The sequence below is a fragment of the Thermobia domestica genome, chromosome 1, assembly GCF_964235325.1.
Source record: "Thermobia domestica chromosome 1, izTheDome1.hap1.1, whole genome shotgun sequence".
NCBI lineage: Eukaryota > Metazoa > Arthropoda > Insecta > Zygentoma > Lepismatidae > Thermobia > Thermobia domestica.
The window spans coordinates 160,520,006-160,664,184 of record NC_137454.1 but is presented as its reverse complement, the minus strand read 5'-3'; the positions used below and the strand labels follow the sequence as shown (position 1 = coordinate 160,664,184).

Here is a 144,179-nt window from a genome sequence, read left to right as displayed (position 1 = left end):
GAAATTAATGCTTATGCACAAAATCCCTTCATTCCGCAGGGAATACCTTACAATTTTCCTGGTAGCTCTTGGATGTCTGGTCAGACACCAATGTTCCCTCATGTACAGGGGAATTCTCATTCATTTCCGCAGATGCAATACGATTCTTCATTTCTTTCTTCGTATCATTTACCACCTACTTATCAACCGCCGGTACTAGCTCAAAATTCTTTTCATAACAATGAAATACAGAAACTTTCTAAAGAATTAGGGGAGGTTAAACAAGCTTTAGCTCGAAGCCACAATGAGACGAGTAAGGGTGAGGTTAGCACCTCTAATTCCCAAACGGATATTGAGAAAGTGTGCGAAAATATGCAGAATCTTGTGTTAGCTCTTGAATCATCCATGAAGGATAAGAAAAAATATAACAATAATTACAAGAAGAAAAAGCCGCAAACTCAGAATTATTTTAACCGGGAGAACGAAGCACAGGGTAGTTCAGCCAGTAACCAGAACACGGGTCAAAATAATTCTGATTCGTACAAACCTATAATATGTAGGGCTTGCAAAGGAATAAACCACATTGCTAGATTTTGTCGAGCTCCTAAGCAAAATTTAAACTAGAATCATCTACGGATCGAAGGGGGGATCTGGTAGATATTCAAAAGCATCAAATCCCCATAAGAGTAGAATCAAGGTTATGTCTTATAACAGCTAAAGTTAATGGAATGCAACAGGACTTAGTAATTGATACTGCAGCCATGATTTCGGTTTGGCCTGAGCATTTGGTTCCAGAAAACGTGAAACGTGTAAAAATTACTAGCAATCTCATAGGGGTGTCTGGTGCTAAAATTATTTCAAAGGAAGTAATATTTTTGAAATTTTTCTTAGGAAATAAGTCTTACGTACATTGTTTTAGAATTATACCTTTGAATTCTAAACCTTTATTGGGCATTGATTTTCTAAGTCATCAAAATGCCTCTATTTCCTTTTCCGACTTGACATTGACATTGTATAGATACGGTAAACCTCCCAAATCAAATTTTACGAATTCTCAGAAAATACAGTATGTTTTACCAGATAGTATTTTGTCAAAAGTCAATATACAAGGACAGCCTCAATTAGTATTAAAGGTCAAAACAAAACTTTTGCCTCACACACGTACTTTTGTTCCTATAGACTTAGTAAATGTTCAGAATGTAGAGGAATATTCGTGTTTTGAACCAAACGTAGATTTGTTGTTAAAGCGCAATATTTTTATTCCCAATGCATTGTTGCCAAATCAGGATAGACTGATTCCCATTATAAATCCAAATCCTCACAATGTAGTTTTAAAGAAGAGTACAGTTATTGGTTATGCATCGTCTTGTGACGTTGTTTGTAAAATATTTGAGGAAGAGGGAGAAGGCGAAAAGGCACTAGACTGGGAAAGTGAGTTAAGCGAAACTGAAAAAGAAGACCTTAGAAAACGTATAGAGTATCACCAGGAGCGCTATGATCCTTCTTTGTTAAATGTGAATCCGGCTTTGTCTCAGTCTCAAAAGGACACAATTTTAAACTTAATTTTTAAATACAGCGATACATTTTCTTGGGATCAAACTTGTACAGGTGTTACTAGTCTTATTAAGTGTGATATTCCTACTGATGGCACTATTGTTAACGTAAAGCAGTATCCTGTTCCACTGCATTTGGTAGATCAAATGAGAGGTGAATTAGAAAAATTAGAATCTCAGGGTGTGATACGTAAGTCTAGGTCTTCAGGATTTAATAATCCTGTTCTTCTTGTAAAGAAAGCTCAAGGTGGTTATCGATTTATATCTGATTTTCGATTTTTGAATCGGATTGTGCGAAAAAATGAGAATTTTGCAATACCGTCCATGGAGCAAATATTTACGAATTTAGCAGGTTGCAAGTGGTTCAGTGTTCTTGATTTAAATTCTGGATTTTTTAACATTGAATTGACGGAGAGTTCTAAACCTAAAACAGCTTTTAGCATTCCTAATATTGGTAGTTGGGAGTACAATTGTATGCCCCAGGGATTATGTATTTCTTCCTCAGTGATGTGTCGCTTAGTAGCTATGATAACTGCAGGTATTTCAGCCTCTGAACTCTCCACGTTTGTGGACGATTTCATATTTTATTCTAAAGACTTTTCCTCTATGCTCAATACAATGGAAGAAGTATTTAAGAGACTTCGTAGAGCTAATGTGAGATTAGGAGTTAAGAAAACTCAGTTATTTTATAATGAAGCATTGATTTTGGGACATCTTGTATCCGAGCGTGGTATACAAATTGCGCCGCATTTACTTAATGCTGTGAAAGATTTTCCTCGTCCTACAACAGTTAAAAAAGTGAAGTCATTTTTAGGGCTTACTGGATACTTACGAAAACACATAAGGAATTATAGTAACATAACATTACCTCTTCAGGGATTATTAAAAAAACGAGCGAAATTTCATTGGGACGAGCAATGTGAAAAAAGTTTTCAAATGTTGAAAAAGTGCATTGCATCCGCGCCTGTTTTAGCGCCCTTTCACACGACGCGTAAGACCTTTTTACATGTAGATGCAGCTTATGACGGGCTTGGTGCTTGTTTATTACAAGAAGATGAGAATAATGAAATACACCCAGTTGTATTTTGCAGTAGAAGTCTTAGACCACAGGAGAAAAACTATGATGTTATGTCTCTAGAAATTGCTGCTGCTGCTTATGCATTTCGTGTTTTTAGATTCTTTTTGTTGGGATGTAAGAAATTTACTGTTATCACCGATAATGCTAGTTTAAGCTACTTACAAACATCCAAGAATCTTACAGGCAAGCTAGCTCGTTTGAGTAATTTCTTTCAAGACTATAATTTTGTCATTTTGCACCGTAAGGGCGTATCCAATAAAATAGCGGATGCATTGTCAAGAAACCCTGTAAATGAGCCAACAGAAGAGGATAATGCAGTTGATATAGAAAATAGGCTTAATTTTCTTAAAGACGAAAATTTCGACATTTCTGTCTGTCAGAGGAAAGATAGTTACCTATCTCAAATTATACGAGTGTTAGAAACGGATGGATTATGTAGTGAAGTGGAACCGAAAATTCAACGGGCAGCCTATCATTTCTCTTTGAAAAATGGTATACTTATGCGCAGGCAGAAAATTGGTGAAGAAATTGTATATTTGATTTGTGTTCCCTTGTGTTTACGTAAACATGTTTTTGAACAGTATCATGTTTCTCCACACGGCGGGCCCATATGAGTGCACTCAAAGTTTATGAGAATATGAGGCGTCGATATTATTTTCATGATTTAAAGAGATATGTGTATTCTAAAGTACGATCGTGTATAACTTGTCAACTTGTGCGTCCGATATATGGGAAAAAACCCCACACATTACAAATGTGTGAGAACAGTCCTGTACCATTTACTTCGATCACTTGTGACATTTACGGGCCGACTGTACTAGACAAAAATAAACATCGTTATCTTTTTTTGATAATTGATGATACAACTAGATTTCTGGTGACTACAACATTGGAGAAAGTAGATGCAGAATCAGTGGCGGATGCTTTAGTGAATCATGTTTTTCTAAGGTACGGCACACCTAAATTTCTCAGATTGGACAGAGCTTCAAGTTTCAAGTCTGCGTTGTTTAAGGAGCTGACTCAACGGCTGGGGGTTACTTTGAAATTTGCAGATACAATGGCCCACTTTAGAATTGGTGTTGTTGAGAAGGCTATACAAACAATTTCTATGCTTCTCAAAGCGTATGTGTATGATAAACAAGAAAAGTGGTCTGATTATGTTCAATCCATCACATTTTCGTATAATACTGCCGTCCATTCTGGAATGAAGTTTTCCCCTGCTTATCTTTTAATGGGCTTTAATCCATCACTGCCAGTGGATAATACCATGTGTGTACCTGTTCAGTTTCAATCTAATGAAGATCGACTGAAGAAGATTGAAGAAGCTCGCCGTGAAGCATATATGAATCTTTGCAAGAAATTTGAATGTCAGAAGAAAGTATCTGACGCGAAAACGTCGCACCCACAATTTTCAGTTGGGGAGACAGTCTTAATTCTGGACGTAAACCCGAAACCAGGAAAATCGAAATTCTTCAGTCAAATATACAGAGGCACTGGTATAATAACTAAAAAGAATGATGAGAATAGTTATATCGTGCAGTATTATTCTCCACGAGGTAAACTTGTGGAAGATTCCATTACTGTGTCCAGATTGAAGAAATTCTTTCCAGAAGAAAAGGACGAAGAAGAAGAGAAGGGAGATAATAACAAAGCAGAAGTAGAAGAAAAGGAAGGACAAGAATCTGAAAACAGGAAGAAAGTTAAACAACAGGATTTTGGGCAACGAAAAATACAATCAGAGGATAAGGAGACATCTCGAATCACGAAACATGATGAACATCCGGACCATGAGCAAGATAAAACCGGTGATGGCCCTAATCTTCGAAGATCAGAGAGACTCCTTCAGAAACATATGAAGACACTTGTGTGATTGTTAAACAAAAAGACAGAGTAAATAACACTAAAGGGAATAAAAAATTAGATTAGGGACTAACACAGGTGGTGGTCTCCAATAACGCTGTTCATTACAGTAGCATGGGCGAGTGGTGGGCGCCTGTGTATTCCAGTTTGTCAATATCTCACCCCGATGGCCAGGCTACGATTTGTGGAAACATAAATCGTCCTTTCATTCTTCTATACTGTAATGGAGAGTGTTATTCCTTCTTTTAAACTATTTAGAATCATCTTTTCTATTCTTTTGGTTAGATATAGGAGGGGGGAATCCACGTTTAAACCATAACATCTTTCGCGATTTAGAGATCTATTTTTTTTACAATTAGAGATTACATATTTTAATTTGTTGTTTCAGCGTTCTCTTAGCAGAACGTGGTCAATAGGTCATACTCCTGACATCTTTACGTTTGCTGAGTTTTCTTTTATTGTTTTGTTTCCGTTGGTCGCTTTATCGTTGAACGTCTGTATATTTATGCTGTAATCAAAGTACAACATTCTCATTTGCCTCCGATTTTTCTTTTTCTTTTTTGTAGTTCAATTAAGCTGAGTTAGCGTATGATGATAATCAGAGGGTTTTGTTTTGTATCATGTTTGAAGTCATTTATTTTGATTTTATCGTTCGATTACAGGTTAGCTGTAACTCAAGATGTAAGACAGAAAAATGAGTATATGTACGGGTAATAATGATGCTATTTTAATGTAGAATAATAGAAGTATTAGTTTGTCCTTTTGTTAGGTACCAGGGACATTGTTTACTATTGTTTTATTTCTATTGCATTACTAGTTTTATTTAGAAAAGAAAGGATCTATTGGGAGTATTTCCAGTAGTATGTTCACGTATAATTCGTTTCTATTATTCGTCTTCATTGATAGCATCTATTCGTGCATGTTTTGTATTTTTTTTTTTCTACTGAATGCATGGAAGTTGATTTTCGTTTCCTTTTTGTTTGCTTACAGGTGCACAGGAAAGCGGATTAATCTTGCGATCTTTCCGTCTTATTTTGATGATCGTAAGCTTATCATCTCTAACCGCTACTCAGCATATGCAAGTAATTTCTGGCATCTATTTGAAACCACTACCAAGCATTATTTCATATTCCTACAGTGTACCACTATTCTACAATATCACGTTAAAGATTCCGGAAATTAAACAGTTCGACAGTTCACTCCAACATGTTTTCTGCGGTACAACTTTACCTGTATCAACCGAGTGTGAATTATCTAGAACTATAATTAGTTTGCATAGGCATATGTTTGAACATTTTGGTCTTTTACAGCATTTTAATCATCCTACCGTAAGTGATGTGAAATTTCGGGGCAAACGTTCTTTGTTTGGTTTTATTGGTGACATTGCTAGTTATTGTTGTGATTTTGCTACTACAAAACAAGTCCAACCATTGCGTACTAAAGTAGAACAATTGAATCAGATTGTTAATACTGTGCGTTTGCAATTAGAAGCTAATCATATATTTTATCGAAATATGACTCAAGAAATTAATTTATTTCAGTCAAAGGTTCAATCTGCTTTTGGGAAATTTGATGAATTTTCTCGTCACGTGCTAAATCAACAGAAAAATTTGGCTGATGAAATTCGAAACATTCATGAAGAAACAACTCATACTACACGATCTATTATTTTGGAAATACTTACAACCTTACTTCAAATTTCTCAACTTTCTCGAATTTATATGTATGAGGAAGTAATTCAAAATTGTCGGCATCATTTTCTATCAGCACAGGTAGTGTCACCATCTATTCTTAAGCAAGATTTAAGCAATTTACGTAGAAGGATTTTGGTAGATCAGTTTGATCTTGCTATTCCATTGGATCTCTTAGACTTATATTACGAGACTGATTTGGTTCATTGTTCTGTTGTGTCAGATTTTATTCATATCCAACTGAAAGTTCCTATCGTACAGGCAAATGCTAATTACAAATTATACTCTGTTTTACCAATACCCTTTTCACATGACAATATGACTTGCCGCATTTCTTATGACCCTGCATATGCAGCCTTGTCAGCTGATAATACATTCATTGTAATTACAGGATCAGACTTGCAACATTGTCAGATTCATTCAGAACGCTTATGTAAAATTCCGTCTACTGTGACTCGCCATGATGGTTATTCGTATTGTCTTAGTCAAATGTATTATGCTAAATCTGTGGCTGACACTTTACAGGCTTGCTCCTATACCTGTCATGAATCCCATCTTACCGATGTTATCGAGCTAGATATCAATCTTTATGCGATTATTCATCCGCCTCCATCCGCTCTTTTTATTTATCCCAATAGCACGGAAACAACAGTTCCTATTCCAACCCATACCGACCCTGGAGTAGTAATACTTCACGTTCCTTGTCATGTAAAAATTATTTTGAATTCCTATACAACGATACACCCGATTTATCCTTGTGGCCTAAATCAAACAACTACCCACAAAATAATCCATTCACTGCCCGCTGCCTGGACAAATAATTTGCAATTCCCTCTTAATACACCTTATAAAACGTCACCTCACTTTAATGTTTCCTTTGTTTATGATAAATCTTGGGCATCTCAGATTCCACACTTAAATATCACACCTTACCGAACTGTTCCAACTCCGAAATCTATTCCTATTTATTTGCATTCTGATGCTCCAACTGTTTTGTTGATTATATGGAATTTTTTGCTCACCATGGCAATCCTTTATTTGCTGAATTTTCATCGTGTGTTGGCGTCGTTTTGTGTAATATCTAGGGCTAGTGCATTTCTATTAGACAAACCGGCTCATTTGGCCTCCACAATTTCTTGGTCAGTACTACTGTTCCTTCTTTTTGCATTCCTGCTTCTCTCTACTTTTCGATTTTGCTTGAGAAATCTCTGTTGCTTTTGCAAAACGAAAACAGTTCAATCACCTCGTCCTAAACCAACGATATCTCAGCCAGTAATTAAAACAACAACGGATTCTCTTCCTATATCAAACCAAGATTCTCCATTGCTATGCCTTCCTCCGCCCCTTTCTATATACGAAGATTATTTAGAACCTAAAGTAATAATTAATAAGGCATACTCTGAAATTTCTTCTCTCGTTCATCTTAATCAAGTGTCATAAAGTTTATTTGGCCTAACGGTGAGAGTTATGTGTACTTTGAGAGTTATTTGTGGTGCATACTCCGATGCCCTTTTGGCCCAAGAGATAGTTATGGAACTATGTATATCTTTGTTAGATTATATGTGATTATCATATTTAAGAATTATTATCACTGCATAACGTCTTGTGTTCACTCACCATAGACTGCGCTAATATCAACCGGTGTGCTCGTGAATAAGACCTTTAGTGGAAGCACAGACTGGTTTCCATCAATTGTGGTACAAAAACGTATTTATGAACTTTCATGAATACCACCAGCCTAATGAAGTTTTTAGAATTAAACTCATCCTTGTGTTCTTAATAGTGGACAGAGATAACGTTATTCCTGCTCTCTGTGATTGAAACATTAGTGTGACAGTGTTATGTGATATTTGGTGATGGTGATAATTATTATTACTACTTTGTGATTATTATAATATTTTCTTTTTAAAATTAATTCAGTGATGTCATGCTTCAGCAAGACAGTGTATATTAACATTTCAGCTCAGTTTTCCTACATCTGCATAGACTGTATGGCAATAGTATGTCTGCGAACTATAAATTCAGACCATGGACGCCATTCATTTATTTTCTCTTAACCATTGAACTTAGAAGTGATATTTCTTATTCTGTATTCATTTTATTTTATTTTTTTTATTATTATTTTCTTGTTATATATGAAATTCGAATACGGTTGGTATTCGATGGCCACCGGGAGAATGTTTGTATCATACTTGGAGAGAACGAGCCATTGAAGTTTTACTGTATTCTCTATGAGTACATTGCTCTGTCCTGATCATACCACCCTGTCTGGATTCCGCATTCTTTAGTGTACTGCCGGGTTCAATGATAGAAAACTGCTGAATTGAACCTAGGAAGTGACTTCTGAATAAAATCCAGACTACAGGAAGGCTACGGATGATTCTGGTTAGAACCTCGGTCCGTCGTCTTTGTGATCATAAGTGAAAAGACATCCAACGAAAAGAGAAGTAGTGGGCCCGGTATGGACAGGAAAAGAGGTATGTACACAAAGTCTCTCTGAGTATGATATGACTTTCATCCTAGGCCAATAGACTAATTTCTCAATAGGAAGGGAATAAATCCGTATATTGAAAGGTATAAATTTGAGTCTGTTCATTTAATTCGCTTAAATGTTGGTTCATCAGTGCATCCCCAATTCCTTATTACTCTCGCATAAGACTTGCCACGATCCCAATTAAGCAATATATATATATATATATATATATATATATATATATATATATATATATATATATATATATATATATATATATATATATATTGGCGGATCCAGGATATGATCAAGGGAGAGGCTAAACCGTAATTTGCCGCTTTATCCAGTGTAAAGCAGAATTGAAGTCCATTTTATGCAGTGTGTACCTGAGCGTCAAGGGGGGCTATAGCCCCTATAGTTCCCCTTGGATCCGCGCCTATATATATCTGAGAGATATAGTAGACGGATTGGTAGATAGATAGATAGATAAAATTCTCTTTGACACGTAGCGACCTACACAGCATACAAATGGTGTGACGAAATTGTGTTGCACTTCGAATATCTTGGAAGCGAATTATCCAAGATAGATAGTTGTCAAAAATATTTAAAAGACCTACATCCAGTAATGGATCGACCATTGTTAATAATGGTATGCATGAGTTTCAAATATAAATAACCCTTACTGCTTCACTCATATGATCCCAGTTCTCATTCTTAATATCTGAGCATTTGAGATTAAGGAATATACTAAACATCTATACCTTCTTCTGAGAGATCGTACGTTTGACCCTGTAGCTGTAAGAATTTCTAAGAACAAAGACACTTAAAATAAAATTTTACCGTTCCCCCCGTTCTCCACTAACCTTCTCTTATGTAGGGGAGAATGGGGGAATGACGGTCACCTAAGCAAAAATCGTTATAATCTTGCTCGTAAAGCACGAAAAGTTTCCGCGATATGTCAGTCCTATAGGCAATTCTGTCTAGTTTATTGTGACCAATTTCAAAATACATCTCTTATTTCATTGGCAAGCTAAAAACGAAAATATGAACATACTCAATTGACCGTTATTTCCCACACGGTTGGGTAATTGCAGTCAAGGATTTTCTCATGCTTTACATATGAAAAAAACAAACTTCAACACCATTAAGATTTCAAATTTATTCATTAACTTTAGAATAGTTGGGTATCTACAGGGACAGATAATAAACCGTAGTTTCGTGTAAAGAAGATTTAAAAACTACTTATTAATTAAAGTTCATATATTTTTAGTCAACACCTTAATGTATTTGAAATATAAATTTATTAGTATTGGCAAAAAATCATCAAATGAATATATAGATCTGGATCCAGTAGAAGTTCCTTGTTCAACTTCATCATCTCTGGCCTCTGAGATAGATTACACTTGAAGAACTTTGTTTAAGGGGGGGGGATTGACTGTCAAGACTTATTTATTATCGTTTATTTTAATGTCGGGGAGCCGCGGTCACTGACTGCCATTACTCCATCCGTTTGACCGAGGCTACCCAAAACGCATGTTTTGAGTAAAACACGGTCAACACCAACATACAAACAAATGAATGCATTAATTTATAGATTGCTTTCGAACTATATAAACATAGTGTCTACCTAAAAAGTCACTTAATAAAAAATATCAAATGGAATAGTACTTACAGTGTCGAATATTTTGCCTAATATTACATCAAACTCAGAAAAAAAAACATGTCTTCATTTAATATCTATCATCCCTACAATGGCATCGCTCTCAAAATTACTTTATCTGACAGCTGCCAGTAAGGCGCCATCATCTACTTCTATTTACGACAAGTTTTTCACGCTATATCTTACTGACCGGGGCTACCCCGCTCTCCCCTACAGAGCAAAGCAATGTTCTTCGAATAGGTTAATTGTTTTTGGCCATGAAAAATTTGTATTCAACAAGCTCTCCCTTCCAGCTGAAATTTGCAATGCACACATTTGCTATGCTAATGGGGATACAAAAGATATAGAAATCTTATCTGTATGGTTTATTTTCGATTGCCGAAAATGGGTTCTGGTACTTGTTGCCACCAACCATTTTGTTTTTGATATAAATTGTTTATAAATCCTAAACAAACGAAAATTTTATAACAATCGTGAACAAACGATCTGCATGGTTTAATTTTCAAATTCTGAAAATGACTTTTGCAAGGTTTAAACACTTGGCTTCCTTCTTTCATGTTTGGCTTGGTGATGTGTGTGTGTGTGTATATATGTAGGTTTATTTCGGTATAACAAACGGTTCTGCGAATTCGAAATACTTTAACAACAGGTTCGTCCGAACCGGTGCGAACCGGCTGAATAGCACCACTGTGTGTACCATGTAATGGGGTGTTACCACGAAAGAAGGGTTGAAAAACACTTACTTATGGCAGGTTTTGCGTTGAGTTACGCTCCTCAATTTTTGCGAAGATTAGTACGGAATAAGCCCCCTTATCTCTGTGGGCGTGAACAAGGGCGCCCATGTTGTGGTTTCTAAGGGGGAGTAAGAAAAAGCGACATTTCAAATATAGTTTCAAATTTTGCTGTAACTATTCTAAAAATTCTATTGGGTTTTCGAAATTGGGGCGTGAATTAACTATTTGTTCCATTTCTTTAATTTTCGTCACTTCTGAAATATACAGAGGAAAGAAGTATTCTTTCTCAATATTTCTCAAGTTCTTTAACCAACAGAACATAACTGAGGAACATAAAAATAAAGTCATTGGCAATAAGAAGTTTTTAAGTCCTGGCAACTCTGTAATAAGCCCAAGGCTGGTAAAATTTCTTAACTTTACGACCACTCTTTGATAAGTAGATAGATAATTTGAATAATCTTCGGAGCAACTATGACGCCGCGATTGCTCGGAAGGGATATCTCTATTAATCCGTCAGATATGACAGTGTGACTGACAGCCAGGGCTGCCAACTGTACCATAATTTCAAGTGCAGTACCATGCAATATAATATTTTTATTACGATACGCGAAAGTGCCATAACCCAGGAGATGTGACTTTCTTTTTTCCTTCACTTAAATATTGGAAAGTTAGACGAATATGATACTTTTTTTTTAGTTTTCTTTTCCACATAGAATATCAATCCATAAATATGTCTACAGGTTTCTTTTTTCTGTTCGGTAACTTAAGCATATACTATCTCCTGCCTTCCGAAACGATAATATTTTATTGCACTTCAGGGACAGGAGTCTGGGCGGTTTTCTTTTTTGGAGAAAAGCTACTGCCAATTGAGAATTCTTTCTCTTCTTCACTCATTGTCTCTGTGCCACGGCAGTAGTTGAGAAGAGAAAGTGCGATACAAGGGCGCCTTTGTATTATATATATAAACTTTTTTTTAAAAAATAACTTTTTTATGTATTATATGCTGTTAAAAGTGCAAATGAAGTGGTCACATCATATATAAATACCTACAATAATAATATGCAGGTTTTTAATTTTTTTTTTCTTTCGAGAATGTAATTTTTGTAGAGATGCAAAAAAGCCGGCTTTTTTGAATCGATGGTTTTTTTCACATAAAAAGCCGGCTTTTTTGGGAAAAAAACGAGAATTTTGGAAATTTTGGCTTTTTTCATTTTCATGATTTTTCTATCTAAATAGCTTTCTTATAGTATATTCTATAGTTAGATAAAAATTCCATGACCTGAATGTGATATTTCGCTCTGAAATTCACCATCAAGATGGATGGAGCACATGTTTTACGAATTAAAGCTAACAGGAAGAATGTAGTATTTGAGGGTAATTTTAGAGGCTATTTAACTTTATTTTAACTTTTGAGTTATCGACATCTTTTTTCTTCTCTAGTTTGTCATCCGTGTTTCATTTCTAAGAGCTTTTAGTACTCTAACTTCTAGCGCAAAAGTTAAACTTGCCCATTTTTCTATTTATCCGTCAAAGCGTACGTTTTTCAATATATCCGTCAAACCGTACTTCCACATTTCTGTTATACTGTAGCTGTGAAGTGATTTAGCAATAATTTTCCGGACACAACCTTGAATACCAATTTATACAAATAATCAGTAGCGGATTTAGAAAAGTACTTTAGGAGGGTTTTTCTGATTGTTTCGTTTCCTAAAAAGTCCTAATTTTATTTGGGAAGTGCTTGAAGTTTATGAGTACAGGCATAACTAATATTTCGTTTCGTTTATATGTTTAGCAATAATCTTCCGGATACAACTTTAAAAATCATTTTATACTGAGAATCAGTGGCGGATTAAGAAAAGTATTTTTGGAAGGGTTAATTACTAATGTTTAGTTTTTTTAAACATTCGTAATATTTATTTGACGGGAGCTTAAAGTTTATGAGTAAAGGCATAAATAATAGATATTTCGTTTGTTGCAGACATTCCGTAACTTTGGGGAACGGGCTTCAGTCCGAAAGACCGCCCCCCTAACCTTCGCAAAACCGTCACTGCTGGTAATTAGTAATAATAACGATTTAAAAACAATAAAAAAGGAAGTCGCCCAACTCACAGTACACGCACTATTTCTACATTCACAGATGGAATGAAGAAAAGCTTTGTCAGAATGGTCGAATGCTGGTTGAATCCCGGACTTCCCGATAGAAGCGCAAATGTTTGTTGTGCAGTTGTATTTAGCTTAACTTAAATATATTCTGTAGTCTTTTTTTGGGGGGGGCGGGGAGTTCCGTAATGATATGTTGAATCCCTCTTGTTAAAAATTCAGAAAACTTGAGGATTGGGTAAACTGTAATGGTGGTTCCATAAAACTTAACTGTAGAATTTCAAGAATATACAGAACCAAAAGCTCTAGATGTGCAGCCTTTAAGTGTATCATATAAATCTAAGTATTTCTCTTATGTTTTATTTTAATTTTATTTTGTTTCAAAAAGAGGGTATGGAATATTTTGAAGTAAAAATACTACATACTATTTTGCTAGTTATTTGTGTATTTTTTAAAAAGAAGTGTTTACTTTTAGGGTTGGCTGATTTACACCGACTTTTTTTTTTAATAACTGGTTTAAACCACAAAAATAAAAAGAATGAAAAATGCGAATCATGTGAACTTCATGGTAACGTTTCCAGATATCAAACTACCTGCAATAGTTTTATTTCCCTTTCACCTTTTAATCAAGGTGTCCCATGTTCAATTCTCGGTCGAACCACAATCCTTCTTTCATGCGTAACCCAAGTAGCGGTTCGGATGTCAGTTTAAGCGAAAGTCTTCTCCTTGATAACCTCGGTATTTCGTAAGGATGTTAAGCCTAAATATACGAAACAAACCAAATTGTATATTTCTACATGCCTAAATGCGTGTTGTTTTATAAAAAAAGCCAATATTGCTTAAATATATTGATAGAAATTGGCAAAATTTATCGATTGCCTACGTAGCTTCCAACATTAGCTTGGATTGGACTTTCAATGATATCTACGTACCGGTACTAAATTTGTAATTTAATACCTCAGTTTTAGCGTACTGATTATGGTACGTTGACCTTTAAATTTTACATGCAAAGCAATAACAGGATTTTCCCGTTATTGTCTTACATTTCAAGTAATGGCGGGATTTTCCCAATGGCTAGGGCGGGAGATTCTCAACTTAAGAAATTTACTGACCGCACTTCTTTAAGCTTATGGGAGTTCTTCCGGCATAACCCCGCTGTTGCATAATAACATCAAGGCGAAACAAACTTAGGCTATTTCTGTGAATATGTAATATAAATACATAAAGCAAAAAATCTAAGTCAAAAATGCCTGGTTTAAACCAAAAAAGCCTGGTTTAAACATCCCCCAAAAAACGGGTTTTTGGCATTTTCAAAAACAACCACGGTTCTTGCCAACTCTGCTTACTTTTGTATATAGGAGGTTAAAAAATTCTTATTATATACATTGGTTAATTTTGTGGAATTCATAATGTAAATATGTTGAAGAAAAATTGTTTGAAATATTTTTTCGAAATTCATAGTTTATTTTCGATGTTTTATATTATTATCAGCATCAACCACTAATTAAATGATTTTTTGTGTTATAGAGAAGCGATACAAAGTCTGTTTTATCAATTTAAAGCAGTATTTTGAAAAAAGCCCAAAATTTCCGAAGCAAAACAGCAAAGCAGAAAAAACCGTGTTTTTTTCCAAAAAAGCCGGTTTTTTTCCGAGCCCTTGCATCTCTAAATTTTTGCAATGTATATACCCGGGTAGATCCATTCAATTTTGTGCATGTTAATCTTACTTTTACCTACATAATATTCGTGTTTTCAAAGTATAGTATGTGTTTGTTTTATTGGAGTTTAACATTCCTTTCAGCACAAAAATATGTAATGTTGCCACTGTGATAGATTTGGGGCTGTCTCGACTCGAAATGATGTACCGAACGAACTATCTCATCTTGAAAACCGCCTTATGTTTCTATTGGAAGACTCCTGTTCATCTTGTATTTCCAGTGTCGGATTTAGGTTTGATGGGGCCCTAAGCTATTGAAAGGGGTCCTTCAATACGTCAAGCTTTCTTTTTCAGCGACAAAATGTCACCGTCTTTTAGGTTTGAACATATGCTATATGCTAATTTATGGACCTAATGGATATCTAAATGGAAACAAGTGCCCATTACAAGCAGGGCTAGGAAATGGGACTCCATTATAAGCGAGGGTAGATAACAGGGTCCTCATTACAAGTGGGGCTGAGAAATAAAGCCCTATTACTTGCTTTGATAAAAGTCTAGTACATAACAATACAAAACACCGTTGTTGTATGTGTGTTTTATCTTATTTGCTTTTTCTTGTTATTTGGACATTACCTTACAATAAGTTTTTTTCTTTAAATTTTTGGGCCCCCAAGCAAGTGGAGGCCTAAGCTATAACTTGTTTAACTTATACGTAAATCCGGCACTGCGTATTTCGTCACGAAAAATTCTGTCTCGCCTCATTTCAACATGGGCAACAATAAAGACATGGATTCAATTACCCGAACCATACAAAACCTTATCGGAAATCAGACTGAGGTTTTAAACACCAAGGACAGTAACAAAGATAGCCACAAAGATCCCTTTAAGAAATTGCATATATATACGTAGATAAACGGTAAGCGAGGCCGCTTCGCAATCGGAAGGCCCTAAGCTTAAATCTAGAAATGGCCACCCTGACGGGTTTTTCGACATCCTTAAATATATGTTTTGGCCAACTTTCTTCCAAATTTCCCTTCTTTAGTTGTTGATAGTGTTTCAGCGTAAAATGATCCTTCAGTTGTTGTATGCGAAATCTTGATAATTATATTTAAAATTGAAACTGACAATGTTTGTGACTGTTAATCTCTTGAACCACCCGACGAATCTTAAATCAAATTTTCAACATATATGAGATTCGGGCCTGGGAGAATTTTTTCATTTCACTTTGACGGTAAAACTAATAAGGGGAAGGGGAGAGACTGGTTATAAAAAAATAAAACATTAATAACTCTTGAACCAAACGACCAATCTTGATCAAATTTTTAACATAGATGTGGTTCAAGCTTGGGATGTTTTTTATCATTCCACTTTGACGAAGTAACGTATGGAGAAGGAGGGGGGGAGATATAATAAATCAATATAAATAAAAATAAAAGTGACTAGGTTTATGACTTAATAACTTTTGAACCACCCAACCGATCTCAATCAAATTTTCAATAGACAAGGTTCGGGACTGGATTTTTTTTATATATGTAATTTCCCTTTGATGGTAGAACCTTAAGAGAGGGGAAGATATATAAAACTTAATAACACTTGATCCACCCAACCGATCTCGATGAAATTTTTAACAGATAAGATTCGGGCCTGGAACAATTTTTGTTATTTTACTTTGACGGTGCAACGAAGGGGAGGGGGAGGGTGGAGATATATGTAAAAAAATAAAATAAATAAAAATGAAAGTGATTGTCTTTGTGACTTCATCACTCTTGAACCATTCGATTGATCTCTATCAAATTTTCAACGTAGGTGAAGTTCGGACCTGGGATGTTTTTTTTAATTTTTTTTTTATTATTATCATAACCATGCGCGCCAACAACGTCGGTGCTCTGGGGCTCCAGCACCCACACAAATAATCGTAGCGCACCCACAAGAATTTTAGTTTGATTAAAAAATATATATATATATTTCTCACTTGCCATTAAAAATAATAAGCAAGTAAAACATTGAGATGGAAATTAAAATTTCTGACCTCTAAAAGATAATTGTTTCGAATGTGTCTGAGCAAAGGCAATCAAGCTACACACTTCCCACTTTCCTTGCTTGTCTCTGCCCTAGTGAAAAGCAGTCCTCATGATTAAAAAAAAAAAAAAAAAAAAAAGAACTATATTGTGCATAGAATCGAGGACAGTCCTTTATGACAGTGTTCATAAAAGATTTTAACTTAAAGGAAATCAATCGAAAATATCGAAACTTCCCTGAAATAATATAACGTCCCGTCACTGGTATGCACCCACATAAATTTTGGAAAGTCGGCGCCGTTGATCATAACACTTTGACATTAGAACTTAGTACAGGAGGAGAGGAGGGAAAGATACACCTATATAAAAATAAATAAATCTTGAACCACGCAACCGATCTGGATCAAATTTTCAACATAGATAAGGTTCGTACCTGTGATTATTTATGTCATATCACTGACATAAACTTAGGCGAGGGAGAGGGGGAAAGATATTTAAAAAATGATCAAAAATGATCGATATTAGTGCCGAATCTATAGTTTTCAGGTTCGCTGAGATGAACAGTGACACTTCCGAAGCAATTTAAATTTAAATTCATCCTCGCAGCTTGGGGTGGGATATATATATATATGACTGATTGATATAAGAGACCGCTTTAGTAATAGTAAAAAGTGACTGATTAACGGAACGTATTACTATTTTTTTGTTATTTTAACCCAGCGAAGCGGGTAATTGATGCTAGTAAATGAATAAATAAAACAATTATTTTATGACAGAGAAGGTAATTATATCAAAAACTACTATATTATTTTGTGCATGAAACAAGAAGATGACGCGCTGAAATTCTTCACAAATAAAGTATAAGTTTTTCTTTTCATACTAAGTTAACGTTTGAATGATGCCATAAAAAAAATCTGTGTGTATTTTAACGTTTTCTCTTTACCTTCCGCATGATACAGCATGATTAAAAAAAATGAAATGAAATCTTTAACTTTTACGTCCCACGGTTATGCCGGTTAGGCTAAAGGAGACGGTGATGATGAGAGATGAATGAAATGGTGGAATGAAGAAAGTGGGAGGAAACGGGAGTACCCCGAGAAAACCCACGAGCACGGTGTTTGCCCACCACAAAGTTCACTTGGCGGGGGCTGGGATCGAACCCGGGACCCCAAGCACCAGAGGTGAACGCTCTACCACTGAGCCACCGCGCCCCCTACAGCATGATTAAACTAATATGTTGGTAAATGTAATGAATCTTGTTCTTCTTCCTTACAAGACTATGTAAAACACACCAACACACACACACACATCAAAAACAACACACACACACAGAAAGCAAAAGTAATTTTTAAGAAATCTTCCTTGCATTTGAATCTCGAATAAGGTAATTTATAATTATATATCTGGTTCTATCAGAAACTATTTTAGTTGTTATGATTTGCTCCACAATGTAGTCTAGTCCCAAGGTTACTAGAGAACAGGTTGCCTCTTAACAGGGGCGATCGTCCCCCCCCCAGAAGAGGAAACTGTCTTATTTTATATATATAAATAAAACCCATTATAAAGTTTGGAGCCCTTAAAAGTAGCAGTATGATAACCCACCGCCCCCCCCCAGAAGTCGGTCCTGGATCCGCCCCTGCCTCTTAACCATGCTGCACGGTCATAGGCTGTCCCGGACTGACGTCACTTATAGACCCGTGAAGCGCGCAAAAAATTTGCTTTTTTTTCCACTTAAGAATAAGGAAGAGGGTCTTCGCGTGAGAAGTCCTACACTGAATTAACGTTAATAGTAAATTTTTTTTTTTTTTTTTTTTTTTTTGCTTGCATGCAGAATCAAATTTAACTGTCTGTAATTTACTACATAGAATAATGATCGAGAACAAAATTTATAAGCATTCTTCAGAACATATAAGAATCTATAAGCACACAGCACTCTTCGGTGGGCTGTGTGAGATGGTCATGAGCAGGGCCCGGATCTTGTTGACAAGTCAACTTTTTTCTGTTACGCATAGGACAAGGCAAGTTCAAATAAAAACATTATCCATCAACTCTTGGTTCTAAAAATATATTTTTTTAGTGTCAACTTTTGGTCACTTTTTGCCGTTTTGAAGTTTCAGGTCAATTTTTAATATTTTAAGGTAACTTTTAGGTCACTTATGGTCTTTTTATTCTTTTTCTTCTACATAAGGAAATCTTAAAATGAAAACTTTTTACGGATTTAAAAAGACGAAGTTAAATTATCTTTTTTCCTGCTTCCTGATTATTGGGGTGGAAAAACTGCATTCCTAACAAGTTAGTGAACACTAGGCTGTAGCTGGTTGACGAGGGCTGGGGGTTCGTAAGTGGCCAAAGCAGATGGTTCTGGTTGTTTACCACAATGGATATGACTACGTGAATAACTAAAAATAGATTAGAAGACGTTCAAAGGTTTTAAACAGGGTTTTCATCTATTATTCTGGTGTATACAATCTACACTTGCGAACTTTTATTCTTGAAGTGTGCTTCCTAGTTTCAACTCGAGAGTGAATTGATGGTTTCAGTATGTAGAATGCCGAGGCCTAAACCATCTACAGCTTCTCATTTAAGACAGATTGTTTCTGAATTTGGTGAGGATGTTTTTAGTACTGACGGTATAATATTGTTTTGCAAGGCATGTGAAGTAAAAGTGGCAGCAGAGAAAAGATACACTGTACAAAAGCATATCAGAAGCGAAAAACATTTACGCGCAGTTGAAAACAAACATAAAACCAAGTGTTCGCAGTTGTTACTTGTAGAGAGTGCTTCGAATAGTAAAGGCAAATCCTCAGTTTTCAAAAGAGTAGTGTGAAGTTTTTGTGTCTTCAAATATTCCTCTTTGGAAACTCAACAATGTGAAATTGCGGGATTTCCTGGAACGTCATACAGGTCGTTCCATTCCAGACGAAGCGAATCTTAGGAAAAAATACATGCCAAAGTGTAACGAGGACACAATAAGAAAAATAAGAGAGGAACTTTGGACTCAGATAATTTTTGTTTCTATAGACCGACTAGTGATATGAAGGAACGCTATATAGTCAATATTATTGTTGGGGCAATGAAAGCCGACGAACCTAGCAAAATATTTTTGCTAACTGGTGAAGTGTTCGAATCTGTCAACCATTTTACAATATGTAGACTTTTCGATAAATCGATATGCCTACTTTGGTCTGAGGGTGTCCAACATGGCCATGTTGTTTTTGTAACAGATGCTGCTCCGTATATAATTAAGGCTGCTAATTCAATAAAATCGTAACAATATTTACAGTTATCTACTGCAATGCTGAATAAGGTATGAGCTAAATTTTCTGACGATTACAAAGTTCCTGAGTTAGTTTGTTGTATCACAGCTTATAAAATGTTTATATGTTGCTTAATTGGTTATAGACCTATATATCTGTAATTCAAATATGAAGTGCTTAGCTATTTACTAAATTGGTCAAAATTTAGTTTTAATATTATTGCTTTTTTAAATCAAAGACACAAATGATCAATGGACTGCGAGTAACTAAAACAAAACTTTTGAAAATGAGTGAGAAATGGTAATAAAATTCCAATAGATATTCCAAAAATGTCAATGTTTTAACTAAATAAACGTTTAAAAAACTGCAAGTTTTAAGGTCAACTTTTGTGAATTTTAGAGTCATTTTACAGGAATTTTAGTGTCATTTTATAGGTCACTTTTTAGAAAATTTTAAGTCAACAAAATCCGGGCCCTGGTCATGAGACAAGCTTTGAATCAGGGGTGTAGCCTGCAGGTTTATCTAGGAGGAGCCCGTCATTTTTTGGATAGGGAAGACAGCTACAATTTACAAAGTTCCCTTAAAAGTCTTACAGTTAGTGATTTTGAGGCCTGAAAAAACCGGAGATTTGTCGTTTCCGTCCGGAAAACTAAAAACACTTTTTTTTTTAGCTTTGTTTTTTTGCTTTTTCTCCATAAATATTATGTACCAAATAGTTTTTATTATGCTTAACCAAGAACTACAGCTCCGGACCAAATGTTATGCCTTTGTGCATAACCCACTACAATTTAATCCCCTTTACACAGAACCTATCTACATAAGAGTGTTTTTCTTTGAAATTTCACTTAATTTCTTTAAGATTTTCTGACAAAAATATTTATTTATTATTCTTGACTAAAAACATCATACAAATTCTCGCATTAGCATAGATTGACAATTATTTTAAAATAGGCATATATAAAATATTTTCATGGTTCATATTGGACATGATCCGCAGAGGAGCACTAGCTCAATCGATTGTAACAAATGTGGCAGCAAGCTCTGCATTTGGTCATTCCTTACACGGAAGAGATACCATACTATTTTTCGATCGGTAAATAAATTACCGATTGTTAATTATATGTACTTTGTTATTTTTAAATGACTGAAGCGAGGTAATCTGACGATGGTGTTTTAAAAGCTGGTTATTTCAGTGGTCCAGGAAATCATTTGGGGGTCTGGCCCCAATGTCCCCCGTGGCTACACCATTGCTTTGAATCGATGATGGTGAAGAGTGATGAAGAGGAACATTCTTATTGTACTGATTACTTAAATGAGGGTGTATTTTTGCATTTTCTTTATTATTATTATTATTATTATTATTATTATTATTATTATTATTATTATTATTATTATTATTATTATTATTATTGCAAGCCAACCTGCTACATACGCCAGTCCATTTTCTTCCATTGCTGATTGTGTCTCAATGTAGCACACTTGACTTAAGAACATCTTTGTCTCCGGTCATTGTCTTCAGCATTTCATCAATGCATACAACACCACATTTGTAAATAAATTTGCTTAAAATAAATTCTTCATTTTCAACAGTATTTGTGTTTTTGTTAATTTTCAGTACGCCATTATTATTGTCTAAAATAATCATTCTAATTCCATTTAATGCATTTAAAACTGTAGGATCATCATAGAGTTTTCAAGTTGTCTTCAAAGCGTTTGGTCTACGGGTGACGTATTACGATCTTCATCGACTCCCTCCGAACGAAAACCGAAGTGTTTCGAGGCAACCTGTTCTCTAGTAACCTTGGTCTAGTCCAGCGTTTCTCAACTTTTTTCCTTTGGGGCACACCAAAGTACGTTTCAAACTTTCGCAACACCCTTGCATGTGATTTTTCTTAGACGCATAACAGCAAAAACATAAAAATACATACAATACATTAAATATATATATATATATATATATATATATATATATATATATATATATATATATATATATATATATATATATATATATATATATATATATATATATATATGGAACGACTATGAAAAACAAATCTCACAAGCAAATGACGTAAGACTTTTGAATAGAAATATTAACATAAAGGAGAAAGAAATATTACAATCAGAATATATTGTAAGTAGGGGTAAAAGTGGATCTGAAAAAGTAGGACGACGGTAGGTATCGGCGTGACGTCCCGCCGTCTCCCTGCTTATTCTTGCCCATTGTAACATTTTTAGGAACTGGGGGGATGCCGTACTTATTTCTTGGAGGTGGGGGTACGGCTTCCTCCCGCGTTCCCCGCACTTTTACCCCTGAATGTAAGTTGATTGGCGATTATTTTTTTAATTTTTTTTCTGGAGATAATTTCTTTGTGGAAGATCTTTAGAAGACATTAAAAATCTTGCAACACAATTGACGGTATTCGCTACACATCAATGTGTCGCGGCACAGCGGTTGAGAAACGCTGGTCTCTTACATCATATAAGAATAAATCATCTAATTTACTTCGTTCATATATTATTATATTGATACGTATGGCACAACGTTCATCCTATTCAAACAGAAAGTTACTAAGATCGATAAGTAAGTTTTCAACTGACAAATAAACAGAAGAGAAGGATGATAATTAGTTTATATCACAATATATATTTCAAGTGTACCATAATACTCTACATAATACAATAATTTTGATCATCGCGCACAATAATTGCCAACTCTTGAGTTGACAGCCCTGGTGTACGTATGACGTAATTTGAATTTACGGTCTGACGTAGCTATAAAGAATCGGGGAAAATAATTTAGAAACAATTTACACGGAATTAAAAGATTAGAAAAGTTTGTTAAGTTGTGATAAGTTTCTGTGAACATTTATTTATTATTCTGTATTGCGTTTCTTGAATGACATTCACGTAAGCCGAATATATATAATTGTTTAGTGTGATATCTTCACAAGAGTAAATCATGAATATACCATTCACTCCTGGAACAGCCTCACAACCAACAAGTGAAATTGAACTAACTATATCATGCAGGTAAGACCACTAAATTAAAGGATTAATTTCTTACGTAAACAAAGTCATGACCTCTCCCCCCAAAAAAGCATGTAAAATTTACGGGAGAAATATCCGTGCAGATTTACTTTTGACACACCACTCGAAATAATTTCAGAAAAATTATAGTTCGTTCGCTGATTTCCTTCCTATTGTCTTATAATTGATTTGCTCTGGGCGTAATGAAAATATCTCACTTGGCATAGATAAACTTTAAAGGGAGCTAACTCGTGGCTACACGGTGAGTGCGCGCCTTTGGTATGATCCCCGGATTCGACTCCCGGTGGGAGCTCATATGGTTCGGGTTCGGATTCCACGTTAAGTTGTAGGCCCACGTCTCATATAGCCTCGCTGCTGAAAGGGACACTAAACTGAAAAATCAAAATTCAAGAGGGGCATGAGAAGTGATTGTTGAACAATTATAATTTTAAGATTTTCATATAAATGTTGGCGTCTAGATATGTGTCAGAAAACTAGTGCAAGCAACAAACCAACTTGTGCTAGATGGTCACTAAACAGTACGAATGCAATCTAACCAAGTTAGGCGGGGCAAAGGAGCAGGCGCGTCAGCGATTGTTGGTATACCTTAAGCGAGGATAGAGAAAGCAAGTGGACTTTGACAATGATAAGACTTTCAATAGCACTTGTCATGGTTTCATACTAGTAGTAATCCACTTGTAAACATAAAATATAATTTGTGTACATTGCACAATTACACCACTGCTGGAAAATAGTATCTAATACAGCAGCGTTTCCCAACCGGTGTGCCGCGGCACATTGGCGTGCCGCGAATGGACCGCTGGTGTGCCGCAAGGAAATCGAAACAAAATTATTAATTCCATAGCAATTAAATTGCAAGACATAGGAAAAAAAGGTATATTTTTGTATTTCACATTACTATGAATTTCTACCATGAAAAAAATTACCGTAATTGTAAATATTATTCTACATCTATTGCTGTGTAGCAGACAGTATTTCGGCTCGTACACATTTCCACGGTTAGCTGCTATGTTACGCTTCAATTGAGAGTTATACTAACACTGAGAAATGTAAGCACTTGTACGTTACGCGTCAAGTGAGAACACTCATTCGCACGTGAATGACAGAGCAACATGTTCAACAGCTGTGTTTTGACTTCGACGCATCGCAAGCTGTGTGATTACAATAATATCACCGGTTTTGGTTAAAACAACAAAGTTAAAATACAAGACATTTGTTTGTTCGTTCGTTATTTAGTGATCTTCGTTCTTAGTGAAAAGTTGGATACAGTTTTCGAAAAAGAAAGTGTATTTTTTTAAAATCTGAGTCCTATATTTCATTGCAATTGTTTTCTATTTTAAAATTAGAATAAAAAAATAAGCATAATGAATTATCATAGGGGAAAACCAGTGATCGAGCTTTCATCTCTGTGAGAAGATCAGTAATCACAGAAAAAAAACATGGTATTTTATATTTGCAAATAATAATCTTATATATAAAAGAGAACGTACAAATCCTTTGTTCCCTCATCACGCTGATACGGCTGAACCAATTTCTTTCATTTTTGGGGGGTTATTAGGATTTGGACCCTAGATGGTTTTTATCATATCACTTTAATTTTTAATTACCAGTGTCTTGAGATAATTGACCATTCAAGTGTCCATAACGTACAAATCCTTTGTTAGTTCATCATAGGTAAAAATAAACGTATTTATATGCAACCCGCATGACCGTGTCACTCGGCGGGTTAACATAAATGACAGGCGATATAATGTTAACATTTACTGCATTGAAAGCGAAAAAGTAAAAATTATCTAAGTAACAAAGTTTATTGCGTTCCGGGGTGACCGCAGCGAAGCGGGGTGAACGCTGCTAGTAATTATATATATATATATGAGTGGAGTGTGCCGCAAGAATTCAAGTTACACCCGTAGTGTGCCGCAAGTTGAAAAAGGTTGGGAAACGCTGTAATACAGTCATGTTTCGTATGCACTCACTTATTTTATATGTCGTAAAGCACTTGTAGTGATTTGACACTAGTAACCCTGCACTTGTAAACTTAAAATACAGCTGTTTACTTTGTATTTAATTCTGTCGCCTGCAGAAATTTGTTCCTTATATATATATATGTCTTTTCATGCAAAGTATTGAATTGTATCTGTAATTCTTCCAAAATGTGGTGTTCCAAAAGTAAACTAGCACCGAAATATCTAATATTACTTCAAGATTAATATATAAGGGTGCAGATTCTACAATACATTGTCATAAAATATAACTTCATGGTTAAAATGAGTCAGTGTTTATGAAAGAGGGCTGTCTATGATATTAATTGGCATATTTTTGGAACTGGGGGGCCAGAATATTTTGCTTAAATTTTATACTTTCTTGCTATATTTTCTATATTTTCTTAATGGTTTCCGTAGGTGAGGCTAGGTTTAGGTCAGGTTGTGATAGGATATTTGGGGCATTACTCAAGCAGACAGTTCTACCAAATTTTCACATATTTATTGCACTTTCCGGTTTCTTTTTGCAGAACATGCACTAAATGAGGAGTTAGTGCATAAACCACGAACCAATTTGTGCTAGGTGGCCACTAAAAAGTACGAATGCTATCTAACCAAGTCAGGGCAGGAGCGCAGCAGTGGGCCTGAGCGGAGCGACGGGGTGCGTCCGTAGGGAGCGTCAGCGACGGAGAGCATACGCATAAACGAGGATAGTGGAAAAATACATAAAATATCTTCAATAATTTTTACATGGTGATATTACCTGATTCCCCCCCCCCCCTCCTCAGTTCCAAAATTATCCCTATTAATTTTCACTGCCAGAGGATTTCTGCACACTGTAGGAAATTAGTATTTTATGTTCACAGGTGTTAAGCCATTACGAGAGCTGTACTATGGTTAAAATGAGTGAATACATTTGAAAAATGATTATTAATGCCGGGGATAATATAGTTTACGGGGATGGAGTATTTCCAGCGATTGCACACATACAATATCAATACGTAAGAAACGATGAGTGCCAGAATTGGTCATTTTCGGTGACCTAATACAGTTTCCAGGGTGGGGTATTTTGTATACCTAATACCATGTTACCGGAAGTGACCAATTCCATTACCGATCTGTTTCTTTTAATAAGTCAACTTGTTTGGTATATATGTTGCATGTGTGCAATCCCCTGAAATACCCCATCCCCAAAACTGTATTAGATACCGTGTATCGGCAGTGACCAATTCTCAGGTACCGATCGCTTTCTTTCGTAAAGACAAATTAATTGATATTTATATATGTTGCTTGTGAGCAATCGCTCGAAACACTCTACCCCTGAAGTTGTTAGGTGCTGAAAATGGGCAATTCCGGAACTAGTCGCTTTCTTTCGTCAAGACGAGATGATTGATGTATACGCAATGAACAATTTGAGATCAAGACTAGCTGTAGAAAGTAAGAGAGTGAATATAGAAAGTTTCTTATCTTGAGTCATTCAAAGTATGACCCTCGTGCATCCTTACATTGTTGTGGTTAGTGTACGCCCCTTTGGCGTGGGAGACCCGGGTTCGATTCCCGGCGGGAGCTCATGTGGTTCGGATTCCACGTTAATCAGTAGATCCACGTCTCATATAGCCTCGCTGCTGAACGGGACGTTAAACTCAAACGCATACCAAAATGTGCATTCATTCTTGGGAGGAATGACAGGTTAGTACCGTTTCTCTGACTTACACTGTCGCCCATTGAGAATGTAGAGGATATGGGTGGTCGATATCTTATTCATTATGGTTTTCCACCAGACAGCGTCCATTCCTCACCAACACATCCAACCCTTGTTTGATTCAATACAGCGCAGGCCCGTATTTATATATTGTGTGCCCCTGTGCTCTAAATAATTTTCCGCCCCCCTCCCCGCACAAACTTATGTCTCAAACAAGGAAACAAGCCGTGATTTTGCAACTATACCAGGTCTTGTTGAGTAGCAGTTTAGGTATTACGAGTTACAAAAGTTACAGCGTAATTTTAAATGGCCTAATTCTCTGAATGAAGATTATGATGTGTTGTGCCCGAAGGTAGGTGTTTGACCCGAAGGTCCCTGGACAAGGTAAAACCATGGTATTTGCCATTGCTTTGCTTGGAATGATGACGTACTAAGGACTGGACCTACAGCTTAACTTGAGATCCGAACCACTTGTGTCCCCACCGGGAATCGAACTTGGGCTTGATTTTCAAGTTGGGATTGGCTGACATCCATTCATGGATGTCACTGAGACACCAGTAATTATTGGTGATAACTGATAAGAAAAATAATTATTTACATTATTCACCGTCAGTAATGGTTTAATAGTCTACATTAGTAATACAATAAGTTGTCTGTCTATAGCGCTTTTCAACGCGAGAAGCATAATAGATAGAAACATGAAATTTTAATATGTTTTAAAGTTCTCAGAGAGATGATCCAAATTACCTGTTCCAGGTTCCTAGGTCACACCTGAACTGTGATATGAGGGTGCAAAGTTCTCATAAGAATAATATGGGGCATTTTTAAAATAATCAAAAACGACCACGAATTCATAGTTTTTGGGTTTGCGAAGATGAATAGTGACAGTTTTCGTCCAATTCAAAGTCATACTCTACATCCCAGGGAGGGAACGATTTTTGAAAAGTAATCGGAAACTCAAGATATTAGTGTTGAATTCATAGTTTTCGAGGTCGCTCAGTTTAACGGTATCAGTTTTCATTATGTTCAAGTTTGGGGTGAGAATGCGAGAGGATGACTTCAAAAATAATCAGATAAGGTTGCTAATTAGTAACTACTGTAATTAGAGCGAATTAACCATATTAACACATTTTCTCGCGCTTGCGCGGGACTCTGCTGGTGCTAGTTTTAAATACTACTTTACTGTGAATGTTAAAAAAGAAAATCCAAAATTCTGCCGCCCTGAGGTCGAGCATAGAATAGCACTTACCTAAATAGGGGCCTGCACACAGGGACTCTGATTGTATCACTTGGAGTCCACGCCATACTGATTTATCAAGATTAGACATGTATACAATTCTGAAGTTCTCATCATTTCTGTATAATCATGTAAATACTCTTTGGTATAAATTTTATTTCATTCACACGCATCTTTCTTGGTGTTGAAATTTTTATCGATGGGGAGTGCAAACGAGAAGACTTTCGTCTTATTTGCTGACAGTGAGTTGGTTTAAATAGCTTGATTTTTAAAATAAACGTAGTTAATTTAAGTCAAATTTCGAAATGATTCCATGATCATCATATCCCGCCGCTATATTTTGTAACCAATCGATTTCCCCTGTTTTTAACCAGAAAATATGTACTACATAGAAAATAGAAAAATAAAAAAAAATGGAAAAATTTTCACTGCGATAACGTTTGGGTGAAGTGAGTGGGCTCTCATAAGGAAACAGCACCGCTTTTAATTCAAATAAACGATAGTAGCTGCTATTCTTGGAATAATAATAATATCAGGTCGTCCGCTAAATGTATTGAGTTTGTTACCCACGCGATGACGTTAGTGAGCTAAGCCTCAGAGCATAGAGTTGCAGCGAGTCAGGCCTAACGTCGTACGACAGCTGACAGTTGAAACTAATAAATGTGCAAAAAGTGTTGGAAGTCTTCAGGCGTCTTGAAAATGAGTGCACTTTCCGCAAAACTGCGCTGCATTTAACAACTTTATTTCGATAAAGGTGCAAATGTTGCACAGGCCCATAAACAAGTTTGTGCTGTTTATGGGCAAGATACGTAATCAAAAGCAGCCACAAAAAAGATTATCCAGTCGCTTTCGTTCTGGATCATTCAATGTTCAATATGCGACCAATCACGGCAAAAGTGGATGATGTTCTGGCAAAAGTCAAGTAAGACCGGCATGTAAGCAGTCATGACGTCGTCAATGATCTGAACAGCCCTCACCAAACAGTGATAAACCATTTGAAGAAAACTGGCTACAAGATGAAGCTCGACAATTGGGTGCCACATGATCTAACTCACTTGTCAGATATATTTACTCGATCGATTTTCCATCTGCGAATATACTGAAATGTAACGAACTTGAGAAGTGAATAACCTACGACAACAAAGTGCTAAAATAATCGTGGTTGAAACGAGACGCTCCACAGTTTGTGGCAAATCCCACACTGACACTCAAGGAGGTTATGCTGTGGTTTGGTGGGACTGGAAGGACATCATGCATCATGAGCTGCTGTCGCCGCAGAGTGGGGTATTTTGGTCAAAAAGCTGGTCAAATTTATTCACGTGACAACGTCTTAAAATGGTTTACTGTTGAAATATATTGTAAATATTGGACTTCACATTTCAGAGTTTCTATAGGTTAAAGTGTTCACTTATCGTTATTTGTGTTCACAAATCCGGCTTTCGGTATGTCAACCATTAGTGATATCTTTTTAAACGCTTGTTGAATATGCCTTTTCTCTCTACATAATTGCTTCTCAGAATCGGATTACCACATCTTTATTGGTAATTTATAAAACAATTTAGAAGATTTATATTTGCATGAAGGAAAGATGATCCAAACTTGATAGTATCTGATTTGTTAAAATCTTTGGATATCGCCTTACTATGTATCAACTAGAGATGGCCAAAATTTTCCGGAATAGGAATTTCACTTTCCGGATATCGGAAAGATTTACGGAATTCAAAGAAAGTCCGGATTTTTCCGATTTTACTTTCTGGTTTCCAGAATTGGCCATCCCTATTTTCAACACTACCAACACATTGTAGATAAAATGTCTGTAGCCGTATTAAATACTTTTGCATGCACCATAGCTGAAAAAAACGTATGTTTGATCTTGAAAGTATTATTTGGCACCTGTACTTCCATTGCGTTCAAATATTCAACTTGCTTATCGATATAACTGATTTCTTTCTTTGTGATATCGTTGGTCTCGTGAACAACTCTAATCCGGACCCATCTACTAAACTGCGAACTGGAAGGGGATGAATTCTGCTAAATGACTTTTTTTCCTATCCGCTTTAAAACCCACCTGGGTTTTTGATGAGCTTTTTGTTAGTATATTACTGGTACAACTAAGGTGATCACATTGAAAGTGATTTTTATCAGATTTTGGAATTTCCTTGGGCAAATTAGATGCTTTCATGTTAAAGTATGTACAACATTATTCAACGTTAGACCTATATAAAGTTCTGAATAAAAATAACTTACCTTAGCTTGAAATAATTATAGAACAAATTAATGTATGGATTGTGTTTATGGCCTATTTGAAGTAAAATATGCAATTTTATATTTTAGAAAATACTTTCCGTAAATAATGTGCTCGCCGACTCGGTATACATTTGACGAGTTTAAGACCATAGATGCCAGTACCACCAGTAAATATGTAAATACATTAGTAAAACGTATTAGTATTATTTCATACATTTGATGCTAACACAAGTATTCTTCAGTAAAATTTGGTTTTCCAACAACAGTAGTTTAGTTCCGTCATTAGTTGCTACTCTTCAAATAAGCATTCTGTAGAATCAACACCAGCAATAGCGTAAAAATTCTTGTAAACTTTAAGAAGCTTAATGCTCGGAGTTCCGAAGACTATATAACGCTACTATTTCAAGTGCTGAATTTAAACATCGGTACTAATGGAAGTGTCGATGTACAGTAAAGAAAGCTGCGTTTTCGGGGAAAACCCGCCGTGAAAGAAGTGCTCGGGAAATTCCCTTGAACGCACAAAGCATCGGAAGTGAATACTTCAACAATAAAACTATTTATTTTAAGATGGAAGATATTTAATTTCATTTAAGACATTTTGGAACATTTACTTTATAAAATATGAATTATCTCTTTGTTAATTGTTTTAAATTCATTTTCGGGAAATGAACTTCAATAATAAACCCATTTATTTTACGCTGGAAAGTATTTGTCATATAAGACATTTTGAAACATTTATTTCATAATACATGAATTATATCTTTGTTTCAAATTAATATATTTGGCGAACATTACTAAAGCTCCTGGGATGACTCGATCTACATTTGTTCGTTTGTCTGCCTGTACCACACACATTGCAGGGTACAACTTTCGGTCTTTTAAGTTTAAATTTTCAGGGTACAAGCACGAGACACATTAAATTTCCTGTATAGATTTTGGCGGCATACAAAGGCGTAAAATTTCAAAATGGCGGCATTTTTTTTTCAAAATAGCGGGTATCCACGCTACAAAGCACGATTTTCGGTCTTTTAAATAGAAATTTTCAGAGTAGAAGCACGAGACACTCTAAATTAGCTGTATATATATTTTGGCGGCGATCCAACGTAAAATTTCCGAATGGCGGCCATTTTTCAACTAGCGGGTATCCACGCTTCAGGGTGTAATTTTCGGACTTTTAAGTTGAAATTTTGAGGGTAGAAGCAAGAGACATTCGAAATTTGCTGTGTAGATTTTCTCGGCGATCCAATGTAAAATTTCAAAATGGCGGCCATTTTTTCACACCTGTAGTGAACAGAAAATTGTTGCAAATTGCGACAATGACAATCTTGAAATATAAATCACATTTTAACAGTTTTACCACAAAGATATTGAAATATTTCGAAAAAACCCAATTAAACCCGAAAATAACCATATGGGCCCAGGTGGGTTGGGTTTTTTAAAAAATACTCGGGTTTTTTCAAACCCTGGCTTTATTTATAACTAATTTCAATGGCAGAAAAGAACTGTGAAAAATGTTAGCATTACTACCAATATTCTCGAATTTTTGGTTGTATATGAACTATCACAGTCCTATTTTCGAGCAAATTCTAAATTTTGCTTTTCTTCTTTTGAAATATTTTCTAGAATTTCTTCCAAATATTTGTAAAGACGTGATTTCATATAGTTGAGATGATATTGTAATTTTAGTTCTTCGCACGTTTCTTGTGACAGAGTATAATGATAGAATCGGATAGCATTCTGCTTTAGCTTTCTGTAACAATGATTAACATGGATATAGTTTTGGGCTGGCACTTTATTGTACTATCTTCGGGATAAATTAACTTCCACAATAGTTGATAAAGTTTAGTTACGATCAACCGTTGAGTATCTCTCCTTTTGCGTTGTGCACTGGTGATAGACCTTACTTTAGATTCCCTTGCAAGAGGATTTTGACATTTCTTTAATTGCTGCTAGTGCATCTCTTTCCGACGATCCTTAAGTCATTTGTGAACATATATCAATGTTATCTCAGGTAGCTGCTCAAATAGTTAATTTTCTTTTTGACCTTGTACTGTGATTACTGCATTCTTTAAATTCTTTAGGCAGCCGACTCGCTTTACTTTTCGTCCACATCGTTAAATTCACAAAACTAGCTAGCCAGTTATCATTGTTTTGAACAAATCATTATTCTTTATGAGACTAAGTGATCCAAAATTCCTTGAATTTAAGTATTCTAATTCATCTTTTAGCTCATTGATCATCTCTGCTGAATAGTGGATGATATTCAAAACAGTTTTCCCATAATGCACCTTGTGAAGGTTCAGGATACTCTTTGATGTAACCATAGAATTTCCTTCTATTCAATTATTTGGCTGATAAGGTAATGTTCAAAGGGAAAGGCTATTTTTAAAATACGACCATTGGCTGCGGAAAATATTTCTTCGTAGTACTTTGGTAATCGTATATACTATAGTTTTAATTTTTTTGACACATACTGGCACTGTGATTAAAACACTATTGAGGCGTGGGAGACCCGGGTTCGGTTCCCGGCGGGAGGTCATGTGGTTCGGATTCCACGTTAATCAGTAGGTCCACGTCTCATATAGCCTCGCTGCTGAAAGGGACGTTAAACTCAAAATCAACTCAACTCATTAAAACACTATTGATTGTAAAATTCTGTTTTAAAATTTTGATTTATTTAGACATTTAATTTAATAGAAAATATGTAAACATTAACTAACTGATACATTATTTTAATTTTAAAATGTACTACGTACTTTGATTTTCTAACTCCATTGCAAGTTTTACACCACTCCACAACACATAAAATATTTAAAATAAAGTCACATCTGGCGCTTTATTTGACAGGCGCCGAGTATTAGAAAATCGTTCAATATACATAACGATTAAATAACTATTACTGTAATAGCTTCCCCAGTTTTATGAGTTAAAAATGAATGGCTGTCACATGATAAAGAGTTATTGACCTAAAAAAAGTGAAAAGGTTTAATTTATCGTCAATTAGAATTTTTGATTTCGACCGAAATATTCCATTATGTGCCGTGCAGAACGATAGGCTGGGATCTGTACTGTCGACAATTAGCGCGAGTGCGCCTAGTAATTCAAGGAAACAGCCGGAACTGGCCAACAGAAAGGATAAAAGTATACCACGCTAACAATACCAGACGCCTATATCTTTAACCAGTCATAAATTGAAATAAGTAAGGTGGGAGAGTTTTTTAGTGCATCCATCGTATAGCCTGAACAAGGCACTGTCAGACTTGTGGAGAGTTAGCTTCAAAAGAGGCTTGCGAATACTACGTGTCTTTTTTTAACTAAAACTCACAAATGTTCTATATGAGGGGATTATGATTTTTCCGGAAGCATGGCAGAAAGTTGTCGAATAAAATTATGCGTAAGTGGTTTAATAATGTTATTTTCAAATCACAATAAATGTATTCTCAATTTTGGTTTCAAAAGGCTCAATACTTTTTAGACAACCTGATAATAAAATTCCATCTCCATAGTACGAAGTCCCTAGGGGCTTAAGCTGACAAGCAGCGATTTACTTTTGTGTGTATTTAGTACATCACTATTCCCCTAATCGTTATTCGGGATTTTTTGTACCGGAGTTCGCTACTTTTAAATTCAAGCAATTCTCAAAATCCCGATTTTGACTCAGTGATGTTGGACAATACCGAAAATGTATGCTTCCTTTTGAGGGATCAAACCTGAGGACTTACGCTTGGACCGAAGGTGCGTGCGCTTACCATTGAGCCACGCGTGAGCACATTATTATTATTATTATTATTATTATTATTATTATTAAGCTGATAATTTAGTCATTGGGCGTGGAAATTTTTCTCCAACTGCATTGGCATGATTTAGCTGCATTTTTTCGATGCCTCTTGGGTTATTATTATTATTATTATTATTATTATTATTATTATTATTATTATTATTATTATTATTATTTACACTACCTTTGTCATTACTGTTTAAACCCTGGCACACTTCTTTGCACATTGCTGACTATTTTTTTCTATTTTGACCTGAACACGATGTCTAAAAGTCAGGAATATTTAAATAAATACATGAAAATTAAATCGGTAAAAATAATAAGGTAAATTCAGTTTCGATTTGGCAGTGTTCCCTGTTAAGGGTGGGCAATTTACATTGAATTCTACTTCCTTTTTGTTGTTGTTCTTTTTTTTTTTTTTTTTTTTTTGTCTGTTTACAATTCGTATTATGAAAAAGGAAACGGCTGATTTAAATTTTTAAAAAATCAACAAAAATGATTTAAATATACGTGATTTTTCCAATTTTGTTCAATAGGTACGTTAGAAAAATAAATCACGAAGCTTTTTCACAAGGAAATACTACTTAGCATTACAGCGTTGCCTCTTTTTATAATCCACTTCCGACACGAATGGAAATAAAATACAGTGACAACGTTAGTCATAGAGTCATTGTAAAGTTAGGAAAGGGATGTATTATTATTGTTGTTTCATTTTATCTTTTCAGATCTGTAAAATGTTTGGATGCATTGTCAAAATCAGATCCAATGTGTGTGACCTACATCCAACCATTTGGGGAAAAGCAATGGAGAGAATTTCATAGAACAGAAGTCATAACAAATTCTCATGATCCAGATTTTACAAAGAAAGTACAAATATCATACAGATTTGAAGAACAGCAACCGTTAAAATTCGAGGTTTATGACGTTGACTCCTCGAGCTCGAGGTTGGCTGATCACGATTTTCTGGGATATGCCGCTTGCACTCTTGGACAGATCGTGTCTAGTGGTAAAGTACAGTTGACTCTTGAAGGCGGACCATATGGAAAGAACGGGACGATAATAATTCACGCTGAAGAACTGTCAGCTTTAAAGGATGATGTGGTTCTGGAATTCAGAGGTGATAATTTGGACAAAAAAGATTTTCTTGGTAAATCGGATCCCTTTCTAAAATTATTTAAAGTGTTAGAATCTGGAGAATATTCCATTGTGCATGAAACAGAAGTAGTAATGAATACATTAAATCCTAAGTGGAAGAGATTTGTAATTCCAGTGAGAAAACTTTGTAATGGAGATTATGATAGGTCAATCAAAATAGAATGTTATGATTGGGATTCTGATGGTGGGCATGATTTAATTGGTGAATGTTATACAACTTTAAGAAAGATCTCTAGTGGCGAGGAAAAAGATTTACCGCTTATAAATCCTAAGAAACGGGTGAGTATAAGAAAAATCATTGTCATTTTTAATTTACAGTAAGATAATATCGCTATCCCTTTGAAGCTCTCAATAGAAACACACACGTAAAACATTCAATTTAAATTTCTTCATAGAAGTTTCATTTCCCTTTTATTTTATTTATTTATTTAGAGTCAAAACGTTTTGTCAGTTGCAGGAAATATTTTTGAGATACTTGATATACTGCAATTCTTATGGGAGATTTTCAGAATTATCTTGCAGACAAAAAGTACTTATATTATCCAGATTACTGACCTGAAAGTAGTGCGTCAACCAAGATTCTTCAAATGATTACTAATATTTCGAGCATACTCCTCTAGTCACTCCCATCAGGATGGTTTAACAAACTTATATCATGTAAGACAGCGAGTTAATCATATCGTGTGGTTCCAAAATTCTGTAGACATAGTTACTGAAATCGAAGAAATTTATAATGGGATTCAAAAATACACTTATTCCAAATCCATACTAAAATTATTCCATTTATTTAAGATTCAATAGTCCACCATTACCTGGTATATAATTTGTCTCGAATGCATATCTGTAGATAGAGTTCGTTAATTCTTCTTAAAATGGACTTATCACTGTTTTTCAACCACATATTCAGTATGTCAAGAACAAAATTAAGCCTGCTTGATCCAATAATCCTTATAATTACTTTATATACACGGAAGTTTGGATCCACAGCATGTGGCCAACTCGCTGGGTTACGTGATAGAGCTTAAGCTTGTTAAATCTTCCTGATGAGAGGCACTCGAGAAGCATGTTCGAAATATTGATCATCATTTGAAGAATTTTGGGTTACCATAGAAATACTTTTAGTTAGTAATCTGGATAATTTAAAATGTGTTTCTTGTTACATTCTAACAGTAAGCACTAACATTGTTTTGAAATGTTAAAAAGTTCCATGGATTCAGAGCTAATTGTTTTTAAAAAAGATAACTTCAATTCTTTATATATAAATTGAATAAATATAAAATTTCATTATCAGTAAAATGTTAATATTGAAGAAATCCTCTTTAGTGATGTATATAAAAAAAACACACACACAATTAAAGTGGTCTTTGTTTATCATTTTGCATCGTATTGCATGAAACGAATTACATATTGTATTAATAAAATGATAGTATTTTTCTTTCACTGTTTGAATTACAAGAAATAAATATTCGTCTTTATTGTGCTAAATGCTGATGCACAATATGCTTTGATGATACATCAGCGACAGACAGTACAAAATTTATTTTTTTAATTACCTTTAGGCGAAGAAGGGATCATCATACAAGAATTCCGGTCTTCTTCGTGTTGGTAACTGTGAAATCCGACCGTCCTATTCGTTCGTTGATTACGTTAAGGGAGGAACAGGGCTGCATTGCTCAATAGCCATTGATTTTACAGGTAAGCTTCAAATTTTGAAAACAGTATTGCTCCCATCATTTACACGCCCCAAAACTCTGAATCCGAACGAAAAGTTCGAGCAAACTTTGCTCCGAAAAATGATCATTCAGCACATTGCTCGTGTGGGTCCAGCGCTTGAGACACTCATACGCGTTGCCATTCAATTTGTTACCGAAAACTGTAATAAAGGCATCTCATGTGATTTGCGCTGCTAATTTTGTACTTTTTTGTCTGTATGATATATATCGGGTGATCAGGGTAAACTCGCGCTCTTGTTCAACAGGAGTGATGCTAGATAACAAAAGAAGACGAAAACATAGTATGACTTAACCTCTGGGACCTTATTTCGGCGGTAGAATCGGGTTAAATATATTGTGATGTGGAAATACCGCATAGTACATTAAAAGATACGTATCTAACAGAATAAAGTGAGCAGTTTTTGACGTGAAGTAAGGGCAATGTGTGTAATTGGCGATCGGGCGATCGATGTTCAAATTTCACCTGAGTTTTTTTCGGTACAAGACATTATTGCACGCTAAATGTGAGTGGAAACAATGAAAGAAAGTAGAAATAGTGTGAAGAAACAGAAATATATACGCTGTTATACCATATAAATGTCTGAACGTGCCAACATCGGATCTCAAACTAGGCTCAAGCGCACTGGATGGATTCATTTTGAGTTTAGCGTTCCGTTTAACACCGAGGCTATATAAGTTGTGGATCTGCAGCTTAATGTGGGATCCGAGCTCCCATCAGAATCCAGGTCTCTCACGCCACAACCGTGTACGGTAATCATATAACCACAACATTGTTCACTCGCATTGGAGATGAGCTCCTAGCCGCTTGACACACGGGGAATGCGCATATCCTTCATACGTATATAACTTCCTTGTGTGTTTGTCAGAACATCTACAACCGTATGTCCAATTCGTAGTACAAATTAAACATGTTCACACATTTACATGATACGTCAGTGTGCTTATTTCTATTTCTTCACACATTTTTTTTTAAAATCCACACTTAGCTTCCAATAATGTTTTGCACCGAAAAAAAGATGTAGGATTTCAACACGGGTTGTCTAGTTGCGTCACCCTTAATGCCAAACATTAATAACTTTTCTGTGTTAGACACTTACCTTGTTTTTTGCCATGCGGTGTTGCCACATCGTCATATCTATACAGGGGCCTATCGCCGAAACAAGGTCCTAGAGGTTAAAGATCTAATTATACTTTCGTATTCTTTTTACATCTAGCATCACCCCCGCAGGGCACATGCTGGAGTTTTACATTACCCCGATATATATATATATATATATATATATATATATATATATATATATATATATATATATATATATATATATATATATATATATATATATTCGCCATGGATCCTACAAAACCAATTTTTCTTCATATATTATTATTATTGGTTAATATATTATCTTAAAATCCAGTGTATTTACCGTTAAAATCATTTGGAAAATTAGAGTTTGTGGGACGGATTAATCCAATTATTATTATTTTAAAGGGATAAACTGTCTTGGAACTCGAACAGATTAAGTTTGGATTCCAAGATATCGTTGTATTGTAAATATAAAAGAAATATCATAATTCAACTAAAATGAAGTACTTACTGGACTTAAGGGCTCAACAACAGTTAAGAACAATTGTTACATATTTCTTTACAATGCGGAAAGTAATGTAAGTACGTAAAATCACTCGCGTAGGTAACTGGATAATGAAAATAACATATGTATTATTAAGCGAAAATACAGAACAGATATCTAACGTGTTAGCAGTGTTTACATACTTCAACTATTTATATTCATTTTCCACATTGGAAAAACAAAAATGGAACAATTGTCCGTAACTGTTGTTGATGCCTTTAAGTCCAATAAGTACATTATTCTAAATAAACTAACAGAATACTTACCGGTATTCCATATTTTGTTTGGTGGAATAAGCGAAAGGCATGTAGCACTTACTTACTTTTTGCTTCACTTCAAAAGCAAGAATTTTAAGAATTTATCTTCAGTAAGTTATCTTTTTCAGTTAGCATATTGTAAAATTCTGTTTTTTAAGGTAGAGCTAAAAATGGTACACGGGAATTTTGGACTTGCACATCACTTCTTAGTATAAAAATTACAGTAGCATACAGTAGTATAGAATTATATACAGTAGTAATAATAGTTACAGTTCAAATTTAAGTTCCTGTGGGATATTTTGTGGTTCGTTGGTGAGTTTGTAGGAACCCGATACCAGGCGTCCTATTGTGACAGGACCTAAGGGTCTTGTAGCCAAGGAGTGTGTAGGTGCTTCTAAGAAACCAGCGTTCTAAAGAGTGGTGAGACGTTTACAGATACCAGGCGTCTTAGCAGAAGGAACTCAAGAGAATGGAGATGATGATTAATCAGTGGAGATTGATGCCTTCTGCGGTGTATTAGCTCCTTTTATCCAGAAATTTTGCTGACGTCATTAATCTTCGTCAATTGACGATTGTTGATGATGGATGACGACTTCTTCGTGGTTGTCGTCTGAAGTTTGTTTACAGTCAGCATGTGGTGTTGGGAACACGTGTCGAAACTTGCAATATAGTGTCGAACCTTCACCTCTGATGCTTAGTTCTTTCGAAACTTTTGTAAACTGACCCTCAGTTGAATGAAACGTACATGTTTCAGTGCATCAGTGTTACCAGTTTGTTGATTGTGTCAGTAGATCTTATAATTTACTGACAGGAAAGATTTAAAAAGACTGCCGAAATAGAAATTACATATTTTCACAGGAAAGATTTAGAAGCCTATCAACATAGAAACTACGTATTGTAACAGATACGGAAAACCAACTGAAGCCTCACAGACATCAGCTATGTATTTAAGGTAAAGAGGTAAAAATAATGCTATGTGCCTTTTTGAAACCTTTATTTGTGAATATACGGTAAAAATACTGATCAGCATTTAATATGAAATTTTTAATTTAAATATTCATGTCTCTTCCATAGGTTCCAATGGTCATCCCAGTCAACCAACATCGTTGCATCATATAAGCGATTTCCCAAATGCATACGAACAGGCCATTCAGTCAGTTGGGACGATTATTCAAGATTATGACACAGATAAAATGTTCCCTGTGTTAGGATTCGGTGCTCGAGTACCTCCGGATGGAAAGGTTTCCCATGAATTCTTTGTTAATATGCATCCTACTAATCCATATTGTTCTACAGTACAGGGTAAGCTATATTTGTGAATTCAGTTAGGTTATTATTTTCAGGAGTGGAATACATAGTTCACTTCTTACGTAAATAAATCAAAAGCTACTTACATGATTTTATAGTACTCATACAGACTGAAGGCACTAATGAGAGAGAACTTTCAAATCTCGGAAGGACCTGTGGACGGAATATAGAAGAAAGAGAGAAATGTACTGAAGAAAGATATCCTGTCGTGTCCATTGTCAATCTTGAATGTTATGACGAAAGAAGATTCAGCCATATCAAGCTCGGAGCAGGGCTTAAAACAGAATGTGGACACGCTTAGTTCTGAATTCGATGCTCGAAATGATTTGAATCCCACTTTAAGCAGAATGTCCAAGGATTGAAAAGTTAACGTTAAATTGCAGTCAACCAACCAACCCTCCATCGCCCAGCTCTTCGGAACTGCAATAGCCACTGGTCCATTAGGTTGCTGGGGTCATCACCCTTCCCATGAAACTCCTGCTGCGAAGGATAATATCGATCACTAATCTGGCGCAGGGAATGATGCTATTGCACAATATGATGCCTGGGGTGAAGTCGGCCTAAGTTTCTGTTGTGGCTTCGATCTGCCAACTGACTACGATTTGGTTTGTGGGCCAAATTTCCATTTTTTTCAAAATTATTTTGATTCTTGGGCTTGAATTTGATTGTCTTGGGGTCTTGTGATGGCAAGGTAAAGTTTGTTGGCGTCTAGCCGTGCTGAATGGACTGATGCCCTGAAAGAGAATGGAGGATGCGATATGTTAGCCCTCCAAAGAACTTGGTCTCTCCCATAAGCCGGTAGGACAGTGGTCTTAAAAGTATCCACTAGTCGAGGATAAAAATGGCACTGGCTTTTCTCACATTGGCTCTGGAGTCATCGTTCAGGTTCCTAATAAGGAGTGTGGTAGGTACCTGTCCGCCTCGTTGGTCCTCTAGAACGATGACAAGGATGGCGATGGTCGTGCAGCTGGTGATAGTGGCAGGACAAATATTCCACTTCCATCTAGATGAAAGCGATTTCCAGGTTCTAGCTGTTCGAGTTTTCTTTGAACAATCGAACATTTTCTGCACCATCTACCCACGGCCTGGAGCTTTTACATCGGCTGGTATAGATGATACATATCGTTAACTCCCTATCCAGTTATTCTGCTGGGGGACTTCAACTCTTACCATGAACTGTAGGATTCCCATCATGTCACTGTCACAGGAACGTTTTCACATCTAGATTTTTCTTTCTACAGCCCACGATTTCCAATTAATTTTCAGTGGCGTATCTATAATGGTATGTGAGAGAAATCACTTTCTGATCATTGTTACTGACCTACCTGCTTTAAGCTACTCATTTATCTCGTTACAATCTCCGCCGCACAGACTGGGAGCAATTTTCTGGCAGCTTTGACTTTTCACCAGATCTGAATGAACATCTTGAAGTCTCACGCAAATGTGATATCTGCTGCTAATGCCTCTATTCCATTGTTAGGGCTCCTCGCAAACGTTTCCTTGTTGTTGGAAGAAATATGTTTAAGCTTTTCTTGCAGTCGTCGAACACTTCGTCGCTTTAATCGTGCTTCTACTGCTAACAATTTGGCACAGTTTCTTCGCTGTCATGCCAGTGCGCGCTACCTGATTAAACAAGAAAAACGACGTAGTTAGCGCGACCATGTCTCTAAGTTAACTGCAGATGGTTCCATGATTTCTACATGGTCCAAAGTTAGTCATCTTCAGGACTATTCCACTTCCGTCACCGTTTCTGCGCTATTTGTGCAAGACGAATTGAACCAGAAGCGCTTGGGTCGTTGACAAATCTCAATGAATTGGATATTTTGCTACAGTTTCTAGTTCTGCTAACCACTCACGTGACTTCCTACAAGTTAAAGCACGAGCAGAATGCAGCCCCTTACATTTTACTTCACCAAACAATGAAGATTACAACTTGTCTTTTACTGCTGTTGAACTTAACTATTCTCACTAGCACTAAAAACACTGCACCTGGATCAGACTCCATACATTATGCAATGTTTCGCAGTCTTTGTGGCATTGACAAAGGACATCTTTTAGATCTCGATAATCGTATCTGGATTGAAGGATTCTTTCCTGCTACTTGGCGTGAAGCTTATGTTCTTCCTATCCTGAAACCTCGGCCACGTACAGCTCCAGTTACATAGCTAATTGCTTTAATCAGTTGCTAATGCAAGTTATTGGAGAAAATGATCAATGCTTAGTGTGGTATTTGGAAACTAACTCCTCCCTGTCCAATCTCCAATGTGGTTTTCTGAACTTCCGTTACACTACTAATCATCGTATTCATCTTAAGTGAAATTCATGATGCTTTTCGCCATTACAAACTTCCGATTGCCATCTTCTTTGATGCTCTGAAGGCTTATAACACCACTTAGTGTTATGGGATTTTACGTCAGCTACTTCTTTGGGGAGTACGAGGCCGTATGGGCGTCTTTCTACACTAGTTTCTTGGAAATTTATACTTTCGAGTTTGATTAGAATTCACACTCTCCGACCGTTTCTTGCAAGAAAATGGCGTTCCACAATACAGTGTCTGTTAAGTGTGACTCTCTTTGCTGTAGCGGTAAATGGTGCTATGACACAAATACGGCTTCCCTTCATGAGATATTGTATGTGGACGATCTGGCAATTTATTGCCCCTTCTTGTGATCTTCGTGTTCTGCTAGACAATTACAACTCACTCTAAACAGGTTTTCACATTGGTCAGCGATCACTGAATTTACTATATCCATCGACAAGACTTTTGTTCATTTTTGTCGCTTACACAATATCATCGAGATCTTTATCTAGGTCATATACAGTTGTCATTTGTTAACTAACTAATTTACAACATCTAACTTCTGGGACTTCAGTTTGATCACCTGCTGTCTTGGGCAGCCAATCTACAAGAGAAAAAATATCGCTATCTAAGAGTATTCAGTCTTCTGAAAGTGTTGACGCATATTTCTTGGGGTGCTGATCGCATTGTCCTTCTACGACTGTATCGTACCCTTATCCACTCAAAGTTGGACTGTGGATGCATTGTTCATGGATCCGCCAGACCTACCACGTTACGCCAACTGAACACTGCTCATCATCTTGTTGTACCTTTGGCGACTGGTGCATTCCGTACTAGTCCTATTCCCAGCTTGTATGTTGAAGCGTACGAGCCATCTTTAACTCTGCGCTTCCATCGGCCGATGCACTACATTTTGCTCATCTAAAATCAATACCTCACCATTCTTCATATTTTGTACTGCAAGTTGAAGAGCGCTACCAATGTTATCAGATCTTGTGGAATTCGTGCTCTGGAACTGGATGACCTTGCCGTCGAAATTCCTCCTTTATGTCAATTGGGTTTTCTGCCGACACCCCATGGAGGATACTTCGTCCAAGTATTTCTTTCCATCTGGCCCAATACAAGAAGTCAAGCACCAGCCCTCACGAATTTTAATAAGAGTTCCATTGTTCCGAAGATGATAATTCTATCAGATGTTGCTTTTTTTTCTTTTTTACAACTACACGTACTTATGGCTTTAAATTATGCGCCTTTTCTCCAATATTAATTGCTGAACTTGTTGCAGTTTTCAAATTTTACGTTATGTGTCTGCATATGATATACGCAGGATCTTAATCTGTTGCTACTCTCAGTGCTCTGAGTAGCCTCCTTGATGTGCAGATTAGACATCCTTTCGTCCAGCAAGTCCTTCTATCATGTCAGATTATTAGCATAGGGATGTGAGGTACAACTCTGCCGGGTTCCGAGCCATGTTGGCATAGCTGATAATGAAGAAACAGATTGTGCAGCGTGTGTTGCTGCCATAAAGGAAGAGAACTGCATCTCTTTACACCCAGCACTGATCTAAGATCGCTATTTATTACTCAGTTGCATAAGTGTTGGCAGCTTGAATGGGCCTAGGTTGTCAACAATAAATTACATGTACTCAAATCTGCACTTGGTGTTTGGACGACCAGCTCGAGAGATCTTTTCTACAGGAGGAACGGATTCTAACTCGACTTCGCATTGAACATTCACACTTAACACATGGATTTCTATTTCGTGGCGAACTCCCTTCATTGTGTTCGGTCTGTGGAGCTAGACAAAGTATTCAACACCATCTTGTTGATTGTCATCATCTTGCTCAGCTTGGAACTGACTTTGCCTTACCAGCAGACTTACATGAACGATCTCTCAAGTTTTTGTTTCTTCGTCACATCCATGTCTCACTCTAGTGTTTATACTAGTATTAGGATTGTCCTAGTGTTTATATTTAACTCATTTCCTTTTTCCGCCCATGTGTTTGTACCCTGTCTATTGTCACAAAACGCATTATTCGTTTCCAGTTCGATTGACAGACAAGTACTATTAGTCTTCTTTTTATCTTTCATACTAATTTAGGTCTTTCTTTACCATAACAAAAGAAGATTAATATCTCCTGTGTTACTAATTTTACCTTAGTGTTTTTATTTTATCTTAGTGTGTTTGCGTGTTTTGAATCGTATATTTTCTTTCATGTAGAGTAGTTACTGAATTTAGATATTGACAGGTGCAAAAAGACCTTTGCAATATAACGCACCCACTTCTCTTTCTCATTCAGCCAACCAAATAGGAGAAAATGGAGAAAACATTATATTGTATCTCCTCGTAGGATGTACCGCAACATAAACAAAATTACGGGAACTGCGGTGGTTTAATGATAGAGCGCTCACCTCTGGCGTGTGTGGTCTCTGGTTCGATTCCAGCTCTTGCCAAGTAGACTTTGTGGTAGACAAACATCGTATCCGCGGGTTCTTCTATTACTTCTGTCATTGTACCGTGATCGTTTACCTCATCACCGTCTCCCTTAGCCTTCGTGCAAAATTGTGTTACATTAAACAAACAAACAAAATACTCCCAGTTGACCCTTACTGATACAGTGTCCTGCTAAAGAGACAAATATAGTCCAAGTTGTAATTAAAAAAAAAAAAAACAGTGTTGTTAACTGTTAAATAAATAAAGAACTTCATATATAATGTTTAAGTAAATAAAAATTTTGAGAACAGCAGTAGTGTTGGGGCGGAAGAATATTATACTGAAGTAACATATTGTCTGCTTTAAGAGTTATGTACCATCTGTGACTTCGTTGAGTGATAGTTGTGGTACTTGTTCTGAGAAATTATGTCCTATTCAGATGACCATCGGATAAGTATGTATCTAGTAAGATCAAGAGAGAGATTTTATAGACCTTATAAAACGAGAGTGTATATCATTAAAGGTGTTATGGTAAAGATAGTGAACATATAGAATAGGTTTATTTGTAGGTATCGAAAGCTTTGTGTATATATTTTAATATTGGTTCTCAGCCACCTAATAATAAACAACAAAGACACTGTATCCAATTCTCATTGACAATACTCGTATCGACACAAAAACAAATACCTCTATCTTCAATCTTCTGTACTGTATCTTCAAGGCATTTTCACACTCCAGACTGAGAACATAAAGCCGCATTCGCCATGTCAACAAGAAAGACATTGCAATTTTTAACAAACATTAATTATTTATTCATGTAATCAAGTTTTAAGAAGTTCAGGTCATCTATTGCCATATATAAAATATAAACCCTTCCTTACTCTGTATACTTTCCTAACGGCCGTCTATACTCTCATACTAGGTACATGTTTTTTTCCGGCAGACTGGAAAAGCTTCAAGACATTAGCGACACGTCTTCGGCTTGGGAGATCTGGGTTCGATTCCCGGCTGCAGTTCATGTTTGGATTCTACATTAAGCTTTAGGCCCACGTCTCAGAACCTCGCTGCTGAAAAGGACCCTAAACTCTAATCCAACCATCTATCAATGATTAACTTCGTCTGAAAATTTTCATAATCAGTTTCACCAATTAATTAACTCTTCATGCCTCAAGTTTTTCGACTTAAAAAAGTCATTTGACAAAGTGTGGCATTTTTCTTTATGTATAAGTTTATTCATTGTAAATTTCTAGTTACATATCCTCAACATACATCATTTCCTTGTCAGCTATATCGCTTTCATTGTCATCAATAGTCAATTATCATCACATCGTCCGATATCCCGCAGGGGTCCGTGTCATCACCATTACTTCATCGTTTTGTTGCTAATTTTCCACAATTATATATAAACATTCATCTCTTTCAGTATGCTGATGATACGACTCTTGTCGTTTTTGGCAAATTCATATAACCTCTCACTCAAGGAACCAGTCTTTTCACTATCTCATTACAGCCCTTATTTTTACTCATTACGGTGCCATCTATCACTTGTACAAAAAATGTTTAAAATAAATCACAAGTATTTTGTTGCGTAAAATCCGAATCTTCAGTAGGAATCAAAAGTAGGAATTTTCATTTGGAATTCCAAAGGTACCCCCGCCCCACCCATTTACAGGGGTCAGGTAGGGGTAGTTTTGGCGAAATTGATTTCCCGCTTCGAATACAAATAAAATTGTTTATTTGTCTGTGTGCAGCCTAAGGACCAGACGAGTGGACCGAGAGTAACCAAATTTGGGTTACGGGCACCTTGGTCCAGGCCCCAGTCCAGGACGAAGTTTTTTTTTTTTTCAAATTTCGAACCAGGGGGTCTCAGGGAGGGGAGGCGTTTACCGGGACATGTAAAAGTAGTAGAAAATGACCGATATTAGTGTCGAATTCATAGTTTTCGCGGTCGCTGAGATCAATGGTGAAACTCCGATCGCATTAACTTCCAAATTCACCTCATTCAGCTGCGGGCCAAGATCACCGGGGGGAATTTCGAGACATATAAAAATAATCCAAAATGACCGATATTAGTGTCAAATCCATAGTTTTTGCGGTCGCTGAGATGAAAGATAATATTCCCACAGGCGTTAACTTCCAAATACAGCCCCCATGCGAAGAATGGGTATTTCAGCTAGTATATATAGAGGATGCATCATTTATAAGGTCCAGCAGTGATAACGAGAACCAAAAGAGCGAGAAAAATGAAACTTTGCATGAAGCAACTATAAGAAAGGGGCGTCTTTGCTTGTATTAAACAAAACACCCAACAGTATTGCTAACCCAATGTAAAGTTATATTTTTTCAAATGGCACTACGTCAGATTATTACATATTTCAAATTAACATGTCAAACGTAAAATACAACATTTATTATTCAGTGTTGCAACTAAGGATGTTACAGTATCACAAACATCCAAAGTGTGGAAGCCACTAGGTTAGTTTTTTTTTTTTTATTTTATTTTATTTTTTTTTTTTTTTATTACCCCTACAGCACTCTTTTCTAAACTGTAAGCAATATGTGTACCAAGTTTTGCTAAAATTGCTCCAAGCGTTTCAGATTTACACTAATACATACTCACATATATATTTATATATATAAAGATAAAAAATGAAGGAAACAAATAAGCGAATATGAGAATACTGATTATTATGGTGGTGTATGAATAGTTAGTTGCATCAGCTGACTGACATAAGTTATTTGTGCAACAGTGTATATGAAGTATGTAGTCTGTTAAAAAACAGAAATGTAAAGGAATTATAATTGAGTCCTTATTAGAATTTCTTGAAGTTTACACCTTCGTACTTTTTATCGACAGTTCGGATCCCACATTAAACTTAAGTTTACATCTCAAATAAACGGCACTTGGAAAAAAAAAAACTCTGAAGAAAGTTTCAGGTAATCTGAGACGTTTTCTCAAATGTCTTTTCTTTATTATCTAGGGGTATTGAACGCATATAGAACTTGTATCCAGCAAGTTCAACTTTACGGACCAACAAACTTTGCACCTGTTATCAATCATGTGGCAAGATTTGCATCTGCTTACTTGGATGGGTCCAATTACTTTATTCTGTTAATTTTGACGGATGGTGTTATTACAGATATGCCTGATACTACACGGGTAAGTGTTGCTATAAAATATGCTATTTCATGACTATAAATAAGCTGTAAATATGCTGTAATAGAACAGTTCATATAATTAACACTTAATTCATGTTAACTCTGAAACATTAATAGTGAGTCTGGGTTTTTGTATGAACCATGTACAGCTTTTTGTTTCTGTGTAGGCTGCGCGTAAATTTCTTATGTATTTGAAGTTCTAAGTGGTGGGTATTCTCAACCTGAAAGTGTTAGTGGTAAACCACATAACGATATCATGTAATTTTTCGGTGACAAACAGTGTTCTATTTCAGCAGCACTATCTCAAAAGAAAATATTTATTTTAAATGTTATGTTTTGCAACGTTGTTATAGATGCAGGGGAATACGGATTTCAGTTATGTCAGTGGTGGCTCTCGAGGGAAGCCACATGGACAAAAATTTAAATTTTATTGCTACAAACTAAGGGAACAACGTTAAAAAGCGTATACTAGAAGTACATTAAGTAAGAAAACTTACTTCAGCTTATAATGATAAGATTTTAATTTTTATCGATACGACTACCCTCAAAAGCCGCACTGCGCAAAGGCAAGTAATAAATTACTTAGACGTATCATATAGGTGATTATTTAATTACTACGAAAGTTAAGAGTAAATATACTGGAGACCAACAACTACGATTAGTATTTCAGTCTGATAATGTATGGAGAGATGTCGTTGTAGCTATCAGTGTCCATCATATTAAGGCTATTATACATTATCATAATTTCCTATCAAACGTATAAAAGTTTTCTTTGATGGTAATTTGGTCAACTAAGTTGGCTGAAACTTTTGCACGTACTACAAATGATCAAATATAAAGATTAATTTATATTTCTTCATTCAATTGATAGGCTGTTTTGACATACATCTGTGATTTTATGGTTGCACATGGTATGGTATTCATTGTAGTGTAACTATAATGAATATGAATAAGGTTGCAAAAATGAATGGAGTGACTGGTTAATGTTCCACTGATGGCTTCTGATCGCAGGCTAATGAGCCTGTTTTGAACATTATGTTCCTAAGTAATTGTGCTTATGTTAATATACCTTACAAACAATTAATTCATTTTCCTCCGTTATTAGTGAATGTTATTCGCAAATACTTATTTTCATGCGTTCTTTCGTGTTCACTAAATACATATGAATCTATATTTTATTTAATCTGATGGTGAAAATTCTTCTAATTCTGTTAAATTTTCCCGTAAATTTTGTAATTTTAGGGTACTGATTAAGAATAGCCCATCATAAAATTATTATTTTACTGTTAGAATGAGTAAGTGCATATGAAAGAGGATTCTGCAGGATGTCGGAGAAATTTTTACAATGTAGAAAACTAGTATTTCATATTTACAAATGCAGTATTGCAAATGCTCTAATCTGTGTGATTTTATGCAATATCAAGTGTTTTTCGAACTACTATTCTCGTTTATTGACATATCCTCCATCACTGACGCAACTGCTCCTTGCGGAAGCACTCGCGTGGAACCCCTGCTGTGTTGCTGCCCTGACTCGGTTAGACAGCCCTCTCGCTTTTAGTAGACATCTACCGTAAGTTGCTTTATGCTTTATACAATATCTTCGTTTAGACGCATACCGCTCGTCGCTAACGTGCCTACTCTCCACGGATGGAATCGTGCGCTGCCCTGACTCGGTTGGATACCATTCTCCCTTTTAGTGGCCACTGAACAGTTTTTTTGTTTTTTTTTGTTATTTTTTTTGGATCAGCAGTTTTTATGGCATATGTCCGACGCGTATTTATACCGCGAGGGAAGTCTTTATAAAGTAAGTCTGTACTCATGAATGCAACTCCTACCCTAAGAAACAATTTCCAAGACATTGCGAGTGAAATTCGTGACGAAATAAGTGCATAGAATAAGACAATGTAATAGGATAGCACGTAATCATTTCTATTGCACATCAATTTGCACGCATATTATCAATTTGTGCGCAATCATTTCGGCATCCGCCAGAGTAATAACAGTCCGTAAGTCTTAGGGAATCATTTAAAGCACGAAAAGTTAAATATATATATATATATATATATATATATTATATATACATATATATATATATATATATTTATTTGACGGACTATTCTTAATCTGTGCCAAAGTTGGAAGACCATCTGCGATACTTAACTTTAATATTCTTGAGTTTCATAGTGATACAAAACAGGATGCTGCTGTATGCATCAATAAGAATTTTAATCGCTTCCCGTGTCCAGGCAATACTCGTACACCACACAGTGATTTTCGTTTGTTCTTTTATGTAATGTTGGATAGAAATAGAACAAGTTTTATTTTAAAAAAGTTGTAACAAATGTTGTAAGCAACCCGAAAATGGCATACAACTTTGTATCTACACGTTCAAATTCCACTTTGATTAACCATTTAATCATCTATAATCAGCTTTAGAGCATGCCGATGTCATAGTACTGTACATTCAGCATTAAAGCTATTGAGAACGTGAGCCATTGTGAGTTATCAGCCTATTGATTTGTTTGAGAAAGTATTGTCTTTTCTTCGAAATGAAAAGAAAATTTAAAATTTACAGAAATTCAATTTAATATAAGTAATTTTGATCTATATATAATAGAAATTAACTTTTACATATCTTCTTCAAAAGACTGGATTTCAAGAAGAAAAGAATACTTTGTATAAATCAATGGAATGACAATCAAAATTGCACAGGTCTTCAACAATGTTACTCCGGAGTATGTATCTATTACAAATAATGTAATATTTGTGATCTTGCATTTAGGGTCATTACACATTTGACGACTGACCTGTCTCGATCACATCACATATTATTAAAGAAATTATCCTTCGAGATACATTAGTTCTGGACTCATGTCTAGTTACAACGCACTACAAGCAATACACCATGAATGTGGTAATGATATACTTGTTTTATTAGAAGTAAGTTACAGAAGTTGTTTCCTATTAATGGTAACGAAAGTAAGCGTGACTTACCATATGGAATATCATGCCACCGCCATCGCCGACGATGACCGTAGGTTGGAGCTATGGTCTGAAGCGGAATTTCGATTGAAGCAATCTGGTGCGAAGTACAGTGTATCCGGAATAGGACTGACGGTTTTTAAAAGGTATAGTTTTAATATGGTCAGAGATACAGAAGAAAGAGAGAGAGAGAGAAAAGCATTTTAAAGGAGAACTCAAAAAGTTTATTTGGTCTTACAAGTCATTCTAACTCAGTGTAACTCCACGTGAGCTCTATTTGTAACTCTTACAATATCTAGCCTGAACTCAATCTCTCTCCACGTATTCTGTAACATCTGAGGTGTTACTGAATCAATCGCATTCCTAATACGGTTCCTCAGTTCATTAAGGTTACGCACCTTTTCACCAGAATACACAAGGTCTTTCATATACCCCCACAGGAAGAAATCCAGGGTAACATCAGGAGAGCGTGGAGCCGACGATGACCGTAGGTTGGAGCTATGGTCTGAAGCGGAATTTCGATTGAAGCAATCTGGTGCGAAGTACAGTGTATCCGGAATAGGACTGACGGTTTTTAAAAGGTATAGTTTTAATATGGTCAGAGATACAGAAGAAAGAAAGAGAGAGAGAGAGAGAAAAAAAAACACGCATTTTAAAGGAGAACTCAAAAAGTTTATTTGGTCTTACAAGTCATTCTAACTCAGTGTAACTCCACATGAGCTCTATTTGTAACTCTTACAATATCTAGCCTGAACTCAATCTCTCTCCACGTATTCTGTAATATTCTGTAACATCTGAGGTGTTACTGAATCAATCGCATTCCTAATACGGTTCCTCAGTTCATTAAGGTTACGCACCTTTTCACCAAAATACACAAGGTCTTTCATATACCCCCACAGGAAGAAATCCAGGGTAACATCAGGAGAGCGTGGAGGCCACCTAATTGGCCTATCCATCGGCCAGGAAATTCAGTGTAAAGGTACTCCCTCACTTGTAGGCTCCAATGTGGCGGGGCACCATCCAATTGGAATATCCCTTGAGGTTGCAAATGTTGCAACTGGGGATGGTGGATCCTTGTGGTAAACACGTCGAAAGTTTCGTTGAACTTGAACAACACTTTTTATCTCTGCAAACCACCATACGCATTGCGCCTTTTCGACTGCCGACGCCATTTCCGTTTATCGGCGATACTAGCGCCGTCACCGATAGTTGTTCAAGTATGAAAATTTGCTGAACAAAACTTCTTGAGTTTTCCTTCAATATGAATGATTTTTCTTCTGTATCTGTGATCATATTAAAACTATACACTTTTAAAAACCGTCAGACCCATTCTGGACAGCCTGTATATCATGTCTAGATTAGTCCACTCTGACTGACAGATTTTCCAGAGGCCGTCTGCGTCCAAAGACTCTTTTCAACAACCCAGAGAGACAGTATTCAACCCAGTCAAATTAGACTACGAGTCTAATCAAATTAAACTAAAAAGTAGCTTCTGTGCGGAGAAATTCCCAGAAAGCTGAATTTTTGTGTACACCTTAATATTATCGTTCTTCAAAAGTTCCCATCGATTTGACCACTACTAAAAATTTTATAGCGGGTCAAATGTCAAGGCAAAACGTTTTCCGTGAAAATCTCGTAAACTATTGTTAGTAGGACAAAAATAGTTAGTAGAAAATTTATAACCCAAAAAATTTGGTACAAAAATAGTTCTATTACTTAAAAAAAAAAAAAAAAAAAAAAAAAAAAAGTAGAAGTAACCGGTTTGGAGATATTGGGTTGTGCAGTGTGTGTAAGTGTATACAGGCTAAGTTTTAACTTCAGATAACTCTGTATTCCAAACTAATATATGTTTTTTGTAAAACGGCGCATATCAAGTTTTGTCAGACACGAAATTAACGACAATATTGTTTGCTACGCGTAGATACGCATTTTGTGAGATGTCTGCACCTGTCTAGCTGTTGTCTACACTTGGTATATTATAAATAAATAGAAGTTTTTGGAGAAACTATGCTGTGTAGGATAGTTTTTCTCATTTTTCTCAAAGCTTGGTTTTTCTGACATGTGTCTTTTTACAAACAAACAAAAAAGATCCATATAAGATCTATACAAAACGAACGTCTGCAAGGGCAAATCGTTTGACATATTCTGCAATACCACCAGATTAACAGTGTAACGTAAGGTAACGTTCATATAACTTACGACTGTTCGTGGCAAGTTCAGCCATCTGCTGTGATAACAACTTATGAACTCGACTATTATGCTGCGTGTTAAGGCGTAAATCCAGATTAATAATGGTTCACCGTTTTCAGGTGCCCAGTTTCACTGCAATGGATTTCTTTGGTACTGGATTCAGACTGGCAACAAGGGCCTTCACTTTCTGAAACATCTCCAAGGCTTTCTGAAAAATCTCTGGGCAGATCGTGGACTTTCGTTTCCTGCCTTCTAGAAGCAATCCCAATCTACTCCCACTTTTCAGGTTTAGCACACGATATGCCTTTCTTGTATGTTCTGAAAGCAAGTCTCTTACACTGCTTTATAACACAAGTCTACAAAAATATTTGGCAGCTCCATTGGTTTTCACTGATTAATATGTTTTGGAGTGTGCTTAGTCGGAAAGTGACCTTCATTTCTTCCCCATCACATTCAGTTTCCTTGCAAAATAAGGGAGTATAATACATAAATTTGTCAGAAAAACACAATCTCACTAACACGTAAAGCAGAATTACATTTGCTATTCATAATGTCCAGTAGTCATTCTGTTGACCTGTGAAACCTTTCCTTCTTATCTTTCATACTTCTCCTGGTTCTTTTTCGGTTTCCGATATTTCCAATTTCCCGCTTAAGTATCCAGCAGTAGCCCAAATTTTCTTTCCCCCACTGTATCCATATTTCCTCGTCACCTCCTTCATTGCCTTACATTTCCCCTTATTTTGTATTCCTTACCAAATTGTAGAATTTGTTAATTACAAGTATATACAAGAATAACTCGCAAGACTACTTCAATGGCAAATGCCAAAGCTGTACGCCCTAGATTTGCAAGATCTAACGTAATTGAATTTTTGAGTGTTTTTCCCGTATTCAGCATGCAAAATCTGTAAGAATCAGGAAAAATCTCATGCAGTTCTACGGTCGCTGACCTGTGTAATGTGGGAATACGAGTACTCTGTATCGGAAAGAGTTATAAGGTATCCCGCTTCCAAGTATGGTGGTTATTCGCAGTGCCATTTTACGCACTATGCGTGAGCACACTTCTTAGTTTTCCTACAGTATAATTAAAGAAGGTGTAGCTTCTATAAGTGTGTCTCAATATAAATGTAATAACTAGAAAATATTTGTATAGTATATTTTTATTAATCTTTGTGTTATCGTATTTTTCAGGCAATAGTTGCAGCTTCCACTCTACCGATGTCTATCATAATTGTTGGCATTGGGAATGCGGACTTTGGGGCTATGGAAACATTAGACGCAGATACAGTAGCTCTAAGCTCTGGTGGAACTCGCGCAGCTCGTGACATAGTGCAGTTCGTTCCTTTCAGAAAATTTACCCAGATGGGAGATCCCTACACTGCAGGCATCAGATTAGCGAAGGAAGTGTTGGCAGAAATACCCGCGCAGTTTTTGGGTTATATGAAGTTAAATAATATTGTTCCTAAGCCACCACGGCAGGATGTCGTATTTGTTCCAACAGATCCAGAGTTGATTCAGCAAACTGCCAACTTAAAACTGTAATAGATATCTCGATTTGTACTTCTCTATTTGTAAGCTGATTAAAAGAAACTTACAGTTCTCTATGTTGAACTGTAAACAGTTATATGTTGTTGTGCCAATATATATATATATATATATATATTATTTTTGTATAGAAATTTTTCTTCCATTTTATCAGAATAGCATTTTATTATTATTTTAAAGGAGAATGCTGACTCGTGCACTATAATGTGAAATTAGTTACAAAACTATTGAAATATGCGAACATCAGTGTGCGAATTGATGAATGAATTAAGAAAATTATGATGGTGATGTACACTCATGTCCAAAATGATTGTCGCATATCTATAACTGTCTTCTTGTAAGAATATAATTTGATGATGATTTTGCATGGTACTTTTAATACTGATACTATGTGTATAATCGGGAAATGTATATTTGTGGTCAATTTCATAGGAAAAGAATTATAAATACAAAAAGAAGAGTGAGTAAAATAAAATGTTCCTAAATGGACAAGAAAGTTTTATTTTCGTTTTATTGTTCTAATTTACTGATCTTTTGACATTAAATTTGCCATGTATATGTCTTTGCCGATTATACACATACTAAGATTATAAGAAACACCGGGCGAATTCGTTATCAAATTATATTCCTACAACAGCATATTTATAGACATGCGACAATAATTTTGGACATGAGTGTACATATTTCAGGTTTGTAATTCTTAAACCTAATATTTGATAGTAATCAAAGAAGAAAAAACGTGGATTTCTATCTTCAGTAGTAAGTCATTCCATTAGTGGATACGTTCACCTTCTTTATACAAGTTAAAACAAGACGTTTTTATAACAGGAAAAATAGTGTCTTCATAATAGGCGACATTGATCGCAAATTTCGTACAATAATAATACACAGCATTTAGGTCGTTCAAGTTGCATTTGGTCTTATGCGGCCGCCAAGAGTACAATCAGGTATGACCAATTGCATAACCACAACAATTTTCATTCACCGGAAGTTGTATTTGTCCTCTCCATGGAATTTTTACAAGTTGAACCATGTGTACGAATCTTATGCTAAGCCTTCATGCCTCGTTTCGTAATAAACAACAAGATATTGCAGAGACGGAAAATAAGTCATTCGTAAATTTATATTGCCTTTCCTTATATATATATATATATACAAACAAATGTGTGAAAATGCCTTAAAAACATCCTTGTTTGTGTAATATTTTACATGCAAGTTCTTTTATGGTATATTTCAAAAGTAACTCAAGAATTAACGTATGACGTTTTATGAATAGCCGCATTTGAGCAGCCTAGTATTTCAAACGCTTTCTCTTCCCTGTGCTTGGTCCGGAGACTTCACTATTTTAGTCAATGAATGAAGCTATCTGCTTGAATCTATTTAGAGCGAAGTACTTTACGTATTGTATGTAATTTGTCCAGTGCTTCTTAAAGCAGCATTATTGATTTTGACATGTTAAAGGGCACCTAGCGTTAAAGAGTAAGATCACCAAGAACATGAACTTTACCATAGAACATTCAATATAAAATAGCTTTAATTTCAGTTTTGTTTGTCTCTGTTCTTTGGGGAATACATACAAAATTAATATCACTGTTTTTAACAGAATTGTGCGTTAAATTGTTATTCCCCATATGTTTATACTTAATGCGTTTGTACTTCTTTCACTTAAAGAATTTGCGAGACAGTATTTATTATATAAAGCTGCTTTGTTATATTTTACGCTTATGTGTATTTTCGATGAAAGAAATGCAAGTCAATATCAGTAGAAGCAAATGTGCTAATATATGTAATGCTTTGCCATATATTGTACCTGAAATATATTTTTATATTGGGAGAAACTTTTGTCTTTATGTGTATGATTAATATGAAGTAGGTAGAAGTATTAATATATTTAAATGCCATAGACACAAAAAACAGATCGGTAATAAAGGCAAAATACTTGAAGGCGAAAATTTAGCATTTAGTACGATATACAATAATTTCAAATAAAGTATGCCTTGAAAAATTGAATGATTGACTATGATTGGATGGAAAGTATTCGGGGGCAGTGAAATTGATATGATAAATGAGCGTATTAATTGTTAATAATACTCGAAGATTTCAGGTTTCATACATAAATATGCAATACATGAAGTATATTAGAAACCATTTAACAAATGATATATTGTTACCTCTTGAGACATAATTTCCACGAAATTGCTATGAAAGTATAAAATCGCCGTTTTCATATGTCCTATTTAATTTTTTGCCAATGTGTTCGACTCCGATGCCGCTTTATAATAGACTGGATCATTTATTATATATTTTTGTGTGTTTCTGATAAAATATATTTTGTATGTATAATATATTCTGTAATGATGAAATATTTGTTGCATGCTGAAAATTACAAAGATTATTGTAAAGTGTATAGAATTCTTTGAAGATCGATAATAGTATTAAACTAGCAGTTTCTGGTAGTTGACTTTACCAAATGTTGTATTGAGAAATAGCACTTTCTCGTATTGATACTCAACAAATTGTATTTGAAACTATTTTATTACGATATTATTCTTCCTTTTTAACACTTTGGGCGCGGAGGCCGTATGCACTGTCCTTTTCCCGCTCGCGGCAAGATTTTGGCACTTTTCAAATTAACATACCGTAGAAATAAATAATACGTGAAATTTTGTTAAAATAATAAAGTATGGTTCTTCGTTTTATAATTAGTGTAGTTTTGTTTCGATATATTTGTGTCGGCATATTTTCGATATTTTTGAAAGAAACTGTTTTTGGAGTTTGAAAAAAAAAATTATAGACCTTAATATAAATGTTACAGACACAAATTCAGTACAATAGCATTATTTGTACATAAAAATGCATCTGACAAACAGTAGAGTATTGTATGATACACAGGAGAATAGTATACGCTAATTTTGCACCAAATACAAAACATAAGGTGCACCAAAAGAACTTGTCAAAATCTGTCCGTATTTCGTAGATCTTTGCAGTTACAAATCATATCTACATTGGGTGTGAAATATGATTCATTCATTCACACAGAAACATTCCGGAACGGAAAGACCAATATTACAATCTGTGCAATAATACATGCTGTCCTTTTTACTCTTTGTCCATTTGCTTTCCCTTTTGCAGTGCACACTACGCATCTTCGTTGTCAGCCGTCTGGGCCTTGCTGACGGTAGCTTTTCTGCAAACTGCCGCTCAAACAGCCGGCCTATTTTCCTGTTGCCTTGTATTTTGCGTTGCTGTCTCAGTTGTTCGTTCCACTGTTTGTGAGCATAACGTACGAATAAAACGCGAAACATATATTTTTTTGTGATTTCACTGTGTTGTGCACAAGTATCGCATTGACCACTGCAATCAAAACCATGTATATAACAAGCTGTCTCCACTATTTCATGCTTCTGTGTTTGAGAAAAGCATATGATAGTTTATGATCGGAGAGGTAAACTCCTTTTTGTTCGAATTATAATCTAATACTCATGGTGGTTTCTTGTCTTTATTCATCTTTTATTCATTACAATCCCCATATCTGCTGTTTGCTTGCTAGATAACATCGATACGTCACGTTTATCCTTCTATTTCAGCACTAGGATATTTTCTTGTCTTCTGTATGTGTTCAACTTTCTTCAATTTGGCAACCTGTACTTTTGGGGTATCTTTTTGTGGTTTCATAAGTGTTCCCAACAACCCTGTTTGCATAGTTTCTAGAGTTTCTGACAAAGATACACCGAAATAGAACCTGTCTGTATAAACAGTGAACGAATATAAATAACACAAGAGACTCCGGAACATAACTTACTTCCCGCCACGTTTCGTGCAACCACACTGCCATCGTTTGGCAAAAAACCTGAAAAACAAACCCCAAAGACCATATCCGTAAAACAAAATCCTTCTCTATACGAATTTGAGAGCCATGCATAACACAATTCTTTGGTCCGTATAAATACGGACGTTGCGTCTCAAGAAGGAACACACAGTCCGTATATATACGGACTTCGCGCCCTAAGTGTTAAGCTGAAGAAATCGCTGAAGTGTTGATGGATCTGTTATTATATTGATAGTGTTGATTTCTTCTTCTTTGAGGAAGTGACTGAGTAATCCTGTACGAAGCTGAATGTACTGCCTTTTCTTTTTACTGTTAAATTTTTGTTTACATTGTAAATGAAATTAATTCAGAGTCAAATAAGAAAATGTAATTATATTCCAAAATGCATTTTTTATTATTAAATTAATAGACTTGTGACAGCCTAGTACTACTTTCCTATCATAATGTAATAAATCGTAACGTAATCCAAAAAGAAGAGAATAACCGAAAAAAAAAAAACATTATACCGAGACTTGAGTTTTTACAATAATTTTAATAATTTACATTCAAAGGAATTATAATTACATACATACTTGACTAGTTACCTTGATTATATTTTTTTTTTCTTACAGGTGTTACTCACATAAATAATGGAGTTAATCTAAGTGATGTATCTCTATTCTTCTTTGAGCAGTATTTGTAATATCACAAAATAACATTGTTCTGTCATAAGATCTAATCCAAGTTAATAGTAAGAATTTCAAAGCCACCGAGAAACGTATGGAAATATTTAAAAAGTACGACACATTCAGAGGTTCTAAATGTCGCCCTACTTTGACAAAATGCACACAGGAACAGAACATTTCCGAATACTGCGCTTCACTGTTACTAGTTTCAATTAGGGCAAGATTAGTACCGCTAAATGGTTGAATCACGATTAGCTTGATTGTACATGTTTCAAAATGATCTGAACAATTCTAACGCCTTATATTTAATCCTCTTTGCTAAGCGTGCAAATTACTTAGTTTTACACATAAATATCATAGGTGTCCAAGTTTTAGTGGTAAAACGTATAAGTTTCCGTTATAGCCTGCATACATCAGTTCGGTTCGGATTCCACGTTAATCAGTAGGTCCACGTCTCATATAGCCTCGCTGCTGAACGGGACGTAACACTCAACTCAACTGAACTCCAATCCCTTTCAGACCCATTTCCGCACGTTTTCAGCAACAATTTGCATTGAAGCAGTAAGGCGCTCTTGCAGTTAACGGACATCATGGGATAGAAGTGGTTTGAATACAATCCCTTTGAGATGCCTCCCCCCCCCCCAAAAAAAAAAAATCGCAGAATGTCTGGTGGCAGTTTTAGTGATAAAAATTATAAGGCTGGACAGGTCCATCCTTATAATTTTTATCACTAAAACTTGGCCAGTTATGGTACTTATGTGTGAACTTTTAAGTAATTTGTACAATTAATTAAAAACCAAAATCATAAAGAGTTTAAATAGTTTAAACCATTTTGGAACAACCTTGTATAATAGAAAAGGAAATCAGATAAAGACTGAAATTGGGTGTCAAATTAAACTCGTCAATCCACATAGCTATTGACGTTCTGAAAAAATTCGAGATGATCATCTTTAAAAATTCACAGCGCAAGTATAAAACACGAAATACTGGAAAATAAGTTTCTTCAAAACTGTCAAAACATACGAACAAAACCCGTATATAAATAATAATTAATAAAAAAATGCTACTCATATTCACACCCTGCTTTCTTCTATCCTGTTACTGATACATTCAAAAATCATTAGCAGTTCAATTTTTGCTGACTGTAGTCCTCGCATTGTCAAACATGGGGTAAATTGTTGTTACGTGCCCATCCTATCCTCTGTTGTTTTCTTTACCAAACTTATAACATGTCACAAACATCTTGAGACTTTTTTATTATAATTATTATATATCAAAAGATCGAATATATTTCTGGGAAAATTTTCTTCTAGGCCTTATATCTCGAGAACTACATAAAGTGTAGCCAAACCAAAACTACCAATTTACTCAGTATGATGTGCTTATTCCATAAAAAAATACGAAAACTCGATTTAAGGATTGTTCAAAAATTTTGTGGCCCCTGATCCAAAAAATTCAATATATTTCATAGAATCAAACATTTTCTTGTTTTTGTTGTGTTTTACAATTACGCACAGAGGCTGAAGGAAAGTGGTGATAATGAATAAATTGGTGGAAAGAGAAAACGGGAGAACCCCGAGAAAAGCCACATATACACACAGCTACCTTGAATGAACCCGTAACACAACAAAGAACAGCAAGGCAGGTATCTGTTTAGTTTACTTACCAGTGAAAATAAAAACAAATCAACACTTCCGTGAGCTATCTGTATTCTAACACCAATTGACATAAAATTTTCTCTTCATGTCAAAAACTGTACTTATAGCGATGTAACTGTAGCGAAATTTGGATGAACTCCACTGACGTAAATTCGTCAGTATTTAGGAATAAATTCAAAGCAAAGTAGTACCTGATTTACAAATAAATCTACATTCTAAATCTGGCTAAAATAAATATTCATGGAATGTGAAGACTGTTCATTTTAGATTTATTCCAAATTTTGTATATCTGTCATTAATGATCCAAGAATTAATCAAATGATCTGAAAGTTTATAGAATTAAAAGAAAGCAAATTTCGTTCTATTCAAGTGAGAGGTTAAACACTGCGTTCTCAAGCTGATGAAGGAAAATCAGGTAGTAGTTTCTTTTGGACTATTAAGAAAGAAAAAAAAGATAAGAATCTTCAAATATTTTATTGTAGAAAAATGTTATGTACAAACCCATCCCCCCCGCATATTTTGATGTAATTCAGCTACCACTGGAAGCCCTTCTATAAATCATAATCATCTGGATGATATAACTCGCTGAGCAGCCTATATACATAGGACGGTGCATTACCTCCCCTTAAAAAAGAAATTACATTATTATAATAAAAGTGACATATCGTAATTTACAATACATTAAAAACGTTCAATGACAACAGTGTATACATGAATTACGTTAATTATTTTACTAACTTTATTTCATGATACAACACAATGGATACATTTTACGTGACAAGATTTTACTTCCAACGAATGTTCTTTACAATCTTGGCCGATAAATTTCCAACAGCTGCAGTCTTCATTGAGCCTATGCTAGGATAGGTTGGGACTTTTTGTTTTAGGTTACATTAAAAATAGAAAGGCTTCCTCCTCGTCCTTGGAAATACTGAATTCCTTGTCCTGTACTTCGGATCACCACGTGACTCTCCATTAGGGGGCGAGAATGTTTGGAACAAGCAATATGATTAAAAAAAAAATATCGGGTTCACTTGTTTGCTGAATGGATTATTTTTTTATTTCCTACCCATACAATATTTTTGAAATTTTCCTGATTTACCACTCCATCCAATATCCAACAGACTACGATGACGCTATCGACATTTCATTCCTAAAATTCTAAGAAACCGTTTAAGTTCTACGAAGGAATAAAAACACAATCTTACATGCAGATAGTATCTTCCTTTTAATTGTGCCCCAATTGAGTGAAAAAGGACAAGCTTCAAATCCTACATTATAAAATTCTTACATCATCCTCCTCCTCCTTCTTCTTATTATTATTATTTCAATCCTGTCACAGAACATTAACTTTTGCATCACTAAAATATACGTTTAATCTGATCGCATTTTAAAAGCAGCCAATATTTAAATTATTGCATGAAGAAAAATACGTGCTTCACAAGTGGAAATAATTATTAAGAACGAACGTTTTTTTTTTATTTTTTATTTATTTATTTTTTTTACCTTCAAGACGCTTCATATAGTATGGTAGGAAAGGAAGCACCGAACACACAAACTTTATATTTTTTGCATTATGTACTGTCAACGCTAGTACAAGTCTTGATCGCACTTTTTTTTTTTTTTTTTTTTTCATCTTCTACAGCCTCTACAAAATGGGCGATCCACGGTATCTAACATCATTCAATACTCGTACGTCAATTTCCGGACGACTGGAGTCCATCGGTAAATTCTGATATTTTAGAAGGTACGTTTAGACAATGTCACTTCGATAGTTGAATTGTGGAATATTTCTGCATAACAATTTCTTTTGTTTTTCCTTTCTTCCTTACTTCACTGATACCAATTTTATAGCAGCCAATATTTGAGTTTGGTCGTTTCCATTTATATAAATTTGTTAAATTCTCTAATAATTTTTGGGTGTGTCACCTTGACTTGTTTGTGTTGTAAACGGAAATGGCGGTTCATTTCAGCCGCGTTGAATACTCCATGGACAGTTTATGCAATCGTTACTACTGAATTGTGCATCCATTTTACTATATTTCACCTTTATCGTAACTTACGTCCTGAAACGTTCCTCGAGTTTCTTTTTTCACCTCTTTGACTCTACTCAAGAAGTCTCGTAAAGTATAAGTTGCATCATGCCCAATGTTTTTCAAATAAATCAGTAATTTTATGCTCGTACATTAATTATCAAAATGAATTCTAAAGCATAAATCTATAACTGATACTGGAAACGAAACCTAACAAAAGTACTATTTGTCTCCCAAAATGTTCATTTGTGTACCGTGAAACTTTTGAGAAACTGTGAAACTTTCGAAACGTAAGTATAACAATGCCAAGTATAATGAACAAATGTGTTCTTAAATGTCTAGTGTAACCATATATAAACAAAGTCATCTTTATTACGGTAATATAAAAGAAGCAATTAAACAGACATAACAGAGTTAAAACTTCATGTTTCTAGTATGTATAAATGTTGACAGGATAAAATATAACTGACAAAGTAGAAAGATAAGAATAATACAACTTATTTCTTAGGCGCTGGCATTTCTGAGCGAGGGAAAATAATTCAAACTTTCAATTACTGCCACTACAGGACTCTTCATTAGAAACCGCGCGAAACCCGTCTGGATGCTGTGATATGTCCTTAAAAATTAGGTAGAGATACGAGAATAACACTAAAGTGATAGCACCTACAATTTGAAATGTAGAATACTACATACTGAGATTATAAGGCCACACGCTAGTACATAAAGGGTTAAACAAAAATGAGTATAACATTTTTTTTGGGGGAGGGGGCGAATTATTACATGAAAAATTAACCTCATACACCATACTACTTCATAATGAATAAGTGAAATGGGTTTTATCCTTTTATAACTGTATGTAGTTCGTGTCCTGCAGTTCCCTAGGAGGGCTTAGACATTTACAAACAGTCCGTGACTCGGTCCTCTATGTTTTGGACGTCTCCTTTAGACTTCAATAGCAGTTCGGACTTCCTACCAAAGTCGACCATATAACCACTGGACAACGCGGTTCAGAGTTCGGGTCAGAACATTCTGGGAAATTGACATAAAGACTGATTCCAATTGTGTCTCTAATGCCAATACAATTTAATAATGCAAAAATTATTACGTTGCATGAGCATTAATTATTTATGCTGGAAAGAAAAATAAATTAGGTTATCTTAAACTCTAACATACGAATTTAAATCATAATGATAATTTTGATAAATTATGATGAAAGGATACGTGTAATTATATTTTCTTGATTTTAATCAATAACAATGAAACTTTACTAATACAAGATAAATTACACTTTGGCACTTTAATTTGAATAATTGAATACAAAAATAGAATTTAACACTTGGCCCAATCTTCTTATTACAATCGCGGAAGTCGCGGGTTACCGGTTGAACTTCACTACATCGTGTGTTTTGTATTATTTTCCACTTTCATTTCTCACTCACTTTGATGCTGAGGAAAGATAATCTTTGGCGGTCCCAGGGGGATGTCCTTAAGGTTGGGGGATAAATTCCCTTACTTTCCATCGTATCTTCTTTTTTGACTCATTTGGATTTAACTTTTGCGAGTTGTCCGAAGGCTTTGGACTGCATTGCTTTACATTTTCTGTTATTTTGAATAATATGTTGCACTAACGATATTTTACGTTACACTAAATTATGCAAGCGTGTGTAAATAACATTTTATTTTGTTTTGATTGTGCTTTTGTAAATTCACATAATTTTTTACACACTGTGAGGTTACAAACTGTTATCGCACCAGAAACAATTGTCAGACTGACTTAGCTTTTTCTCCCCGCCTCTCCGCGTTTCTACCCAACAGAGAGGCTTGCGATGCAAACTGTTGATGTCAGAGCTAAAAATAACTATGACAACCTATAGGCAGGAATTTTTGGAGACGAAGTTTGCTCTCTATGTCGGATTTTAGCACCTTATTTGGAGAAACGAGAGGGCCCACCAGCACTTCCGTCGCAGACGCGACGCACACACACACATGCATATTCGTCTGTTTGCTAAGAGAAAAATTCTTAAGAGTGCTTTTAAACGAGGTTAAAATTTTCTTCATTAATATTCGATGAGCTAGACCATATGGTTACACTTTTTAACTTTACGACCTGAGGTATAAGAAACTTAATATCTTAAACAAAAACAAGAGAGTAACTTCTATTTTTTCTTTTTTCTGGGAGGAAGGAGGAAGCTAATATACCAGCCCATGTTTCTCAAATTGACGCAACTGTTTGACAGTAATTCTTTAACCAATAATGAAAAATCATTATAAGTTAGCACAACACTGAGAATTGGACGAATGGCAGTTGCTTCTTCCATAAGAAAATAGTCCACGATAGACGCAATCTTCCTTGTAATCAATCTGGGGCTGAGAGGTAATATTAATTTCACAGGAGAAGCGAAAAAGTGTTTGCAACACAATATTTTGTTGAATTGCGTCGATTGTTTATTGATGGAAAAATTGTTCACTTTCCCGTTCCAGTTGTCCACGTCTCAAAACGTTCCTAGTGTCCCTCGTACCAATGTAAGTAACGAAAAATATGATAACTCAATTTTGGCCAAAAAGTGACTTGGCATAGTTTACCTCTCAGCCCCAGAAATGTATTTTTAAGGCATTCTAAGAACATTTCGGATTTAACTAAAATCACATCTTTATATGGGAGAGAAATCGAGCCAAAACATTTACTTTTAACGGAAAACTGTTACAAGTAATGTCAAAATACGTGGAGCGATGACTACTTAGATCTCGTGCATTCACGCAGGCAGACTACCGATTTCTCCGAGATATTATAAGAAATATATAAACAAGACAAGCCCGTACGTGCAGAAGAAAAGCGAAAGCAATGGCTTATCAAGCAATATCAGTGTTGTTTATTCATTTGAAAATTAAGACCACAAGTAGTTAGTTTTCATTTTCTGATAGAATACGATGTGTATACATTTATTTGCTTGTTTGACTGAAGTTACAATTTATATGTTTTCACGCTAGAGCTTTGCGGGAGGAAGAAATGTAATCTGTATTTGTGCTTTGCTGAGTGATTTTCGTAATAGATGAAAAACAAGTTTCCATGCTGATAAATATACTTTCTGTTATATCCCGACCAGCGAACGAGTAGAGATGGTCGGTTTTGTAATTAGAAGTAAACAGCAACCTGTTAACTTGTAATTAATCTATCGGTATAAGTTCAAATTAAGATAAATACAATTTCGAAAGTTTCATGTGTTTTTAGAATATTTTAAGTCAATTGTCAAATAATAATAATAATAATAATAATAATGTTCGCTCTTGGAGAAGGACTGAACTAAAATTGGTTATTTTGCCCCGTATGAGAGTGGTACTGTGAGACGAGTCATACATGTCACAATGACAGCATTATATGCACGTGCTGCAGCAGGAATGTACCGGAAAGCATACGAAACAATTTTCTCCTCATCAATCGGTATACATTCGTGCGCGCAGTAATGTGGCACCGGGTTACGCGGTTTGTCTGCGATAGCTGCAAAAGAATATGAAAAACAATAACACAAAATTACGCAAAATATTTATTTTATTTCTATAATACTTTGAAATTTAAGAAAAAAGTACGAGCAGGGTAATTTCAATGTCCTCTCTCAATCATGGAACATGTGTTTTCTGAATGAAGTCTGGAAAATGTATGACCTACTCTTTATTAAAATTATGCTTTCATCAAGTTATTGTTCAAGAAGTTAAAAAAAAAAAAAAAAAAAAAAAAATCTATTCGGAGAAGTTTTGCCGTTATTTCTAACCTGTCAAAACAAACTTTAGCTTGCAAAAATATAGTTTCCACTTAAGAATATATTATAACAGACTAGCAGCGTTCACCCCGCTTCGCTGCGGTCACCCCGGAACGCAATAAACTTTGTTACTTAGATAATTTTTACTTTTTCGATTTCAAGTGATATGATAAAAACCATAGAAGATTGCAGTAAATGTTAACATTATATCGCCTGTCATTTATGTTAACCCGCCCCGCTTCGCTGCGGTCACCCCGGAACGCAATAAACTTTGTTACTTAGATAATTTTTACTTTTTCGCTTTCAAGTGATATGATAAAAACCATAGTAGATTCCAGTAAATGTTAACATTATATCGCCTGTCATTTATGTTAACCCGCCGAGTGACACGGTCATGCGGGTTGCATATAAATACGTTTATTTTTACCTATGATGAACTAACAAAGGATTTGTACGTTATGGACACTTGAATGGTCAATTATCTCAAGACACTGGTAATTAAAAATTAAAGTGATATGATAAAAACCATCTAGGGTCCAAATCCTAATAACCCCCCAAAAATGAAAGAAATTGGTTCAGCCGTATTAGCGTGATGAGGGAACAAAGGATTTGTGCGTTCTCTTTTATATATAAGATAAAATTATTTATTTATTTTTTAAAGTTAACTTTCTAATTAGCGTATATACCGATCGAGTCAATGAGTCTGCTCAAAAGAAATAAATTAACTATGTATGTCGCAAAGTCAGAAAATATCTCGAGACCTCAGTTAATGAAGAAAGAAGAGAAATATATGCAGGAGATATCAAGACCTCGTGTCATCTCTCGTAAGCAATAGTTTGTCTGGATCTGGAGAGCACAATGCTCTATTGCGAATGGTTCCTGGAGAATTTCGCTGTATATGACATCTTGATGTAACGTGGTTTACCAATGAATCGTAGTTCTCTCAGTGAGTATGTAACCTCCAAACATCAACATTTTGACCAATACCATCTACATTCAATTTGTACATGCTTGATTTGCAAACAAAAGTTCCAAGTGTAGTTTCAACATCTCTAGTATCGGCGTAAAGTATCTGACTATCTTGTAAATATTCCTTATATCAAGATGTTATTTAACTACTTCTAGGTGCATCATATTTGTATGCAAATCATCCGTATTGCTTGTTACAAGCAATTGAAAATTAATATAAGAATTAGAGAACATTAAGAACAAAGTGTTTAATTACTTACGTGTTTGAGATGAAGAGAGTTACAAGTTCTGGTGGTACATAATCAAATACAGGATTGTAAACATGTACTTTCGATAGAATACTTCCTTCTGAATACTTCAATACACCTTCAGGTGATGCATAGCAATTAAATGCATCTTGATCGTACGAACATACATATTGAGGAGTTAGCTGGCATAACGGCGCTAAGACAATAACCTGAAAAATCAAAACACATAAAAATAACTACATTCAGAGCAAAATGGACACATACCACGGAAAGTTCTCTGATTCGCCTTTTAATAATATCACCCAAGAAAGAAAATGTGGTTGGAACAAAGGAATCCTAAAAAAAAAAAAAAAAAAAAGTAGTGTTCAACCCTGGTATAGGGCTCCCTGTGCGATTCTAGACCACGTGAGCTTGAGGTGGACAACATTACCTTTTTTTATATTCCCATTCCATCAACTTTTCATAATCACCACATTCACTTATTATTCGCCTCCTTTAACCTAAAGGGCATTTCGTGAAACATTAAATTAAAGATTTCATTCCATTTTTATTTTTGTGAAAAGAACATTTAAAAAATATTAGAAGACAGAAGAAGAAAGGTCGAGGGAGAAAATATATTTATAAACATCTGGGAAATTTTGCATATAAGAATGTGAGCGTGATTTTTTTTTTTTTTAAGCCTTATATGCAAGATTGTTTAAGCCACAATTTCATTTGGGTGGGAGATGAAAGCAAATTGGGAGTTTGTCAAGAAGAAAATTTAAAAATTGCCATTGGCGGTGACTGATCAAATATTCTACTACACTGCGAGGTGAAGAAGATAGCAAGACTTACACTTTATAATTTTACAACTTTCTGAAATTGCAATTCTTCGTTTCTGGAACCTTTAGTTTTTATTTTCATTAGGTATTATTTTATCACTTTCCTAGTACGAAGAGTTGTGTATAAATTCCAAGTATAGGATATAAAAAATAAAATTTGAAACAGTAAGTACAAGTATTTCTGCAGAGATACTAAAAATGTGTGAACTGTGTCTAGAAGTTTACACTGAAAAGTATTATTGACAAAAGCACCGATATGTTTGTAATATCGGCAACAGAGAAGTGTTATGAACAGGTATTTTATGTAACTGTAGTATTGGAGCGCATTGTGTTCAAACAATGTCGTTAAATTTCGATTATAATTAAGCGACTTGTTTTCATTTCATTTCAAGATTTTAGAGATTTGCCAATAGAAGTGACCAGGTCTGTTTCTGTACTCTCACTATCTGTAGAAGTATAAAGAATTTAGATAATTAGTTTACTTAGAAGATAAATTGCTACTGGTAGTTTTGACATTGTACCTAGTATATAATTTTTGTATTGCCCACTGATTTCGAGGATATGTCGCGTATTTCATTAGATTTTACTCCCAAGTGGAAGACTGTAAATAAAAAAATGCAATATTGAAACAACTACTTATAAGAATATTTAACAAGTTTCAAGTATTATGTACGGACTATTTTCAGTGTTGTCAGTTTAGTGCCTATCGCACCAGATCTAGTTTTCGCATATGTATCTGATTCAAATTGCCATCATTCAGCGCTATAGCGAAAATCTGGAAGTTTGAAATTTACCTGGTGGAAAATGTATTTTGCTGTTCCGGGCATGTGCAATTTTATTGGCAGGCATGTGTGATGTGCAAGAAATTTTACTGTAGTATGTACGATAATATCTTATGAACGTGCTGGTAACGCTCAACAGCAGGTACTTCAACGCTCTAGATATCTTTCTACCTGTATCCAATTCTAGGAGCAGTATTTTGCTTCTTGATACTAGTAATAGGCAGTCATATAAATCATTGCAAAAGATTCGGTAAAATGGTGTAAGTGTATGTCTCTCTCTCCCCACTTCCACATTTATTTTACTTAATGGTTTGCAATCATGTGGAAAGAAGACTTTTGTATGGTGATTCGTTTCTTGACTTCAAGGGAAGAGGAGGCGCACCTAAAGATCTTGAGATGATCGAGGTGTATGAAGAAGACGCACCACCATAGGAGACAATGGTAGAGTTGGTGAGATACTCTAAATGTGGACAAACAACTGTCGAAGACGGAGCGCCAAATGCCTGGCTGTCGGACCAAGGACCCAAAATTAGAACTGAATAAAGGTAGCTTAGATATGCAATAGGAGTACATCATAAATTACAGCAAACAATAAAATATTACACCTACTGTTTATTGCACCGAAATTTCCACAGCATTCAAGTTAGTACACTTAAAATATTAATCAGTTAATGGATATGAAAACACCAATAAAAGAACATGGCAGAAGACATATGCTCATCAAAAATTGTTCTGTGTACAGTAGTATACAATATTGTACATAAACTTTCTAATTCTAAGTTTAAGAACCCACGTTTATTTATTCATGTCATGGAACTTGTATTTTTTTTTTTTAAATACATAATGCTATGTTCCACGTCAAAGATGCTCAATAAGAGTGTCTTTTTGTAATTTGGAAAACATCAATCCGATAGTCTAATTCTTGCCATACTCTTTCCAACATCTCAGAGTCAATAGATGCAACTGCTTCTTGAATGTGTACTTGAAGTTCGGGTAAATTGTTAGGTAGGATGGCTAATACCACCGGGTAACGGTAGGTAGCATTATCAACCCTAGCTTGGCTTTTAACGTAACCATACCGAAAAAAAAAAAAAAAGTTACATAGAGTGATATCCAGTTTTGGGCAAATTTCAATTGAATTAACAATTAACAATTAATCTGTAAATTTAATTGTTAATTGCAATTAACAATTGAAATAAGTAATGGTTAATTGTTAATTGAAGTTGGCCATTAAAAAAGGAGAATCAATTGCAATTGGTCAATTGATTGAAAGTAATTGCAGTGGAAAGTAATTGCAATTGAATTCTGTAATTCAATTGCAATTGAAATTAATTGGCAATTGATTCAATTGCAATTGATTTCCACGGCAATTACTTTCAATTGATTGATCAATTGCAATTGATTTTCACTGATTAATTTTCAACACTGTAGTTCAGAGAGGGCGTGGGGCAATGAAAACTTTAGCCACGACCAATTGACCCACGACCCACCGTGACCCACTCTGACCCACCACCCACCATAAATCACTCTTACCCACTGTGACCCACAGACCCGCCAACACCCATTGTCATCAACTCTGACCCATGATTCACGACCTCTTCTCTACTGACTAACGAGTTTAAACTTGCAATAAAACAAGCCTATAAAATTATCACTCATCGGAGTTTGAATTTCTACGATCAATCGCTCAAGCATCGCACTAATACAATAACGGCGGATCTGACCTTTCTAATATAAATAAAATAGTTTGTTCGTGTGTCTTTCTTTGTGCGGCCCGTGGACGAGACGAGTGGACCGAAACTTTTCAAAATTTGGTCACGGGTAGCTTGGTCTAGGCCCCACACCAAGACGAAGAGTTTTTTTTTTTTAAATTCCTTACTATGGGGTCTCCAGGAGACGTTTACCGGGACCGGCCTGGGGATCAGACAAGTCGACCGAGAGTTACCAAATTTTGGTCAAAGATACCTTGGTCCAGCTCCCACACCAAAGCAAAGCTTTTTCGAAAAAAATCGAACCAGGGGGTCTCAGGGGGGCGTTTACCGGGACATGTAAAAGTAGTAGAAAATGACCGATATCAGTGTCGATTTTATAGTTTTCGCGGTCGCTGAGATCAATGGTGAAACTCCGATCGCATTAACTTCCAAATTCACCGTATTCTGCTACGGGCCGTGGGTCAATGGGGGGGGGGGGGGGGGGATACCGAAACGTACAAGTAATCCAAAATGACCGATATTAGTGTCAAATCCATAGTTTTCGCGGTTGCTGATATCAATGGTGACACTACCATTAGCGATGACTTTCAAATTCATCCACCGTTGTATGCGGGCCTTGGGTCACCAGAGGGGGGAATTCCGAGACATGTAAAAAAATAACCGATATTAATGTCAAATTCATAGTTTTCGGGGTAGCTGAGCTCATTGGTGAAACTCAAGACCGCGTTTACTTTCACATTTAGCCCCCATCAGATAAGAAACGGGGGCATTATGAAGGGGATCACGAGACATGTAAAAATAATCCACAATGACCGATGTCAAATCCGTAGTTTTCGCGGTGGCTGAGATCAATGGTGATACTTTCATTAGCGATGATTTTCAATTTTAGCCACCATTGTATGCGGGCCGGGAGTCACCGGGGGTGGGGAATTGCGAGACATGTAAAACTAATGGAAAGTGACTGATATTAGTGTCAAATCCATAGTTTTAGCTGTCGCTGAGATGAATGGTGATACTTCCACAGGCGTTGACTTCCAAAATACAGCCCCCATCGACTGCGGACCAGAGGCATTGTTTTTTTTTTTTCAAAATTGGAACCAGAGGATTATAGGGATTTTTACCGGCATATGTAAAAAGTAGTAGAAAATGGCAGATGTTAGTGTCACATTCATAGTTTTCGTGGTATTAGTTGGGGATGGGTGGGGGCCAGAGGAGATTGTTTCACAATACGAACCAAGGGGGTCTGAGGGGGCGTTCACCGGGACATGTAAAAGTAGTAGAATTTGTGTCGAATCCATATTTATCGGGGTTGCTCAGACGTATAGTAACACCCCCGATAGTGTTTACGTTCAAATTTAGCCCCATCGGCCTTCCCAATGAAAACACATGTACGTTGTTGGATGTATATTCACACAAAATATATCCAATGTTAGAAATGTTTCTTAATTGTTCTCCCGTTGTTCAGTTTGTTTACATTGATATTTTATCTGATCCGTGCGAAGAACGGGCATAACAGCTAGTACGAAATGGTAAAGTGTTTGTTATGGACCAAATTACAATGAATTCAATTATATAGATAATTATTATAATTATAACTTATAAATATTTCCTTGTTGAATCATAGAGCTCCTCCGTGGCTAAGCGGTTAGCGTACGCGCCTTTGGCGTGGGAACCCGGGTTCAATTCCCGGCGGGAGCTCATGTGGTTCGGATTCCACGTTAATCAGTAGGTCCATGTCTCATATAGCCTCGCTGCTGACCGGGACGTTAAACCCCAAACGCAACTCAAAATCAAATCAACTTGTTGAATTATACATATTTTTCAGTGAAAAAATGAATACAATTTAAAAGTCCCAAATCAACGTAAAGTAGACCAACTTAAAGGAAAAATGTATAAAATTTTCCATATAATTAAGCTTACAAACTTAAAATTTCCATGTAATTAAGCTAAATTTCCATTTTTGTGTCGTTTTGTGCGCCTATTTCTTCGTTTTCTGCGTCACCGGAAATGGGTCAATGTTATCCTACAAATATGGCGGAACAAGTTAATGCTGTTCCGTCAGGAACGATTTCGAGGTCGTTTCCTTCACATCGTCTTGTGCGTGTTTTCTACCGTTTTGTAAGCCTATTTCCACGTTTTGTGAATCAATGGTAGTGGGTCAAAATGGGCATTCAATGTGAGAAGAAAACTGATCCACTCTCCCACCCGTATCGAATTTCAAGGTCGCTTTTTTCGCATTGTTTAGTGCATATTTATACCGTTTCTGCGCATACTTTCACGTTTTGTAGGCCAACGAAAGTGGGTCAAAGGTGACCTACAAATATGGCAGAGAAAGACATATTCATTCCACTTTCAAGGTCCATTTTGACCCTCTTCCACTAATGCACAAAGCGACACAAATCATGTATAAAAAGTGTGAAGGAAACGACCTCATTTGATGGTGACGGAACAGCATTAAGTTATTCCGCTATACTTGTAGGCCATTTTGACCCATTTTTGTTGTCGCACTAAAGTGGAAATAGAAGCACTAAAGTGGAAATAGGAGCACAAAACGGTACAAAGCAGGCACTATACGATGCGAAAGAAACGACCCCCCAAATTCGATAGTGGCAGAACAATGGCTCTATTTTCTCACACATTGATGGACCATTTTGACGCATTTCTGGTGATGCTCAAAACGTGGAAGTAGGCGAACAGAACGGTACAAAATACACACTAAACGATGCGAAAGAATCAACCCCGGAATTCGATAGTGGCGGAATAGTGAGCCATTTAACTCCCACTTTAAAGGCCCGTTTAACTCACTTCCGGTGACGCACAAGACGAGGAAGTAGGCACAGAAAACTTTTTAAAAAATAATCACTAAACGATGCGAAAGAAACGACCTAGAAATTCGATAGTGTCGGAACAATGGGTCATTTTGGTCACACTTTGGACGTCCATTTTCACACACTTCTGGTGATGCGCAAAACGTGAAAATAAGAGCACGAAACGGCACGAAACATTCACTACTCGACGCGAAAGGAAGGACCACGAAATTCGGTAGGTATAGTGGCGGAGCAGTGGGTCATTTTCGTCCCACCTTCGAGGCCCATTTTGACCGTCTTCCAGTGACGCACAAAACGTCGAAATACGCGCACAAAAGGGTATGCAATGTGAAATTAACGACCTCGAAATTCGATAGTAGCGGAACTCTTGGTCATTTTCGTCCCATCTAGGAAGCCCATTTTGACCCACTTACGGTGACGCACAAAACGTGGAAATAAGGGCACGAAACGGCACGAAAATCCACTAGTCGATGCAAAAGGAAGGATATCGAAATTCAGTAGTGGCGAAACTCTTGGTCATTTTCATCCCACCTTCGAGGCCCATTTTGACCATCTTCCAGTGACGTACGAAACGTCGAAATAGGCGCACAAAAGGGTACGCGATGTGAAATTAACGACCTCGAAATTCGATAGTGGCGGAACAGTGTGTCATTTTCGTCCTACCTTGGAAGCCCATTTTGACCCATTTCTGGTGACGCACGAAACGTGGAAATGGAGGCACGAAACAGCACGAAAATTCAGTAGTCGATGCGAAAGGAAGGATATCGAAATTCGGTAGTGGCGGAGCAGTGGGTCATTTTCGTCCCACCTTCGAGGCCCATTTTGACCGTCTTCCAGTGACGCACAAAACGTCGAAATAGACGTACAAAAGGGTACGCGATGTGAAATTAACGACCTCGAGATTTAATAGTGGCGGAACTCTCGGTCATTTTCGTCCCATCTTGGAAGCCCATTTTGACCCACTTCCGGTGACGCACTAAACGTGGAAATAAGGGCACGAAACGGCACGAAACGTTCACTAATTGATGCGAAATGAAGAACCTCGAAATTCGGTAGTGGCGGAGCAGTGGGCCATTTTCGTCCACCTTTGAGGTCCATTTTGACCGTCTTCCAGTGACGCACAAAACGTCGAAATAGACGTACAAAAGGGTACGTGATGTGAAATTAACGACCTCGAGATTTAATAGTGGCGGAACTCTTGATCGTTTTCGTCCCACCTTGGGGACTCATTTTAACCCACTTCCCACGACGTACAAAACGGAAGTAGACGCACAAAACGGCACAAAACGATGTGAAGGAAACAATCTCGAAATTCATTGGTGGCGGAAGAGCAATAACTTGTTCCGCCATATTTGTAGGCTCATTTTGACCCACTTCCGGTGATGCACAAAATGTGGGAATAGGCGCATAAAGCGACACAAAACACGCACAAAAGATGCAAAACAAAGTACCTTGAAATTCGTTGGTGGCGGAACAAGTTAATGACGCCGTGAGCACCAATATAAGTATATACTGTAGTTCTTACCAGTTGGCGCGGTGGGTCAGTGGTAGAGCGTTCACCTCCGGTGCTTGAGGTCCCTGGTTCGATCCCAGCTCGCGCAGTTTGTACTTTGTGGTGGACAAACACCGTGCTCGTGGATTTTCTCGGGGTTCTCCCGTTTCCTCCCACTTTCTTCATTTCATCCATTTCCTATCATCACCGTCTCCTTTAGCATATCCGGCATAAGCCTGAGACGTAAAGCTAAAGATTTCTTATCATTTTTTGTAGTTCTTACCATCAAGGCTGAGAACTGCACGGTCCAATTTTTTAGCCAAAGTAGAAGCCCAACCGGAATAGTGATGTCAACCGACTCGGCTTGGTTCAACTGAGCGTACAGCTTGAGCTGGCTTGGTTGGGATTACCCATCGACTGGGCTCAATTGAGCCAATGGCTTGAACCGGCTCGGTAAAGACGAGTCATCGGCTCGGCTCGATTGGAGCCAATGGCTCGAACCAGCTCCGTTGAAACGAGTCCATAGGCTGGGTTCGAGTCAGCTCAACTGAGCCGATGGCTCGAACGGGCTCGGTTGGGGTAAGCAATCAGCTCAATTCGGCTCGGCTCGTGTGAGCCATCGGCTGGAGCTGGCTCGGTTGGATGAGCTGTTGGCTCGGCTCACTTCTCGGTTCGGCTCGATAAGTGAAAAAGCTGTGAGCGAGCCGCTTGAGCTGTTGACAACCCTAAACCCGGGTCAAGCAGTTTTGAACATGTTTGGCTGGAGTCCCATAACTTCTAACCATTTTTGGCTCGAGCCCGAATACTTGCTCCTCCTGAACTCAAACCAAGAACCTCGTGACCGATGTCCTTGCCTCCTGAAGATTTCTTGACGACCAAGATCGACAGTCAACTAATTTTTAGTATTGAGATACAAACCGCCTATATTCCATGTTTATACAGGTACACGGTGTTATAATGATAATTAATTATAGTAGTAGTAGTAGTATCATTGATTATTATATTGTCTATGTAGGATACTTGAAGATAGTAGTACTTGGAACTACACAAAGGATTTAGCTCGAATTGGCTCGACTCGACTGGAAACTCGATCCGAATTCGAGTCGAGTTGGGGGAAATTTTTCGAGCCGAGATCTCAAGTCGAGCTCAAAGATGTCTGCTTCGAGTCGAGTCGAGTTTTAAAGAAAACTCGCTCGAACTCGCTGGTGCCCATTCCTATTGTATGCATGACGGGCATATAGTTCTTTCGAGGGGGATAGAACCATAAACATAATATATTTTAAAAAATACTTAGTTTCCTGGCTTTCTTCCCAGGGGGGGAGGGATGGTAGGTATCCAGCATTTCTTATAAGTACCTTATTTGAAATATGTAAAACAGTAACAAGGACAACACAATACACACACATCTTCTTATCTTCAGTTTTAATTGCTGATTTCAATTGCAATTAACAATTACAATTAACAATTACAAGTTTCAATTGTCAATTGCAATTAACAATTAAATGTTTCAATTGCACCCTTTGCAATTGACAATTAACAATTAAAAGTTTCAATTGCCTGGTGACCAATTAACAATTAACAATTGACGAAAATTTAATTGCAAATTTTATGATTGAATTCAATTGCAATTGAAATTAATTGTCAATTACAAATTGAAATCAATTGCAATTGATTTTCAGAGCAATTACTTTCAATTGATTGATCAATTGCAATTGATTTCAATTGATTTTGCCCAACACTGGTGATATCTGTAATAACTGTTTTTCACAAGGAAGCAGAATCTGATCCTCACGACTAGCTCGTCGTATCCGTTGATTTGGTAACCTGTTAAGTTCCCTCCTGACATCTTGTTGCTACTGTGGGGGTGTCCCGTCCTGCTGGAAAATAAAATTTTCTATGTTCTCTTTCAGCTCCAGGAAAAGCCATCTCTGCAACATGTGAAAATACAAAAGTCCGTTTACAGTGTCTTCCTCGAGAAACATAGGGCCATACACTATTTTACGGGTGACTGCACAAAACATGTTCACTCTGGGAGAATCACGGATATGTTCTTCATGACCATATTGAGTTTCTAAATCCCAGAGTTTGTTTGATTGCTTTCCCCGAAAGGTGGAAGGTAGCCTCGTCACTAAACACAACTGACTCAAGTCATCTCTTTCCATAAGATTTTGCATTGCAACGCAAAACTCAAGTCTCTTATCCTTGTTAGTAGGTTTAAGTGCCTGCAATAATTTCAATCGGCATGGGTGAAATTTGAAATGTTTCCGCACAACCTTCCACTTTGTTGTCTGCTTCAAGTTCAATTCTTTGTTTGTGCGAACCGTTGATTTTTGTGGGCTTCTGGCGAAAGTAGCACGCACGCGATAAACTGTCTTCTCAACTCCTGACCAGCAAGTTGATTTCCTTTTGCAGATACACCCACTTCCTTTAAATTGACTGTATCTCTGTAATGCGCCGCTAAATTGTACCTGAACCACAGTGCGTTACAAAACATTTTCAAAGATGTTGAGAGGTCGGATAATACAAAATTTAAATTCTAAATGAAATCATCAATTTTTCGAATCGGAAGTAATAAACACATAAGTTTTGAAAGGAAAGATTAACTGTAAGAAGAATTTTGACGGGTAATATAGTTTGGAAATATGAATTTGTAAACGATTGAATCTCGGATCGAATGTCGAAAGCTAAACAAACTGCAAATTGCTTTTGTGTCTATATTTAGAACTTAAATTGCATTTCTGTTTATATTAGATGAAACCTACAAACGTCAAATCAGTTCGAGCTGTTGCAATTATATTGTTATTTGTCTACGTACGATGTGCACTTTTATAGAAATAGAATGATTGATCATTAATAATCTTGATTTTCTCTGATCTCTCTCTCTCTCTCTCTCTCTCTCTCTCTCTCTCTCTATATATATATATATATATATATATATATATATATATATATATATAAAGTCTAGTTTTGAAAACAGCCTCTACGAAATTAGAAAAATCAGACATAAATGAGTTTAATGATATGATGAAATATGAGAATTATATATGATTACAAAGAAGACGCTAATGTCTAATGAATGCAATACAAGTATAATGTAATTTTATAAAAGGGCTGTTGAGAAGTTTAGAATTGACTTCTATTAAAATATCGTATAAATATTCGTATGTAATTAAATGTTGCATAGTCTAATTAGCATTTAATAGATATTTCCTGCACAGCTTGAGTATTAATGGTCAGTTTTATGCATAGCTGGTAGAGAGAGAGTGTATGTTTTTCATTGTGACAGTTTCTCCATTTGTACACCGGACCGCATGCACAAAAATACATGATACATGGAATCTATAAAGTAAGCATCACACTTTTACTGAATCAGAGAAAGGTGAAGGTGGCGTAATACATCACTTCCGAAATGAGTGCCCGTTTAGTGGGTCTAACCCGAACTTCGTCCTGAAAATTCGCCGAAGACTAACTACAGACTGTTTTACATGGAATTCGAGAGAACTCGAAACGCTTTCCTGTCTGTTTCCTGCCATCTTGATTTACTGTCGCCCTAGCGGTGGAAAGCGTAATTAAACATCTGCTTTGCTAGCCACAAAAACTTTTTGAGTTTTTCTTTCATTTAACACAAGTTGCATGTCACTGTAAATAAATAAACGTCAGTTATTACACTTTGAAATTAAGAAGATCATTTACAGCGAGCAGTGATAATAGTCACAATAGCAAATAAAAGATAACGCTTCGTATTCACCGCTACAAATAACAAAACAGTAGCAGTTTCGATAGACACGGTCCCCATCTTCAACTGACTTGAATTTTTTTTAAAAAATAAAATAAAATAAGGTAAAAAAAAATGTAGGAAGGTGAATGGATAAAAATGGTTATTCGAAGTAACGAAGGATGAGAGTAAATCAAAACTCAAAATTCACAACCTCGCCTAACCTATTATATATGATCTTCAAAAAATATATCAGTGGGACCTGTAATAGCTGGTTTTCACAGTGCCACTTATCTACTGTACCATAAGCTTGAATCATTTAATATGCATCTCAATATTCTATCAAAAATAGCTTCGAACTCAAAAAGCGTTTTGAACTCTTTTGCAGCTGTTGATTCGATACATTTGACTTTGTTTGACGGCCCCACAAAATATCGGCGGACTTAGCTCTACACGCGTAAAAAGCGATGATTTTACAATTAACTGCCTTCTGCCTCAGGAACAATATCCTTCAATTCGAAGAGTTGTTTTCCGGCAAGGTGATGGTTTGGATATGGGCAATGCCCTTTCCCCATTACTTTCCAACCAAGTTTAGGATGTTTGAAACTGGTATTATAGCTAAATTTTTTCACATTTGGTATTTTCGCTATGCTGATGATACCCTAATTTTGTACAAGTGACTGTTTTAAAAGAAAAACTTGTTCGATGAGATCAACCAGATGGACTCGAGAATTAGGTTCACTATGGAACGTGAAGAAAATACTATGCTCAATTTTCTGGATATCACTAAAAAAACATGCAAATAAATCTGTCACCTCACTATATCGCAAACCTTCCGCCGAGACCAAGTATATTAAATTTAGATAATCCCATTCTTGGCTTCAGAAGATGAATATCTGGACATTTTTAGGAGAGCCTTTTTACATTCAGACCTCCCTGGGAAGGGCCGTAATCAGGCTGTACAATACCTCACGAAAATTAAACAGGAAAATGGTTTTCGAAAGTCCTTATTAATCAAATGGTACAAACAGGTTCAACAAGAAGTATTGGACTCTACAACCAACCAGGATTACCACAGAGAAATAAACTGTTACTTTTGCATGTTTCTGCAGAGATAAAGAAGATTTTACAAAAATATGATATTGATGATTCAGAAGTTTTCCGTAATCAACTGCGAAATATCTTACTAACTTCAAATCTTACTCCACCGATTCTCAACTATCTAGTGGAGTTTACAATATCATTTGTCAGTGTGATAAACTGTATATAAGTCAAACCAAAAGGAATAATTCTATCAGAATAATTGAACATATTAATACTACTAGGATTCTCAACTAGCAGCAATTTTGCGGACTGTCACTGCACGTTAAGGAAAATAAAGGTGATATTATTAATGTACGCCTAATGGAAAAGCAAATACTGCGACTGAACATAAAATAAAGTGTCCTTTTTACATTCGTAAGTTTGACCCTGAACTGAATCTGGACAAAGGGAAAATTAATCCAATATGGAGTGACTTTCTTAATATTTACTTTCATTAGTTGCAAAGAAAGAGGAACAATAATAGTGAACATTGGATAGTAACTCTCTTCATAGTGTTTAACGTAGGTTCATTTGTCTTAGTGTTGGTGGTCGTGAAATGGATTGTTTACTTCGAATAACCACTTTTATCCTTTCCCCTTCTCACATACTTTTATCTTTTTAACCTTTTTTCTCAAAAATCGAAACAGCTGATGATGAGGACCGTGTTCCTCAACCTGCTAGTGTTTTGTGATTTCGCGTAGTGAGTATGAAACGTTATCTTTTACTTGCTACTGAGGTCTGTGCACAGTTTATAAATTTTCAAAGAAGAATTTCAGTAATCTACTTAACATAGAACTTAAGTGCTGAAGTTAACCTTTTTCCCGAAACACAAGAGGAAAAACATGAATTATGCAGCGGCTCAAAAAGTAATCCGGAGAACAGGACTACATGAATAAGCAAACAGCGAGATTTGCGAAATATAGTATAAAAATAATATCCCATGACGCACCACATGGAGTAAAGATATTTGTTCTTTTACACATTGTTACAATTCAAGCGCTACTTACAGGAACAGAATAATGTTTAGCAGCAAGGGCTACATTGTGACTTCCACAAACTGCCATGAGACCACCATTTGCTAACACAGTATGAGTGCCCATGATAACTTTATTCACTCTAGACATAATTGCAAATACTGCGGAATCAGCTATAACTGTTGTTTCTATTTTGCTTTTCGCCAAGCTAACAGCAAGCTCGTGTCCCTGTGAAAGAGTTTAATAATTAATATAGACAAATCATTTACATATTTACAATTCATTTACTATTTTTACAGTATAACAATACTCTTCAATACATTACTGATCATTATGAATGAAACTGATTAGAACATAATTATAATAATGTTTTATTCTCATACTGAGTACATTAGACGGAAAACGTGATGCAACGCAAGCGCTTAGTAAATTTATAAAGATTATTTTACAAAAATTCAGACAAAATCCGCAATAAATAACACGAATCAAGTATTACAGGCTACAAGTAAAACTGCGAATAGAGAAATGTGAGGTAATGTTTCAACATTTTAGCTTTAGATCAAGTACTACATTTTAAATAATATAGTCGCCTATATGAAAAGAAACATGTAAAGAACTACGAACTTACGTGATAAAATGGAGCACATTCAGCCACTATGACCTCGAACTTGCGGTTGCCTGCTACAGCGCTTTTGAAAAAAGCTTCGACAGCCGCCGACTTGCCGACAGTCATAATAATTTCATTTGAGTGAATATGTTGTAAAGCCTGATTAGCTATATTGTCAGCACTGAAATAAAGAAAGAAGTGCTGCGATTAATTTCAGACACAAAACTTGATATTAGTATGCTTATGAGTTAATAACATAGCAAAAGCTCATAATACAGGCATAATGCAAACTCAAAGCGGTCTTTGTAAAATATTACAGAATAATGTTATAACGCCAGGAAAACCTTCAATAGTAATAATAGCAATAATCACGATGGAATGATTATAAAGATAGAGTACCGGTACTAGCATTCTGTTTTGTAAATGAAGAACTCCTTAATCATTTTTAATCAATAATAACGAAAAATATTATTATATAATACTCAAATAGTATACTAGAAGTAATTTCGTTAAATTCTTCATCAGGTAAGAAGAAGAAAGAAAAAGTTAAAGAACGAAAAAATATTCGTGAAGTGCCCAGGTGAGCTCTATATTGGTATCTAGTCACATGTCAATGCTACGGATGCGTCAACTATATCGTACATCCGGAATGATTTATTTCCGGTTGCGCCACTGTGAATGGTATATCGTATGAAACAAGAGTGGCAAATCTGCGACATGAGCTTCGTTATAACCGCCCTAACATTAATGCTGGAAATATCAAACTCCTTCAAGACATGCACCGAGGTGCTCTAGCATGAGCTGCACTGTTCTGATCTGGCAACTTTAGAGTATTCTCCTTTTGGTCGAAGAATCTGTTTTAATTCCGATGGTGAAGTCAAACTGATTGCGCGCAGATGGCTGTAAGCCCAAAAAGACGGACTTCTATAAATAGGATATTCTGAAACGTTTCTGCAACGATAGATGAAAAGTGTTGAGAGACTGCGTCCATGTTAAGAAGGAGTTTTTATGAGCCTTTACTTCGTATACTGTATATTCTTGACATGTTACCTATTACACTTTCTTCTACATAAACTATAGGTCATTCCTCACCACACTATCTCGCCTCTAAGAAAGCTGCATTACAGGACAACACCAGGTACTACTAGGATGAAAATAAGCTGAGTAGTGGGGGAAGACATAGAACTATGGGACGGCTAGATAAGTAAAGGTACAGGAGAGCGAAAGAATAATAGATGGGAAAAATATATATAATATAAGAATAAGAAAATTTCTATTTGTTTCTGTAATTTTAATTTTTAAATAATTATTGATTTTATTAGTATGTAAAAAATAATAAACAATTTAAATTGTTGAAAAAAAATCGTAAGGATTGGAAAATATGTAAATAAACTTGAAATTTTACAACAACAATAATAATAATAATAATAATAAAAAAGAATAAGGAAATATAGAATTATCCAACTCTGAGACGAAAAACAGAATCACTCGAGTTGGATTTATAACTAATTATAAGATAGGGCGACAAGTAAGAAGTTATACCACAGTAAACTCCAGAGTCATACCAGTAAAATGATCTAACAAACCAAGAAACACAATTATCATCCAGATATATGTCAACGGCAACGCACAATGACAAAGTACAGCAATAGTATACAGCGATTGAAAACATCATGAAAGACGTGAAAGACCATCTGACTGGAATACGATTATAGAAGAAGGCGCAGAAGGGAAAATAGCAGGAAAATATAGACTAGCAAAGTACAACGAACGAGGGGAAAGACAGATCGAATTTTGCACGAAGAGTAAGCTAGCAGTAGCAAAAATTTTATTCAAGAAACATAAGCGCAGGATTTAAACTTGGAAAATAGCAGATCAACAAATATACCAAATAGTTACAATTTTTGTATTCCGGTCGGACTGACGGGAGAATTGGTTGCTTATTGTCAATGGCCTATGATACATTATTGGTCCTTACACTTCAGACCGCCTCGGGCAAATTAATTTACGGTGGTATTATACAAAATGAAGAAATCTCACAATATATTAAACTATTTTTGCATGACTTAATCGATGTTTACAAAATAATTGTGAACTGTGGCAAATTTGTATATTTCCCCCCGCATGCCAGACTTAACATTTTTTCTGGCTTCCCACCGAATAATAGCCGGAATGTGAAACTCGTTCGGTAGATTTTGTCTCAGAAAATTAATATTTCAGTAACCACTAATAATTTTTCTGTTTTCGGGAAACAAATGGAATATTTTACTAGTTTCTCGAAATTGAACGAAAATATAGTCGGAGAAGAGCTTGTTTTTTTTTTTTTTTTCAAATGAAAGTATTGGAAACAATACGAGAAAAGAGGGTATGCTGAAGAATATTTCAAACTGGACATATTATGAGACATGGAGAAATCATCATATTAGCTTTGAGGGGAATGGCAGAAGGAAAAATGGCTATAGGAAGGTCACCATTGAAATATACGGACCAAATTATACAAGATATAAGAAAGAAAAAAAAAAAAGTAAATGAAAATGAAAAGTCTAGCTCAGGATAGGGAAGAGTAGGAAATTATGGGAAGTTGCATAACACCAATCAAAAGGTGGCTAATTTAAGAAAGAAGAGGAATAAGGGTTGAAAAATAAAGTAGAAACATGAGAATATAACAATAAATAAAAAATGGAGAAAAAGGTGGAACGAACTTACGAGAAAGATGAGGTCAAATGTATTGCTGTGATGGGTTGTGTGTTCAAAACAAGTCGATGGAGAATATGAACGTTTCAAGAGTATGGATGGCGACTGGTACGAGTCGAAAGAAGAGTTAGGGTTTCGCCAACACAGAAGGCTCGATAGGAGGTATACTTAAGGATGTAAATTAATTCTTCACTTACTATTCCTTCGCTTCCCTGCACTCGTACCGATCAACCAGTCCGACAGTTTATGTTTCTCCACTATCGGTTGGCAGAAACATACACCTGTTGAAAACAATTTTTTTGATCCATGTTACACACTTATTTTGTTTATTTGTCCTACCGGGATTCTGTACAAATATTTTGAGTCACTAAAAACACTTCGGTGTGAAGATTATTTATTAGCATATACATACCATATGACTAAGTACATCCATACCTTGTTTCTAATTCCATGAGGAATTCCCCAATATGTTCCAAGACTGCTTCATCTAAAGAAGGAACCTCTTTGTCATAATCATCTACTTCTCCTTCCGAGGTAACGATTTTATGTAAAGATTCCTGAGGATCAGCTTCTTCCTGCTTATTCTAGAGTGAGAGGAAAAATGTATTTTATGGTGAATGAAACGCTGACAGTTAGTCAAGTTGTAACGAAGAAGACATTGTACCCAAATGATCATTGTGAAAAGTCCTTGGATATATTTATTTCTGATGATGCAGTGTTTAACTAAACGAATTAGAGAAGTTACAGAAGTTAACGAAACAAGTTTGTTTGCACAAAAACTAAGGAGCGGTGAATAGAATTTACGGAAGTGTACCGTGGAACACTTAGTGCCGATTTTTCTGTTTACACATTTTGAAGAGATACAATAATGTAATTAAAAAAAAAAAAAGAAAAGAAAAAAAAGATTCCGGCTAGCATCACGTCTGCGCTTGAGGATGATTCTAGAGTTCAGGAGCGGATCCAGGACCGACTTCTGGGGGAAGGGGGGCGGTGGGTTGTCATACTGCTACTTTTAAGGGCTCCAAACTTTGGGATGGGTTATACATATATAATAAAAAAGTTTCCTCTTTTTTTGGGGGGGCTATTGCCCCGATCGTCCCCCCCCCCTGGACCCGCCCCTGCTAGAGAGATCGAAATATTGTGAAAATAATGACTTAAACACGAATGCAAGTTAGGGGTACACGGTAAGATTTTGAGTTTTAAACTCATGTACCCAAAAGCACAGTTTAGTATTGAACTAAACTAATATTAGAACGGAGTTTTAAGGTGATCACCCAGGTACGATGTCTCTCATTGAACATGTTTAGTTTATTGACAAAACAAAAGAAATATACTGACTACGTACAACTTACAAATAGATAAAATACAGTTATCGAACGTGGAAAATAGTTTAGTTTAGTTTTATTATATATCGTAGGTTAATTAGCCATGATATACATTAGCTATTACAAATAGAACATACAATACAAAAGCAGTTTTATAATATTCTTTTTATTTTGTGCCTATATCATATATTTCTTTCACACTCTTTTTTTCTTATCCTCTGTACGTACACTTTTCTTTTCGTGCAAAGCATTTACCTTTCGCTTTTATCTTGTATCTTTTATTACTATGGTCGAAGTAAAATGGTGACAATTATTTTCCCTAACCGCATTTCTTCTCTTCTCCAGCGTCATCTAAATTTGTTTTACTAGCTTAAGTTGTTCTTTTACTATTAGTATAGTTTTCTTTCCGTTTGTACTTCCCCGATACGCTTTAAGGGAATTTTCGTCCCGCGCGTCATTGTATTCCTCGCATTTAAAACTGCCTCCCGTTTTCCACCTTCACCTCCATATTCCAGCCTCACCCTTTTTTCCTCTCCTACTTCCATGCACCCAATCTCATTGTGGCGATTACCTTTTTGCTGCCATCGAGAGGTTAATATGTGCTTCCTTTCCTCCTTCCGTTTTACATGTATTAGTTCTAATGATGGGCTTCCTCTACATTCATTGAAAAGTTTGTTTGTAGATGTTTCCATTATCGCATTTTTGACTGTCTTCCGCGTGTTAATGTCTATTCTCTGTGCTAATTCCTGTAAATCTAATTCGTCACGTGCATTGTAACGTATTACCCAGTTACGTTCAATATCCTTTCCTTCTGTTAAACCCTGAAACAAGCCAGTTGTAAAAGTCTATTTATGATGCTAATTCTTAAATTTAGCTAATATTTACGTGTTTGTATCTTCGTAAATATGATGGTCGAAAACCTGCGCGTTTCTAAGATTGTCGCATACCTTGGAGGTGCTTGTGATAGTCTAGGATCTCTTTAGAAATTTATTTTATTTTCCACGCAGCTAGGTCTCCAAACTTCCATCCATATGTTACTATCGGATAAATCATGAATTGAATATCTGCAGACTAAATTAATAGGTATCATCTCTTCCCTGTAACAGTACGCCTTCTTTGTCTTTTAGGTGCTCCTACTACTTGTTTCTGATGTGCGCATTTATCATTATATGTTATTGTAACCCCCTAATATTTAAACGCACTTACCGATTCAATTCCTTTACCGTCAAATATCCGAAGTTCCTTTTTGATCCGCCATTCTCTGCAGTATCGTAACGTCTATCGAGTGCCCTTTGTATCCCTATCGAAATTCTCGCTAATACAGTTAACTCGTCTGCACAGTTAACTCATCTCATCAAATATCTTCTGAAAATCGACAAAACAGTTATATATATATTTTTTCCTTTTCTTGGCTAGTTCTCTGTCTACAATAGTCCGTATCACGAATATACTATCTACTGTGCTAAAGATTATGCGAAAACTCGCATGTGCCTGATATACTACTGTGTCTATTTCTGCTCATTTCTGTATGCGTTGGGCTAAAATGTTTGAAGAAATTTTCTGATAATCGGTAGCAGAGTAATGCCTCTTTATTCGGATCTTCATCACTCTTCTTTTTGTAAATAGGACATATAGCTCCATGTCTCAAGTAATTCGTAGTCCATTAACTTTATTATCGGAGTTAGTATGTTTTTTGTAATCTACTAAATATTTGCAGAATTCTGTGGGAATGGCATCTATGCTTGATGCTTTGTTGTTTTTAATAGATCTGATCGCTACCTTTACCTCTTTCTGCATAATTTCGCAGCCTAAATGTCTTCCTTTGATATTGGCATATACCATACCAGGTTGTACTTGTGCCTTCTTAATCATTTTTCACTTTAAAAAAAGTTCCCACTTCCCTGTAGTTATTTCTTGTTTGAGAACTCCTGCTTCCTTAACCGTTGTATCATCCGCCACGCCTTCCTATGCTTTCTATTCTTTTTAAATCTTTTAGTTTATGTACCCACTTATCATTCCATGCCGATTTTTTTCTTACTTCTCTATATTTATGTCTCTTTTTCAAGTATATTCCTAGGCTACTATTGTCTCGATTTTGTCGAAATATTTCTAATGTGTTCATGGCCTTTGTACGTGACTGAAAGCAATCGTCATCATGCCACTCTTTTGTACGATATTTTCCGCATTTTGTTGGTTCTGCTTTCACATGCCTTGCCAGTGAGTAGTATAATGGACTGAAAATTATTTCTGTGTTGCAGTATATGTTATTTATATTATGTGTTTCGTTTTGTATGTCATTTGTTATTATGAGCGGTTGGTGGTTTGACTCAATTAAGTTTCCTATGCAAACGTCGATTGTGCCAAAAACGTTTTCCAAGCATAGACAATAATCTATCGTACTATAGCCTTTATCACGTGAATACGTAAATTTTCCCTCGCTGTCACCATTTGCCTTGCTATTTACAATAACTAATGATGCTGTTTCACGAAGTTGGATTTGCTTTCTGCCAGCTATATTGCCTATCTTATATCGGTTATTTCTTCTCCCAACATTTATATTTTATGTTCTTAATGTACCATACATGTTACCCACAATTTCTTCTCTAACTGTTAAGATCTCGGTACACGGATTGAAGTCTTCAAGAAGAAAGTAAATATTTTCGATCCCTATCCTGCTTATTTCCTCCTCAAGATCATTGAAGAAATTTTTATTCACAAATCTAGAGTTTACCGTGTAATTGTGTATTACTCCTAACATCATGTCTGTCATATCCCAGAATTTTAGCCAAAAATATTTTCGCATTTTGTTACAATTTCTTTAATATTGTTAGCCCATTTCTTTATCCAAATTTATAACCTGGTATTATAATTTCACTTTGATTTTGTTACAAGTTTTGTAATCATTGATAACAAAGTTATGTTCATCTGTCCCGCTATGTTTCTACAAAAAAAACACTGTTTTATTTGTTATAGGAAGTTATTCGAAGCATGCCAATTCACTTGCCAGCTCTTCTACTGCTCAAACTATTTTTACACTCTTGTTTAGTGACCTCTGTTTTTGCGTTACCTGTCCAATTTCCTATGGATTTTCCACTGTTAGGGTGATCCTTGTTTTCTTATTTCCACGTGGCTGCCTGGATAGCCTCTGGCGAGGCCATTTCTCCAGTTCCATTATCCTCTTCATTCTTGCCCTACTTCTGACACTTTCACTGGTTTTAAATTAACTAGCTTTGTAAACAGTTATTTTCTGTATTTGTACGTATTTCAGTCTATTTTGATCATACTGAAAACTAATATCGCGAACTTCCCCGCCTGCATTGCCTCATACATTTTATCCGTTAGAATTTACCTGGTATTATACACTCAGTTTAAGAATTACTCATTCACTACAATGTTTGTCTCCTTCAAGTTTCTTTTTGCGTTCAACACTTCTGTTTTCTTCCTAAAGTTTCGAAATTTCACCACTATATCATTGTTTTTCTTCCTGTTTGGAATAACGTGTGCCCTTTCCATATTCTGGTCTTTATTTCCACTCTCATATTGTTTTGTATCACCTTTATCACAAGCTTTTCACACTCTTCCCAACTACTCACACCTGCACTATTATACTTTGCTTTCATATTGCAAAACACTAACGTAAGTTCGACTGTTTGCCTTGATTTTCTAGATAGTTCTGTTTCTCTTTGATTTCGTTCAGCTATTTTCATTTTCGTCTGACTCTTTCACTCGGGATGTTAGCTGCTGCACTGTTGCTTCTATTCTATTTATTTGTTGTCTATATCTGTGACTCGTGCCACTGGTGGCTCCATCTTGTTGAGTTTCTATAATAGGCAACCTAACTTCTTTTCACAGAAGTCCCTCAGGGGAGGGCCGGAATTATTCTTCATATTCCCTATCCACAAGAACACTACTACAATACTTAACGATACTATCCCAATGCTAGTTTCTTTCGATACACTGATCAATCCTTTAGTTGCTGAGGTTTTCAATTTCAGGCAAGCAAAACGGCCAATACTACCCCTCCATTGTGTTAAAATATCGCCCAATGGATGTGAGAGCCTTCAAAAACACGTCTGTTCTCTTTGCTATTCTAAGCAAAACTTCAATGATGTACATTCATGCCTCTGGTTCGCTCGTCAAAAAGATTTCGATACGTTTCTAGTCACAACAAGGCGAATGCGAGATAGGTTTATTGTCAAGAGCTGATAACTTCCTTTATGTACTAAAATGAAGGAATTGAGACAATTTGCGGCGGCTTAGAGTAAGCTCTCCACTGTACGTGCAAGCATCAGATGTATAATTTTTTTCAATTTTCTCTATCTTTCTCTGACTCTCGAATTATTATAATAATTTATTTTTATTCATCGTTTTCCTGAGCTTAAAGACATAAGATGGGATTTAAATTAAATATTTAATTTCACTACAAATGTTTGAGTCGAAACAAGCACGAGCCACGGATTTTTGAAATTCAGCGCAATTATGCGTATTGAATCATGATAGCACTATGAATATAAATCAAGAAGTGTACAGTAAAACTATTTTGCTATGTAAGTTTGTTGTAAATTTTGGGAAATTTTAAATACTGACTAGATAGCATAGCATGCTTTATTGAAATTCGAATCCAGGTCTTCTTTCATCTTCACAAGTTGGAATAAAGGAAAATAATAATGAGAAAAGTAGATTTAAAATTTGAATAAATATCTGAAATGTTTAAGTGACAAATATGTCAACTGGGAAGAATTATGGATACATAAAGTAACACACAAAGAACATTGCTACTGAAAAGGAATGCTAACTATAAACTAGCACAACAATTCAACCTAGTCTGGCTAAATACTTCCTCATACTAACTCTCATTCTTCACAAATGTATGAAATTAGCTCAACTTATTTCTACTGAATATTGTCAGAATTGTGATAAATAGAGTGATATTACCATACAAATATAAGCCCCGCAGAAAACGAACACACATGATACACTGAACTACAAATTTAGGTCTAAATAAAACAATACACCGCACTACGTGAACATCTTATTACATTCTCCATATTTTTATTCAGATTCCCATTAAACTCTTCGTTTCAGCTTTATGGCCAAAACCTATAACTAAAACCAAACTAACAACAAAACCATTATAAAGTGTCTAACGCATACAATTCAAGAGATAACAAAAATCCTTACAAATAACCAAGTATTGTCTGCATATATTATCAGTTTATGCCTACACTGCCATAGACCTGTACTTTTTTTTTTTTTTTTTTTTTTTTTTTTTACATAATTTATTCTTCTTCGTTGCGCAACAGATATGAAATAAATAACTATAAACGAACAATAAATTTGCATCAGTACATATCACATATAATACTCACTTTCCGGGCTGATACATATTCTTCCCTTATAATCTTCAAGATCCGTCTAACCATGTTTCCTACGGAACTTTCTGATGGAAGAGCCACAGCCATCTTCTTACCTTCTGTCGCTATTAACCTCAATAAATCACTATAATGAGAATAAACAAAATAAAAATAAAATCTGCTAACAAAGTACTCTAACGCACAAACAAACAAGAATACAATTGTGCGTGTACGCCACTACACTAACTGTGTCAGGGAAAAAAAAATCTTTCGAATGTTTCTACTCGTGTGCTTCCGTATTTTAAAGCTTGAAACGTATTCAAACAGTTACTATGAATAAATATACGATTACAAATTCCGACGGTTATAAACAATCGGTCGAAGCACTTTTATAGGAAATGGATTTACGTTTAAATTCGTTAAAATTAATATTTGTTATTATCCAGGCTCTTATCAAAAGTTTTCACTTGGTACACGTTTCAGAACTAACATTTTTTAAAAAGGCTGTCAAAATGCATAATTTGTATGATTTTGATTAAATCACATAATACCCTACTTGTGTATGTGTCTTGTAGGAATTTTCACAGAAACTGAGTCTTAATTTCGAAGACTTACAAACGCTACTCAGAATCCTATCGCAACTCATTTCTATATATTGAAATAAAAATATTCTGAAACATCTTCAATTCAACTTAGCTTTTCCACCATGACAACTCAAACGCTATAAAGCGAGCTATTCCGTAACAAATATTTGGCTTTCGGACTGCCAATTAAAACATTTCATGCTGCATACATAGATCCTCTGTATGACTGTACTCAAAATTACATAAATTATGGTCTCTCTGACTGTCTAAAGAAATATGACATGACACAGTACGCAAAGAATACATGCATAAAATTTACTGACGTCTAAGTGTCTATTTTTAAATTCAGAGAAGTATACCTTAAAATAGGTGAGTTTTATGTATATAAATTTATGAAGCTGAGCCATTTAGAACTTTAGGTTACGAACTCGAAAACTACAAGCTATACTAATTTTAACGTAATAAATCTAACATTTTATTACCTCTCTTCAGTGTCCTATACTTTCTTCATTTATTTATTTATTTTATTTATTTCGGTATATTCGGATGAGATCTTCCTCCGAAATGAAATGAAATCTGTAAGTTTTACATCTCACGCTTATGCCGGTTAGGCTAAAGGAGACGGTGATGATGAGAGATGAGTGAAATGATGGAATGAAGAAAGTGGGAGGAAACGGGAGAGCCCCGAGAAAACCCACGAACACGGTGTTTGTCCACCACAAAGTCCACACGGCGCGAGCTGGGATAGAACCAGACACCCCAAGCACCGGAGGTGAACGCTCTACCACTGAGCCATCGCGCTCCCCGTATCTTCCTTCGAGTTTATCGTTAGGAAAAGCTTACGGTTTAAATGTGATTTAAGTTAGTAATTAAGGATACACTATGAACTATAAATATCTGACACTTAAATACGCTTCGGTATTGCGTGTTTCTTTTTAATTTAAACGTTTTTTATTACTACTGCAAGTTTGTCTGGAGACAATGGGATTCAACTAACAAATTTACATAGGAGTACTTTCTGATATACAGAATATGAATACACTATCTTATGTAAGAAAATGATTTGGCTAAGTTTCAAGATTGACAATGGTTAGTTACGGATGACTTAAGTCAATTTGATGGCTAAGAATTTTAAGTAATCATTTCTACGGAATGGGAAGAATCCTCCCATTTTCAATCCAAGAAAACAATATTGAACTTGATCTCAAAAGTACAAAAATTATTTCTCAAGATGAGAATCGACAAAAGAGGAAGTCCTTCTGTTTGAATGTGTAAGTAGAACTTTCAGTAATTATTCAGTAATGAAAACTGAAAGGGATCTCAAGGAAGAGATCTGAATAAACATTTTTTTTTTTTTTATGTATCTAAGTTCATTTTCCAAGTTCGCTGTAAGTTTCATTCCTTGTATTATACGAATAGCTAGCATATTCAAACAAGACGACAAGGGAAAGATACGATTCTTAGTATCTTACATAGAAAATACAAATGTTAACATATCTTGGTTGCTTTATTTGATTTTTGACCTAATATATCCTTTCCTTAACAGTAAGGAAGAGAAATATTGCGTCAAAAATAAAATGAAACAACGTAAGATATGTTAAAACTTATATTTTCTATTTAATATAAAAATGAAAACATTTACAAATTATCTTGCAGTTATTATCAATACCTATGCATGCAACAATAAGGTCTTGTTAATAATTCAACCTTGTTTTATTGTTGTTTTTCATTCCTTTACAGTGAAAATATAAATACGAAATTAAAACAGCACATTACTTACTGTGCAGTCTTCCAGTTAGTCTGTGCTATAATATCTTTCAACAAGTTTACTGCAGTCATAGATATATTGTAGTCTCCACTTACTTTCCTGGAAAAAGAAAATGTGGATCTTTATACGATATTTTTAATACTTAAAACAAGTATAACTGAAGATAATAATAACGATTTAACTTAATTGGAATCTTAATTGGTATGTAATTTTGTGTATAATGTGTGAATCGAATTTTTTACTGTCATCTTCTTCTGAATTTACAGGCACGAAAACATTAAGATTCGGTAAGTTTCAGATTCACTGTGATAAGAGAATCTCTAAAGTGAATACTTATATTGTATCTTCATTGAGATTCTTATAGTCTTACTTGTGTTTTATTACTTCGCGCGCACGAAGTTTTAATCGTAAAAACACTGACTGAAAGTCTTTTTCAGTTGTTTCTAGTTCAATACTTCACAAATACAAACGGTCAACAGCAAAACCACTAATTTATTATTCAAATTACGTGGGTTGTAAATAAAATACTAGCAACCCTGCAGGAACGCATGACTGTGCGTAGGAAGGGAATGAAAGTTGCTAGTCAAACCATTATCGAGGCGTGCAGTGTCGAAAGCAGTCAGTAAAGCAAGTAGTAGTAGTGCTGTGCGTGACAAGTGTTATGTAATCTGCCCTAAAGAATAATTTTAATTAGAGCTAGGAATTTTAGGTGCTGCACTTTATTAGTATTTTCTATTAAAGTGTCGAAAGTAGCTTATCTTGCAAAGAAAACATTAAATGAATATTTCTGACTATGTTTTAGTTGCACTTTTTCTCACTGTCAACACTTTTTGAACTCTTCTTTTCTCTTTTGCCTCATTTTATTCCTTTAATAATTAAAAAGAAACACCGAATATCTCCAGCATCACATTTCTTTCACTTCAGTGCAGTCCCGTTAAGCGAAAGCTACTGAATAGGAAGTAAAAGGATGTGGCTACATCAAACTATCCAATCACGGCTTTTACCAATTGTATTGAGTGCTTTTCTGCATACAAATATTTACTTAGAGACCTCACTTAAAAAAAAGCATTACTCGAGCAAACGGTTCTACCAAATTTTGACACATTTCTTACATTTTCAGGTTAGGTTAGAGCTTTGTATTTCTCTTAGCAAAGCATTAACTAAATGAGGAGTCCCATTACTACTTGCAGATTGACTTCAGGACGACTCAGCATAAATACAGTGTGGACGTATCGCATAAGCACTACAGTGCATAAACATGAACCAACTTGTGCTAAGTGGTCACTAAAAAGCACGAAAGCTATCAAACCGTGTTAGGGCAAGATGCAATACGGGTCCCGAGCGGTAAAGCGGGGGTGCGTCCGTAGGGAGCAAGCGCGTCAGCGGTGGGGGGTATACGCAGAAACGAGGATAGTGGGAGAGCATACACCCACAATACTTTCACTATCACTCAAAATTCGGATGGCATTAAATATCTCCCTCAACTCGTTTCATGGCTCCAGAACCGAGTACCTTGATTTTGTCTAAATCGTGATAAAGGTAGGAAAAAAAAAATCGGGCTCTGCAGGACTGCTAACCCCCTACGCTCGCTCAGCTATATTTTGTGAAGTATGTAATTTTGGAGATCTTATATGTGCAAGATAGGGGGAGATACTAATTATCAGGCTAAAATCAATTTCAATATGCGGGTTAAATTCCAAAGTTGGGCGTACGTTTCCAGCAAAATTTTTAAAATTTACAGGAAAGATGGATAATTTGATCGTTTGTGTGCTTGAAAATATATAAGTCTCAAAAAATATGTTTATTTGTTATATATACGCGGTTACAAACATGGGACTATACGGCGAGCGGAGGGAGATACTTGTCGCAAGGTAACCGAACAGTTGCATTATGGGAAAGAAACGAGCATTTATGTTGTCAACATGGCGAATGTACAAGGGCAATGAACTACTAGTTTTAACATTTGTGAAGGAATACGTTGATTACGAGCAAAATCTTTTAAAAGTTTGTGAAGAGCACGGATTAATGAACCTAATAAAAAATTGCAGAAAGTGTGGAAAGGAGATAACAGCGAAAAAACGTGGCGAAAGCGGGCGCCCAACTTCGGAATAAATGCCCAATATTCTATGCACTGACATTAATTACTTCTATTCACACTCTCATTTTTTCAGGAAAAATGTTTCACATCGTACTGTACCTATAAATTTTCTATTTGTAGAACCGTCTGCTTGAGTAAATCTCCTCCCCTCAAAAGATAAATGCTATTTTAACAGTTTTTGGGACTTCTCAATTTCATACAAATGCTAACAGTTTTAACAGAAGTATTATTATAAGGGAAGACTGTATGATGTGATATTGAACTAACTTAGTGAACGCATATGGCACATTAAACAAACCATACACCATTGATATATTAGTATTTAAGTACTTTTTAATAAGGTTCTCAGCATTAAATTATTCAATGAATGCTTATGTTATAGAAAACATATATAATCCGTTCTATCAAATGATAAATGCGATAAATCATAATACACCATCTGGAGTTTTGTGCACGTAGTCAAGAACCAATTATAAAAATACAATAATATATTTAAACAGTTTATACCCTTGCTTTACATCGCGGATAAATTTAACTATCCTATCTTCTAACTCTACGTTTAACTTCGACATTATACACTTATTGATTTTATCTCAAATAACTCTTGCACTATATTGCACTATCAATCAATCACATGTAAACAAAACGCATGCAGCGTTGGAAATTCGAATTCTATAGTAGTGGAAACTTAACCAATTTTCCCATCGAGATCAATCTGATCACAGCAATGTTTCAGTTTACCATACTTTAAGAAAACCTTAAATACTTGGTGAATACACTAATAAATATATACTTTATATTTCTTGAAGTATAAAATTTTATATTTTGGGAATAAGTAACAAAAACTGAAATAAACTTTTTAGTAGCAATAATAAAAGTGAAAATAATAACGGAAAGACGATTAATGAATAGTTATAAAAATATCTTTAAGGAGGAAAGTGTATGGGTATATTCATTAGTAAATATTTGGAAAATTTCACAATCTGAAGAAATCAGCCAGGAATTAAATTAAAATTGGATGATTCACAATCGCACAATTGAACTCTTTTATTTTCGTTTTTTAAATAAACAAATGTGGCTATTCGTAAGCTGTCCGTCCGGTGTCTGCTTGCAGTAGCAGAAGACACATGTATGAATTGCAAAGTGGTGTGTGTGAAAGGCTGTGCGTGAAAATAAAATAATAAATTAAAGTTCTAATAGAAATGTGGATAAACAATTATTGTGCTCTTTTTACAAGATACCGAACATGCTTATCCATTTGTGCTCATTATAGCAGTGAATGTTTATCAAACTGTACAGTTACACTTTCAAAACTTTTTCAACCAGTAAACGTTATACCCAAGAATGCTGAAGTAGTAGAGGATAGAATAGCGAAGAGTCAAAAGGTGTAAAAATCTTGGTCACTTTTTAAAAATGATGCTATCCTATTTTAGGGGGGTATAAATTTGGGCATTTATTCCGGCAGCTAATGAAGAGAAGTAACCCATCAAAAATTACAAATCTGCTGCCGAAGGCATTACCTGTTTTGGCTGATAGGTTACGTTACTTTTCATTCATGGTAGCATCCTATTTTAGAGGGGGAACACATATTTATGAAATATCTCTCAGTACGAAATGCAGTCTTACTATTTTAGAAAATTTTTAAGATAAGTGTTACTGGGTATTACTGAGTACAAATTGACTTTAGAAGGGCTAAGCATAAAACGAATCAACTTGAAAGAAAACCAACCAACTTGGGCTGGGTACCCATTAAAACCCCACGAATGCCCTCTAACCGAGTCAGACAAAAGCACAGCAAGATGTGAGTTTGCAGGGAGCAGGCATGTCAGCGACGGTGGGCATTCGCATGAACTAGGATGGCTGAGGAATACTTCATGGCATAGAAACACATGTATTACGTGTGGTATAATTTGGCGACCCTTCTATGATCACTTAATACACTCCCTTAACATAGCATTACACTTCATCACATCTTCTTTATGAAGAAAATACAGCACCTTTTTCATTGCCAATCGAGGACACACCAGAAATGTTCTTAACCGGCATAGCGTGGGACATAAAACTTGAAGATTTCATTTCATTTTTCCAAAAATGTTCTGTTTGTGAGTTGTGAGTGATGTGACTCAATAACATGTCACATCATTGAGTGGCATTACATTTGAAAACTTAACTTTTCTTATTTTTCCGTGTCTTAATGTCTTTCCTACACTTTTGACATGGCATTCTTACATTTATTAATCCATGTGTTTTGCACAAATTCAACATCCTTTCCTCGTTGTTCGTATTTAACTGCATAAAAGTAAACACTGTTAGATCACAGCCTGCAGAGATATTCATCATTTTGTTAATATACTCCCTCCACAATAAGTTAACCTTCCCCCTGTAACGTCTGCCATAGTAAAATAAATTCATATTCACAATCACCAATATTCATAAATAACCACAAATTACCACACTTTTCTATCACAGCCATCAATTACACTCACCATTTCTTCCCGATTAATGTTGCAAGTTTTCAACTATCGCAACGGGGCTTAACGAAACTTACGCGTAACCCTAAACTCGTAAATTTTACGGAAGAAATTTGTTACTTGGTTTCACAATAGCATTGTATAAGTGATGAAAATATATCGGGATCTTCCTTGTCAAGTGCATAAGGTAGAAATACGAAGTGAAAAGGGTACTTTACTATGTAGTACTCCAAACGAGAGACATGATGAAGCGGAGTGGTATGTAAAGGCACTGTAACAAAGTGATCGTAGAAATTATTGCACACGCAAAGCATTTTTGTTATACCGTAAAAAGTGTTTTTCTGCTACCCTCTTGCATTGTAGTAAGTGTTCTCGAGTTATCAACCAGATAACGATATTGACATTCAACATTTCGAATGCAGACATTGTATTCGAAACATCGGATGTCAATATCTTCACCTGGCTGATAGCCCGAGAACACTTACTAAAATCGTGTTGCCAGTACAAATTCAGTTCTATCCTCTTTTATGTTTATATCCACCTGCGCTGACGCGCCTGCTCCCTACGGCCACCAAGCACAAGTTGAATTGTGCTAATTCGTGTTTTATGCACTAGTTTTTATGCCATATGTTCACAACACTGTATTTTTACGTAACTCTCCACAAGTCACCCTGCACTCATTAATCCAACTCCTTCCTTAAAAAAACACTTTCTAAGGCAGTAAGAAATGCATTTCCAGCTAAGAAATCAATATTTCATGAATGTGAGTGAGTAGTCCCTCCCTAAAGTAGGATAGTACATTAAAATTGCATTTTCACAAATTGGCAATGTGTATTGTATGTGATAACTATATCGTTGGGTAAGAAACAGTAGGATGTCATATACAAACTAGTTCATGAGTTTTTATTTGGGGGGAGGGAGATTAAATTTCGTGCAAATATACATTACGATCATCGGTGCACGCAGAATCTGAATTCATACGTAAAACCAGTATATATTTGCTTCTTTTGTGATGAAATTGACTGCTAATACCGGGATTGTGAAAAACTCAGTCCACTGGGTTTTATTGGTTAAAAATGGGTTTCATTAAATTTTGTACGTATATTTAAAGCCATATTAGCATTTATATTCTACTATACATATAAAACTATTGTGACCTCACAGTAGCGCAGCTCTGGTGCGGTTTCCCTGTTCGATCCCATCTCCTGCCAAGTGCGCTTTATGCTGGACAAACACTGTGTCCATGGTTTTCCTCAAAGTTCTCTCGTAGAGCGTTCACCTCTGGTGCTTGGGGTCCCGGGTTCGATCCCAGCCCCGCCAAGTGATCTTTGTGGTGGACAAAACCGTGTGCTTGAGTTTTCTCGGGGTTCCCCCGTTTCCTCCCACTCCCTTCATTCCACCATTTCATTCATTACTCATCATCACCGTCTCCTTTAGCCTAACCGGCATAATCGTGGGACGTAAAACTCAAAGATTTCATTTATTTTCAAAGTTCTTTCGTTTCCTCCCACTTTCATCATGTCAATATTATCATCCATCTCCAGCTCCCTTAATCTCGTGTACAATCGTGAAAAATCTTTAAAATTGAGAAATCTTAAGTTACGTAGCATTGAGTTAAAGTTGTAGGTGCACTGGAATACCGATATTCGAAAGAGTGACATAAAGATTTTTTTTTTTTTTTTTTTTTTTTTTTTAAAGAATAATGTTTCTGAGGATGGGATGAAGAAATGGAAGAATCCTAGATAACTCACGCATACGGTGTTAATATAACGCATTGCGCGTTTTGCGCGAGCTAGGATTGAACTAATCCCCATGCATAGGTGAGCGCTCTACCACTGAGAATCTTCTATTTATTATGCATCTTATCTACATAAGTATGAGTTAGTTGTTGGATTATGTTTTCATCTGTTAAGATTGTCAGCCCCTGTTGCTATAAATTTAGCTTTATATTTCTTGCCATTTAAAATTTTGTGTCACATTTATCAATGAAAGTAATACACTAGAAAGGGGATTATTTAGTTACTTAGTTATGTGTTGTTTAGTGCTATGAAAATATATAGAATTAAATATCATTCCTGGCTTAATAAATACTTTGTTTTACAGTTGATGCTAGATTGTGGAATAATACGACCTGCGAGTCCAGGGATCTTCCATCTGCTTCCCCTAGCAGAACGGTCTCTTCAAAAATTGACAAGGCTAATTGATGCAGAAATGAAAACACTGGGAGCTCAAAAAATTATTCTTCCCTCGTTGACGCCTGGAAATCTGTGGAAGTTAACAGGTAAATCTGATTATGGAATTGTTCTCTTATGTTTCATTTGAATACTTGTAATTTGGGTTACCAATTCTTTTTAAAATGCTTCATTTATAAACTTTACCGTATAAAGTTTCCTAGTTCAAGTTCGGGATAAGATTCCTTGATGAGTATCAATACCGAGAAAAGGAAACATTACAAAATAAACATAATAAAAAGAGAAGTTAACGCAACACTGAAGAAGGAAGATCAGTGTAAGGGTTAAGTTATCTCGACAACAGAGCGGCGTTTAGCGTAGCGGTACATAAATGCAATAATTCATCAGAATATCTCACTTGCTTAGGGTGTAATCATTCGCTGTCGAAAACCGATATATTGGTTACGAAAGGGTATTCGTAAGCTGGTTACATCATGAATTCCATTTTCGAAGTAGCTGCAGATAAAAGTACCCTCCTTCCAATTCTTGAACCGTTTATGTAACCATTCGAACTAAAAGAGTAGATGATGATGAAACAATTGTGCGTGCCTATTTATGGGTTTCCGCTCATAAGATAAAGGTCGAGTAGCCCAATATGGGTTTTGGACCATGAAGGTCCATTCAGATAGTAGTGTTTACAGATTTACTTCAGCTAATTTGTTGAATATATTCTGTTACAAAAATACTTCCATTGTCCTTAATGCAGCATGAATTGTTTGAAACTTATAATATTCCTACTTTGACAACAGCTAGTACATTATATTGATTAAGCTACCTTGGAGCTATATGGTTAGTGCAGGAAACCCGGGTTCGATTCCCAGTGGGAGCTCATGTGGTTCAGATCCCATGTTTAGCTGTAGGTCTACATAGTCTTGCTTCTGAAAGGAACGCTAAACTCAAATCAAACCACACCAATTATAATGATTAAACGAAATACTTTGCTTGACAAATAGAAAAATCTCATTTACCTCATAGCAGAAATAAATTCAGACGTTGGCAAGGATCTAAACCCTGGTGTCTCGCTTGTTTGGGTTTGCTTTACAGGCGATTGGTTTGGCACTTCATTCATTCCTTCTTACAAACCAACTATCTGCTAGCAATTTTGCAGATACAGTCTAACGTGTAAATAATTCGTTTGAGGAAGCATAGCAACTTGTATGTGGATAATTATATGTCTACTTGAAATACTTTTTAAATACCTGAAAGTACATAACAGCAATTTACTAACAAATAAATTTGGATATGGAATTTACTAAAAGTTGAAACCCCGATCTCTTGTTTCTGTTCTAACGGGTCTAGATCGACGAATATCGGAGTTCGACTCCCCATACGTCTAAAGTATTGTCGGTACATTGTTGTTACTTATCTCCAGGTACTTAAGGAGCATTTCCAAATTAGAAATAAGTAATTGTATAATTTAATTGTTTTATCATCAAAGAACCGTTCAGAGATAAGTCCTCTAAACAGTTTTTCGTAATTCTGCAAAATATTATATTGCGTTGACATTGATTTAATATGATAAACAATAGTTACCAAGGAGTCTTCATAAGTGTACTAACTTACTCTATGGTTTAAGAACCTGAATGCTCTCGTCGAAAAAAGAATGTCATCCTATTAGATCCTATCCTAAGCCCATCCAATTCAATCATGATTACTATTATGACCCACCTCCTTAAATTCTCGTTCATATTATCTTTGACTTCCTATGTGATCATGAATGTAAATTTTCTTTACGCTCTTTTCAATCCCAACGTTATTATTAAAACAGGTTGATTGATTAATCATTTGTAAAGGTAATCTTTTGTTTACTGCGCCTACTGTTTAATGTACTATTAATTGTACTGTTTAGGTGTTCCTTGACATCTTCCTCAGGAGATCTGAGCAACTCACGTGCAACCTATCGTACTTAGAATTCTATCTTCCAGTATTTCGTATGCATGGTGTGTAACTTCTTTTCACTAGAATCCTCTCGTCTTTATTAAGGTCTTATTCCTATGAAAAACTGCAGATTTTTATGAAGGTTTATAATTTTATACTAATTCGAAGGAATCTTCTTACTTCTCATAGGCACTTTGTGAGCATATTACGATCTTAAATTTACGATTAAACGTTAATCTTTGATTAACGTAAATCGTTAATCATTAATGATTAGTTAAACTTCGATGATTACAGACTTGTTTAGTATATCGAGGATTTTTCAAAACAAAGAAATGCTTAAACATACAATATATGTAGTAAATTCATAGCGAACTTACTACGAAGTAATTTTTGACTGTTTAATCGGGTTAATTGATTGTTGATTAATCGTATGTAGCGTACCATATCAGAATTGAGGCTATATGGGATGGTGCCTACCGCTTAAAGCGGAAATTTGGGGTTTTATCCGAATTCCTCCATACCTTCATCGGGGTCAAAGCGGAGACTACGCATCCGAAGTGACAATTTGAAGTTTTATCTTAGGCATTACACTTTTAGTAGAGTTTATGACCACACTCGTTGGGAATGGGAACACCATTCAGCAGGTTACTAGGGGGGGTCCCGTAACATCTTGGATATCTAAAAACCTCTTTCTTATGTGTTATAAAACGAAAAGTCTATACACTCCAGTTGTTTTTCATGCGACAGGCATCCTATCATCTTAAATGTCTCGATTTAATTGTCCAGATACGCTCAATATGTTGCGTTATGTAACCTTATCCATCATCCTGTACTTATTTACCGACAATATATAACTGCCTTTATGTATTTTGTTCCAGAAATAAGTCAATAGTTGCAATGTTTTTGATAAAATTATAGGAAAAAGATTAAATGAACAAGATAATTAGCTCCTATTTAATGTTCTTATGATTGTATTTGTTAGCAATTCATGGTTGTCATTTTGTTAAGAACAAAATATAATTATTTATTTAAAAAAAAAAAATCAGGTACGTGTAAATTTCTTCCGGTATATATTTGTTTCTCCGCTAGCTCTCAATTTTGTGTTTATGAATCTTCTTGTAGTTGTGTTGTCCCATTGATGTTCCTTTTTTCTTTCTTCTTTTTCTTTTGTTAGTAAAATTACTGTTCTTATATTTTTAGGTAGATGGCAGACTGCTGGACCTGAACTCTATAAAGTCACTGATAGGCATTCGAGGGAATTCGTTCTAAGTCCCGTAGGTAAAGTTGGCTATTTTTGTTTTGTTTAATTACTTGGTTTATTAATGGTTGCTTTTTTTAAAAAAATGCTTATAGATCCTTTTTAATTAAAAAACACTGATATATTTCTATTTTGATAATTCCAGCAAACTAGTGTATTCCTTGAAAAACAACAAAGAATTATTAGAGTGAAATAGCAGAATGATATTTTGCTTAGTTTTGAAGAAATTTGGTTTAGGGTTCCATGGGTAGATTTAAAAAAAATCCTGGGAATTTTTCTCGAATGTTACTTTTCTGGAATGATTTTGATAACCAATCCTGTTGCCATCGGCTGCCAGACACTAATTGAAGAACGTAAACTTCACGAAAATTATTAAGTTAGTCCTGTGAAAATAATAATAATAATATCAGCAATAACGTGTAATAATCTTTGTAAAACCTGCTTTCTTCAATTAGCGTCAGTCAGTCAGTGACACTATATTAGCAGGGGCGGCTCTAGGATATTTTATACCCTAGGCGAAAAACATATCTGCGTCCCATAATCTCCTTCTCTCCCAAGCCCAAACCAAGATGAAGCCTTGTTACCAGGGTTGGACCCACCTGAAAAAGCCCACCTTAAAACCCGCCTGGGTTTTTGAGCTTTTTGTTAGTATATTGTTGGTACAACTAAGGTAATTACATTGAAAGTTATTTTTATCAGATTTTGGACTTTCCTGGGCGAATTAGATGCTTTCACGTTAAGGTGTACAACAACATAATCCTTTTATAAACTTCTGAATGCACTGAATGAATTAAAAAAAAATTAAAAATAGCTTAGCTTGAGGTAATTATAGAACAAATTAATGTATAGATTATGCTTATAGCCTGTTTGAAGTAAAATATGCAATTTTATATTTTAGAAAATACTTTCCGTGAAAAGTGTGCTCGCCGACTCAGCGACGCCGAGGGATGTTATCCCTCATCGGGTTTAAGGCCATAGGTGCCGGTACTACCAGTAAATATGTAGCGCATTAGTAAAACTATTAGTATTATTGTTTTAGTACCTTTGATGGTAACACAAGTATTCTTCAGTAAAATTTGGTTTTCCAACAACAACAGTTTAGTTCAGTTATTTGTTGCTACTCTTCAAATAAGCATTCTGCAGAATCAGCACCAGCAATAGCGTAAAAATTCTTGCCAAATTTAAAAAGCTTAATGCTCGGAGTTCCGAAGATTACGTAACTCTGACTATTTCAAATGCTGAATTCAAACCTCCTTACTAGTAGAAGTTTCGATGTACACCAAGAAAAAGCTGCATTTTCGAAGAAAGAAAATAAAACGTCGCGAAAGAAGTGCTCGGGAAATTCCCGCAATTCAACGCACAAAGCGTCGCAACTGAATAATTCAAGAATAACACTATTTATTTTACGCTGGAAGATATTGAATTTCATTTAAGACATTTACTTTATAAAATATGAATTATGTCTGTGTTAATTGTTTTAAATTAATTTTCTAGAAAGAGCCGTCTTGCAACAAGTGCTCGAGAAATTCCCGTAATTGAACGCACAAAGTATCGGAAGTGAACTCCAACCAGTGGCGGCAGTTGGACGTTAAAAGTGGAGGGGGGGGGGGGTAAGACATGATCTGAATATTTGATATCAATGTTAGTTTTCTTGGTTGCTTGTAACACTTTGTTTGACGGAAGGTTGTATAGCTATTAGGATACTGTCTTTTTCAATTAAAATACCGTATATCTTCTTTCATATTTTATTAAGTAAATTGACAAGAGCAACGCAAGTAGATACTAGCCCTTTGTATTCTTAAACAACAATGGTGTAAGACGAGATTTGATTCCTTGCTCATGAATATCTGTCTGGAAAATTGTGTGATCAGATTAGGGGCCTATTTAATAACAAATTTGCAAAACAGATAAACAGAAAGGATAATATTAATTAAATGATCATACTAATGAATAATGACGCTTGTTTTGCAAAATTATATTGAAACTGGAAATTAATGAACAACTTATATTTTTAATTCCACGCATGCTATTATATGTGTTATTACTCTTAGAATGATAGTGAACACTACAAGCATATGCTACGACGTTTAAAGAAATACTTTAGCAGGTTCCCGAAACATGTTCGCTGCCATTAAGTATAGTTTTCACTTTCTTGGAATATATCAAAACTCAGCAATACTTAGTCACTCCACATTTCAGTTTTTCAAAATAATCCTAAAACCTAGAATTATGCTGAATTTACTAACTTTTATCTGTATATACAAAACTATATATGTACACCCCTAAACTTGTATATTACACTGCAAAATTAATATTCCTTACTGAGCTCCTTCGTGGCTAAGCGGTTAGCGTACACGTCTTTGACGTGGGAGACCCGGGCTCGATTCCCGGGGGAGCTCACGTGGTTCGGACTCCACGTTGATCATTAAGTCCACGTCTCATATAACTTCGCTGCTGAACTGGATATTAAACTGAAAAAAATCAAATCAAAATATTCCTTATTATTAGAAAGAAGAAAATACGTTTTAGAAACTGTCGATTTTTGTGCAATTAAAGAATAACTTGTGAAGGACTTCTTTTCTTGCGAAATGTTATTTCAATTAGTTCCAGAGCGGCTGACTAACATATCGAGCCCTTGCAAGAATAAATGAAAGTACGCTCGAATTGTGGCGCTCCAATAGGTTAATTTTTGGGCCATTTTTAGTAGCAATTCAAACTCAATTCCTGTAGCTTTCTTAATTCCACGGGAAGACAACCAATACGTATTCATGGAACGACAAATATTTTATGGCACCATTTTTATTCTATGAACGAATAATACATACAAAACTTTATATTTGCAAATGAAACTATAAACGTTAATGGGTAATTTCAAAAGGTGGGAAGAACTGCCCCCCCCCCCCTAATCGCCGCCCATGACTCCTACAATAAAACTGTTTATTTTACACTGGAAAATATTTATGTCGTATAAGACATTTTGAAACATTTATTTTATAAAACACGAATTATATATCTTTGTTTTAAATTAATACATTTTGTGTTCATATTTGGCAAACGTCACTGAGGCTCCTGGGATGATTCGATCTACATATGGTCTTTCGTCTGTCTGTACCACACATACTACAGGGTATCATTTTCGGTCTTTTAAGTTTAAATTTTCAGGGTACAAGCACGATATACACTAAATTTCCTGTATAGATTTTGGCGGCATGCCAACGTAAAATTTCAAAATGGCGGCCATTCTTTTTTCAAAATAGCGGATATCCACGCTACAAAGAGCAATTTTTGGTCTTTTAAGTTGACATGTTCAGAGTAGAAGCACGAGACACTCTAAATTAGCTGTATATACTCTGGCAGCGATCTAACGTAAAATTTCAAAATGGCGGCCGTTTTTTCAAAACTGCAGTGAATAGAAAATTGTTGTGACAATTGTGATAAGTTGTGACAATGATATTCTTGAAATATAAATCACATTTTAACACTTTTACCCCCAAAACATTGAAATATTTCGAAAAAACCCAATTAAACCCGAAAAAAACCAATTAAACCCGAAAATACCCGAAAAACCCACATGGGCCCAGGTGGGTTGGGCTATTGTAAAAAAATCCGGGTTTTTTCAAACCCTGCTTGTTACCCCTGACATTTTCATTACATCATCAAATTGTTACCATTTGTTAAAGCATTAAATAAAATTTACTCCCAATGCCTCTTTCTACGGTATTAATAAGTAATCTATTAGCCAATTATTTTTAAAACATTTGTATTGCTGTGGCATTTGGAATGAAACTTTACTAATGACCAATTCCATTTCAAATCGTCCAGGCAAACCACAATTGGTCCCCATCATAGTCTCAGATTTCATTTATTTTTTTAATATGGGATCTACATGCAATATTATTAGACCCATATTTTTTCTTTTTGCTGAAAAAAAAATTTTCCTTCGATATACAGCCTTCCAAAATGGCCGCCCTCCTCTCGGATTGCTCGAAAAACTGAAAAACATGTCAAATTAAAAGTTTTGTTGTAGAGAAACGAGTGTACTTAGTAACGTAATCGCAATAGCAGGAAGAGTATAAAGTTGTATGTTTCGTTGGAGGGCCAAAATTCGTCTATTGGTCCAATAGGAATCGCGCAATTCACTCGCAATGTTGCCAACTTTGATGAAATTTTTGCTAACTTCAAACATTTTTTTTTCTGTCCTCACGAGCAATATCAATTATCTGCTTCTAGCATCGAAATCTACTCCATAAGGTCTCTTGAAAATGTAAAGGACTTACGTTTCTGATTATTACATCCCACGTTATAGCATGATGAAAAGCTGAAAATTGCATTAAGACGCCATGTTTGGACGCCATTTTCTCAAAAACCCCACCTTTTAAAAATCTGAATTTTTTACATGTATTGGAGAAGTACCTAAGTATTTAAAATCCGTTAACCGTTCATGCGGCTGCAGCCCCTAACATTCACAATTAATTATTGAAATTTCGATTTTTGTACTTGCAATGTAAATATTTCCTATGGGCATTTATGTCCTATACCCAAGGCGATTTGAAAGGGAGTATGAAAATTTTGAGAGTAGAATCCTGACATCAAATCCAGTAGAAAAGTTCCTATAAACATGAGTCGAATTCCGCTTCGTTTTCGAGTTACAGGGTTTCCAACTCGGGATCCAAAATCGGTTCGGGACAATAGAAAATGAAATATATATTTCGCGTTAAATCAGAAACTGTGTGTTAAAGCTTTGATAAAGTTCAGAAAGTTGATTTGTATCAATATGATGATTTTTACGTGCGTTGCAATTCAGTTGGCAGTGTTGCCAACTTGCTAGAACTTTTATTTGTTTCCAAAAGACACTACGTGGATTTTATTTGATATTTGGTATTCATTAATGATTGCCAGCATCACATGAAGCATAATTTTCCCCACATTACCACAGTTTTCGAAAACTTACATGTATTTCATTAAAAGGTTTATCTCATGCGTTATTGATAGTTTGCAACATTACGTGTGAATTTCACTTGATGTATGCCATCATTAGTAAAACCAAAATGTCGAATAAAAACTACGTCTGTGTAAGTTGTAATAATAATAATAAAATAATAATAATAATAATAATAATAATAATAATAATAAAGATGAAGAAGAAAAATATTTTTTATTATCGCAAAACCTCTCGTAACTCCACGCATCAAGTTCGAACTTAATCAAGAAGTTCTGCTACAACCACGAAATAGTTTATTAAGAGATTCGGTGTCGTGAACATCGTCCTAGTGTTTTCTGGAACCATGAAAATTGTTTTCACTGGTAACATGACATTGTAGTGCACTAGTTACAGTGTTTATGTGAATAACAATGGGGAAGTCCTACACAGAGAAAAATCCGTTCTCCGTACAGCAGTATATTGTACAAATGTACGGTATCCTCTTGCTTACTATAGAAATCAGTACGGAGTATACGTTATCCGTATGCTACATAGGCACTGCCCTTAGATGTTACATCATGCTGTTGCAGGATGTCTGACATCTAACAGTTTTCCGTATATCACATGTATATACTTATGTTACTTTCGCCAGCTATATGTTATATACGTCCATTTGTATCTGAGATTCTGAGCACCTACATTATTTCATACAGAAAGTACGTATAGATGGAACACTTATACAGAAAGTATTATAAAACATGCATTTTCAGTTATACGTCTGCTGTACGTTGTCCAAAAAATACAGGAATTACGCATGTAACCTATCTTTTTAAGTTACCACCTACAATTTTTTTCTCAGTGTATTACAGTAAGGACCGTATTAAATGTGTTGATGATTCTAAAAGGCATAAGATAATTGTGTACAGAAAGAATTCTTGACAAACATTTTATCTTGCGGTAAAATATATGTATTGCGTCCAGCGCGTCTGCCAAAACGTAGTATTAGGAGAGGATGATTATTCGTGTAAAGGGTGCTTTGAATATTTACCGTGAACAACGTGAATGTGTGTGATATATTGGTGATCACGAAAGAAGATGTAAATATGAAATTATGCACCAGCAAGATAAAGAATTTGTTCCTCTGAATGTAGATTTGGAAACCATTAACCATAACATGTTAAACATGAATGTGTCCCTATTAAAACGGCCGTTATCGGTGAAACCTAGACTACGGTGAAGGATTCACATCTCAAAATTTTTCATACTGCCTTTCAAATCGCCTTGTGTACAAGACACAAATAATTATCCTCCCCTAATAATACGTTTGGGCTGACACGCTGTACGCAATCCATATATTTTACCGCAAGATAATTTTTTTGTCTAGAATTCCTTCTGTGCACAATCACCTTACGGCCTTTAGCATAATCAACACATTTAATACGGTCCTTACTGTAATAGGACTTCCCCATTGTTATTCACACAAACACTTAACTAGTGCACTACAATGTCATGCTACCAGTGTAAACAATTTTTCATGGTTTCAGAGAACACTAGGACGATGTTCACGACACCGAATCACACAAACTATCAATAACGCACGAGATAAAACCTTTTAATGAAATACATGTAAGTTTTCGAAAACTGTGGTGATGTGAGGGAAAATTGTGCTTCGTATGATGTTGGCAATCATTAATGAATACCAAATATCAAATAAAATCCACGTAGTATCATTTGGAAACAAATAAAAGTTCTAGCAAGTTGGCAACACTGCCAACTGAATTGCAACGCACGTAAAAATCATCATATTGATACAAATCAACTTTCTGAACTTTATCAAACTTTAACACACAGTCTCTGATTTAACGCGAAATATATATTTCATTTTCTATTGTCCCGAACCGATTTTGGATCCCGAGTTGGAAACCCTGTAACTCGAAAAGGAAGCGAAATTCGACTCATGTTTATAGGAACTTTTCTACTGGATTTGATGTCAGGATTCTACTCTCAAAATTTTCATACTCCCTTTCAAATCGCCTTGGGTATAGGACATAAATGCCCATAGGAAATATTTACATTGCAAGTACAAAAATCGAAATTTCAATAATTAATTGTGAATGTTAGGGGCTGCAGCCGCATGAATGGTTAACGGATTTTAAATACTTAGGTACTTCTCCAATACATGTAAAAAATTCAGATTTTTAAAAGGTGGGGTTTTTGAGAAAATGGCGTCCAAACATGGCATCTTAATGCAATTTTCAGCTTTTCATCATGCTATAACGTGGGATGTAATAATCAGAAACGTAAGTCCTTTACATTTTCAAGAGACCTTATGGAGTAGATTTCGATGCTAGAAGCAGATGGTTGATATTGCTCGTGAGGACAGAAAAAAAATGTTTGAAGTTAGCAAAAATTTCATCAAAGTTGGCAACATTGCGAGTGAATTGCGCGATTCCTATTGGACCAATAGACGAATTTTGGCCCTCCAACGAAACATACAACTTTATACTCTTCCTGCTATTGCGATTACGTTACTAAGTACACTCGTTTCTCTACAATAAAATTTTTAATTTGACATGTTTTTCAGTTTTTCGAGTAATCTGAGAGGAGGGCGGCCATTTTGGAAGAAAAAATTTTTTTTCAGCAAAAAGAAAAAATATGGATCTAATAATTTTGTATGTAGTTTCTTATTTTAAAAAATGAACTAAATCTGAGACAGTCGTGTTGACCACCCTGGACGATTTGAAATGGAATCACTCTAATATAACCACAGGGCAACAGAAAATAAAAGTTTTATTGTAATGTAAACCATGTCGATAAATATAAAACAAAAAATGATTGTAATTCTTTCTAAAAAGATTCCATAGAAAACGTGATTACTGACTGTAATGTGTCTAAAAATTTAATTTTTGCCTGTTTAACAAAGTTAAAAGAGGTATATTATGTGTGAACAATTCATATGTTAATAATTAGTCTAAACTAGTAATAGGAAGTTTATACTTATATATAATTTTTGATTGGAGTAGCTTTTTCTACATTCAACATATATTACAGAAAAATCAGTTTTGTTTTCACCAATGTAAAAAACATTTAATTTCAATACTTGTTTTCTCTTAATATGGCGGGGAAAATAATATAACTTGACTTAACATTGTTTTCTGTTTTTGAGGGGGGAGAAAGAATTGTAGTGGAATTATTTTTCTTTCAGCTGACTTGTTAAAGACGTCACGGTAGTCGAATGTGAGCTGGAGTGCAAAGTTGTCAAACTGAATAATTGTTTTTTATTTCATTTATTTACTTCAACAAGTACTCTCAGATACAGCATAACTTGTTCTGTTTACACAGGAAAACATAACAAACAAGTATTAACAATAGAAAAAGACAAAGCAAATATGAAATTTCTTAATTCATTTTTTGTTATTTTGAATTTGTGTAGTTATTATGTCAAAAGCTGACAATGTGAGTAGCTTAAAACATGTCCACGGGTCAGTTATCTGATTATATAAATTAGGTGCTCCGTGAAAGAATCTTTGAACAATCGACAGTCTAGAGCGGGAAAGGTGTTTGATGCTACGCGGGTAGAAATATGAAGAGATAATTCTTGAAGTAGGGCTTCAGACTTTAAGTTTCCATTGACTACTTTATGTAGATATTTTAAGTCAGTGACATTTCTGCGAGCATCCAGAGTCTGGATATTCAGATAATACAGGAGATATTCTTTAGTCATAGAATGGATACTGAGAACACCGAAACATACTATGGCTAGATATGTGTTCCTCCGCTCCATATAGGTAAGCTAATTGATCTTGGGTGATCCCACTTTTCATTAACTTCCTCCTCTTAAATCTGTAGGGCACTAGTGCACGTACGTTTTGGTTAATGTTGATAAACCGCACGTAAAAAAAAAAAAAAAAAAAAAAAAAAAAAAAAAAAAAAAAAAAAAACCTGACATTGCGCCCCTAAGTGCTTCCGCCCTAGGCAGCCGCCTAGGTTGTCTATATAGACGAGCCGACCCTGTGTATTAGAAAGAAGTAACCATCCGATAAGAATTTTCAGGCTACATAAAAAAGGTTAGTGGTGGTTAATGCTAACAAAAATGTGCTAGACTTCATTTGTGTTAAAGTACAGAATGTAAATAGTTACAATTATGTTGTTTAAAGTAAAACTTCACATAAACTTCAAGAGTTAAATTCAGCTTTCTTTTTCAAGAGTAAAAGGGCAGATGAGGCAGGTTCAAAACAGTTAAGTTCAGGTAATTCTGGCATAATTTCATTGCTGCTTTTTCCAGAATTCAAAAGACCGAGAGCATACTTTTGAATTCTGTTCCCGTACTAAAGACATAATACTAGTTGGCAACGTTTCGTTTTTCTGTCTAACACTTATGAAGGTTTCCAGTTTTTATTCGGTATATTTTGTATTATTATGTCTCTGTGTAGTCCTGACTGACTGACTCACTCTCTGACCAACTTCCAGCCCAAACCTCTTAAGCTGGAAACTTGAAATTTGGACAGGACATAAGATCTATGAAGTAAGGTACCCTTAAGAAAGGAATTTTTTTAGGAATTAAGACAGTTTGAAGGGAGATAGTTATGTATTATAATGTCCATATCTCTGAAGCGGTTAGAGACATGAAATTTGGTATATGGGTTTCCCGTTTAAAATAAGATACGTGTTTCAGCGTTTTTTGATATTTGTCCTACAAGAGAAGCAAATGAGGTGAGAAGGGAAATGGCCGAAGATTACAATTATTATAATATAGGATCCATAATTCAGAGTCTTTTTAAGATTACAGACATAAAATTTGATATTTGGACTTCTTCCTTAAAATAGTTAGACAACTTGTTTAAGTGTTTTTTGATATTTAACTTAGAAGGGAAGAAAATGGTGTGGACAGGAAAAAAAGACTTAAATTACAATTGTTATAATAAGATGTCAATGTCTCGAAATCCCGTAACGTTCCCTTGCAAATATCATTTCTTTGCTTGTGTCTGAAACTAAGTCTCCGCAGCATGTTGGACGTCATGAATGTCCTTAAACTGATATCCCTTGAGGGTATTACTTCAAATTTAAAAGTAAATGATAAGTAATTAAAGGAAGCCAGGCTAGGCGAATAGGGAAGACCAGTTGACCAGTTGGAATTCCAGGGTGTTCAATTTTGGCAGTCACAAAATGGGACGTGTGAGCTGGGCAGTTGTGTAGAATAAAATTCCCTTTGGAGAACTTTTCGCAGCCTTTTACCTTAATTACTTCGTGCAGCTGGGAAGGTAGGTTACCATAATATCGTGGAAGTACTAGGGTTCCGAGGTAGACAATCCACTAACAAACTTTGTCCCAGAAAATTGAAGCCACAACTTCTTTGCTGATTCCTGGGTACAGAACTTCTCTGACCGCAGAGACCTGGAGTAGCTCCACTCCACTGACTAATCCTTGGTCTCAGAATCATAGATATGGAGCCAAATTGGGTCAAAACTGCCTTGGATACTTTCAATTCATGTCTTCTAGTCTGTTCAGACATTACGGCACTCACTTTGCTGAAAGTTTGCTCGTGTCAAGTATACTGCTGATAATTAACTCAACACACTCCCATGAGTTTTTTTCTTTCTTTTCCTTCCTGATATTCGCATGTTCTCAAGAATCAGTTCATGGGCAGCATCACATATTGGCGGGTCGGTTGAGGTGGAAGAGTGACTACTGCAAGGCTCATCTTCAATGGTAAAATGCCAGTATTAAAACGAACTGTTGCAGTTTTGATGGTGCTGCAGGAAGAACACTGCTCCCCCAATGTTTGTGACATTTCAGTGTGAATGTACATGATCCTACATTCAAGGTAGGACGGGAGGGAGCGAAGTGGCAAAGTCATGAACTTTTCAGCACTTCTTAGTTATAACCTCGTTTGTCTGTGTACGGCCTGGGGACCAGACGAGCGGACCGATAGTTACCAAATTTTGGTCACAGGTAACTTGGTTCAGGCCCCAGACCAAGACGAATCGTTTTTGTTTTTTTTTTCTTTCTTCAAAATTCGAACCTGGGCCATTTAAGGAGGCGTTTACCAGGACATGTAAAAGTAGTAGAAAATGACTAATATTAGTGTCAAATCCATAGTTTTCGCGATTGCTGATATAAATGGTGATACTCCCATAGGCGTTGACTCCCAAATACAGCTCTCATGCGAAGAATGGGTATATCATCTAGTATATAAATAAAATACCAATTGGTTGTTGTATTTTAAGTTTTTTTTTTTAAATAAAATCTTGCTGGCATAAAATAGAAATAAAGTAAAATAAATTGAAATAAGATTCCTAAGAAAAGTGTGTGGTATAAACTGTTACTGTACAGATAATGAAGAGCTTTATTTATTTTATTTTTCTTATTCCTCTGCCAATATTCGAAAGAGAGAAAAGAAAATTAATACCCTTGAATTATTAAATTTATCGTTCTGATATTCTTTTTTATATCTTTTTCAGACCCATGAAGAAGCTATTACCGAGCTAATTGCGTCAATATCGCCTATTTCATACAAACAGCTCCCTTTACATTTCTATCAAATTACGTGGAAATTTAGGGATGAGATGAGGCCTCGATTCGGATTGCTGCGTGGGAAGGAGTTCCTAATGAAAGACCTGTATACATTCGATGAATCTCTTGACAGTGCTAAGGTTACTTATCATTCCGTGTGCAGAGCGTATGATAGGATATTCAAGACGTTAGGAGTTAGGTATGTTAAAGGTGGGTGCAAAACGTGTTGCGTTCCGAGTTTAAGATATTATTTGATGTTGTCATAAGTACTGTCATAAGGCTTTCCATGAAGTGGACGTAGATGCGAACAGTATTATGAACACAAAACGCTAGTCATTATTTCAATGTTCAACTTTGACTTGCACATAGGCATTAAGTTTCTGTCATTTAATTGTTGTCATAAGCTAATAGTATAAAATAAATTTAACATGCTTTTCTCGAGACAGGAACGTCAGGATCTCAGTACTCTGCTCCAGACTTCGAATTTAGTCATTTTCACCATTTTAGTGTCGGTTCGTATTTCAGTTGATTCAGTGCATACTTTCTCCTTACGAAAATATATCTTGTAAAGAATCTTTCAAATCCATTGAAGGTTTATATCTTCTATCTTATGAAAATCATATTATCTTTAAATTATAGACAATGAACCCAATTATAACGAAGTTATTGGCACAGAACTTTGTTCTAAGGAGAAATACTTCCTGAACACATTAGACCTTTAACTGAAATTTTGCCTTTTCAGCACTCTTATCCTTTTCCTAGACTATGCTCCAGCCAAAGACAGTTAGTCTTACAGAAAGAATGAAAACATTTAGGAATTAAAATGAATGAATAATCTGGTAAAATCCCCCTCCCCCCGAATATACAAAACCGTAACTGGTACATTCAGGGTTTTATTGTTAGTGTAGTAGATAGCACTGGGTATCGTCCATTACCAGTTCTTCATCCTGGTGAAACCCCTGCTACTGTCTCGTAAATTGCAAATTGACGAAACAAACCTGTACTTATTTAAAAAGCAGGAAGTTTTGATCAGTGAAAAGATTAAAAAAAAAAAAAAAAAAAAAATGAAGTAAAATGTATTCTTACCCTCTTCATATACCCTTGGTCTATTTGTCCAATATACCACAATATGTTAATGAGCTAAGTTACTTTCTGAAGGAAATTATTTTCTGGGAAAAATGTGTGCAGAAAGAGCTTTCCGGGAATTCGTGCCTCACATTTCTATGTTGACGGAATTAAGAGTCTTGAGGATTTAAGACAGAAATGTGTCTTAAGCACACGAAGCACAGGTCTTAAGCCGTGTAGCAGACGAAGACAATTTTGAATGTAGTAAGTAGTATATGCTCAATGCGTTATAAGAGCTCCCTCGTGGCTAAGCGGTTAGCGTACAGACCTTTGGCGTGGGAGAGGGCGGGTTTGTCTCCCAGCAGGAGCTCATGTTGTTCGAATTCCACGTTAAGCTGTAGGTTCACCTCTCATGTAACCTCTCTGCTGAAAGGGCCGCTAAACTGAAAATTAAATCAAATCAGTGCATTATAAAAAAGACTGCAGTAAAGGATATAAAGTATTTCCAAACAATCTTAAAATCATAGTAATCTTAAAATACACGATACTTATACAATAACTTTTACTGAACGATCCTTTATCATAAAAAAATGAACAATCATTAAAAAAAAAATCGTAAACGATTGGTAGAATTTTTGAGAATGTATAGATGTAAATCACATCTACAAATAACACGAAAAGGCTATTTATGAATTCGAGTTTAATATAAGTGAGTTAAATAACTAAATATAAAACAGTGTCGGACTTTAAAGAACATAAGAAATAACTTGTTTTCTTCAAAGACAAACAACAGAATAACGAGAAGAAAAAATATGAAAATAGTTATATTACCTTTATTAATTACCCTTTCGTGAAATTCTTTATGTATACTTTAGTATCCTGTCTGCTTTAAATAGCAGAACACAAGAATCAAATCAAAATCCTAATCGTAGGTATTAAATATTTGAAAAGTAATTGCCTTAAAAATAACTATCTAATTTTACGTAAATTTCCTCTTTCACATTTCAATGCAAATATATTATATTTTCATATTTGAAGTGTTGTACAGGAATGACTGATAATATCTATTATTATTATTATTATTATTATTATTATTATTATTATTATTATTATTATTATTATTATTATTATTATTATTATTATTATTATTATTATTATTATTATTGTTGTTGTTGTTGTTGTTGTTGTTGTTCTTCTTCTTCTTCTTCTTCTTCTTCTTCTTCTTCTTCTTCTTCTAATTTCGGTATAGTGTGTATTCACTATTGCCACTTTATGTCTGAAATATAGAAGGTTGCTATACGTTTAGGAACTGGCATCTCTGTTTGGCAGTAGAACGATTAGGGAAGCTCACTTAGATACTGCACACGTATAGAAGTACACAAGTATGCAGTTTTAAGGATTGCTTGCTACATGAAACTAGAATATAGTAATTTTTACTTATAATTTTATTTACCTTCATATTTACATTTCTTTAGTACCAAAAATATCCTGTAAGAACTTGAATAGCTGTGCAAGTTTTATCGAAACTGGAAATGGTGAGATAAGTTTCATTTTGCTGTTGAAGTAGACAGTTCTCGTATTTACAGTGAGTTTCCAGTTCGAATTTTATTTTCTTAAGCACTGGGTTTAAGTACTCAATATGTAATATGTATATTCATTCATAGACCATGTAAATTTATAGATAATAACAGTGGGTCGGTAGGGGTTTCTCGGAGTTTTCCCATCGTCTTCTGTTTTTTCATGTCAACAGTTCTTCTGTTGTTATTCACTTGCATTGATTCTTCGTCTCGTTTAACTTGTAGGCCACTGTTGCAGAACGTTAAATTAGAGGTTTTATTTAATTTTTCTCCTTATTTTTCAGTGGTTGGAGACACAGGAGCTATTGGTGGCGTATTGTCTCATGAGTACCACATCCCAGCTGATATAGGCGAAGATGAACTTCAGCTCTGTGAATCTTGTGGCTGGGGAAGTAACAAAAGTGTGATGAATTGCAATGAATGCCCAGAATGTAAAAGTCAGAAGTTGAATAGCAAGCAGGGAATTGAGGTAATAAATAGAATAAGTTCGTAAGTATACTACACCTGATAATATGTCAAATGACAAAAGAGACAAGTAAAAATTCTTGTCAGTAGGAATTCTTCATGTTCTCAAAATTTGGGAAAATTTGTCGTGTACTATCTATTGTTTGGACAAAACGGTACACATAAATAAGATATGCGGTAGATTAACATTGTGAAGGAACGACGGAAATACGAGCGAGGAAAATACATTTCTTTGTTCTTTTAATTTATACATATATAAAGCAAGCATGCAATGTTCATTTTTTGTTAGTGAGATTCCAGTACATTTTCAGAAAATCTTGTAACATGCTTTGTTAAATGCCCGTGGAAGATTTGGTTCAATTATCCTTTTTTCAGGCCTCGCAACCCAAGGAATCAACTCACTTTGCATAAGTTCAGTAAATATATTTTTTTTTCTTTCTTTAAGTAGCAGCTAGTAAACACTTTCTGTGAAATTTTGTATTTCCTTAACTGTACAGTACCTTGGAAGATATTTAATCTCGTAATTTTTCTTTTACATCGTCCTGACCTAAGAAATCTTGCACATACAGACTGTTACATAAATCTACATAAAGATCACAAGTAAACTCTTTGAATCAAAATTTTTGGTGAAATGTCAGTGCATCTGTGGATTTTTGCGCTAATGAAAAAAATAATAAATAAGTAAATAGAAGTATATTATTTAGTGGTCGAAGAGTTATTTTCTCTTAACTTCACCGAGTCCTGCTTCAGCGATTTTCATAACGTCTCGGACAACCAGAGGAACGTAAGTATCAGAAGCTTCCAAGTTCTTGATACTTCCTGGGATACAGCCAAAGTTGGTTTCGAGGCCACATCAGTGAACGTGGGAGTTTCAATCTACTGAATTTACTGTAGATGGATCGCGAATTTCAATAGTAGACTCTAGAAAATGTCGTCACAACAAACTTACGGAAATCACTGTTCGTTGTGAGGGAGCAATGGTACATCAAATGCTATATTCTGTAGCACTGCATACATGCGGAGTATTAATAAAAGTTGCCTTTATTCATTACAGCCCGTGGACAAGAAGTATAAAATAAATCAAGTTCGAAATACATATGTATCAATTTTTAACATGCAGGCTGTGAAATGGGAATTAAGCACATTTTCTTCTGAATACCCTGAATCCCTACTTTTCAGACGAATCGTTTATTAATAGAAAGATTGTTAAATGATTCTTTGTTTTAGTCGAATATAGAATAGTCTGCCCGAGTTTAGGCCCAGCTCATACTTTCCACTGAAAAGCTGCGCATGTGTTAATTCCGACTCCTTTTTAAGGTCATTTTGATATCCCTGCACTGCGACGAATTCTGTGTAGGTATGACGAGAAGAAATAATAAATTTGGAATAAGCACACATATTGAGAACCCTAAAAGAAATACATTCTCTTTTGTTTCATGGAAACGGTTGCAGAAATTAGCTATGAGGTTTATCAGGTGGCCGTGCTTCATAAGTTAGAAAATAACTTAGAAAGAACAGATTAGAGAATAATTTTTAGTAAAATATAGAGCAGGATAGTTTAAATAAAAGATTACATTCTTTAATAAATAGTTTTATTAAAATTCTAAAAATTTACATCAGAGTAGACATCTTGAGATAAAGAACGTGACAATACTCCGCTCCTCTACCTTCATTTGGCATGTTCTACGTACAGTTTGGCTATTTCACTAGTTAGGAGAAGCCTGGGAACAGTAAATGTAAGATTTTTATCTTATTTAATTTCAGTATATCATTTTCTTCTCTTGCAGCAAACCTTACTGAAGAAAAGATACGGTAAAATGAAGCTTAGTGAAAGGGAAAAATATAGATAGATATACTGATGGCACCACACAGTTTATCAAATCTGATAAAATAGATTTGACAATATTTTGATAAGTTTTCTGGCAGCAACAAATTATTCATCGTGTTTCATCCAGTGCTTACTTTTTAAGTTTCTTTTCCCTTGAAAGTGTTTCCCGTAAGTACGGGAGTTAAAATTACCTTTTTGTGGAACGCATCAGGTAATATTTCCATTGCTAGTTTTGGTTAATTTATTCATTTTTTTTCTTTGTTTCTTTTCTGACTTGTAGGTTGGCCATACATTTCTTCTTGGGACGAAATATTCTTCGCCATTGAAGGCGAAGTACTTGACTTCAGAAGGAAAACCTGACACCATGCAAATGGGTTGCTATGGAATAGGTGTTACTCGGCTACTGGCAGCTTCTATAGAAGCTTTAGCTGAGAATGATGAAATTCGGTGGCCTCTTGCAATAGCACCTTATTCTGTATGTATCATTCAACCAAAGGTATGTGGAGCATCAGTTATTTATAGCTTTTATCGTATATATGGTTGGTTGTTTATCCGCTGTGCAAATCTACACCTTTGGCTTGATATACTTCTAGGTAACTGTAGGAATGAAACTGTAGGCTATTTATTATTAACTAACTAACTCTATGGCCTATGGAACCCGGAGGTTCAGTACCGCGTTCACAAAAGCTCTCCACTGACTTCTATCCTTAGCTAATTGCATCCAGTTTCTACTTTGTATTCCTATCTCTGCGAGATCCATCTTAATATTGTCCTCCCATCTGCGCCTAGGTCTTCCTAATGGTCGTTTTCCTATGGGTCTACCAGTCAAGACTTTGAAAGCGTTTCTACTTTCTTCCATTCTAGCTACATGACCTGCCCACCTAAGCCTCCTAGACTTGACGACCCTAACAATGTTGGGTAAACCGTATAAACTATGTAGTTCCTCGTTATGAAGCTTCCGCCATTCCCCATTCTCGTTCCTCTTGGGTCCGAATATTCTTCTCAGGATCCTGTTCTCAAATACTTTCAGTCCATGTTCTTCCCTCAGAGTAAGCGACCATGTTTCACAACCATACAGAACAACAGGCATGATTATCGTTTTATATATTTTAAGCTTCAAATTCTTCGACAGAATTCGCGACGACAAGAGATTTTGAACCGAATAGTAACACGAATTCCCTGCTTTTAGTCGACATTTAATTTCTTCGTGAATATGATTTTCGTCTGTTAATATTGATCCTAAATATTTGAAAGTATCCACTTTATCAAAAGTATTATTTAATATTTTAACGCCTCCACAATTTGCCGTATTACGGTCCCGACGCACTTCCATGTATCTAGTTTTCTCTGCATTTACTTCTAAACCCATGTCCCTGCAAGCGTTTAATAAGATCTCTGCATTTATTTCTACTGTTCTCCTATCATCCCCTATTAAATTTACATCATCAGCATATGCCATAACCTGGTGAATGCCGTTCAACTCTAGGCCCTGGTTGCTATCTTTGATTTTCCTTATGGCGTATTCCAGCACAAAGTTAAATAATAATGGCGACAACGCATCTCCTTGTTTCAGGCCATTTTCGACGTGGAAGCTCGTGGACAAAAATTTTCCTACCCGGACTTTACTTTGGGATTCACTTAAACATATCTTAATTAATCTAATTAGCTTTCTCGGTATTCCAAGTTCTGTAAGAACGTTGTATAATGTTTCTCTCCTAACCGAGTCGTAAGCCTTTCTAAAATCAATAAATAGTTGATGTACCGGGGTATTGTATTCCCACTTCTTTTCGAGTATTTGGCGAATGGTAAATATTTGGTCGATAGTTGATCGATTTCGTCTAAATCCGCACTGATAATCTCCAATAATTTCATCTGCGTATGGGGTCAATCTTGCTAACAGAATATTTGAAAGGATTTTATAGGATGTTGACAGAAGAGAAATGCCTCGATAATTATTACAGTCAGTTTTGTCGCCTTTCTTGTGAATTGGAACAGTGATTGATTCTTTCCACTCTTGTGGCAATTCTTCCTTGTTCCAGATAAGGAGAATGAGTTTGTGTATCTTGTTCCACAATTTTTCGCCTCCAGCTAAAATTAACTCAGCCGGAATTTCATCTACACCCGGAGATTTGTGTTTCTTCAATTTCTTTATAGCGGCTTCCACTTCTATTCGATTGGGTTCTGGAATATACGGTTCTGCGGTGTGTATCTCCTTTTCTCCACGCACATTAGTTTTTGGCTGCGTGTTCAGCAAATCGTCAAAGAAATCTTTCCATCTATTTAAGAGGCTATCCGTATCGGTGAGAACTGTTCCGTCAGATTTCTTTAATATATAAGCACGAGGTTGATAGCCTTTCTTAAATTCGCTGATCCCCTTATACATGTCCCGAATATTTTTATTTTTACTATTATCTTCAAGTTCCTTAATTTTAGCTTTCAAAAAATCCCGTTTCTTTGTTCTAAAAGTTTTGGAAGTTTCCCGCCTGGTATCTGCGAAATTTTGTGTAGTTGTTTCATTCGGATTTTGTAGCCACCGTAAGTTTGCCTGTTTTCTCTTCTCTGCTAGTTTAATGCATTCTTGGTCGAACCATGGTTTGTTCCTACGTATTTCCGCGTGTCCCAATTTTTCTATTGCTGAACTTTTAATGCTATCTCTAATTTCAATCCAAGTATCCTCAACACTAGTGCACTCCGAGTCTTCTAAAACCGCGAATCTATTCGAAACTTCAATCTGGTATTCCTCTCTTACCTGGCTCTCTTTTAATTTCTTTAAATTAAATCTCTCCGTTTTCGGACATTGAATATTACCTTTATTCAACGATAATCTCTCCCGTATTATCGCTACTACCAGGTAGTGGTCAGTGTCACAATCAGCCTCTCTAAACGACCGGACATCAATTATGCTAGATTGCCTTCTTCTATCTACTAAAACGTGATCAATTTGATTATGTGTTTTTCCGTCTGGTGATGTCCAAGTGTATTTATGAACGTCGCGATGTGGGAATTTTGTACTCTTCACGATTAGGTTTTTGGATGTTGCAAAGTTCACGAGTCTAACACCGTTGTCATTACTTTCCTTATGCAAACTTTCGTTCCCTATAATCGGTTTGAAAATATCCTCTCGTCCTACCTTCGCATTGAAATCCCCTAATAGAATCTTCATATGGTATCGCGGGAGTTGGTCAAATATCCGTTCCACTTCTTCGTAAAAACTATCTTTTATATCGTCACCCTTATCTTCAGTTGGAGCATCATCATCATCATCATTATTATTATTATTATTATTATTATTATTATTATTATTATTATTATTATTATTATTATTATTATTATTATTATTATTATTATTATTATTATTATTATTATATTATTATTTAATGTGTATCTTAAGGAGCAAGAGAGTTTTCACAATTTATGTAGAAAACTAAAGTATCTCATGAACACTTCAAATTAGGCAGATGAAACTTGTGTTTATACTTCTTATTAAAAGTAAGTTAACACGTGTTCAAGCGTTGTTGAAAATTCCGCATTTAAGGGAAGGGGTCAGTTTCTATTATATTTTAATTTCTTATTTTGTATTCAGAAAATGGCAAAAATTATGGAATAACTGAACTCTTTAAAATCAGTTTTTGAAAATAGCATGTGGGCGGACCTGGGTTGTTATTATTACACCGGTCGAAATTTTAAAGAGGGAGGGTAAATTTTTTCACAAAGAATAACAACTGCACGGCTTGACATGAATGTTTGAACATAGTAGCGCTTGTGTCGAACTGTTTTTTTTTTCTTATTTAATTTCGATTCAAGTATCCTATGGAGGGAAAAGGAGTTCAAATCTATATTTCAGTTATTTTCCATGAAAGTATTTCAACCAATATTATGATGTAACCGATTTCATTTTTCCCAAGTTACACTATATGAATGAAATTGAAATAGTTACCTTTAATTTGCGTTGAGTTCGTTATTTACCGAATTTTCGACTACAATTTTCTTTCCTATGGTCTTTATTAGAATGTAAACTTATACAAGGGAGTGGGGATAAATCAGATATTAATACTTCCAATTTTGATTTCATTCATATATATAAAGGTTGATTCATTTATATTTAACCGAACTTAATATGCAGTTGACCGCGCATGCGCAACCCATCATCGTGAGATTAATACACGAGGCAAGCAACAGTATCTCGGTTGTTATGCAGTAGAGCAGTGTGCTTGAGCGTAGTCTGGTGCCGCCGAATTCGAATTCTGGGAGGGGTTCAATGTGGTTCTTTCCGACGCTAAGTTACTTGGCTATCGTATTTCCATTCATCTGTGGAGCAATGGAGATGCAATCTCATCGTGCATCATAGAACTGTGTCATGTTCGTAATTTTCGTGTAGGTCGCGCTATTGTGAATCATATTATACGGAAATATGCGACACAAAGTCTTGGACTCACCACATCGGCACGAGTAGCTAGGAATCGGCCTCCCATGAAGAGGAACCCAACGCTTTTGTGTGTGGTTCGGCGTCTTGTGACCTTCGAAAATCCTTCCACACAGCATATGATTGCCGTATATCGCAGGCGACAATCAACCGCCCCATTCACAGAGATTTATGTTCTTTCGCAAGAGCAGTGTGCACGCCCCTAAACCATATCATGTAGCTGAGCGAAAAAGGAACTGCAGGAGGCTGTATGAACATCACCTCGACGGTGATTGGTAGAAATGTGTTGTTACCCTTGATAAGGTAAAGTTCACAGACTGTGGTTAAGTTCGTGCCATTACATATAAACCTGTTAACGCCAAGGTCCGAAGCACGTTTTTCCGTCCAGTGCGCACAGAGTTTTCCTAAAGGGTACATAATTGTGGACAGTTTCTCGTGCAGAGGCAAACTGCATCTCCGAAAGGTAGAGCGAAATGTCAAAATCAATGCTGCATACTGCCAGACTCATGTCCTGACTGAAATATATCAGCATGAAATCCCAGCATTGTACGGAGAAGACGTGAACCAGGTTGAGCTGCATCAAGACAAGGCATCCAGTCACATGGTGAAAATATCGCTGGAATTCTATCACCGTATGGAACGGGAAATCGGAATTCCTGTCAAGAGTCCAGATGTCAGCCCAACGGACTATTGGGCTTTCGGACTCTTCAAGCGGCGCCTGTCTCATCGCCGAGTCCGCACCGCTCCGCCCTGTGGAAAGCCTGTAGGTCCAGCTGCAACACGTCTCCTGTAATGGAAAATCTGATGCCGGGCAATGGTCAGTAAAAGTGATGTGCAGATTTAGCACAACCGGTGGTGGAAACATGGCATTTACTAAGTAAGGGGTACATTCAAATTCAGTTCAGCATATATGAATCAACCTCTGTAAATACTAGCAGGAAGATCTGAGTTTTACATCTTCATAGATGACAACATGGCTTTTAGAATGAAATACAGCTCTTTTCTGTTCATTACTGTACATATATTTGATCGGTTATGTATTTTTTATTTTTATTTGTTTATTTATTCATATATAATACTATATTTACTCAGTTTGCATAGTTAACTGGGGAATTTCACATTGCATGTATTTCATCAGTTTGCGCAAAGATATTTTTCAATGAAAATTATTTCTTTTAGCTATAAAGTAAGCCGGTATATCAATATATAAATCAATATCAATATATATATATATTTGCAAACATACCAGTATAGTTACAAGAGAGTGAATACAGGATAGACGATAAATGATATGAAATAGCGACATGGATTCATCGTCCAAAAAATATATTCCAACTCGGCCTTGTCTCTCTGTTGAAACTAGAAATAGTAAGTTTAAACGCTTTCAATTGAAATATTGGATCTCCATAGAGCAAAAGCGGTAGTTATACAATGTCAAACGGAAGTCCCTTTTTTTTTTTAGATTAAGTGTTCACAACTAAGAAAATGTTCCATGTGAACGTACAAAAAAGATTTTGTGTTGTGAAAAATCAGTGTTCTGTTGGTATAAGTGCATTTAAAGATGTGAATTCGCCATATTTCATATTTGGAATCTTTCATTACCAGGGATTTCTTTGGTATTACTCTCCATCTTGTTACGATTCTTCTTCGATGACACTAATACAGGTTCTCCACCCAACCGTGAAGCCATGAATTTCGGTAACACACCTTGAAAAGTTAGAAAAGTTTCAAATTAATAGGAAAAAGTCATCAGAACAAAATAAAAATCGAGAGAAATGCTTTTTTTTATTATTTATTTTTTTTTATAAGTGTTTTCCCGTTTCTTGTATGTACAGTTGAGATCGTAAGGTTGGACGAGGGCAAGTTTAATTATTTATTGCAACGTACCGACCGCCACGCCTTGGCTCCTTCATCAGACTGTTTTTATTATCGTTGTCTGGTCAGTGAAAGTTATTTTTATAAACTTTCTGACTGTGAAATTAAATTTTTGGACCGTGAAAAGCTGTGAATTCGATTATTTAGTTTGAGTGGAAAACCTGTAATAGTCCCAAATATCTCTATTATTTAATATCAAAATCTCAGTTATATTGATGTGAGAAGTCCCTGGAAGAATAAGTTTTTTTCCAACAATCGATTTCGGGAACCTCACTATTCTCTATTCTCTTAGTCGTGTCGTGATCGTGATAGTTGCTAGATAGGGTGTTGAATTAAGTAATTAAACGTTGTTTGACTAGCAAATCTGAAAAAAAACGTTGTTTCACTAGCAAGTAATACTCAGTGTGTTTAACAAAAAAAAAAAAAAAATCTATAATCTACACTCGTCAAGTCGTATATGCCCAGCCAATGTAATACCCAAATGTTCACACTTAACACTCATTGATAGAAATTTATCTGTAAAAAAAATACTTAAAAAGCACTTTAAGATAAATGACATAATGATAGTATTAATAAAAACATACTTTTTTTGTATATATATAAAATATGCAGTTCTGACATACTGTGTACTCCGTTTTGTTGAATTATTCTTATATGTTGGTGGACCAATATTTTTAAAGGTTAATTAGCCTATTTAACAAATGATTCAGCAACTGTCACGACGCTATCTCCAAACGACTAATAAGATTGTCGAAACTATTGATTGTCAGATCTCAAGCTATATATTGATATGTGTTTCAACATTTATTGACTTTTTTCATATCTTTATAGGAGGGAAGTAAAGAAGAGGTAGCAACTCCTTTAAGTATTAAAATGTATCAAGAGCTCAGTTCAATTCCTTTGTTAGACAATGACATCATTATTGACGATCGAAATCAGCATACAATCGGGAAACGTCTACGAGAAGCGAGGAAAACAGGATACCCCTTTATTGTTGTTGTTGGAAAGAAAGCGATTGCTTCAGAACCTTTGTTCGAGGTGCACGATCTTCGAGGAAATAAACAACATGAACTCTCATACAGTGATGCAATTGCCTTTCTCAGAGACAAATGTCAGCCTGGTTCGTGAAAATGAGATGGAGGAAGTAGGAGATAGCCTTTTTGTAACTTATGTATTTTGAAGCCAATACATTTTTGTTATAAATTGCCTTTCTTTATTTTTGCATCTACGTATCCCGAATATCCCATTGTGTACTGTATTTTATTGCCATAAGAGATAGTATGCAGTAATATAAGTGTATAGAATTTGAAAGCGTAATGATTTCCAACGTGAACAACATGAAAAGCTTGTAAAATGTTATTTAATTTCAAATTTTGATGACGACTTAAAACTTCTCAATATCTGGTCTCAAATGTATTTCATGGTTGATATCCAAATCCTGAATCCGCAGTTGATGACGATCACCATGTAGAATGTCTTGAATAACCACATAAATTTACTATTAGCTAAAAGGTTTTTAAATATACACTTTTGTTCAAACGCCTTCCATAACCAGAAATTGTAGAGCGTCAAATCAGGAGACTTTGTGGTGGGCCAAGAAATGTGTTACCTGCGACTAATCCTCTTCTTGTTGTAAGTACACTGTTTTTTATATATCAGTATGCTTCTTCATTTTATTTAATTCCGGAAATAAAATTGCAAGTACATTCGCAACTACGCATTTCCAGTGAGAATTTTCTTCGAAGAAGAATGGTTCTCTTAAATATTCTATTGAAATATTACACCATACAGTAACCTTGAGTCTGTCCTGTTCATATGTTTCATACTCAACGTGGAAGGACCTGTCCTCAAATTGCAAGGTTATGCCTATTCCTTCCACTTGACACATGAAAAGTAGCCTCATATGAAGACACAGACCTAACATTGCAGCATCTTTTTGTATCATATGGCTACTTCTATTTTAAGAATGAAACAACAAAGGTAGAAATAAAGAAGATTAACAAGTTAAAATAAAAATAAAATAAAAGAACTTAGTAGGTGATTCACACATGTTCTTTCATTTTAACTGGGTTTTTAATCCGTTCACCTTTTTTACTTCTTACCTTCCTGGGAAGAGTTTCGAAAAGGCTCGAAATATCAAGATGACCTTTGATTGAACATATGTAGCTTTAAGTAAATTGAATCTTTAAGTTGTAATTTGCTTTGCATAAAATAACGTCATGCCTACCTTTTTTCAGTATCATCCGTTATTTCAGTATTGTGATTCTTTTGTCGATGTTTCAACCTGAGATAACTATTTGTTTTAAATATATTAATACTGGAACTGTTTTTCTTTCCGATGTTTAATAGAAAGTTGTTTTCTGTCGTTATCGAGCGTAGTTTTTAGGCTCTGCGAAATGTTAGCTTTCATTTTGCTTGAGTGTGCTTAATTTGCATATTTGTATTTTATACTTGCTATATCTTTTTCAGATAGCTTGGTGTGAAACTTCCAATAAAATAGTAAGATCCAGAAAATTTATACTGCTGTTAGCTTCGATTTTCTTTATTACACTGATGTTGCAGTTGTGTAGAAATTCAAGTTATCATCCGTATACAAATTTTTTATTTCGTATACTTTCGCAATTCAGGAGATTTTAAAATTACAGTTTTAAAATTATCCAGCACCACACTCTGTTACAGGAGAAAAAGAAAGCATTTTCTTTTCCATTTTGTGTATAAAATTGATTAGAAGAGTTTTCTTCCAACAGCACTCAAAGAGGACTAGTGTTTCGTCCAAATCAATTATAGAAAATTTTCCGTTTTGATTGATGATTGTTTAGTAAATCTTTAGTATAGTAGATAAATACATGATAAATACTTTTTGATCTGACCGACCCACCCTTCTAGCTACCTATCATCTATGAATGCTGCCAGGAAGATAGCGAAAAATTTGATGACTTATGATGGTTTAATAAATTCGTAATACAGAAGAGAAGAGCAAGGAAAATACTTTCTGAATTTATTTATTGGATAGTTTTTATGAATGACTTACGTTAACAATATTTTAACCAGCTTCTTTTAGTCTTTTCAACTATCATCATTATTAGGGCCGCGGTGGCTCAGTGGTAGAGCATTCACCTCTGGCGCTTGGGGTCTCGGGTTCAATCCCTGCTCACGCCAAGTGAACTTTGTGGTGGACAAACACCGTGTGCGTGGGTTTTCTCGGGGTTCTCCCGTTTCCTCCCACTTTCTTCATTCCACCATTTCATTCATATCTCATAATCACCGTCTCCTTTAGTCTAACCGGCATAACCGTGGGACGTAAAACTCAAAGATTTCATTTTTTATCATCATTATTAATTACTTATTGTGTTAATATATTGCGGATTTAGTACAAAGATTTTTACTCCCGTAAGTAATCACAGTTAACAATGGCACTCGTGACCGTAGACGTTTCAATGACGTATGTCACCGTCTTCAGTAAATGTAGTGATGAAAAGTTTCCGATTGGTGAAAAGTTGTTTTCACATGTTTGTTGTTCCTACATTGTTATTGTACCGTAAATTTTAGTTTCATAAATTGAAAAATCTAACAATTCTTCATTTCTGGAAAATACTTGTTTAAAAAAAAAAAAAAAAAAAAAAAAGAAGTGTCTTTATCCTTAGAATTCACCTTGGGTCATAGAAAATCATAGCTTTACTACTTTTCTTCATTTAAAAATAAGGAGGGCCAATATAAAGTATTTACTGTTAAGTTTTCGATTACCGAAGATTCCAAAGTTTACCTGAAGTAACTTATTGAAACAAATACTGAAACTTTTCAGGAAATAAACATAGTAAATTGTAAATAATGTACGGGTTTGTGCAGTTTTTTTTTTAAGTATAAATCTACAAGTCTTAGTAAGTAACTTCATTTTAATTTATAAAGTAAAAATACTTTTTCGTGCTTTTTGGCTATATACATATTTTTTTCTGTCGTTCAATTATGATGTTCTCCTTTATTATTCTTCTTACAATTTTTATAAATAATGATATTTTTTCAATACAGACCTTTCTCTGACTACGTTTTATAGGACTAGGATTTATAATAATGAAGAAGACGTGTCACTAATATATGAACTATTTCAAATAACAAGGAATAATTACTAGATTGTTGCACCACTACACTAAAACTAGTTGTATACTGCAACATATAATGAAAGAATTTAAAATATTAAACAAATCGGGTGAAGTCATGTCAGTAGCTAAAAAGGAACAGTGAATTTGAAAGTCAAATTAAAGAGTGGTGGTTACAATCTCTTATTGTAATGAATGATGATATTTTATTGATGAACCAAATGGTTTACCGAGGAAATCGTACAAATGGAAAGGTAGTACGGTAGTATAATAGATATCCTCTTTATGACAATGTAATCATTCAACTGTAAGCATTTAATAGTATTGAGTTCAACACCTGACACAGTATGTGAGCTTAACTGCATTCAATGCTAGGGCAATTATAACAGAAATAAGTTAAATATTTAAGTATTCGAATTTGCCTGTCACTTTAGAGACTTTCCAAAATCATGTAGTATGAAAACAGACAGTTTAAGCTTTCTAATGTTATACTTTACCTATTGCAGATGCAGCTTAGCTCTGACTAGACTCTTTTTGTATTTAAAATTTTTGTTTTCGTGGCAACCTCTTGGAGACTTCTCCATTGCGACTCGGATGCTTGAAGATTAGGCGTAGGATGATCTCTCGGTTGAAAATCTGATCTTTTTATATTAGTTATTGTCCTTGTGTGTTGCTTTTTCTTTTTTTTTTCTTTTCTTTTTTTTAAAAAAAAATTTGTTCAAGACCGTTATATTGTATTGTAAAGTTTGCCAAATCTTAGGAAAGTCCAAATGACATTTTCTGAAAAGTAGCGTTAATAACCTAATGATGAAGAAAAAAAAAAGTATTTTTTGAAGTTTAATTTACCACAAGGTATTTGCTTTCAATTTTTCATGATTTTATCGGAAATGTTAATTAGTTTTATCTACTGACACAAACAATGTTTTATCACCACAGATGCTTTTTTGACTATTCACAACCACCTTTCTCCTGCTTACAAGAATTTTAGAAAGATTACAGATTCTTTCCTTATTATTTTAAAAATAAAGTTGTGTATATTACAAAAAAAAAAAAAAAAAAAAAAAAATCTTAGGTTCAGCTTCACCCACAAAATAGACATTTTGATTTTCATGAATAAATTAATGATGACTTTTTTTTATTTCATTCATAGTTCGTGATTTCATCACAATACATAACTGAAAGTTTAAAATTGACGTGCATAAGGATTAATGTTTGACTGTATACATGAATCTTCAAAATTCTTCGTTTCATAGTTTACCCAGTGTATAAAGTCAAAATAAAATTAATGCAGAACTTCTTATATTGTTACAATAATAATAATAGTCTTTACAAGAGATTTGCATGTAGTATTTTTTTTTTTTTTCATTAAATCTATTGTCAGAAGCGTTTATATTCCCTGCACTTTACACAGAAATGCCATATATGTTTTTCATTATCAAGTACGAATTAATATTTAAAAATTTTCCAGTAATAAAAAATATTACAAAATTATAATTAGCTATTAGTTAATATTCCTATACATGGATTCAATTAATTTATAACTTAATTTGGAGTTAATACTTGATTGTGGATATTTATTTAGAACGGAAAACGTTTCGTATCCTGTGGATGCTTACGTGCATAAAAAGCTTTGTTTATATCCTCATTATTGTTTTTATCTTTCCGATTTAGCTTCTTTTAAAACCATTCCAATTCTTGATTTTGTTCCCCATTCGCATTTCAGAACCTACTTAGATATTTAAAATCTTTTCTTTTCTTTCTTTTTTAAGAAGAAAAAGATTGCATTCTTATTCTTTACAGCTTTCCCTCAAATTTTCTAATATTTCTAAAATCATTCTTACTAAACAATGTGTCTAGACTGATATTCTAATAACTGTTGTTTTCTCCACAGCCTGCCTAGGATGTGGAAAAAAATTAGATGAAATCAAAATTTATAAATACCTTTTTAAGCAACGATGATATTTCATCTTACGGTTTCATCTTTTTGTGTGATTGGTTTCTAAATTAGGCCGCTGAGACCAACCAAATTTCAACCTAAAATACTAACTGTAAAATAGAATTTTCGTAAATTTCGAATGATATATTATTTAATGAAAATAGAAGTCTTTAGAGGATATTCTGTTTGTAATCAAATTTATGTGTTCATGAAACTATCGATTTGTTTCATTCGAAGTCCTATTGAGATTTCCTTTGAGCCGAGGAATTTTTATTTCTTTCAGTTTGTGGTAGATTTTGATGTTAGACGATTTATGATTCTGTTTTGAAAATCAATATTTTAATATGCCTGAAGTAGTTGATTTATTCTGTTTAGAATCATATATATATTTGATTTGTGTTTCATTATCATATTCAACTGAGAAAAAGAAAGAAAAAAAAAACCTGCAAACAGGTAATTCAGAGCATTTCAGTACTTCAATAAACTTTAAATTTACCTTTTGCATTTCCACATTCTGGACAAGCTAAAGAAAACAACAATGTCAAGTTGTCGAGATATTAGTCTACTCTTCACTTTTTGACAGTTGTTCGGTAAAATTTATTTTTCTTAAGATGCTCTCATTCCTTCTTGCTGTATATTTATGTAATATTTCAGTTAACTGGTAAACTTACACATAATCGTAAAAACTCGTTCTTCATATGGTTTTTATTTTACTATAACTTGGATCACAAATCTCCACGTCATAATACAAGGGAGGATTTGGAACTAAGGTTACAAGGCCGATATTTCTGGAGTTTCGTCTGTTACAGAGGAATGAGAAGTAAGCGGTAATTTTAATACATGGAGTTGGCAAATGTGCAGAGTTTCAGCCACCATCCCCTATGGCGCTAGTTGTATATAAACACAAATGGCGACTCGTTTGGAAAACTGGTCTCGCGAAGAAGTCCGCTTTCCGTGGGCGAAACATGTAACCGCGGCCGAAATTCACCGGCAGCTGGTAGAGGTTTATGGAGAGACTGTAATGTGTCGTCAGCGTGTCACAGAATGGAGTCGAAAGTTTGTGGCTGGTAGAGAAAACGTCATTGACAAGGAGCGTAGTGACCGACCCTGCACAGTATCAACAGATTTGAACACGCCTCGCTGGAGGATATCATCGACCACGCTCACTATAGCCCGGACCTCGCTCCAAGCGACTTTCAGCTGTTCCCGCAATTGAAAGAGCACCTAGGAGGCCGTCGCTTTGCTTCAGACGAGGAGGTGAAACACCGTGGCAACGGGGCTGAACACCCAAGGACAGGATTTTTACCAGGAAGGACTCTGAAGATGCGATAAGTGCATCAACATATACGGAGACTATGTCGAAAAATAACGTAATGTATGCACTATCTGATGGCTGTATTGGTTGTATGAAATAATATATATACACTTTTCACGGCAGGCTTTGTAACCTTACTTTCTGATCACCCCTTGTATTTCACAAGCTTGTCTAGCAGGTCAAGTTCTACCACAATGTGAAGTTTCATCCAGATCGGATGAGTTCTGTTGAACTCGTACGATATAGTATCCTTGATTATTTAGGGAAAAACCAAATGAAGGATGAAAATATATCAATTCATTCGGCCGAAAGTTGTTTCTAAATCAATAAATCCCACTCTTCTCATCTTTTTCTTTTTTTTTGTGTGTGTGTGTAAACATTTCATTGATTACCGTAAGTAAACTAATATCGTTTGTTGGCCCTTTCACCTTCATAAATCTAAACTATTCCTTCTCAGTTTTGATTCCTAGTGGGGACACTCGGTCGAAAAGGTGTTAAATCTTTTTCAGAATAACCATCCTGAGTGAGGGTTTTCGTGGGTTTTCCTCATTCACACCGGGCAAATGCCAGGATGATTCTTAACATAATGGTCTTAGGTCCCTTTCTTCCTAACCTAACATAACCAACCTATAGTACATGATCGAAATTGGCTAACCGTCCAAACGAAATTCAGAAATTGAAAAAATGAGACTGGACTGAGAATCGAATTCGATCTTCACCTATCTTTTCTCTCTGGATGTTATTGAATTCGCATCCATGGGGAATATGGCGCAAGGAGAAACAGATTGTTTTCCTCATTTTTCAAATTATGTGCCCTAATTAACTGAAACTTTGATTGGACCCTTCTTCTAGACCCACTACTCTACTGTTCAGTTCCAATGTTCTCATGAACATTGTAAGCCCAGATTAAGCGTCAACAATGTCGTTTGGTTGGATCTTCAGCTTCCAAATACCACAGAGCAAGGTGGCGATGGTTTAGAAAAGGATCGTGGTCAACTTCCAGTCAAGCTGACTGATTTCATCCAGTATCATCGATCACAAAGCTGACGTGTGGTGCGTTCGTCATCCCATTCACGAGTTTATGCGAGTGGAAATGCTATCATTCCACTCTTGGCACCATGACCGTAAGATATCAAAAGTACGCACGATCTAATAAAGTTTGTAAATGGTTTAGTGCGAGCAGAGTATTCTTATTTCAAGTTAAAGAAATACATTGTTTGATTCAATAAATTCTTCGTCAGATAAAACTATTCTATAGGGCGAATTTATCTTTTTACGGTGTCGGCGGATAAATCTCTTGCTGTAATCTAATAATGTTTGAAAATCTTCCATGAAACGCTGTATTACACTGTCGTCAGTATTCATAGCAACAAAACTCACACAGTCCGTTCTATCAGAGAACAAAGCGTGATGAAGTGGTATAGTTTCTAATTTGCTAACATAGTTAATATTTGATCCAGACATAAAGAGTAACGCAATAGTTTTAAGAGAACCAGCTTGCGCGGCCATGTGAATAGGAAGCAACCCTTGAATATCTGGTGCATTTGGATTTGTCCCAGCGTCTAAAAGATCCCAAGAAATATATAAGTTGCCTGAAAGTGCTGCATGGTGGAGCGGTGTTCGATTAGATTCGTCTATTACATTTGGATCAGCACCAGCTTGAAGTAATAACATGACACATTCTTCACTATTAGCTAGTGTTGCTAAATGCAAAGCTGACATTCCGTGATCGTCTACTAGAGATACATCAGCTCCTTCATATAATAAAAACATTACTACAGAAGAGTGTCCTTTGCGACAGGCGTAGTGGAGAGGACTTCTTTTGGAAGAATCAGTTGCATTTATAGAAGCTCCTGCTTGAATCAACTTTTTCACGATGCAAAAGTTCCCGCTATCAGATGCTAAGTGAAGAGGGGATCGCCCAAACACATCGACTGCGTTGCAGTCAGCTTCTTTCTTCAGTAAAATTGTCACTGCCTCCAGAGCGGAGTAGTAGGCTGCATAATGTAGTGGTGTATATAGTTCTGGGTCTTGTTCATCAATAGAAGCTCCTGAAGTAATCAAAGAAATCATCAAATTTTCATCGCCCATCATGGATGCTAAATGTAGGGGTGAAGCTCGGTTCCTTTCTGAGTTCTCCGTTACAAGAAGTTGACATTTTTCTTGTGTCTTTATTGGATTGGTACTGTTACTTCCAAGGAGAGAGAATTGAAGAGGAATATAGATATTCAGTTCAGTTTCATCATCATCCTCCTCATCGTCAGCATAGTGAAACTCGTTACTACTTCCTTGGATTATATCACTAAAATCATCGTACTCTTCTGATGTTGTGGAGTGGCTGAAAGATGCCATTTAGAATTAAGATTGCAGACTGTATTTAGTAGATTATCTTGAAATTTCTGGTCGTGCAGATTGTAGAAACTGGACTACTGGAAATCTAAGATTTAAGAAAAAGAAGAAGAAAAGAAAAATTAATACGCTATATGAAACAAAGAAGAAAACAAGGGAAAAAAGAATTGGTGCAATGCTACGAGTTTTTAATAAAACTATATGAAAAAACAGCATCCGTTATTATTATTATTATTATTATTATTATTATTATTATTATTATTATTATTATTATTATTATTATTTTAATGTGCGATATTTCGATTGTTCACATCTTTCGAATATAAGTCGTAATGGTTACAACAACTAGAAAGCTCTTGTTAAGCCTTAAATAGGGATCTTTACCAATCAATTTTCATAACTTCAATTTGACCATTTCTAATTAAATATCACTTTCATTTGACAGATCATAAAAAATTGAAGTTATTTAAAATTGTTAATAATAAAATAGTTGAATAACAGAAGTATTAGATGATTGGGTGATTGAGAAATGGATTTTTGATACACCCATGTCCAGAAGATAAGGGTCCATGGAAAAGTGACACATGAATAAAGACAGGGGGACCGATGGCCATCTGTGGACTTGAATGTGTGTCAGATACCCAGGGACCACACTGAAGGTCATATGACACAAACACAGCCAATATGTAAGACACCTACCTTTGTGGACTCATCAATTTCACATCGGTCCCATTCAAAATCGCCCGATTCGTTGAGTATTAGGATTGATCACCCAAACATTTAAATAGGTTGCACACTGTGTTCCCATACTGTGCATGAGACCAGGTAGCACCCCGTTCCTATGGTAATGCATTCCGCTCTTGCACAAATACCTGTTCGAGGTCAGCCAGGAACCAGGGTGGTAGATTTCGGGTCCGACCAGGAATGCACTAAACTATAAGAAAACAGACAAACCTACGATGGCTACAAAATCCGAACGATATAACTACACAAAATTTCGTTGACATCAGGCGAGAAACGTACAAAACTTCTAGAACAAAGATAACTCAATTTTTTGAAAGCTAAAATTAATGAACTTGAAGATAATAGTAAAAACAAAAACATTCGGGACATGTATAAGAGCATCAGCGAATTTAAGAAAGGCTATAAACCTCGCCTTTAAAGAAAGCCGACGGAACAATTCTGACTGATACAGATAACATCTTGAATAGATGGAACAAGTCTCAGTGATACAGATAGTATCTTGAATAGATGAAAAGATTTCTGTGACGATTTTAATTAAATGTCGACTGAAAGCAAGAAATTCGTGTTATTGTTCAGTTCAAAGTCTTTTGCCGCCACAAATTTTGTCGAGAAATTTGAAGCTTAAAATATATAAAACGATAATCATGCCTTCCTAATGGTATGGTATGGTTGCGGAACATGATTCTGAGGAAAAAAACATAGACTGAAAGTATTTGAGGATAAAGTCCTGAGACGAATATTCGGACCCAAGAGGAACGAGAAACTGCATAGTTTATACCGTTTACCAAACATTATTAGGATCATCAAGTCTAGGAAGCTTAGGTCGGCGGGTTGTGTAGCCAGAATGGAAGAAAGTAGGAAAGTTGCTTTCAAAGTTTTAACTGGAAATCCAATCGGAAAACAACCATTAGGAAAACCTAGGCGGAGATGAGAAGGCAATATTAAGATGGATTTTGCAGAAATAAGAATACCAAGTAGAAACTGAATTCAATTCGCTAATGACAGAAATCAATGGAGAACTTTTCTGAGCGCGGCATTGAACTTCCGGGTTTTATAGGCCATAGAGTTAGTTTTAGTTATTTTGAACTAATAAAGATTGATTGGTAGGAACTCCTATTCAAGCTTTAGTAAAGGCTTTCTGGTTGCAACTTATGTTTGAAAGATGTGAAAAATCGAAATATCGCACATTTAAGAAATTTAACGGAAGACAATATTAAGAAAAGTGCGCGGTCCTTTCCCATTTCATCATGAAATGTTAACTGAAATGATATGGGAAGTTCCAGTTATAGTATTTATCATATAATGAATAAAAGCCAATTTCGTTACTGTGTGGCATCAGGTTCTTGAAGTTCTTAAAGAATTTAAATTAAAAGTAAGTAATAATATTTAACTACAGTATCGAATTCTGTGTAAGTGAACTAGCGACACTTTTGGACGTATCGTTTGTATTATACGACGAATTTACGCAATACTGGATCCTGTGAAGATATCAAAGATATGGTACAAGTAGTATGTGAAGGAAACTTGATGAAGCTTAATTATGAAATTTCCAGTGTTGAAACAAAATATTCACTTATTAAAATGTTTCTGTCGGCAAGTTCTTGTAATCTGTTATACACTACTGTGTGTGAACATTGCAACGCCAAGAAAGACACATGTGAGTCATATAAAATTTATAGTAAAAATTATATCTACGCAAGAATGAGTACAGTTTCAGAACTGTAGAATACATTTAACCTCAATAAATCAGTATGGCGTGAGAAACCTCTCAGTTAAAGAGGCGCTGGATGTGTTCCAGAGATCTCCTGCCAAATTATTTTGCATGTGAACTTCTGCTGAAGGACCATAATGAACAAGGTGCTGGCCGATCATATGTTGGTTCAATGGGCAACTATACAGGCAACGGAAATCTCGGTACCCATCATTCCTCGAAGAAAGCCTGTACATTTCGCAATATATATATATATATGTGTGTGTGTGGCCAGGCTCTTATATATATATATATATATATATATATATATATATATATATATATATATATATATATATATAATAGTGTCTGAAGTTGACTGAAGGAACGATATGAGCACGGCCTCTAAAATTTCCCCAATGTAGTAGTCGCTGGTGATGTTACTCTCAAGGCATAGCAGCAAAGATCTGGTGTTCCCAATAGCATCCCATGCTATCACAACTTCCGTTCTGTTGCTATGACATTGGTCAAGGTACGTTGACCAATCTATAACATGTAACGCGTATAGGCTCACCGCTATATAACATGTCGTAGCGTGATTAGGCCGAAAGTATGATAGTCTGCAGCTCAGCACGCCAACGACGGTATACACATGCATCCATTATAACTTGTGGCATGCGTACTACCTGCCGTCGAATTGTCCACGTTCGTTAATGTGCTCCGCAGTCGAGCTAACATTGTGGACGACGATGTACGGTCTGTTATGGCTACATGGATATTTGTCATCCCGTAATCATCGCCACGTACGGTTCTTTTCAATCTGTTGCTTTCAGTGGCGAAGCGTACTATGATGCTCTGAGGCCGGGCTTACCCTGTTTTCTACCGTATATTTTCTTCTATTTCTTATAAAATAAAGTCAATATTTCAACATTTTGATTTTTTCGGTTAAAAAAAGTAGGTTGGAAACACTTGGAGACCCTTCCGTCTGAGCCTCACCAGCTCGCTAGACACGCTTATGCGCTATGCTGCTCAGGGAGCGAAGCTATTATCACAGATTGTACGCATTGTTGGGACGGTGCAAAGGCTCGCCTTTGGGAGTTTAGTTTTAGCGTTGAAGGCTTCTTTCAATGGTAATATGTTATTAAATGATTTCTTTAACATAGAGTAAGAAGATTCTGTCTTGAATTATGTATTTCTATTAGTGATAACTTGTTTAATTTAGTTATATACTCTCAGGAGTTATTCAGACTAGTTGTTTATTTTTTTTCCTACGTGGGGCTTGGTCCATAATAGCTTACAAAATGTAAGTCTGATACATTAAACATATGTATAAATTTACCATACGCTACCGTACGGGATAAAATAAGAATATTTGTGTGTAATTTTAGTAGAGTTTTCCATTTCATTCAATCAGTGGTGTATTTACGATTATGTTTTTGGGGACTTTACTTGTTTTGGGAGGGGCTAACTTCATTCCTGGAAATGTGAAAATTCTGCAATATACATAAAACAATAAAAAAATTGAGATAAAATTTTGGTGAGTGCTTAAACCCTGAAGCTATCCCTTTAAACATGCCACTGCATAGAATACAGCATTAAATACCTTAGGTTGATTCAAATGATGTTCCTTCTGAGCATTAAGATTTCTAGTGAATTCATTATCACTAGATGCATACTTACTTTAAAGTGGGAGATGCAAGTAACAAACGCTTACCTCAGAAATTTGACAGCAAACAATAAGAATGTACTTTATTTTTCTCACCCTCCATTTTCAAATATGCAGGAAATGAAAACAGCAACTACGGAGGAAATTCCCCTCATCCCCCCTCCTGGAGATCTGAGACAGAAGAAAATATGAACTGCACTTGGAAATATTTGTAGTAGAGTTAAATGGAAATATTAGTTTATTGGACCTACCGTACTTGTGGGATTACACTTCGCCACAGGTTGCTTCCTCATATCTATGTCTGTTCTGGCTGCATGCCCTGTACGCGCACTTATTTCGTGGTAGGAGAAGTAGCTTTCTGTAGGCCGATTAACCCGTTCGGAGTTGCGCCCTTTGTAATCAGCGGTGGTTTATAGGAAATCGAAGATAAAGAAAATATACGGTAGAAAACAGGGTAGGCCCGGCCTCAGAGCATCATAGTACGCTTCACCACTGGAAGCAAAGATCGAAAAGAAGCGTACGTGGCGATGATTACCGGATGTTAAATTGCGCCCTTTGTAACAAGGCGTAGTGATGGTTGCCCAGGCATATTCTGTTCACTTATCAATGCTTCCCTAAGTGCTGCTAAACCACCTTCTCGCGGCATTACTCTTAGCAATCGACAACGCAACTGAGCTCACGCATGCGTTATTCTCGCTGAAATTGTTATTTTTTGTACGTCATATCCTGCCGTACAAATCCTATAGTGCCTTTCCTTCTTGGTGTAATTTTTTAAACAGCAGTGTGTGTCTTCTTAGGTTTGTTTATGCAATTTGGTAATGTTAGTGTTACACTGAGACCATAAATATGTATAAAGTAAGACTATCGCTAATCGGATTGATATCAAAAAAGGTTGTGCTGGATCACAGGAAAAATATCAATAATAATAATAATAATAATAATAATAAGTAAATAACATAAAATTGTTGTATGTGTACGGCGTTCAGAGACTAGCAGTAACTTGTTTTCCTCTACATGCTTGCGAGTAGACCACAATAAAACGCGGGATTATAGAGAATCAACCGTAGTTATCAAAAGGAGGAAAGAAATATACTATATATCTTTAAATTAAAGCGCACATTTTGGCGTGTTTTAAGTTCTAATTATGACCATAAACACTTATGTCTAAGTAAAGACTTATGAATAGACAGCTTTCATAGCAAAGTTGATAGCCAGACATTTTGAATATGACTATAAAATCTTAGAAAGAAGTGTACTCCGAGCAGAATCGCAGCGAAAACTGCAGAATTTTAACGTGATGCACATTTTTTACAATGAATCTTATGATTATTTTCTACAAAATTGAAAACAAATGCTATAGATATTTGATAAGCATATCTTAGTATACTCGTAGACTTTAATAGTCTGATTGGCTCTGTTAGAATTGTACAAATTCAGCCACCTTTTGAGTATAACCAATTGTTACGAATATATTTTCTTAAAATTTATACTGATAGTTTTGTATTCTGTGGACTAAAAACGAAGCGGATGATAGTTGCAAGTGCTGATAATGAAAGAATTATATTGATATTGAAGAGAAAACCGAAGGATTCCGAGAAAAATCGACTCATAATATGGTTACACATAATACCATCAGTTTAGTGTCATTCCTCATGTAATTCTTGCCTAATTTTAAGATAACCGAAATACTCGTGCATTATTTAATTCTTTAAATGTAATTCCATCTTTTTTTCGATCCTGTAGACGTTACAACTTTTATGTAGTTACGTGGACATAATTTCCTTTTTATTTAGCAGTGACGACAAAGACTTTTTCTTTTAATGACCAAAAAGAGAATAATGGTTAACAGTTTAACTTTCTAGGTACCGTATATCATTAGTCGTGATAATTAAATGAAACAGTGCTTGAAGATAAACACTACTACCACAAAAATCAATACGTAACAATTATGGAGCTTCGAGTGTCACATGCATAATGACGTTGAATTAATGACGAACGAGAATTGCCAAGCTGACATCTGTGATTCTCTCTGAGTGCTCTTAATTGACAATAGAACAAGCAATATTCACAAGTACATTCATTTTGTGTTGTGTAAATGATAACATGATCATCACTTGTTCGTAAAGCTTAACTACCATTACATTAAGATTAATAGATTGTTGTAGTTGGAAGTAAGCTTATTTGCTAACAGTTTAATGATGAATAACGTGTTAGCTTTACGTTTAAAAATATAAGAATTGTTACACTTTTAATTATTTTATTCAAAACAATGTTTTGATCCAAACTGTTTCTAGTGTTTTTCTTTTCAGACAGTTTTGATTAATCCCTTGCATAAAAGCTAGCAATATTTCGGAAAGACTTGCAACTAAAAAGCTCTTTTTTTAAAAAAAAAATCTCTAATCAATGTATTCTTATTGATGATACTAAACTAAAGAACATTTTTTACAAAACGTTACGATAAAGACATAGCAATATGTTTAGCAGATGATGACATAATAAATGTATCTTATTATTTCGCTTGTTTGCTTCAGTTTGGTAAGTTCCTTCAGAATTTACTCAAAAGATTTCCAAAACTTGCTAGTAATGCGTAGGTTGATTACATCATCATTTCCAGGGTGTCTATCGGTCACGAAAGTCACCAGTCATGAAAAAGTCACGAAATCAGAAAACGGTAATGAAAGTCAAGATAAAGTCACGAAATTTAGCTTTTGGGTCACGAATTTTTTTTTATCTGTACAAATCTAAGCACAGACTGGAAAATTTTGTTCTATCAAATGTCAAAATTCCCCACCAAAAATGTCTTTATGATTGGCTTTAGACGCTACTTAATCGCAAGCAAAGTATTCTGTCGCATGCTTGAAAATTCGGCCTAATTTGCACCCGAATTCGCTCTTGAGAATGTTAGGAAATTTTTATGGTTTTGTAAAGAAAAGGTCACGAAAAAGTCACGAAATTTCATTTGGAAATTTTACTAGACACCATGATTTCTCTCCAAAATGTATTGTTCTTTTTGTAGCTTTATTTATTTTTTCTTGAAGGAACGAACACCATATCCCATCCAAAGTTCATAATCCATTACAGTTTAATCTTTTCCAGAAATTTCCAGTAAATTATATGGATTTTATCACTCTGAATTTAAATTCTTTTGTTATTATGGTGTAGTTGATCGTAACCTAGCATGCCAAAATATAAGCTACACGAGCTACAGGTTTGGTATTCTCTGGACCAGTTCTATGTCACCCTTTAAAAAATATGTTTTCGTTATCAAATCATCCTTACGGCCAATCTGTGATGAAATAAACCTTCAGCAAGATCTAAGTATGTTGCATCTGATACGTCCGGCTGTTGTGAACTCCATTAAGTCATACTCCACAACAAACTATGCAGTTATAGTGTGTGTATTTTTATGGGATATAATCTAGTATATGGATAGACAAGCTACTTGAAACAGCTGAACATATGATCCATCAGAAGTGAAGATAGTCACTTACGATCCAATGTTAACTCTCTTTGACAAACGATGCATCTTACCCGATACCGAAATGGTAACGATGATAGCCTATTCTTTTGGTTAATGTCTGCCAAAGCCCATAAAATGGGGTATACATTGTATTTTACGTTGTATGTGATGTTGAGGAGCAACGTTAGACGTGACGCAATGCTCTTGTTTGTTGAATAGTTATTAACATCTTTTTGAGTCACATTGTCTGCGTGGAAAATAAACTGCAGATCCCCTGAATATAGTCCACTGTCAAACTAACATTATTTTGTCGAGTCACAACTTTCTTTAAGTCAAGATTTCAGTCTCTTATTGTACATAGAAGGCAAAACTATCGAATACACATTTTTTTCATTTCATATTTTGGCATGTCATTTTATATCCTTCAGTTATAACAGGGAAACTTTACCCAATTTATGTATGTTACTAGTTCTAAGTGTAAGTGCACAATCCATCTACGAAGTTTCATGAATGGTATATAAAAATACTAAAAGAACAACTGTAACCACGTGAAGATATTACACATACATCCTTCTTTCGATACACCTATTGGTACGGGTGTAGAGTTCTAAGATTCCTTTTGGGAATCCTTGTTGTGTGACCCTGTTTAGTTCACTGGCAACTGCCTGCTAGAGCTG

The 144,179-nt window shown here is 35.4% G+C and overlaps 3 protein-coding genes across 4 annotated transcripts; 2 read left to right on the top strand and 1 right to left on the bottom strand.

Moving 5' to 3' along the window:
- The first annotated feature begins 22,785 nt into the window (after window positions 1-22,785).
- LOC145690380 (copine-8-like) lies at window positions 22,786-58,962 on the top strand. The gene is made up of 6 exons (XM_081765214.1): window positions 22,786-23,096; window positions 34,786-35,494; window positions 36,775-36,910; window positions 39,911-40,138; window positions 47,858-48,036; window positions 54,396-58,962. Exons 1-6 carry the CDS (start codon window positions 23,026-23,028, stop codon window positions 54,744-54,746), a joined length of 1,674 nt encoding a protein of 557 aa, XP_081621340.1. The 5' UTR covers window positions 22,786-23,025; the 3' UTR covers window positions 54,747-58,962.
- A 2,394-nt stretch (window positions 58,963-61,356) lies between these two features.
- On the bottom strand, window positions 61,357-96,417 carry eIF2Bbeta (eukaryotic translation initiation factor 2B subunit beta). Its single transcript, XM_081765202.1, has 8 exons — window positions 96,251-96,417; window positions 93,658-93,744; window positions 91,309-91,438; window positions 85,050-85,198; window positions 81,942-82,101; window positions 81,347-81,541; window positions 67,919-68,115; window positions 61,357-61,525 (listed from the first exon to the last, which is right to left on the bottom strand). Exons 1-8 carry the CDS (start codon window positions 96,313-96,315, stop codon window positions 61,453-61,455), a joined length of 1,056 nt encoding a protein of 351 aa, XP_081621328.1. The 5' UTR covers window positions 96,316-96,417; the 3' UTR covers window positions 61,357-61,452.
- A 275-nt stretch (window positions 96,418-96,692) lies between these two features.
- On the top strand, window positions 96,693-127,454 carry ProRS-m (prolyl-tRNA synthetase 2-like protein, mitochondrial). Of its 2 annotated transcripts, XM_081765183.1 has the most exons (7): window positions 96,698-97,128; window positions 100,318-100,495; window positions 103,524-103,597; window positions 114,964-115,225; window positions 117,942-118,126; window positions 120,231-120,446; window positions 127,080-127,454. In XM_081765183.1, the coding sequence occupies exons 1-7, from the start codon at window positions 96,946-96,948 to the stop codon at window positions 127,374-127,376; spliced, it is 1,395 nt and encodes a 464-aa protein (XP_081621309.1). In that variant the 5' UTR covers window positions 96,698-96,945; the 3' UTR covers window positions 127,377-127,454. The 2 variants fall into 2 exon arrangements, with proteins under 2 accessions (XP_081621318.1, XP_081621309.1); XM_081765192.1 differs by lacking the exon at window positions 114,964-115,225 and having other exon boundaries at window positions 96,693-97,128; window positions 103,524-103,601.
- Window positions 127,455-144,179: the final 16,725 nt, after the last annotated feature.

Coding starts and splice junctions, on each gene's coding strand:
- LOC145690380 (XM_081765214.1), top strand. CDS start 23,026: ATGAATATACCATTCACTCCTGGAACAGCCTCACAACCAACAAGTGAA. Junction 35,495..36,774: donor TTATAAATCCTAAGAAACGG/GTGAGTATAAGA, acceptor AATTACCTTTAG/GCGAAGAAGGGATCATCATA. Junction 36,911..39,910: donor AATAGCCATTGATTTTACAG/GTAAGCTTCAAA, acceptor TCTCTTCCATAG/GTTCCAATGGTCATCCCAGT.
- eIF2Bbeta (XM_081765202.1), bottom strand. CDS start 96,315: ATGTCGAAGTTAAACGTAGAGTTAGAAGATAGGATAGTTAAATTTATC. Junction 93,745..96,250: donor ATCCGCGATGTAAAGCAAGG/GTATAAACTGTT, acceptor TTCTTTTTCCAG/GAAAGTAAGTGGAGACTACA. Junction 61,526..67,918: donor ACTCTCTTCATCTCAAACAC/GTAAGTAATTAA, acceptor TTCTTTTTTAAG/GGGAGGTAATGCACCGTCCT.
- ProRS-m (XM_081765183.1), top strand. CDS start 96,946: ATGTGGATAAACAATTATTGTGCTCTTTTTACAAGATACCGAACATGC. Junction 97,129..100,317: donor GAATAGCGAAGAGTCAAAAG/GTGTAAAAATCT, acceptor TTTGTTTTACAG/TTGATGCTAGATTGTGGAAT. Junction 115,226..117,941: donor AGGAGTTAGGTATGTTAAAG/GTGGGTGCAAAA, acceptor CTTATTTTTCAG/TGGTTGGAGACACAGGAGCT.